Here is a 144179-nt window from a genome sequence, read left to right on the forward strand (position 1 = left end):
GTGTTGACATCTGATCAGCATCTGGTTCTGTGTTAAACCATACAAATCAGTTGTTTATTAGAAATGGGCTTAAAGCAGATGTCAAAAAGTTTAGCATTATCAATGTTGGTAAACAAATTTTGAGAGCAGCTCACCTTATAGAGAGCACCCTGTTCCCCAGGCCAGTATGGTTGCCAATAAACTCAGAACCTTCAGAGACATCGCCCAGCCCTTTGACCATTGAATAACAGCAGTAAATGAATAACAGCAGTAATCAGTAAATTAATTTATCTTGTACAATTAATATCTGAAGGTACCTCACTGAGGTGAAAATAAGTTATTTATCAATACTCTGTCCTGATCAGACCACTATAAAGTATATATGTTCAAACGGGTCTACTTCTATTCGCTGACAGCCCATTTCACTGAAACCCATTTCGCTGACAGCTCATTTCATTGACAAACATTCTAGGTGGGGGGCTGCGCCCCACACACACCCCAAACTATATATAACAACTCCACAGTCGCACAACAGTGGGGAGAGGGGCAAAACCCAGGTTTTTGCCTTGAATACTTTTGTCAATGAAATGAGCTGTCAACGAAATGGGTTTCAGTGAAATGGGCTGTCAGCGAATAGAAGTAGACCCATTCAAATACATCGCAGGACTAAAACGACTCCATAGAGTTCTAATTCAAAAGATAACTAGACAAAAGGCCCTCAACTTTTAAGACAGGCTTAAAGCTCTATCCCCAAAACTCTTTTATAAACTCCTGCTTGGTGATATACCTCTAGAATTCCATTCTTTCTCTATTATACTTCCACCAAACAAAAACAAAATCATCAAAAGATAGTACCAAATATTGTGCAGTATTGTTGAATGGCAGAAAAATGCAACTGGAATCCAAATAATGGAATCCAAATAATGCATGCAACACTATTCAAATGTTGGCACAAAAAATGCTGAGTGCAAATCTGAAACGTTCTTCTCATTTAATCTTCTTTTTTACAGGAAGGACACGTTCCCCTATACCTTCCAATGTGATAGTAAACCATCCACACACACCAAACTTGTATAGATATTAACTCTGAAATAGACATACCATGGAGAAAGGAAATAGTCTGAGTAATGGCCATCTTTTTCAGTTTCCATGTTTTGAGACATGCTCTACCAGATCCTCACATTTCAAGTCATTATTGTTGATTAGTTTGTGAATTGCTTGGAATATTGTTGGTATCTCCAATACCAAAGCAAATCAAAGCAAACCAGAACTGGCAACAGGATTTAATCCTAGTTCTGCCATTCAGAGGTCGTCTGACTTGTCTTATGTTAATTCTTCTTTACTCATGACATTCTATAATTTAATTTATTTAAGGCTGCATTTCTTTTCACTGCTTTGCAAATATTGTGCTCATTCATTGCCTTTGCGTGTTGCAATTTTTGGTTTTCTCAAATCTACTGCTACTTGTTATGATGCGCAGGGTTTATTTTAATCATCAATATTGGATGAACCTTCTCTATAGTAAAGTAAACCAAATATAGACACTGTTGTGGAAGGAGAAGCATGATTAGGCTGTCATAGGGTGACATAATCATTGCTGGTGTCTTTCATAGAAACATCAGGAAATGACATATTAGGCACAATAAAGGTATTGCTATACAACTTGGTGAACTTGAAAGAGGACCGAATCACAAGTAGTGGGAGTGATTAGTATAATCCTTGGTGTAGGTCATTTACTGAAATGGACTAGCTTACATTAGGCCTTGCTGGACTTCTTCAGGCACTATACTCTTTAGAGAATCTAGAAGGAGGGTGCGATGATGTTAATGTAGTGCTCATAGAGTGGTAGGTCATGGGAAATGTAAAATAATGGCAACATTATGATGCTGCAAGCATTCATTTTAATCTAAGATTGGACACCGAAACTTGTACCAGAGTGCTGAAGTCTTGATTTTAAAAGGCCAGCCTGGAAGCACAAGTCATGAAAAAAATTGGTGCAATCGACACCATATCAGCATATGTATGCACATAGATGCTGTGACTGTATTTGTTGTGGGGTTATGCAAATAATAACAAGAAATATTTTGAATGGCTCTAAGACATTTATCTGACTGAAACTGAAAGCAGAACAATGAAAGATGAACAATCACAAACAACAGGTTGTTCTAGAAAGCAGACATTGCTGACAAAATTATTTTCTTTCATAAATTAAATAAATAAAAGAATGAAATAGAATTTTCAGACTTAGTACATAGAGTAGAATTGCAGAAGACATGCAAAAGCCAGTCTGAACTATTGGATTCACAGCAGTTTTCAGTGGGGAGAATAGTGAGCTGTTAAAAGAAATGGCATAAATAAAAAATCTCCCTTTTTAATTTCTCCAAATCTTTTAGGTTTCTAATACCATAATGGGAATGGACCCCATTCCTAAGTCAAAGTACAGTTAAAGTTCATGAAATTAGTATTATTTCACTCTTTGATGTCAGCCAAAAGTGCTCTTCGCAGCACCCACAACATGCCCAGTAATGACTCCTTTTGCAATTCATGCGGAGTTACATGTATTGGTAGCATTTCTAAATACAATTGTAGACTCTATTTTATAAGACCCGTTGCTCCTACTACTATAGGAACTATCTGGGTATCTTTCTTCCACATTGCTCTCATTTCTGCCTGCAGATCCTGATATTTTACAACTTTGTGCCTCTCTGTACGCAGGACATTGTAGTCACCAGGTGTGGCAATTTCAATGATCAATGCTATTTTTGTCTTTTCCTGGACCACTATATCTGGTTTTCTATCATCTATCTTTTGAACTGTTGCTAATGGGTGATCCCATGTGATGCAGACTTCATCATTTTCTATGATGCTTTGTGGCTCATATTTCCAGTGTTTTTTAGCTACTTCTGTATTATAATGTTTACGCAATCCCCTGTGCAACAGTCTTGCCACATTATTATGCCTTTCAGTATACAATCCTTCTGCCATTAGTTTGTCACAACCAGCAATGTGGTGTGCAACAGTTACCAGTTCAGTTTTACAAAACCTACATTTGTCTGTTTCTCCCACATGTTTGATGGACTTTATAAACCAGCGTATACGTAGCCCACTGTCTTGGGCCGCCAATATTAACCTTTCATCTCTTGGTTTGAATTCACCTCTCCTTAACCATTCCTGCGTTCGTTCCTGATCAACATGAGGTTCTTCCAGAAGTTTTCTGTACTAGCAACTTTATTTATGTGTTTTCCTCATTTCTTGCCTTCTCATCTGGTCCTTCACCTTATATTCTTTCTTTTGTTTTTTGGCACACTCAGTTGCTGCCTGTTTTTGTCGGGTCAATATCATACAGTGAGGAAAGGGCAAATATCCCTTTCTTCACTGTACCGCGGTCTAAGAAAAAGCACTTTGAGGTCCGGTACTTTCGATATTGTGAATGTTCGCAATTTGTGTGATTCGCTCATATGATATAGACCCTTTGTTGGGTCTATATCATATGAGCGAATCGCACAAATTGCAAATGCTCATAATATGGAACGTACTGGACTTCAAACTTCCTATTGAGGGGCGCTGCACCCCCCCCCCCCACTAAATATATATTCCAACTATGAGATCACACTACAGTGAGGAAAGGGCAAATATTCCATTCTTCACTGTACAGTGATCTCAGAAAAAGCACTTCGAGGTCTGGTACTTTCGATATTGTGAATGTTCGCAATTTGTGTGATTCGCTCATATGATATAGACCCTTTGTTGGGTCTATATCATATGAGCGAATCGCACAAATTGCAAACGCTCATAATATGGAACGTACTGGACTTCAAACTTCCTATTGAGGGGCGCTGCACCCCCCCCCCCCCCACAAAATATATATTCCAACTATGAGATCACACTACAGTGAGGAAAGGGCAAATATTCCATTCTTCACTGTACAGTGATCTCAGAAAAAGTACTTCGAGGTCTGGTATGTTCAATATTATGAGCATTTGCAATTTGCGTGATTCATTCATATAATATAGACTCTTTTTGTCTACTTCTGGTTTGATTTCCATTCCTGCTTGATGCTGATATGCTTCTGCTAGATTAAGCAGAGATGTGATCTTAACTTTATTCTCCTCATGTTTCAAAACATTCACTACATTTGGATCTTGTGAGGTCAGTAGATATGTGTGGAGTCCCATGATTGCAGATCTATACATGTATTCAATTTCAAGGAGGCCCATCCCTCCTTCAGAATGGGGAATATATAATCTTGGTATGCACTGATTTTTATAAATCATTTGGTGAGTATGAAGCATCCTTCTTGTTTTAATATCTAATCTATCCAACACATTTTGGTGCCAGTCAATCACTCCAAAACTGGAAGTTAGGATAGGAAGAGCAAATTGGTTTATAGCTTGGATTTTATTCCTAGACGTCAACACTGTTTTCAGGATTAATTGAAGTCTTCTAAAGTATTCCTTACTGAATTCATTCACATTTGTTCATGTTTTATTGCTGATCCTTCATCAATTCCTAAGTATTTATACACTCCCTCTTGCTCAAGTTCTTTTATATCACATTCCTGTCCCAAACTGATGTTTTACTGGTGCTACAGTTTTCCTGCTTTAAAGTTTACTTTTGCACATTTATCAATACCAAATAACATTCTATCATCTGAAAAAGTTTTGACAACCTGCAGCTGTACTTTCAGTTCTTCATTTGATGAGATATACAGTTTTAAATCCTCGACAAAAAGATGATGAGAAGTCTTTAGACTTTGTTGTTTTCTGGAGCCAGAGTATAACCATGACCTAAGCTGTTATGTAGGCAGCTTAATAGGTTAGGGGCAAAGCAGAATAGCAATGGTGACAGAGTCACTCTGGAATATCCCCCTTTGAATTTTTGTCACTGGGATAATATGGCTTAATTGCAAAGTGGTCGGCCACTGTTTCATGGTCATTGTAATGTAGTCGATCAGTGTAGGGTATATCTTATACATTTTTAAGCACTCTTTTATCCATGAATGTGGGATATTATCAAATGCTTTTTTGTAGTCAATCCATGCTATACTTAGATTCTTCCCCTTTTTACAGTTCTCCACTATGACTTTATTTAACAACAAATGGTCCGTTGTTCCATATGACTTTCTTTTATTAACCTTTTGTTCTACTGCCATAATTGAGATTCTAAATGACAACAAACTCTGTCAGCATCAATTCCCATGTATAGTTTATACATCGTCAAAAGGAAAGCTATTGGTCTATAATTTTTCGGGTAACTTGCAGGTTCATTCTTAAGTAGGAGCATTGTTTTACCTGTTCTTAGCCAGGTTGATGTCTGTTTAGGGTGTGCATATAAATAGTTCTTACTTATGGCTAAATCTTTGTGCAAAGATGTCAATACTTTAACCAAACGTTAGGTACTGCATCTGGGCCTGGGGTTTCCCAGTCGCAGGCTTTTCTTAACTTTGTTTCAATCTTGCTGGTTGTTACTTCATCCCATTTCATATCCTGTACCTTTAAGCTTCTTATTCTTTCTTTTACTTCTTTTATCCATTTAGCATCTTTGTTGTGCTCCACAGGTTCTTCATAGATACTTCTCCAAAATGCATCTATTGCATTTCTTCTTTTTTTGGCGATCTTTCAATTCCTTTTACCTTGTTCCCCAATTCTCTATAAAACTTTTTTTTGGTCATCAGTAAAATGCTTATTTTGTACTTTTCTTTTTATTTATCTATGTATCTTCTAAGTTTTTCTGCCTGTGCTGAAATTTTTACTTTGTTATTTAGGTTCATAGGTTTGTACTAGGTTAATGGCCATGAAGCCTTTGCAAGCCTAGCCCATAGGATTACCCAGGCATCATGCCACCAGACCTTAGTTCCCAGTGCCTCTGTTGAGCAGAGCCACTGGAGTGATCCCTGGGGTGAATTTTCTATTTCCCATCCACTCATCAATATTTCTCTTGAAGAGGGCCAGTGAGGTGCTCTGCTTGACATGTATGGGAAGTCTATTCCATAGCATGGGCAGTCTTTGGGTTATGAACCTGTCCCTCCAGCATGTTCTGTTGATTGTGGTAATGAAGTTGAAGTCTTTGGTGCGAGTGGTGTGGAGGAATTGAGATTTCTTTAGTTGTAGCATTTCTAACACAGCTAGGTCAGACATGGCTTTGTAAGTCAAGCAAAGATCGCCTCTAATTAGGTGATATGAGACAGAGAATAGTTGGATTTTTTTGAGTCTGTCCATATAGGTCAAGTGTTTAAATCCTAGGATCCTCTTTGTGAGGTACTTCTGTGGCCTCTCCAGTTGTTTCAGGTGTCTGATGAGGTGTGTGCCAAATGGGGCACAGTAATCCATGATTGGCCTAATGAGGGAAGAGTAGAGGGAGACAATGACCTCTTTCTTCCTGGATGCAAAACCCTTAGTAATGCGATGTGCCACTTAGAAGAACTTTCTGACCACAGTGGCAATGTGGTGGTCAAAAGAGAGGTTGCTCTCAACCTTTGTTCCCAGATCTCTTATAACTCCTTCTGTGTTCATTGGACTGCCATTGATGTGGTAATTCATGGGAGCCCAAAGGGGACGATGACATATTTTTTGGCATTGAGCTTACGGCCATGGTTCTGACGCCAGTTGTTGGTCTCGGTGAGGCCTTTCTGTAGGATGTCAACATCGCTTAGAGAGTTAATAATAGCTCCCAACTTGCAATTGTCTGTTAACTTTGTCAGCCAGAGACCCTTTTTGTTGGCCTGGACTTCAGAGAAGTAGATACCAAACAGGAGAGGACCCAGGACCGAACACTGTGGGACTCCACTCGTGACTGGTCACCAGTCTGGAGTCAGCTACTTTCACACTGTGGGTTCTATCTGTGAGCCAGTTTGCAGCCCACCTAGTGATATAGGGGTCGGTGGCTAGCTTAGTGAGTTTTTCTATGATTCCTGAGTGGGGAATGGTATCAAAGGCCTTGGCCAGATCAAGGTAGGCTATATGAACCACCTTGCCTTCATTCACAGCTCTGGTGACTGACTCAAAGATGTCAACCAATTTAGGCATGATCTACCCTTCACAAAACCAAACTGTGCAGGATCCAGAGCTTGGAGATTCCCTATATCCTTGTTTATTAGATCCATTATGATGCATTCCATAGCTTTGCATATTAGACTCATCAGGCTAATGGGGGGATAGTTCCCGGGGTCTGTAGTTACACCTCCTTTGTGGAGAGGGATGACTGTAGCAGAGCACCATTCAGTAGGGACAAAGCCTGAGGTGAGGCTGTGATTGAACAGGGCACACAGGTAAGGTGCCAGTCCACTCTCTAGTTCAAGTAGAGCACAGCCAGGGATATTGTCAGGTGCCACAGAAGCTGTATTCCTGGCCTAGGACAGTGCTATTTTAACCTGTGCAGCAGTAATACTGGATGCCTGGCAATCTACTGGTATTGTGATTGGTCCTCTTGGGGGAAGAGAGGGGTAAAGTTAGCAATGAATCTGTTGGCAAGTATATTAGCAATATCTGTTGGCTCAGGATAGGAGATAGCATTGTACAGTAGCTCAGAACAAATCTGGGTATTGCCGTGGAGATTCTTTACATAACTATAGAAGGCCTTGTGGTTGTCTTTACTATCTTCTACAATTCTGTTTTCATAGCTAGCTTTGGAGGATTTGATGAGGGATCTCAACTTTTTGTTGAGGCTGATAAGGGAGTTTTTCCATTCTTGGGACTTCACCTTATTCTGCATCAGTTTTCTCCTTCTGTTGTAGAGTTTGTTTATGGCAGGGGACCACCAGATTGGCTTCCTTTTTTTGGAGGAGAGCATCTTGGTTCTATTGGTTATGGCAAGATCCATGCATTTGTGTACGTATTTGTATGGTGTATTGGTGCATGATTCGGCAGTCATGCAACTATGTGAAGTTAGCCACCTCTGTTTTTAAGAGGCTAAAGTTAGCTTTGGAGAAGTATTTCATGGTGGTTTCCTTTGCGGGGGTGGGGTGGGGTGGAAGGGATGTGGATATCCAAAGTGATTAGTTTGTGGTCAGATCTAACCAGGGAGGAGTTGACTATTGGTGTAGAGCAGCGGTTGCCCATGTTGGTAATGACCAGGTCAAGGATATTGCTACCTCTAGTGGGGGAAAGCTGATCCAGGGGAATTGGAATTAATGAATTCCAGGAAACATTGAGCAAGTGTATTGGTACATGAGTAGCTTTCCCAGTTAATGGAGAGGTAGTCGATGTCGCCCAGTATGAGATTGTTAGATTGGACCCTAATATTCTAAGGGTGCTTAGGAACATGAAGTATGAGTCTTGGGACATGGTTGGGTACCTATAGGAGACTACAACCTGAATCTCTGTCTTACGCAGTGTTAGTTGCACCTGTAGTATCTCAGATGTGTTATGTTGGGCTACCAGTCTGGAGGTGCGTGCAACCTTTATGAATATGGAAACACCACCACCTTTGGAGCTTCGGTCCAATTTCTGGGGCTGAAAGGTGTGGAATTAGATGTAGCCTGGTAGTACAGGGGTGCTTTCTGCTGCCTTGAACCAGGTCTCTGTTACGGCACAAATGCCAATGTTCTCCATTTTAAGGAGTGCTTCAAGTGAGTGCATTTTGAGATTTAGACTTCTAGCACTGAGCAGCATGACCTTCAGATTGCATTTATTTGTAGCTGTTATGGTGGTAATTTGGTCTTTGGAACACTGCCTACAAAAGGCACTATAGGGGTGGCAAGAGCCTTGGCCAGTATCCAGAAGCCCAGGGGTGACAAATGCAGGCCATCTCTGGCAAACCATCGAGGTCTGTCAATCATGTCATCCCAGGCAGACAGATACTGGATCCCCTTAGAATAACACCAGAAGCTTAGCCAACTGCTGAAGTCAGTCATTTCTGCTTGTACTGTGGTATCATTCCGGGTAATGGTAGGATGCTGTTCAGGGCTAGGATCATACCCCCCTGGGCTACATAATCCAAGAGCTCCTCCATGTCTCTCTTCATGTAGTCCAGGGAGGTACATCTCAGGTCATTCACGCTCACATGTACAATGACAGAGTCATATTTGTACTTGTTGTTGAAGGACCTGAATGCGTGCATTATGTGGCAGATCCTGGCACCTGAGAGGCAGCTGACTGTTACTTTCTCCTTATTCAACATAGTGAGTGGGACATCAGTGTGCCTCACTATCGAGTCACCTATGACTAGTGTGTTGGGCATATTGTTTTGCCTTAGGGGCTTTGGATGAGTGGCACAATATTTAGGATAGTTATGTGTCTCATGATTAGTGTTGTGTTGTGGTGGTTGAGTGCATTTCTGCCTTGGAAGTCTCTGCTGTTTGCGTAGATTTTTATTGAGACCCTCCATGAAGGTGGGTCTGTGGTTTGTGTTTTTATGTGAAGGCAGTGCCAGTGTGTGTTCTGGAGGGCTATATGTTCCATGTGGTGCGGTGCAAGTGTTGACCTTCTCCTCCTGTCCAGCTATTCCGGTCTTGGCTGGAGAGTGCGTGGCTTCCAGTTTGGATATATAAGTGCATCTCCCACAAGTCTGAGTGCTGGCAGTTTAGAGGAGAGGATTATCAGTGTACATGAGGCAGTTGCTACATTGCCTTAGGATGCTCAAGTTCACCAGGTTGATAGGAGAAAGCATGGGGAACTGACCTATAGACATGCCTGAAGGGGTGGGCATTAATAATAAGTACTGGAGCTGTTTCCTTGTAGAATGTTTAGTGCTGGTAGCACTTTTGTGTGCTACAATAATTGCTACAAGAAGTCTGGTAAAGTGCTAGATTAATAAGCTAGTAAAAGTGCAGGAGAGGAGAAAACTAGCATATCTAAGGGAAAAATTAAATAGCAGACTTTGGTATCACTCAGAAGTTTACAAACAGTCCTCGATACAGCAAATCTGTATCAGGACTAGACTAGTTACAGGAAAAGCAGGAAAGAAGCACAAACGCGGCTTTTAAACCAAAAAGTTGAAAGAGATGGAAAACTGCCCAAACAGCCAATAAACAATAATTTCTGGGCCAGAATCCACTCCTCTTGTGGTAGATAGGCTACCTAGTGCTTACTACTCCCACTGATAAGCTAGAAGGCTTCCCTCCAACACAGAAAGGCTTGGGGGGCTAAGAAGCGATAGTACATGATAGATCCTGGTCTGTTCTAATATGGCGCATTGCTTTTATCACATCTATCTTTCTTAGTAGTTTTGTTGATTGATTCCCTCTTCTATAGTCTTCCAACAGACAGTGACACTTCTTGCTTAATTGCTTTATAGTTTTGTCTGTTTGATACTTCCATGATGGTATTCGATTTCTCCCCTTCCTTTCCCTCACTAGCCTGTGTTCTTGTGGTAGAACTTTATCAGTTATTAATTTAGCAGCACAGTAATATATCCTGTTTACTTCTGTTATATCACATGGATCTCTATGGATAGTCCTAATTACTGTGTTCATTTGTTTTATCAGACTTCTGGCTTTTTATTAACCTTCTGCAGTCTATTTCTTTCGTTGATCTTAATATATCTATCAATATCTATTAAATCAACAACTCTTCTCTTAGCTCATTTTCTTCAAAACTGAGGGCACATCCCTTGTTTTCCATTTCCTGCAGGCATTCTATAGAAAGTTCTATAGCATCTTCCTGTGGCACATTCTCTTCAATTTCATCCTGTGCCATCTGTTGCTCTGTCATATGGGAACTCACTGGCCTATCACTCCTCAACATTGACTGCATCAGAGTTTCCACAGTTTCCTGTTCCTTCCCTTGTTGTCTAGCTTCAAATGAATGTTTATACTGGTTTCCTGTGGAAGGCTCCAAAATATCTTCATATGGCACCTGACCAATCGCTTCCTGTTCCACTGGTTTCCCTTTGATTTAGATATCCATTGCTCTATCCTGTTGTGGTGCTTTCTGAATTAGATTTTCTACACTGAATCCTTCACTTTGCTGGTGCTCCATAACCTCAGTTTCTATATCTTTAACTTCTCCATTACTAATCTCCTTTTCTACTTTTCCTGTTTGTCTTCATATTTTTTTGTATTGTAAAGTTTTACATGTCTGGATTCCTTTGCCTGTATTTCTCTAAAAATACCTTTGGTGCTGCTCTTTTTGTACTGGTTACTTTTGCTTTCTCCTTTACATAAATATTACACCATATTAAATCTCTTTTTCTTTCCCATGTCCATATTTCTTCTTCAGATGTCTCCTGATCTTTGTGCTTCTCCTTAATTTAAGGACTCACTCCACCATGCTGTTAAAGTAATCTGTGTTAGACCTTCTACATTAAATCCTTTACTTTGCAGGCACTCTGTAACTTCAACTTCTATTATTTTAATTTCAGCTTTACTAATTTTCTTTTCTACATTCCATCTTTGTGATATAATTTGTTCTTATTGTGAAATTTTCCATATATGGATGCCTTTGCCTGTATTTCTCTTCGAATATCTTTGGGGCTGCCTTCTTTATATTGATTAATTTGGCTTTCTCTTTGCATAAATATTGCACCATATCAAATTTCTCTTTCTTTCCCATGTCCATATTTCTTTTTTGTACTTTTCAAAAATATCTAGATTTTGTTGTTTACATTTTTGCACTTCCTCAGATTCTTCTTTTTCCAAACATATCAAAGTTTCTTGATCTATATACTGTTTATCAAAAATTTGTTGTATTAATGAACAAATTTTCATTTGAAGCTTCTGACAGTTTTTCCTGTGTAAGTACTTTTTCTTTCTTCTAATTTATCTCTTAAACTTTTTGTATATCCTCTGTTTGGAAACTCTGAGCTTTTTGCATAATAGTAGCATTCATAATTTCTTTCTTATCCTTAATTATCCACTCTGTCGTCTTTATGACTCTTCTTTGGCTTATCAGTTTTTGAGATTTTTGTGGACTGCTACTTCCTTCTACAACAGGGGTCCATCCTCCCCCTGGGCCTGGCCTGTCCTCATTGTAGAATGTTTCTGTATTTTGAGGATTCTACACTGTCATTTCTTTCCAGCCCTGGTACCAGTGTGCCTACCAGGATTAGGCACTTTTTATCCTGGGTCTTGTGCACCCAGCTATCTTTTTTTGTTTTTAACTTACTTCTGTCCATGATATAGGCTATATAATTATAATCCATATATCAATGTCACCTTGGTTGAGATTTTGTGAAAAACAGGGTCCACCTCGCGAAGGTACTCACCAAGACTTGAGGATGAATTCAGTTCCAGCACTACTACTCTCCTTTGTTTGCTGACTTTTCATCTCTCCCTCAGGACCCCCTGTCTGCCACAGTCAATGTTGCTCCAGTTTTGATAATTCTGCTGATGAGTATGGGTCCTGCTTTAGAAAGTGTATGTCTAAAGCTGCATATACTGTTGGCAGTTATTCTTTTATATATCTCACAGAAGAGTGGACAATGTTGTATATCTCTATTTTCTAACACACATGCGTCTGCCACTTGTATTAATATTTTAGCTGCTTGTACCTATATGATAATGTTTTATATCATACAGATCAGATATAAAATATGCCCACATATCAGAGTCTGTTGAAGGCGCACTGGCTGCAGTATTTTTATGCAGTTTAGACAATTTGTATTTTTCAATTGAAGCATTAAATTATTATTGTTCACTCTTGTCTGTTATGATGGTGAGAACTACATCGTCTATTTTTTTATGATGCACTAAAATGGCAGTGTTTTACTCCTCAGTGCTAAACTGTTTTCCTTGCTAATTTAAATATTGGTGTTTTGCTCAGTGCTGTGAACAAAAGTGATATATATTTCCTATGTAAATTAGTTATGTTCAGTAGTAGATTTTTTCTGACTGTGCAAAAGAACATCTTTTCTTTCTTTCTTTCTTTCTTTCTTTATTTCTTTCTTTCTTTCTTTCTTTCTTTCTTTCTTTATTTATTTATTTCACATTTGTTAACCGGTTACTCCAACTGGGTAAGAAATTACCCACTTTCAGTGGAGACCCGAGGGGAAAAGCCCCGAAAAAAACATACAAATACATACAAAGAGAGACAAGCTAACAATATAGAGAGCAAAACAAACTTATGGATACAGTGGATAAGAAAAATAAATGTAATCCAAGGAATAGTATATTGCTATATACAAGGTCAGAAGAAGGAAAGTGCAAAAGAAGATTGGAGTAGAGGAGGAATAAAGTGATCTAGAGGAAGGAGGGGAAAAAAAGAGCAGTAGGATAAAGTAAATTATATAAAGAGGGTATAGAAAGAAGAGCAGTAGGATAAAGTAAATTATATAAAGAGGGTATAGAAAGAAGAGCAGTAGGATAAAGTAAATTATATAAAGAGGGTATAGAAAGAAGAGCAGTAGGATAAAGTAAATTATATAAAGAGGGTATAGAAAGAAGAGTAGTAGGATAAAGTAAATTATATAAAGAGGGTATAGAAAGAAGAGCAGTAGGATAAAGTAAATTATATAAAGAGGGTATAGAAAGAAGAGCAGTAGGATAAAGTAAATTATATAAAGAGGGTATAGAAAGAAGAGCAGTAGGATAAAGTAAATTATATAAAGAGGGTATAGAAAGAAGAGCAGTAGGATAAAGTAAATTATATAAAGAGGGTATAGAAAGAAGAGCAGTAGGATAAAGTAAATTATATAAAGAGGGTATAGAAAGAAGAGCAGTAGGATAAAGTAAATTATATAAAGAGGGTATAGAAAGAAGAGTAGTAGGATAAAGTAAATTATATAAAGGAGGGTATAGAAAGAAGAGCAGATTGGATAAAGTAAGATAAGAAAGAGGAAAAAGTCTTAATGATAAGACTGGTGTAGAAATGGGAATATGGAAAGTAAGTCTAGTGGAGAAATGGGAATAGGGAAAGGGAGGAGTTAAGTAGGTTGGTTACAGGTACATAAAGGGTTGTTATGGAGGTACGAAATAAGGTCATGTTTGAAGTTAGGAAAAGAGGTATGACTTCTAATATGGAGTGGAAGATTATTCCAAATAAGGGAGATGGAGTGTTTATAAAGTATTTTACCTATCTTAATATTGGGTTTATAGACTTTTAGAAAGAGTTTATCAGAGCTGCGCAGGGATCGGGGAGGGGTATACCAGGAGAGCAGGTTGGACAGAGATTTAATTCTCAGCACTATTTTTTTTCAAATCAGTTATAGTTCAGTTCAAATCTTTAGTACTGTGAATATGAACAGTACATCTGGTGTTTGTAAATTAAATTACAAAGTGTCATATTTTAGATGAAAGTGATAAAGATCTGCTACAGCTTTTTTTTTTCCTCAAATGTTTGGATATCAACAGTTATACTGACATTTTATCACTCTGAGTGTCAGCACTAAATGTGTGCTTTGCAGATAAATTAAAATAATTAAAATCTACTGGATGATTAGGTGCTGCTGGTTTAACTCATTAAAAGCAAATGCAAATTATTCAATTGCTTTTAACTTTGAGTAGTAGTGGAACTAAAAGCAAGGCTATCTGTATTTGTCTTGTGTCCATCAAAACAAGGAATTTTGGTAAGAGAAAATTCATGATAGGCAATAAATGTTTCATAGTATAATTACAAATGTAAGGTATCACTATGCTTTTATAACCAGAGTTGTCCACCGGAGCACTGAAAGTGAGACATGTAGTACTTTGGGAAGTCAGATAAAATAACGTGATTCATTGTGCCAGTTTTCCTTTACAATCTATTTTCTCTTGAATGCAGCAAGCACTCCCCACCAACACACAAACAAATGTTATTGTTTTTGGCAACTGTAGGTTGCTGGAGTACATCTGTTCTGTGTTAATAAATAAAAAATGCTCACTGCTAGATTGCTGCATCAAGTCTTCAAAACTAATTCAGACATTTGCATCCTCTGTCCCTTTTGTCATTTGGATATGATCCACCAGCAGCACTCAGCATCGACAAATGGATGCTTTCGCTGTCTTCTGAATTAATGAGTCAGAGATGTTAATATTGATTAAATACTTTACATGCTAAGATTATGTTGATGTTAAGGTGAAACAAAAATAAAATATATTATGCAATGAGCTTTTGCATACTCTTAAGTATAAGGTAATATTCAACAATGGCATCACCCACACTGAACCAAAGGCCATCGACAACCTTTTGGCTGACAGGTTCAGCTCATATTCCTCCATCCACTCCCCCCTGATAATCCAGAGGAAATACTGCATACCACAATACCCCTAATCATTACTAGGGAACAGGTCATCAATACATTTTCAAGGCCAAAAGCACTGCACTGATGGGTCCCAATAACATCCTGAGATGCTTAGTAAATAACTTGAAACATGACCTCTCGGGTCCACTTGACTTGAATCACTATTCATCTGGAGCCTGCGGTCAGATTTTGAGCCCAAGGAATGGAAGATGACTACAGTCATTCCCCTGTACACAGGTGTCTAACCACTGGTCCAGGTAAATACAGGCCCATACGTCTGACCAGCCTCATACCTAAGGCCATGGAAAGAATCACCATGGACATGATAAATGAGGACATGGGTAACCTGCAAATGCTTGACCCATCACAGTTCATCTCTGTTAAAGAAGGATCATAGGTTCATAGGTTCATACTAGGCTATCTGCCCTGGGGCAATTATAAGCCTAGCCCGATTCTGTATGGCTTACGCCACCCCTTGATTTGAGTATACTGTGCCCTTTTTAAGGTTTAGTTTATTGTGCCTCTGTCTAATAGTGACACAGGAGTAATCCCTGGGACAAACCTACGATCCCCCATCCACTTATAGAGATTCCTCTTGAAGAGATTCAGTGAGGTGCTCTGCCTCACATGAACTGGAATTCTATTCCAGAGTGAAGGGAGCCTCTGGGTTATGAACCTGTCCCTCCAGCAAGTTCTATTTATTTCTGTGCTGAGGTTCAAGTCCCTCGAGCGTGTGGCTCTAAGGGATTTAGATTTACTGAGGTGGAGCACGTCCATTAATTCTGGATTTGACATAGCTTTGTATGTCAGGCATAGATCGCCTCAAAGTAGGTGGTATGCAACTGAGTAGAGCTGGAGTTTTTTTAACCGAGCAGCATATGGCATCTGTTTGAGACCCTTGATCCTCTTGGTGAGATACTTTTGGGGTCTTTCTAATTGCTGCAGATGTCGGGTAAGGTACATCCCAAAAGGGGCATTGTATTCTATGATGGGCCTGATGAGGGATGAATAAAGGGGCACGATTACCTCTCTTGATCTAGATGTGAAACCCTTCGTGATGAAGTGGGCTATGTAGAAGGTCTTTCTAACCACTTTGGCAATGTGGTTTTCAAAGGAGAGATTGCTATCAACTTGGGTCCCCAGGTCCCTAATAACTTTCTCTGTACTTAATGGGTTTCCGCCTATGTGGTAATTTGTGGGCACATTGTTTTTGCCAAAGGGTATGACTATACATTTTTTGGCATTTAGCTTTAAACCATGGCGCTGGCACCAGTTATCTGTCTCTGTGAGACCTTTTTGAAGGATGTTTGTGTCAGCTGGAGAGTTGATTATGGCGCCCAGTTTGCAGTCGTCTGCGAACTTGGTGAGCCATAGTCCTCCCACGTTTGCCTGTACCTCGGAAAAGTATATACCGAACAAGAGTTGTCCCAGGACAGAACCCTGTGGGCTGCCACTTGTGACCGGTTTCGAGTCTGACATGGCTCCAGCAACTCTCACTCTGTGGGTTCTGTCTTTGAGCCAGTTTGCGACCCATCTTGTGACATAGGGGTTTATATTTAAGCTGGATAGCTTATCTATGATGCTCGAGTGGGGTATTGTATCAAATGCCTTTGCAAGGTCCAGATAGGCTGTGTGGACTACCTTCCCTTCATCTATGGCTTTGGTGACTGTTTCAAAGAAGTCAACCAGGTTCAAAAGGCAGGATCTGCCCTTGACAAAGCCGAACTGGGTAGGATCTAGTGTCTGTAGGTCTCCAATGTCTTTGTTTATGAGCTCCATGATGATCCTCTCCATAGCCTTGCAGACTAAGCTAGTCAGGCTTATGGGGCGATAGTTTCCAGGGTCCGTAGAGGCTCCACCTTTGTGGAGTGGGACCACTGTTGCTGTACGCCATTCTGTGGGCACATATCCTGTAGTGAGGCTGAGATTGTATAGCTGTTTTATTTGAGGGATTAGTTCCTCTTGGAGTTCATGCCTATTAAATCTGGTAGACTTTTATGAGAAGGTCACCAAAGCATTGGATGAAGGCAAGACTGTGCAAACAGCTTACTTTGACCTGGCCAAGGCTTTTGATACAATATCCCACTCAAACTTTATAATCATGCTCACTAATTTAGGTATAATCCCTTTGATCACCTTCTGGATAGCCAAGTAGCACACTGATAGGTCCCAGAAGGTCAAAATAGGTGAGGCAACCTCCATGAAGAGGCCAGACTCTAGCAGAGTTCCCCAGGGAATGGTACTAGGCCTGCTCCTTTTTGGAATCTATTTATCTGAAATGGAAACAAATGATAAATGTTTATGGCTGACTAAGTTTGCAGATTATTGCAAGCTGAGGGTTATCATCAACTCAGCTGCAGACAATAGCGTTCTTCAAGGAGGCCTATCTCTGACTAGCAAGTGGTGCCAAAGCCATAGTCTCAATCTCAATGTTAAGAAATGCATAATTGTACCCTTCGGGAAGTCAACCATCCCCACTATTTTACCATGTTGATAATATACCCCTAAGAGCCAACCCAGTCGTCAGGGATCTGGGTACACACTTAAAAAATAGCCTTAACTCAAACCAACACATGGCCACATTGGTGAGAAAATCTTTTCATTGTTGCACAATGTATAAGTAAGGACATGGCATCTATGTCCAAAGAGATCATTATCCCACTGTACTCGGCCTTATCAGACCAGTCATAGAGTACAATGCTCCCTTTGTTATGCAGCAACTAGAGTGACCTCAGAGGTTCCTTACAAAAAGAATACTAGGTGTAACAAACCTTCCTGATGCAAGGCACCTTAAAGCCCTTTCGCTCTGCTCAGTCACCTATAGATTGCTGAGGGGTGATCTATGTCTGTCTTACAAGGCATCTGCAAACCTCACACTTATGAATCTCCTGCATATTTGTAAGTCAAGCAGTACCAGAAATACAAGGTCTAAGGAACTTAATTTTGTCTGTGACTTAAACAGAACATGCTGGAGAGAGGGATATGCATCCCAGAGACTGACCCTACAATGGAACAGGCATTCCATCTATGTGAAGCTGAGTTCATCTATTACCCAGTTTAAGTACAATTTAGACCAGTGGATGGGCAATAGGAAATTTACACCGGGCTTGGCACATATGGCCCTTATGGACAATGGTAGCTTATAAATGCTTGGCCCTTAATGTCCTATTCGGATACAGGACATCATTAGTCTTTTGGGAAAATGTAGCCAGGTATCATTAGCCTAGTAACAGTCTATGAATCAGTAAATCTATAACACTGGGTGCTTAGAACCCTATTGATGGTATCAATGCCAGTGATTTACTAAAATTCTTAAGTCACACAGGAAATGGTTGTTTTAACATGGCAGCAGTTTATGAGGGGGAATGATCAAATAATATGGTGCAATATTGTTAGCTGTCATTGTAAATTATTGTTATTGAACAATGCAGGGAATTTTTTATTTTTTTTTGCACGTCATCTGTTTTCCTTGTTAGCAGCAGAGAGTATGTGGAAGTGGCTTAAAGAGCTGTTACTGTATTTTCCCCTATGTAATACATCTGTAAAAAGTCACTAATATCGATTTGTGTCTTTTTAGGCACATTCTAGTTAGGCTTCTTTGCACTTACAGGGAGTAGCATCTGCTTATCAAGATCAGGTGCTTTAAATGACATCCTTGTCTGGTTTTGATGCTGCAGAGTGGCTAAGGTAGCTACTTGGAAACTATCATAGAATTTAACACCAAAATGAATATTAAAGAAGCAAACATATATATTGGATGTGTGCAGTGAAAGCCATTCTTACTACTCAATGAATGGTATAATTCAAATTAGAACTATTCACATGCTCAGAATTTTCCTCTGTTGAGTAGATATTAAGTTCAAAACCCAAACACCAATAAGATGAAACATGTTAACATTTCCTTTAAAGAAAATATGGGATGATATCCTATGTTAAAATACATAATTTTTGCACAAGAATACCTAAATTTAAACATAAAGATGTTCCCATTACTAGTTTCCCCTGTACATAGGCCTGCCTAAAATCTGGTATGGTTGCATCTGACTATAGCTGGCATATTCAATATATCAACATCCTAAACAATGAATATAAATGCCTTATAGATTGCTAGCTGCAGCCAAAGCCTTTGTGATTGGCTGCTGCCATTAGTATACGCCCTTTTATGTTTTACCAGATTCTTTATCACAAGACACATGATACATATTACAGGACCATTTTATATTCATTTAATGAATCTTAGTCTTTAGAAAAACTACAGTCTCTCTTGCTGGTCAAGATGACACAGATTTAGCTATTATGGAGAGAAAATCAGCATTAGCCAATTAAGATATTAAGGTTAGAAATGAGAGAGATGTTTTTCAGACCCTGTCTCTAACATCTTTAAACCTCCACTGCACAAAAAGGACATAACTATTTAGTCTTCAAACTCTCAGTACCACATAGATGTAGGCTTACTCTGCTGCAAAATTATTATCTGATCATTTCCACTTGCACCTTGATCTGTTCTGGACCACTAATGCAGGTTCAACCATGCTGTGATAAGTTACACCCATATTAAAGAGAAGCAATAGAGGTCCAAGGCATGCACAGTTGGTGTAGAGGAATAAATCCCAGACTATTGACCAGGTGACCTGAGTTTAATTACTGGCTTCATTGCATTATGGCACAGGCAGCAACCATGGGACAGCCTATCCTCTGGAGAGGGATGGTGGTCCCAGACAGCCTCCTACACTTCAGTACTGACACCTCTACTGCAGGAAGGTAGAGGCATGTCAGGATGCAGAATGCTGGTGCAGTAAGGATGTGGGCATGACTGCACAAGCCAGTGATAGTAGTCCTTATCAGTGCATGTGGAAGCACATGTGTGCACGGGCCGAAGGATGCAGGTATTATTTGGCAGATATGCAAGTGCTTATGTATTTATTAGGGAAGCGGTAGGTCATTTATAACAAAAAGCACCCTCACAGCCCAAATCTGCCTGTATGATGACCTCCTCTGGATGGCTCTCACTCCTGCAGATCTGGGGACCCCCCCCCCACTGGAGAATGAACAGGCATCCTGTTGAGGGAAATTTAATGATCAGCAGGAAGAGGGGCAAAAAGTAAAAAGGTATAAGAAAAACAATACGTAAGGGAATGCTATTTATGAAGTCCACAAAATAATTTTGTAGGGTACTCTTAAAGGGTACATATACTTGGAACTTTTCCCTGTGTGAAAATAGCATTTATGAAAATAGAAAGATGGTATCCTATCTTCAACCTGAATTTACAGCTTAGCCTTGCATGCAAACAGGTTGAGACCAGATGCTCAGATGAGATGCTTCAAACTTTGAAGAAATACATTGAGGAAATTCTGGGAAAAAAGGCAACACTGATGTTAGAAAAGTTGAGAATCTATTCATTTTTTTATGTCTTTATAATGTGTACAAATTTCTGTAGGTCATAACCCAACAGGTCTCACATGAAAATTTGAAAAAATGGCTTATAGACCTTTGGTTTTGATGTTACTTGGGATATTTTGAGGGGCACCTTAATGTTTATGGACATCAAATTTGATCTGAAGTTATGTGTTTCACCCCATGAAGACTTAAAAATTAAAAAGACATGAGCATTCAGCCATGTACCTGGAACACTGTATGTCCTTAAGGGGTCATTTACATATATCCCATGGTCCTTCATTAGAGGAGGTTTAAAGTATTACACAGTGAAAACTCTAGATTGACTGGGTTTTGTCTATATAGTGTATAGTTACCTTTTAAATGAATAAGAATAGAAATAGGCAATTCAGCTATACTTTGTAAGAAAAAGGCGTGGTTATATATTATAAAACATGGATTAGAGTTTTAATGTCTATTGTTATGCTATTGCAACCACTTCTATCTTTCCTTGATTCCCCGGTCTCATCCTAACTTATCTTTCCAAATAGTGTTCAAATGGATGTATCAGAATTTACAATAAGCAAAGGTTAGACTTGAAATGCAAGTCTGACCACATCACACATTCATACTCAAGCAATTTGTGAAATGGCAGCTAATATTCTGCACTATTTTTAGGTTGTAATAATATAGGAGATCCTTTGTTATAAGATGTTTATAATCAAGGATAATTACATAAGAATGTTTGACTATGTCATCAGATTTTTATATTGAGATAATACTTGCCTACTTGCAGAGTTTTAATCAGTGAGAGTATGAATTATATAACAGGGCACAAATACACATACCCATGAGGTGGGTCTGTGTGTATGCATGTGTGTGTGTGTGTGTGTGTGTGTGTGTGTGTGTGTGTGTGTGTGTGTGTGAGGTGGGTCTGTGTGTGTGTGTGTGTGTGTGTGTGTGTGTGTGTGTGTGTGTGTGTGTGTGTGTGTGTGTGTGTGTGTGTGCATGCGTGTGTGCGTGTGTGTGTATGTGCGTGTGCGCGCGTGTGTGTAGGATGTAGAGACTGTGATGATATATTTGCCTGTATGGCCCAGAGTTCTCTTATATTCCTTTTTTACTCTTGTCCTAGTTATTGTTTTGAATATGCATTTAATAAAGCTGTTTGTTAAAAAAAAAATCAGTCCTTAGCACAAGTTCTGAATCCCAGAAGTCTTCGTTTGTAGAATTTTAATGAGCCAAGCTTATCCAGCTGCTACACAAACAGTGACCCTTTGATACATACATTAAATGTTATTGTAAGTCCTGGAAGCTATTTTTAATGGCCCACAGATAACAAAATCTTGCAACATTAAGGCAGCACCATTCACTATTACAGATAGCCCATATGCCATGCTTATTAAGTGCAAATTGGAAGTACTGTTTAGTTAACCCTTGTTAACTGATAGCCTTAGATATGCAGTAGAAATGAGGGAGATAATTCAGACTGGGGATGCTAAAATTACTGGCACCACTACAATGAGCAGGAGACAGTAAGCCTGGTGTAATTTATTACAGAAGAGATGCTGTCCATTTATCTCTGATTGTTTCACTCAGATTTAAACATTTTTGCTGATTTGCACAAATGATCTAGTTCTGACTCCTTCAGTTTCTGTAAGCAGCTCCCTCATTTTCTAGGGTTATTTTAGTTCAGGAAATGCTAAATGTGTTACTGATTACTCAGGGATTGAGGGGGGAAGGGAAGAACAGCCTCTACCTCTGCACTTCTCATGTCAGACCTGCTGGTTGAAGGAACATGCACGACATTTGTTTATAATGGAAAGAAAATGAATGTCTGTTTAAAAACAGGACCCTCAGGACATCTTAGCTCCCAAAGCTCATAAAGCTTAACTCCAGCCCTGTTATTGCATAAGAAAACATGACTAAACTTAACCATATATGTCATGTTCTGAGCTAAGGTTCTCACGAACAGAAACCCTGAAGCCAATGATTCTTGTCAGCAGCCTATACACTTCCAGCCAGCTTTGGTACATTAAAAGGAATATGGACAATAAAATGTCACAATATCTCCACTCTTAAAGGATGCAGGGAGCATTAGTGGAGGCCGCTTACATTTTGAACTGTACAAAAGAAAACAAAACCTTCTTATTATCTGCTGCTTTATGGTAGTTTTATGAATACTACCAAAACATTATTTCTGTATTCTTAATGCAAATCTTACTAAGCATAATAAGTATTGTAAAAAATGTATAACTTCCAGACTAGAGAATAAAATAATAATCACAAACACTCTGGCAGCAGTAAATGAAGACAAGAAAAAAACAGCTTCGGTGAAGTAGATCCATAAAGTCCTGGCTATGACCCAAGATTCAAGTTTGAGTTTGAAGGATGCACATATCCATCCTAGGAGAGATGTGTCAGACATGTCAGGCCAATGCCACAATCTCTCAGAGGAAGGAATGGTCCACAAAGTGATGATTTGAGGCAGACATTCAACCACAAAGTGGCTTCAGCAATAGCTCTCAGTATCAGTTTCAGTGCTTGGGAAAATGCACTCAAACTGGGAAAAGTGGTGTGGTTCCCATGGTGATGCAGCATCACTCATATTGTCCCAACTCAAGGTAGAGATCAGGGACTAAAACTATATTGTTACTGCCAGGATGCAGGAAGCAGTACAAGCCATCCTCATGACAGCCTGATTGATGGTCCCAACAGTAGGTTCTCAGTACTCTGCTGGGGAAAGCCAGTATTGGTGTGGGAGGGACATATGAGCAGAATCTGACTGGGAGAGACCTGGTGCTCAGCAGTCATGCAGACACAAAGTACCAAAAATGAAACAAAACACAGTAAATTATAGAAGTTGCAATTGCAAAACAAAATTAGGTGAATTTGCAAGTAATTTAAATTTTACCCCTTTCTCCCTCCTACACAACCCTCAGTAAATGCCCTCAACCATAGCTCCCCTAACAATCACTAGGGAACAGGTCTTCTATGGTCTCCCCAATGCCAAGAACACTGTAATAATTGGTCCCAATAATTTCCCAGGATATCTCCTTAACAGCATGAAACATGGCCTTTCATGACCACTAGAATGACTATTTAAAACCATAGTCTCCAGACACACTTCATGCCAATTCCATGCTAACTGGAGAACTAAAGCTGTCATTCCCTGCACAAGACCCATAAATCTGACTATTCTTATATGCAAAGTGATGAAAAGAAATATGAAATATGAAAATGATAAACAGTGACATTGGAAACCTTCTGACATTGGATCCAACCCAGTTTGGGTTCATCAAGGGCAGATCATGCCTACTCAACTTGGTGGACTTCTTTGATAAGGTCACCAAAACAATGGACAATGGCAAAACTGCATACTGCCTACCTTGACCTGGCTAAAGCATTCATCACATTACCCCACTTGGGCATTGTAGACTAACTCACAAAGTTAGTTATATACCCCTATGTCACATGCTGGATAAACAGCTGGCTCAAAGACAGGATGCAAGCAGTTAAGACAGGGGAGTCTACCTCTGCAAAAGGCCAGTCATTAGTGAATTTGTTCAATGTCAAGCCCAAGATCAAAGGCCTCTGGACGACCAAGTTTGTAGGAAATTGCAAACTAGGTGTAGTCATAGAATCCCTCAGAGATACAAATATCCTCCAAGAAGGCTTTGGCACAGATCAACCAGTCTAAAACTCAGTGCCATGAAATTCATAACAGTACTCACTGGGAATAGGCTACCCCTGGAACTACCACATTGATAATATACCTCTAAGAGTAAACTCAGTGGTCGGGGATTTGGGAAAACATGTATAGAGTAACCTGACCTTTTACCATCTTGTGTTTGTGGTTGTAAGAAAATCATTGTATATTGTGCAGTTTATAAGAAAGGTTATGGCATCTAGGTCCAAGGATATCATTGTTCAGCTGTACTCAACCCTCATCAGATCAGTCACTGAGTACAATGTCCTCCTTCTGTATGTAGCTGTCCAGGTATATGCAACAAGTAAAGCTTTCACAAAGGTTCCTCACAAAAAATAATACAGGGTTTAAACACCATGTCCTATGCAGACCACCTTAAAACATGTGTATGAGCATGTCTACATGTGTGAGCTAGTGTGTGTGTGTGTGTGTGTGAGTGTGTGTGTGTGTGTGTGTGTGTGTGTGTGTGTGTGTGTGTGTGTGTGTGTGTGTGTGTGTGTGTGTGTGCGTGTGCGTGTGTATGTATATATATATATATATATATATATATATATATATATATATATACTTGTGTCTGCATGTGTACACACTTTCTATTCCTGTGGTTCAGGGTAGCCAAGTAATAGATGCACAGATTTTGTAATCTTCTTACAAATAATCCTACCCTGACTCCAATTTTTCTCTAGTTTTTCCCCATATTCATGAATAAAGATCTTTGCATTCCTTGTATCTAAATATCTCAATGTTACTGACATTGGTACTTTATGTAACAATGTATAGTGATTGCTTAAAACAATAAGATGTGATTCTGGATGCATAAGACTGAATACTGTCATCCCCATGGCATATTGTAGGACAGCGAACTGATTGAACTTCCTTATGTTCTAGGTAATGCTTATACTGGGAATAACAGCTCAACAAAACTAATGATTTAGTCAACTGAAAATTATCATTAAAGATAGTTTGCAAAAAAAAAAAAAAATGTTTCCCCAAAAAGATTTAAGTAAGAAACATTCATAAAACATGTGTTGCCAATTAGCAATCAACTTTCGTTTGCATCTCCCACATCCTAATTCTTGACCAGTTATTAATTCCATTTAATGTGGAGTAAAATAAATTCTATGAATATATTTCCATGAAAACAATTTCTGTTGTAAAGACAAGGAAGTTCTCATTGACACAATTGAGATAACTTTTTGTCTTCTTCCGAAGGAGAATGATTATTAATGTCTTTATAATAATTCCAATAACTTTCTTTAAAATAAGATTTTGTGTTTCTAATTAATATATACAATTTAGAAATATAGCATTTCACCTGAACTGTTTGACTACTTATAATAATGAAATATTCTATAAGTTTATGAATATTTTCCCTGTTTGGTATATACATCAAGTTAATTCTAGTTATAAATTGATTTCTTACTTCATACAGTACCAGCCACAATTCATTTTCTATATTAAATTTATTCATAAGTTGTTTCATATTAAGAATTTTTCCAGGTTCCATCAATTGGTGCCAAAAGATTAAGTTATTCCTTCTGAGAAAATTCATATTATTAGTATTAAAAGTAACTAACATATTTTGTGTATACACAATTGGGAATAATAGAAAAGTCCAATCTTTAATATCTGAGTTTTTATTTATAAAAGTTTTAAAAGAAGATGAAGTCTTAGTTATAAATTTAGAAGGAATATATTTATTTTTATTAAAGTCTCTCACCATCCAATATAATCTATTAATCAGAATATTTGTATATTGAGACATAGATGAGAGGTTTGATTGTAATGATATTTGTTCTTGAAATTGTTTCCATCTTGCCAAATATGAAGAATTTAACCATAAAGATAGCGTTTTAAGAATAGATAGTAAAACATGTATGTCAAAGTCTGGAATGTTAATTCCACCTGCCTCACAATCTTTTAAATGATTATCTAATGTGATTCTTGTTTTTTTGGGGGTTACCATAAGAAATTCAGCATAAGTTAATTAAATGGACATATATACAATTTAGGAGGAGGTAGTGAGATAGCGTGGATATAGTATAATATTTTGGAAAAATAATCATTTTAATTAAGAAATACCTATCCTCCACTGTGAAAAAGAACTTATTCCATTTCTCAATGAGGAGTTTAATTTTGTTTAGAATATTACTAAAATTAACATTTATGACACACAGTCAAGCCCACAGACCTACCCTGCTTGAAACCTACCTGCTGTCAAGTCCCATAGAAGACTGCCTCTTTCCATTTTTTGTGTAATTAAAGTTACCAACAACCACACATTCAAGCCCACAGACCTACCCTGCCTGGATTCTACCTGCTGCCAAGTCCTGTCAAAGACTGCCTCCCTCCATCTTTTGTGTAATTAAAGAATGTCCTGCTAAAAGTTACTTTTTAATCTCTTGCCAGTTCTGTTATTCAACTGGTGGCTGCATCTTGCACATCTCTGGGCTGGTACCTATTCTTCCATCTTCCAGCTACACTGTTCACCCCCTCTCCTGCCTTCTACAGATAGTCTTGCTCCTAGGATCCCTGTCTACTGTGTTCCCATCTCTGATTATTTTCTCTAGCTTGACCCTCCTAAGATTACTCTATCCTGTTGGCCTTTACTAGCTTCTTTAATTGGTCCTGATACCTCCTCCCCCACCGACCTTTTCAGATCATCTCTGTGCCTTTCTCTACTCCCTCCTGCCTCTCCTGCTTCCACTGATGCCAAACTTACCAGTATTGCTGATTGTCTTTTTTGGAGACTCTGGAGATTGCTGTGGGTAAAGCCCCGCTCTGTTCGCCCTCACTTCACTCGGGCTCTCTTCGCTCCCCTACCTTCATTTCCACCCATCCCTACAACAATTACTTTTATTCTCTCCAACCCCCTTCCTGCCTGCTCAACCACTCACACTCCACTTCCTGCCTGCAGCCACTCACATCTATATACTTATCACGGTTTACTATTGAAATGTCGAATGGCACTACATCGACTGTACTATAGTCGATCACGGAAGTTCAAAAATAGTAATGTCGACGACAAAAAAACAATCTAGGAATGGTTTTAACATGGGTCGAGGTAGGTGTTCAGTATTATTCAGAACTACAGACATCTCCCCTACCTCGACCCATGTTAAAACACAGTCCTAGATTGTTTTTTTGTCGTCAACATTACTATTTTCGAACTTCCGTGTTCGACTATAGTACAGTCGATGTAGTGCCGTTCGACATTTCAATAGTAAACCACTTATCACTATCAACTGTATCACTTCCTATTCTCAAAACTACCACATCCACACATTTCACACCTTTACTGTCCATACAAACTAAGATGCAATGTTTATACTTTATCTTGCCAATTCTTACACTGCTCTCTGCTCTAACTTCCTATCACACCAACCTTTCCCAGCCTTGCATATACTCTCCTACCTCATATATCCCCATACCTCCCCCTTCTTCTTACTCCTTCATAATCTCCCCATCTCTCTTCAACTTCTCCTATAACTGCTTTTATAAGCTTACTACATTACAGAACTACCCTCTCTCTTATTAATCCAAACCAAAACTACACTACCAGCTCTTATTACTAGCTCATCTTACTTCTTTACAAAGTAACATACTTCTTGCTGATGACATGCACCCCAATCCTGCCCCCTTCCCCATATCCATACACCCCACAACCTTTCCTCTATCTCCCTCTCCTCATCCATCTCACTCTCCCCATCCTCCCTATTACCAGACCTCATTACACAAACACCTATCTATCTATTACCTAAATATTCAAAGCCTCACTAACAAACTCACTGAGCTGCATACCTGGATTGCTCATACCACCCCTCATATCCTAACCTTATCCAAAACTTAGCTAAAACCCCACATAACAAACAACGAAGTACTCCCACCCAGCAATAATATCTACTGCTCTGATAGAATCTCAAAAAAAGGGGATGGCGTAGCCATCCTCTAATATGATAACCTTAACCTCTCACCTATCACCATCCCTACTCCAGACTTCCACCCACAAAAAATCTGTCATTGTCTATGTATATACCCCCCTGGAAACACTATTCCAACCCTGGAATCTATCCTATCCTGGTTCTCACACAGTATACCATATGAATCCCTCATCCCTGGTGATGTTAACATTGACTGGTCCAAACTTACAACTAACTCTCCACAACTTAGTATCAACCTATAGGGATTCCACCAACTGATAACATCACCCACCCACCTGCACGATACCTCTTCTTCCAACTCTACTACTGACTAGATCCTCATAACTCCCCTAACCTTTACCATAATCCAACTACCTTACCAAACTCGTTAAGTGACCATCTTCCTACTTCCATTCTATGACACTCTGCCTAACTACCCAAACTACACTCATATAGTGAGTGTAGTAAACTCTCCAACTTTAATACCACCCAGTTCAGTTCAATTATCTCTAGTATTGAGGGGGCCATCTTCAAACAGATCCCTCTCAATGACAAAGTACTTAAATTTATTCAAATGTTCCTAGATACCCTTAACTCCCTTGCCCCTACCAGGAGAATTAGAATCAAATCTAATTTCTCTCTCTGGCTTTCTAAGGAAACTAAATCCCTCATGCATAAATGTGATAGAGTACCTGGAAAGCCTAGACTAAAACCAAAGAACCTCCCCTGTTACAAAACTGCAAAGAAAATCAGAACCTTGTCAAAAAACAAGTTAACAAAGACAAAAAAATTCTACTATAACTCTACCCAAATTAACAGCAAATCCAATCCAGGTAAATTCTGGACTACTTTAAATAAAATTCTTCATCCAGGATCTCCTTCCAAGCCCTCCTCTTTCCCAAATAACACCCCTCTAGAAACTGCTACCCTTCTCAATAGACACTTCATTGACACTGTCCAAAAACTCACAACCTCTAACTCCAACACAAATTCCCTCTCTACCCCTCCCAACTTTCTTAACAATAACCTTTTCACCTTTCAACCTATTCCTACTTCCTACATTAAATCAGTTCTACTGAAGCTTAAACCCTCCTCTCCCTCCTCTGACCATCTCCCATCCACTTTCCTCAAACTAGCCACTGAATCCATAGCCTATCCAGTATACCTATTAATCAAGAAATCTATTCAGGAAGCAACAGTGTCAGAGATTTGGAAATCCTTCTTAACCATCCCCCTGCATAAAGGGGGGAACTCAACTGACCCATATAACTTTAGACCAATTGCCATCCTCTCCCCTCTCTCTAAAATACTCGAAAAAGGTATTCATACACAGCTTCTAAACTATCTCCTCCAGCAAAACCTTCTCATACCTACTCGACATGGCTTCCAGCCTAACCACAGCACTGCTATAGCCCTCCTATCATTTACACATGCTGTCATTGAGGCCATGATAACAACCAACTCATATCCTGTCTTTTCCTCAACCTCTCCATAGCTTTTGACACTGTCTTTCACCCTATACTTCTATCTAAACACCAAGTCTTGCACCTGTCACGACCCTACCTAAGTCCCCTACAATCCTATATTTTACTCTATTCTACATCTTTCTGTTTTTCTCTCATATTGCCCAAGCATCTTACTCTACCTCTTTCCACATTATACATGTATTTTCATCTCTCACACCCCACACGTCTTCTTCTTCTTTCGGCTTTTCCCAGTTAGGGGTCACCATAGCAGATCACATTGTCCGCTCATGATTGGCAGTGGTGTTTTACGGTTTCGAATTGCCAGCCTGGCGCCCAACCTTCCACAGAAGGCACACACATGCACACACTCACACCTAGGGCCAATTTAGAGTTGTCCAATCCACCTGCAGCATGTCTTTGGGATGTGGGAGGAAACCGGGGCACCCAGAGGAATCCCAGGCGACCACAGGGAGGACATGCAGACTCCGCACAGAAGACATCCCAGCCAAGGATCGAACCGGAGAACCTCTTGCTGTGAGGTGGCAATGCTAACCATTGCACCACCATGTCCGCCCTCACACCCCACACTTCTACTGTCCCTAAAATACTACTTCATTAGCACATACTACTCCACCACTTCAATAATTGTATGGATTGCACGGACAGCTGTATTGCTGAACATTTAATAAAAAAAAATTCTTAACTATTTTTACTGTACTTCTCTTTTATTATTATTGTGCATATATCTCTTGATCTGATGTACCTTAATTATTTCCGTATCTTGGACTGTGAATTATTATGTATTGTAAACCGTCTGTAACTGGAGCTTTTCTCCTCGGGTTTCCACTGAAAATGGGTTTCTGACCCAGATGGACTAACCCTGTAAACAAATGTCAACAAATAAATAAATAAATAAATGATTTCATCTACTTCATTAGTTAAGGTGATCCCTTGACTGTAGCTATATATTTAGCAAACTGTTTATTTATATTATTCTTATTAGAATTTATAAGTAGGATCTTAATTTTATTTTCATTACATTTAAGCCCAGATATTTTCTGAAATAAACTATAACATCCAATAGTGCTTGCAATGAATTTTTATGATCACTCAAAGTTAATAAAATGTCATCAGCAAATAGCTGAATCTTTGATATTAAAGTATCAGAGAAGTGAATTCCTTTAATATGTGAGTTCATCCTAATATAGTTTGCAAAAGGTTCAATGACTAAAGCAAATCACAGAGGAGATAAAGGGCAACCCTGTTTCATATACTTAATAATTTAACTGAAGTAGATGCACTTGACCCAGTCTTAATATTAGCTAAAGAATTTTCATACAGGTGTTTAATTACTTGAGTAAACTCCTGTGAAAATCAATATTCCGCCAGAGCTTGAAACAAATAGCCTGGCTCACTGAATTGAATGCATTATTTATATCTAAGCTTACTATAGTCATTTTATGTCCTTTACAATTAACAGAATCTATTATTGTGAGGGTTCTTTATTTTAACATGTCTTATGACAAAATAAAAGTTAATAAATAAGCATAGTTTTATGTTTAATACACAATAATAGTGTATATTTCTAATACCTAATCTGAAATAGTTTTATCAGCAGGAAGCAGTATGGAGGGAGGTTTGGAATGGCAGGTGGGGGTTTAGCCAAGGGGCCCACAAAAAGATTCAAATTGAGTCCCACCATTGCCTAAGTCAGCCCTTGGGGGGGGGGGGGGTGTGATGAGCACTATTAGAGAAGTGAGAACTTCTCTAGCAAGTGAGATTGGTGACAGACCATCCCCAGGTTAAAATGATAGAACATATATAACTTGTGTATGAACTTTAAGAGTGGGAAAACTCTGAAGCTTCAAGAAATGGCTGTACAGATGTTTGTAAAAAGGTTTAATGAAATGCAATTCATCACTATTTTTTTATGGTAAGTATATTAACTGCAACAAGAGTTGCCTTTTAAAATCGTATCTGAAGAAATAACAAGTTGATCATGTGAGTGTTTACACAGGATCTGATTGGTTCATGGTAGTTATTTAAAGTGCTGTAAAGAGTGTTAAAACTGGTTCCGATGAAGTCATGAGTAGATGAAAGTGATAAACTTGTTTTGTTATTTTTAATAAAAGTTTATAGTACTGACAGTATGCATGTGTAGATTTTGCTCTTGGAAGATTTTGGTAAATTTGAACAAGATTGTTTGGTATTGAAGAATGTCCCTGGGTGACATGTAGAGTCTTTTTTTGGTTTGTGATGTTCATAGGTTCATAGGTAGGTACTAGGCTATTGGCCCCAGGGCCTATATAAGCCTAGCCAAACGGTACCCTGGCTTTTGCCACCCAAGAAAATTATTTTCCTGTACCCCTGATAAGCAGAGCCACAGAAGTGACCCCCATGGTGAATTTTCTATCTCCCATCTAATCATCAAGATTTTTCTTGAAGAGTGCTAATGAGGAACTTTGTTTGATATAGATAGGTAGTTGTTCCAGAGTATGGGAAGTCTGTGGGACAGGAATCCATCCCTTCAGCATGTTCTGTTTATTGTGGTGACAAGGTTTAGTTCCCTAGATCATGTAGCTTGGATGGATTGGGATTTCTTTAAGTGGAGCATGTCCAACAGCTCTTGGTTTGACATAGCTTTGTATGTTAGGCAGAGATTGCCTCTGAGTAGGCGATATGCGACAGAGTAAAGCTGGAGTTTTTTGAGACTGTCTGCATAGGGCATCTGTTTGAGGCCGGTAATCCTCTTTGTGAGGTATTTCTGTGGCCTTTCCAGTTGTTGTAGATGTCTTGTGAGGTACATACCAAAAGGGGCGTTGTACTCTATAATGGGTCTAATGAGTGATGAGTAGAGGGGTGGTTTTAGTGATATGAAGTTTCTTAAATAAAGGACAGTTGAGAATGGGTGGATGGGTTCCATAAGATCTGGATACCTGAGGGATTCTTTGAAATTAGTGAACATAAACATTTTACTTGGCTGGCATTATTCTGCAATGCACATGAATTATACGAGTTTCACGCATTAAAATCTGTTCCAGGTATTGTAGTTTTGTCAATTGTCCTCATTCACTATTCACTTGCAATGATTAGCAAGGTAAATGCGTGGATCTATACCACAGTAACAAAAGAAAAAACAGAGAGACAGATGGAAAACTAACTAAGTGGACTAAAACAACTTTATTATAGAAAATGCCAATGCTTAAATATGTAGGCATCATAGAGAGTATAAAGAAAAATATCACCACATTACTATTCTGAGCCAACATAATTTCCCCCTTCTTCTACAAGTCTACTAGAGCATGAAAATAAATTATTCTCTTACAATGAGAATATGGCCTTTCCTTTATAACTTCATCCTCAAAATGTACTCCAGCGATATGCAAACAATCAAAAACAGAACCTGTAGATTCATTATTCTATCCCCAAAGACACCACTGCAAAATATTATAAAAAGCAAAATAATACTGTCAGAGAGGCAAACTCTTTTTATGTTGTCAGCTATATAAATGCCTATAAAATCAATCTTTCCCACTGACATCCAAACTCATATGATCCCTACCTACCTACTTATAAACCTCAAAAATCATAACATCTCTACTCCCATCCATCCCAACTCCAAGCTTCACAGCACAGACCATAGCTTCTCAATTCTCATTCCCAAACTCTTGGAATCTTTCCCCTCCCATCTCATGCAAGCATCTTCCTTAAAGTACACTTCAAAGAAGCAAGCAAAGATGAATGTGTCATCTCTGTCAACATTATGTAATCTCTCTATTAGCTTCTTTCTCTACCAGTTCTATAAATGTATTGTCTCCCTACCTACCTTCTCACTGACAAAGAGTCTAGAGCTGTCTTCTTGTATATGGTGTATATAGAAATTTTGCTATAATTCCTCCCAAATTGACAATATTGGTCTAAATTACTTTTTTACTGCATTCTTATGTCCACCATTTTGTACTGCACTGTTATTGTCACCATTTTGTACTACACCTCCTTCTATATTGTTTAATGTATTACTTGTTCTCTTTTATCATTGGCTAAGACTGAAATTGCTTAGTTGTGATCAATGCTCTACCTCAATTAACAAATTAAAACTAAAGAAAAAAGTTTAAATCATGTTTTTTGGCATATAATCATTGAATATAAACCATATGAAAATAAATGTAAAGAATGACAAATTTACACTGAAACAAATGCATGACCAAATAAAGCCATAATGCAGGGAATTATTGACAAACTGCTTTCATCAGACTTCATCAGACTATGTGTAAATGTAATCCCACACCGCCACCACTAGTGTTTAAAATACATGACACAATATGCTAAACTGAAGTAATGAGGCATCCAAAAACCCATGCCTACTGTAAAACCATTGGTTATGCAGCTTGTACGAACCATTGCACTATATGGCTTTTGTTTTGCAGTCCATACAGAGAAGAATAGGATGCCATTTCTTTTCTCAATAGCTGTTTCCTCAAGCTGTAGCTTATCAAGTTTCAAGTGCTGAATTTTCTACAATTTTAAAATTACCTAAAGTCAACTAGTCAGGTAGTTCAACTCATCAAACACTGTGCTTCTTGTTGGCTGATAGAAATGTTTTAAAAATAAGCATTTTTTGCAGGAGTGACACACCCATGTTCATAGGTGTTTAGTAGGCTAATGACCAGAAGGTCCTTTTTAAGCCTAGCCATGCATCCTAAACCTCTGACAAGTTCTGGTACACTTGATAAGTGTAAGCAGGGCTTCAGAGATGAAACACTTTCAAGCAGGGGACTAGGAGATGAACCATTTACAGTCTGCCTGTGTCCATTAGAGACATTGATGCCAAACTAGGGATGAATTTCCTGTTCCCCGTTCAATGTCCAAGTTGTACTTGAATTGGATTAGCAAAGATCTCTGCTTCATATGGATGGGGAGCCTGTTCCAGAGAAGGAGTCATCTTTGTGAAAATATATGTCTCTTCAGCAGGCCTTATTTATATCACAGGCAAGGTTTATTTATTTAGAATGGGTAATTCTGGTGTTTTTTGTTTTCTGGATAATGTTTTGTGGCTATGCAGGTGGTCAAATTAGGGTGGAGTTCAACAATGCCTTCTATGCTAGGCATAAATGTCCTCTCATCAACTTGTAGGAAACAGAATACTGGGATGAGTTTTGTGATGGTCTGCAGAGGACATGTTACTTACACCCTGTATTCTTTTATTGAGGAACCTCTGTGGACATTCAAATTGTTGGATGTGCCAGGTTAGGTATATACCTAAAGGGGAACTGTATTCAGGTGGATATCATAACCGTGAAAGCAGATAATGCCGAACAGCATTACATCGAACACAAAACTGCGAACGCTGACAATAGTGAAGCCACAGAACATTGAATTCTTACCCAGGGCAAGAATTCAGTGGTCCATTCCGCGGCTTCACTATTTCCTCCACTGTGGCACGATCTCGGAGTTGGTATATTTAAGTAGAGGGGGTGTGGGGGGCACAACCCCCCCCATGTCGGGGTGTGTGGGGGCAAAGCCCCCCACATTAGACATAAGTTTTTGGTGTGCTTGTGTTTTGTGTGTGTGTGTTTCTCGGAACAGCAAATTTTTTTCCCAGTTCAAGCTTATAGTGTTTGATATTTTGGAAGTTTGATAATGTGATATACACCCATTATATTCAATGATGGGTCTGATGAATGCTGAATACAGTGGAACAATGACCTCCTTAGACCTAAATGCCATACCTTTATTTGTTGTACAACATAGAATGATTTACATGATGGTCAAAGGCTAGATTACTGTCTATATGTGTCCCAAAGTCACTGGATTGATTCATATGGTTGGGTTGTCAATCTGATAGTTATCAGGGTGGATAACTTCCTGAAGGATGTGGTTATACGTTTCTTGGCATTTAGCTTTAATCCATGTCTCTGACACATGTTATTTATCTGTGTCAACCCTTCCTGGAGAACATTAATGTCAGTGGAGGATTTTATGACTGCTCCCAATTTGCAATTGTCTGCAAATTTGGTCAGCCAGAGGCTGTTGACATTGGCATTGACTTCAGAAAAATAAATGCCAGAAAGATGCAGTCTCAGGACCGTTCCCTGAGGGATTCCACTTGTGGCCATCCTCATTTTAAATGTGGACTCCTCATTTCTAACTAGGTCCTGTCTGTGAGCCAGCTAGCTATTGACAGGGTGACATAAGGGTTTATACCCAACCTCTTGAGTTTGTCACCAATGCCAGAGTGGGAACAGTATCACCGCATCTCCTATTACTTGTATACCAACTCTGAGACTGTACAATCACAAGGAAAGGGAAACCCTATATGGCTGTTTCTGTCTATCCTTGATTGTACAATCTCATGTTACAATTTAACACTCAACAAATGGAACACTCAACTACAGGAAATCAGTCGGCCACCTCTCAATGAGTTGTTCCATGATAAGAGTAACTGTTGCCAAAGTTACAGGTTTTATGCTGCATAAAAGTATATATGCCTTGTTTTTTGTGCTTTAGTTTGAATGTTTTCTTTCCAGCAATAAAGCATTTTACTGTGTCTACCAGGATAAATGTGGATCTAAAATGCATATATCAGACATAAAATAGATGCCATTATTGTGGAAGGTTTTAAAAAATATTACAGACAAAATATTTTTACACTGATGTCCTTTTGTATGTTGCTTCTAAAATATTTGTGGGTTGAATGGTAACAAAGAGTATCTGAGCACTGTGGCTTTAACTAGTTCAGTTTTGCTATCACATTTTTATAAATTAATCATCAGATAATCATGGGGGCCAGAACCATAGAGTGAGGGGGGTGGGGAGCCCCCCCCCCCACTTTTGCAGATAATCCAACCTCCCAACTGTCCCAAATTATATGCTGACATCATCACTCGGTGCACGTATTTCTGGGTTTGCGAGCGGGAACAGAAATGGACGTTTTTTAGCTGCTGCTTATCTTCTGCTGGGAGGTTTCTTTAGCTGCTGCGAGGACTGAAGATGGAGTCTGGAAATGGACATTCGGTTTTATTTAGCTGCTGGGAGGATGGAGTCTGGACGCTTTTCAGAGTGAGTAAGCTGGTGTCTGAAAGAAACACAGAAAAGATGTGTGTGTGTGTGTGAAAATGCCCCCAACAGGATACATCTGGTGGCTAGAGGTACTCAGGCTCAAACCCTGCACCTTGGGTACAGGTAAAAAGAGCCTAAAGTCCCTAGCCACCATCAATTGTGAATTTATGCCTCACATTTATGTTCTGTTCCTCTGGTGTTCAGGAGTGGTAAAACAAAACCTTTTATTCTAGCAATTTTCTAAGGTTATATAATCAGTATTTGAATGTGTCCCTATTTTGGGGCTGTATTCCCCCATTATTGGCTTTGTTCTACATTTTTGTGCTAAGAGGTTAACAGCTATGGTGAGAAGTGAGAACTGAATTCACCAAATGATATGATAGCCATTTAAGTTTGTCTTCCTGTCTTTCAAGAAACTGCTGGTTTAGCTTATTGGTATGTTGCTCTGACTGTAATATGCAGGGTTCTGCGTTCAAGACTTGGTAGTGAAATGCATGGTCGTAACACAACATTTTATGCAAGTAACTTTCCAAAATTATACAAGCAATGTTTAAAATGTGTCCCTGGTTTTTGGCCTTTTGCCCCCCCCCCCCAATTAAAAATAAGTTTAAGAAGCTGTGCAACATGCCTATGGCTTACACCACTGTAATTCTATATTTATATATTGTGTGTAGAAGTAGACTGTTATCATGGAAATGTTCTGAATAGGGCAGTTTTGTCATTATTGGTGCATGCACTTTGCTTCATTCCCTACTGGAAAAATGTTCAAACAATACATTTAAAATGCAGTTGTGTGTGGAAGTAGACTGTTATCATGGAAATGTTCTGAATAGGGCAGTTTTGTCATTATTGGTGCATGCATTTTGCTTCATTGCCTACTGGAAAAATGTTCAAACAATACATTTAAAATGCAATTGTGTGTGGAAGTAACTGTTATCATGGACATTTTCGGAATAGGGCAGTTTTGTCATTATTGGTGCATGCATTTTGCTACATTGCCTACTGGAAAAATGTTCAAACAATAAATTTAAAATGCAGTTGTGTGTGAAAGTAGACCTTTATGATGGAAATGTTCTGAATAGGGCAGTTTTGTCATTATTGGTTAATGCATTTTTGTTTCATTGCCTACTGGAAAAATGTTTAAATAATACATTTAAAATGTGCTCTAACTTAAGTCTAACAATTGTGCTGTATTATACAAGGAATACAATTTAATACAATCATGAAGGTGAATCAAGGAATGCATACATGTATGCATGGCCCTAAAATGTGTTTGAAAACAGCCCAGAGAAAAGTGTGAAAGGCTCAAAATCATGGGCAAATTTTAAGCTTTACTCTTGTTGCCAAAGCAATGGATGAAGGTAAAACAGTTCACACCACATTACCATGACCTGGCCAAGCCTTTTGACACAATCCCCTGCTCAGGTGTAGTACAAAAGATGAATAATGTAGGAGCAAACACTTACATCACCAGCTGCATTGCCAGCTTGGCTCACAGGATGCAGGAGATCAAAACAGGGGAAGAGACCAGTCACCAATGGAGTCCCCCAGGGTTCGGTGCTGAGACTTTTTTTGTTTGGCATATACATCTCAAAAGTAAAAGGAAATACCAAAGACCTTTGGCCAGTTAAGTTTGAGATGACCTAGCAGAAGTTATTGAATCCCCAAATGACTTAACCATCATGCAGAAAGGCTTGTCCCAAATAATAACTGGTGTCAAAATCATGACAATGCCCTCTGAGAACTGATCCAATTGTTTGGCATTTGGGAACTTGTGTGTACAGTGACCTAACTTTTGACCAACATGTGCCCAGCATCATAAGAAAGCCTTTCTATATTGCACAGATTATAAACAAATTGATTATGACTGGATCTAGAAATGTTGTTTCCCCCCTTTACAAAGCTCTCATTATGTCAATCATTTTGTATAATGCTCAGTTTGGCATGTATCTGTCCAGCCCCATGCAACAACTGGAATATCTTCAGAGATACCTTACTAAAAGGATACAAGTCCTAAACAATAGGTCTTCATTGGACTACCTCAAAGATTTATTATTATACTCAGTATCCTACAGAGTGCTTAGAGGTGACATGTCTGGCATACAAAGCATCCTCCGACATAATACAGATGGACCTAGTGAACATCAGCAAGTCAAATATCATCAGAAATACTCAGTCCAAGAATCTAAACTGAATGTTGTGGAGAGATGGATATACATCACAGAGGCGACCACTGTTCCGGAACAGACTATCCATAAAAATAAAGCAAAGCTCATCCATCCATATTCAAATGCAACTTGGATCTAAGGATGGGTAATAGAAAATGTACTCCAGGATTTCCCCTCATGCCACTAATGGATAGAGGCAGTTCCTAAATGCTGCATCCCTTACATGACCCCCCTCAAATTATCTATGGTATGATCACAGTTGTTCTCACTAGGGCTAATATACAATTATCAGCCATGGGGATAGCTAAGACCAATCAGGAAATGTTAATTCAAGCACCAAAAGGGAATTGGCTAAGCTTAAAATGTCCTCCAAGTGAACCTATGTTGTGGTAGCAAATAATTATAAAAAATTACCCTTTTTTAGTTCACTAAGTGCCCCTGTCACCCCCCCCCCCAGTCTTTAACAGCTTCCGGCGCCTATGCAGATAATTGAATAAGTGGATCAAGCTTGTAAACCCTTTTTCACTACAACCCAGGCAGCAGTAATGAGGAAGACAGCAAAAGATAAGCACATATGGAATTTAGAGTACAGATCAAACAGCAGTTGCTTGGGAGATGGGAAGAAACAAAAGAGTTCTCAAAAGAAATCCATGTGGTCAGATAAGGAATACAAAAACTACAAGGACAATAAGTGGAAATCGTGATCAAACCCTAGATCTTGAGACATTAACACTAACCACTGTGACATCATGTAAAGTATGAGCACTGATCAAGGATTTAGAAGATGTACCTGGTGACCTTAAGCAACAAAAAGTGAATGTGAATTCAAGAAATGAGAGGTGCTGACCCTGATAAAAAGGTGGTAACCTAAACTTGGGAGGTAGATCCAACTGTGGGCAGTTTTGTAATGAATATGAAATAAGGAGATGGGCATGGGTTTTTATGGGCAATAAATAATGGACCTAAAATTAGGAGCTGGTGGATGTGATCTTAGACAGCATCAAACACAACTCTCAGAAGATAAAAAAAAAAATAATATCACAAAGAGGGAATGTAAAAAAGAAGACCAGTAAGCAGAAGTTAAAAAATAGAAGTTCAAGTTATGGCATGCTGCAAAGTGAAGGATTTGATGTAGAAGGTCTAACACAGGTTTACATCACAGCATGATGGAACAAGTTTACATAGTAAGGAGAAACAAGAAGATCAGGAGACATCTGAAGAAGAAATATGGACATGGTAAATAAAACGAGATTTAATATGGTGTAATATCTACGCAAAAGAAAAAGCAAAACTAATCAATGCAAAAAGAGCAGCACCAAAGATATTTGAAGAGAAATACATGTAAAAGAATCCAGACAAGGAGAACTTTACAATACAAAAAATAATAAGACACAGGAAAAGCAGAAAAGGAGATTAGTAATGGAGAAGCTAAATAAATAGAAACTGAAGTTATGGAGTACCTGCAAAGTGAAGGATTCAGTGCAAAAAACTTCATTCAGAAAGCACCACAACAGAATAGAGCAATGGAACTCCAAATTAAGGGGAAATCAGTGGAATGGGAAGCAATTGGTCAGGTGCCATATGAAGATATTTTGGAGCCTTCCACAGGAAACCATTATAAATGTTCATTTGAAGCTGAACAGCTAGGGAAGGGACAGGAAAATGTGGAAACTCTGACATAGTTAATCTTGGGGAGTGATAGGCCAGTGAGTTCCCATATGACAGAGCAATGAATGGCACAGGATGAAATTGAAGAAAATGTGCCACAGGAAGATGCAATAGAATGTTCTATAGAATGTCCCCAGCAAATGGAAAACAAAAAAATGTGCTCGCAGTTTAGAAGAAAATGAGCTAAGAGAAGCGTTACTTGACTTAACAGAAACAGATAGACATGTTAAGATCAATGAAAGAAATAGACTGCAGAAGGTCAGTAAAACTCAAAATGTCAAAAGTGTGATAAAACAAATGAACACATAATTAGGACTGTCCATAGAGATCCATGCAATATAACAGAAATAGGATATATTACTGTGTAGCTAAATTAATAACTAATAAAGTTGTACCAAATGAACACAAGGTAGTGAGGGAGAGAAAGGGGAGAAATTGGTTACCACCATGGAAGTATCAAAAAGAGAAAACTATAAAGCAACTAAGACAAGAAGTGGCACTGTTAGAAGAGTATAGAAGATGGAACAAGTCAACAAAAATACTTAGAAAGATAGATGTGATAAAAGCAAGGCACAGTATTGGAACAGATCAGGATCTATTATGCACTATTGCAAATAACAAACTAAAAATCTCAGCATAGGTGGAAAAACTTAGAAGACACACAGATAAATATAAATGAAAAGTACAAAATAAGCAATTTATTGATGATCCAAAAAAGTTTTATAGAGAACTGGAAAACAAAGTAAAAGGAATTGAAAGACCGCCAACCACCAAAAAAAAAAGAAGAAATAGATACATTTTGGAGAAGTATTTATGAAGATCATGTAGAACATAGAAAGATGCTAAATGGATAGAAGAAGTAAAAGAAAGAATAACAAGTTTAAAGGTGCAGGATATGAAATGGAATGAAGTAACAGCCAGAGAGATTGAAACAAAGTTAAGAAAAGTCTGTAATTAGAAAGCCCAAGCCCACATGCAGAACCTAACTTCTGATTAAAAGTATTAACATCTTTGCATGAAGATTTAGCAATGAGTAAGAAGTATTTATATGGGCACCCCAAACAGACAGCAACTTGGCTAACAACAGGAAAAACAACTCTCCTACTTAAGACTGAACCTGCAAGCTACTCTAAAAATTATAGACCAATAATCTGCCTTCTGACAATGTATACATTTAGAAGAAAAGTCAATTATGGCAATAGAACAAAAGGGCAATACAAGAAAGTCATATGAAACAAAGGATGATTTGTTGCTAAATAAAGTCATAGTGGAGAACTGTAAAAAGAGGAAGAATTTAAGCATGGCATGGATTGACTATAAAAAAGCATTTGATAGTATCCCACATTTATGGATAAATGAGTGCTTAAAAATGTATAAGATATAACCTACACTGATCGACTACATTACAGTGACCACGGAACAATGGCAGACCACTTTGCAATTAAGGCATGATAAAGGACAAATTATTATTCCAGGGATAAATTTTCAAAGGAGGATATTCCAGGGTGACTCTCTGCCCCCACTGCTATTCTGTCTTGGCCTTAAACCATTAAGCTTTCTACTTAACAGCTTAATCAATGGCTACAATTTGGCTCCTAGGAAACACAAAGTGTAAAGACTTCTCATCTTCTCTTTGTCGGTGATTTAAAACTGTTTAGCTCATCAGATGAGGAACTGAAAGCGCAACGGCAAGTTGTCAAAACTTTCTCAGATGATATAAGAATGTCATTTGGTCTTTATAAATATGCAAAAGCAACCTTTAAAGCAGGAAAACTGCAACAACAAGAAAACATCAGCTTGGGACAAGAATGTGATATAAAAGAACTTGAGCAAGAGGGAGTGCATAAATATTTAAGAACTGATGAAGGATCACCAATAAAGCATGAACAATTGTGAACAAAACTTAGTAAGGAATACTTTAGAAGACATAAATTAATCCTGAAAATAGCATTGACATCTAGGAACAAAATTCAAGCTATAAATCAATTTGCTCCTCCTGTCATAACTTACAGTTCTGGAGTGATTGACAAGCTCCAAAGCATGTTGGATAGATTAGACAGGAAAACAAGAAGGATGCTTCATACTCACCTAATGATTTATAAAAATCAGTGCATACCAGGATTATATAGTCTCCATTCCAAAGGAGGGATGAGCCTCCTTGAAATTGATTACATGTATAGATCTGCAATCGTGGGACTGCACACATATCCGCTGACCTCACAGGACCCAAACACAGTGAATGTTTTAAAACCTGAGAAGACTATATCTAAAATAACTTCTCTGTATGTCTAGCAGAAGCATATCTCCATCAAGCAGGAATGTAAATCAAACCAGAAGTAGATAGAAATCGGGCAACAACTGAATGTGCTAAAAAACAAAAGAAAGAATATAAGGTGAAGGACCAGATGAGAAGGCAAGAAATGTGGAAAATACATAAATATAGTTGCAAATATAGAAAACTTCTGGAAAAACCTCATGTTGAATAGGAACGAACACAGTAATGGTTAACGAGAGGTGAATTCAAACCAAGAGATGAAAGGTTAATATTGGCAGCACAAAATAGTGCACTGAAGATGTGGGAGAAACAGACAAATGTAGGATTTGTAAAACAGAATTGGAAACAGTTGCACACCTCATTGCTGGCTGCGACAAACTAATGGCAAAAGGACTGTATACCGAAAGGCATAATAATGTGGCAACACTGGTACACTGAGGATTGTGCAAACATTATGGTGTTGAAGTGGCTGTAAAACACTGGAAACAGGAGCCACAAAGCATCATAGAAAATGATGAAGTCTACATGACATGGGATCATCCATTGTCAACAGTTCAAAAGACAGACACTAGAAAACTGGATATAGTGGTCCAAGAAAAGAAGACAAAAGTAGCATTGATCATAGAAATCGTCACACCAAGTGACTACAGTGTCTTGCATACAGATAGACACAAAGTCATAAAATATCAGAATTTGCAAGTAGAAATGAGAGCAATGTGGAAGAAAGATACCCAGGTAGTTTGAATAGTAGTAGGAGCAACGGGTCTTATAAAAAAGATTCTACAATCGTATTTTGATATGTTACCAATCCATGTGATTCTATATGAATTGCAGGAGTCATTACAGGGCACATTGCGGGTGCTGCAAAGAGCACTACTGGCTGACATCAAATAGTGAAACAATACCAATTTCATGAATTTTAATCATACTTTGACTTAGGAATGGGGTCCATTCCCTTCATGGTATTAGTAACCCAAAAGATTTGGAAAAATTGAAAGAAAAAAAAATAAAAGCTTGCTTAAAAATGCATAAGATACACACTACACTAATCAACTACATTACAGATACCATGAAACAGTGGCAGACTACTCTTCAATTAAGTCATGGTAAAGGCCAAATTATTATTTCCAGGGATAAAACTTCAAAGGGGCATATTCCAGGATGAATCTCTGTCACCCCTGTTATTCTGTCATGCCCTTAATCCATTAACCTGTCTACTTAGCTTAAGCCATGGCTATAATTTGGCTCCTAGGAAATGACAAAGTGTAAAGATTTCTCATTTTCTCTTTGTTAATGATTTACAACTGTATAGTTCATCAGATGAGGAACTGAAAGCAAAACTGCAAGTTGTCAAAACTTTTTCAGATGATGTAAGAATGTCATTTGGTCTTAATAAATGTACAAAAGCAACCTTTAAAGCAGAAAAACTGCAAAATGAACAAATATGAACAAAAATTAGTAAGGAATGCTTTAGAAGACTTAAATTAATCCTGAAAACAGCATTAACATCTAGGAACAAAATTCAAGCTATAAACCAATTTACTCTTCCTGTCCTAACTTACAGTTTTGGAGTGATTGACTGGCCCCAAAACATGTTGGATAGATTAGACAGGAAAACAAGAAGGATGCTTCATGCTCACCAAATGATTTATAAAAATGAGTGCATACCAAGATTATATATTCCCCTTTCCGAAGGAGAGATGAACCTCCTTGAAAGTGATTACGTGGATAGATCTACAATCTTGGGAATGCACACATATCTGCTGACCTCGCAAGATCCAAATGTAGTGAAAGTTTTGAAACATGAGGAGAATAAATCTAAAATGACTTCTCTCCTTAGTCTAGCAGAAGCATATCGGCATCAAGCAGGAAAGGAAATCAAACCAGAAGGAGATAAAAATTAGGCGGCAACTAAATGTGCCAAAAAAACAAAAGAAAGAATATAAGGTGAAGGACTGAATGAGAAGGCAAGAAATGTGGAAAATGCATACATATAGCTGCAAATATAAAAACTTCTTGAAGAACCTCATGTTGATCAGGAATGAATGCAGGAATGGTTAAGGAGAGGCAAATTCAAACCAAGAGATGAAAGATTAATATTGGCGGCACAACATAGTGGGCTATGTACATGTTGGTTTACAAAGTCCATTGAACATGTGGGAGAGAGAGACAAATGTAGGTTTTGTAAAACAGAACTGGAAATTGGAAACAGTTGCACACCTCTTTGCTGGTTGCAACATACTAATGGCAAAAGGACTGTATACCGAAAGGCATAATAATGTGACAAGACTGTTGCACTGGGGATTGTACAAAAATTATGGCATTGAAGTAGTTGAAAAACACTGGAAACATGAGCCACAAAGCATCATAGAAAATGATGAAGTTTACATCACATGGGATCATCCATTACCAACAGTTCGAAAGATAGATGATAGAAAACCAGATGTAGTGGTCCATGAAAAGAAGATAAAAGTAGCATTGATCATTGAAATCAACACACCCATTGAGTACAGTGTCTTGAATACAGAGAGACACAAAGTCATAAAATATCAGGATCTGCAGTCAGAAATGAGAGCAATGTGGAAGAAAGATACCCAGACAGTTTAAATAGTAGTAGGAGCAACAGGTCTTATAAAAAAGAATCTATAATCGTATTTAGATATGTTGCCAATACATGTAACCTCGTACGAATTGCAGGAGTCATTACTGGGCACATTGCGGGTGCTGCGAAGACCACTTTGACTGACATCAAAGATTGAAACAATACTAGGTTTCATGAACTTTAATCATACTTTGACTAAGAAATGGGGTCCATTCTCATCATGGTTTTAGAAACCCAAAAGACTTGGAGAAATTAAAAAATGGCAGAAACCCTTTCTTTATTTGTTTACACCAGGATTCCGAGGTGCCATTTTGCAATTGTATTTCTAAAAATCCTTTCAAAGACACATTCTTTTATTTTTTCTTTTCTTTCTTTCTTTCTTTTTTTCATGGTCCCTACCTAAAATAGTTTTGGGGCTAGAAATACACAAAGATATTACATTAAATACTAAAGCAATGTCACGAAGACAACGTTTTGTAAATTTGAGTATAAATATGTGGAACTTTAATATCAAGGGAATACTCACACAATGAACTGAAGATGGGTAATATTTACAGTTATTGATAGTTCTGAAATAATAAATGGGGAGAATTTAATAAAGCCTACTTGGTGTTTTTTACCATGTAGGCATTGTGCTGCACCACTTACATGAAAGTAAGTAGGTTTTAGATTCAGTAAACACTGCTGGGCAGCATGCATGCAAGCATCACCACGGGATGTTCCATGGCATGCAAATCAACTCATAAACAGGTGAATCGCATGCAAATCAGTAAGGTAGAGAGAGAGATCTAGCAAGCAGATAGGCAGCTCTGCAGAGCCTGTGGCAGTGTCCATAGTCTACACAGAAACATTTCATGTACAAGAATATAGACAGGCAAAAGGGGATGTAAAAATGTAGATAGATGGACAGAAATGGCATACCATGTACAGATATGAGTGAAACTATCCTTTGTGTGTCTGACAAATTAAAGCAAGTAAGTTAAATTAAATTTATTTTTTTATATAATCTCAGCATGTTTGCACAGCACTCCACAGTGCACAAACATGCTTTATAAAAATATAAAAAAAAAATCTGAAAAAACAAAATTAATATTACATGACAGAAATGTATTACAGGACCCTGTGTGGAGTATCTGCAGTGGTGCATTCGTGCTGTTGCTAATGTGGTAGGGCTTTGAAGCATGTAGTTTCCAGGCTGTGAGCACGGATCCCTATGAGGTGGAGATACTGAATAGCATGAAGGGGTAATTGTGTCCACATATTCCCTCCGTGTAGGCAGAGAACTATGTTGGTGTTTACAGAGAAGGTAGCTGACATCCGGGGGGAGGGCATGTCTAATTACTTCTAAGCTTATTTCAGCTTAGCTGCGCCTGTTTGCATGGCATGCCCTCTCAGGGGCAAGTGTGCACTAACGTCTAAGCTTTCTTTAGCTAAGGAGAACACATTTTTGCATGTTTGTGCAGTGTGCCACTATGCTGAGAATGGAAATCTGGTGGAGGGTGGTGAGAACTAAGTGCTAAGCATTGTTTGTGCTGAGTGTATCTAAAAGCCTGTGGCATATTAATTACTTTTGATCCCTGTTTAACATAAACTAGGACCATTAAATGATGTTAATGATATACTAGGCAGGTGGAATGCATCATAAGTAGCCAATCGCACAGTCAGCTCCTACAGCTGAGCACTATAAAGTATGCATACACCCTACAATCTGATCCCCCCCCCATACTATGCATCATTTTTGTACAGACTTGGGAATTTTAACTGAAAGAATGCTAGGGGCTTCTGCAGGTCTGCTACATCTGTATGTGCTAGATGCTGAAGTCAGTGCTGCTGCTGACAATAAGCCTAGACAGAGAAGAAGAGTGTTCAGGCCCAGGGTAACCTTCCAGAAGCTATATGAGCTGGAGATTGTAGAGCACTACAGCATGGACAGGGACATACTACAACAACTCACTGAGCTCTCCTGCCCTCAACTCAGACCCAGAGCCAACAGAGAGAAACTCTTCCCTTTGGAAACAAAGGTATGTGTAGCCCTTAGGATACTACCTACAGGTACCTTCCAATGACCAACTGGGGACATGACTGTGCTCTCACAGGCATCAGCATCCATGGTACTCCACCAGTTCCTGGATGCTGTGCTACCACATGCCAGTGAGCAGATTTATTTTCCCTTCACCCCTGAGGCAAGGACTAGCAATATGCAACACTTCTACCATGTGAGCACACTACCCTGACATACTGGGTGCCATAAATTACACTCATGCACACATGAAGTCACCACCCAGTGAGGAGGGTTGAATCTACGTCAACCACAAGAAGTACCACTCCATCAACTGCCAGGTCGTGTGCAATGCCCAGGGCATTATCATGAATGCGTGTGCTGCCAGCCCTGGTAGTTATCACGACTGCTATATCTGGCACTCATCACAGCTATACCACATGTTTGCTAGGGGGGACATCCCAGATGACCATTTACTCGTGGATGCAGGATATGCATTGGAACCATGGATGATGACACCCATCAGAAATGCACACACCCCCACAGAAAAACACCATAAGCACAAACTAGGAACATCATAGAACATTTGGGCTTCTGAAGTCATGGTTCTGCTGCCTTGATATATCTGATGGAGCGCCATAGTACACTCGAGCCTCATTTGCACAGTTATTCACAGTATGTGCCATGCTACACAAAATGATCCTGCAGAAACAGCTGCAGCGGGATCTGCAAAGGCAAGGGATACACAGTCCCCCACCAGTGCCTAGGTCACCACAGCCACATTCACAGGAGGACTTCGAGTAGAAACCCACTGATGATGTCCCTGTAGGCAGACGTAGGCATGCCCAGTATGCCCTGGCTTTAGCTAAGAGACAATGCATAGGACATTCACTGACAAACTAGGGCCCTAGGGATTGACACCTTACTCCCACTCACATACATATAGTAAAAGTATGGATGGCACGCAACCCACACAACCTGTACCTATCCATGTATTGGCTGTGTACTGCTTGCATCACACATAGTCAGCCCTGAACTACAGTTCTGTCAACTGCTGCATTCGTAAGGTAAGTCTCTAACCTACACAAGACTTGTCAGGATTAATATAATATGGTACTGTATGTATGTATCAGCTGCATTTATGCAAGGAAATATAGTGGGCTGTTTGGACAGCTGTAACATCCACATGGGACTACAGATACCCAGTCCAATAATATGTGTCCCCTAATAATCAGTAGGCCTCATGGTTGGAATATTCACTACATCAGTCAAGGGAAATGTGGTCACATGATATTTGGACTACTGTCTATCCCAGCAGATCATGTACTGTTATTTCCCCACCCTATACACAGCAGTGTTCACATATAACTGCATTAACAGAAGTTAGCAGTGGTATATCAGCAGATCAGGCAATTTCAGGGCTGTAACATAGTACTCTAATACACATTATATGTTCCACTTAAAGCAGAAATTAATAACATACATATTTATGCTGTTGAATATGTGACAAATAACTCCCTCTGTCTGTCAGCCTGTGTGGTTCAGTGGATTAGGGAAATTAGCATGTGTGATGATATTGATGGCTCTAATCTGGAAGTATTCACATCTTTTGCACGTGAGGTATTATTATGTCAGTGTTTTCACATATTGTCATTCTGTGGGTAGCGTAACATTATGAACCCTCAGTCACATATTAAGTACAGCAGACAGCTAGAGAATGCCATGGACATTTTGAGTGAAGTGCAGTACTGCAGAAACAGAGATAGATGTCAATATCTGTAACATACTTCTCAACCTCTTAGTGCAAGAAATCTGGACAAAGCCTGACAAAATAGGGGGACAAAGGCCAGCAAATAGGGGCATATTTTAAATACTGCTCTTATAAACTTAAAAAGTTGTTAGAATAAGAGGGTTTGTTTCAACTGACATTTTTCTTAAGGATTTGAAGTCAGAAACTCAAATGTATGTCATTATTTAGTGACTTCAGTCCTCAGTTCATCCAAGTGATTTGCCAGAAAACCACAAATGTTATGAGGAACAGACCAAAATTATGAGCCAAAACTCTGGACATTCTGCGAAACTCTGGACAGTTGAGAGGTATGGTCTGTAACACACAAAATCCCAGACTGGATTACAGGTAGGTGTGGCCTGTTGTCACTTTATAAGTACGGACAGTCACACTGGGCATGCCTAAACACTTAGTTAAAATGAGCGCAATTCTGTTGCCCCATTATCAGAATGACCTGTTATGTATAGATATGTCTATATATACAGACATATATGTATGCATATCCATCTGTCACTATCTCTCATTCACACACATAGTATGTAGTGTATGTATATATACCTATATTTATTACAATGATGCACAGGCTCTCCCTGGGTATCTACATGACACATATACATATCATACACACACACAAAACTACATGTATATATACATCCCTGTTAATTACATAAATATATTTGTGGATGTAAGTATTGTCCTATATACCCTAATAATGGTGAGCAAATCTGCACTATCACACATTTATACTGTTGCTCAAAGTATCCACACAAGGGGTGCAACAGTACATAATCCACTTACCTTCAGACCACTGTGCCTGCTGGATGTCACCATGTAGAGAGACACAGGTGAGCAGGTGGTGTAATGTATAATGTTGTCAAAGCATGTATGGATAGGGCACAGTGTTCCTGCCCATAGTTTTGTCTTTCTAGCTGAAAGCAGCCACAAATGACCATACTGGTAACTGTACAAACATAGCTAGGATAATAACAGTTATCCCACTGCTAGGATAATAGATGCAGGTAACAGTATGAAGCAGTATCAGTCTGCAGGCCACAGATGCTGTTCAGCACAAGCCTAGTTTGTTTAATGCAGAAGTACTCTGCCTGCAATCACATATCCAACAGACTCAATCTGTGGCACGTGCAATGGATACTGTGATTTATAGCATGTAAGTTTAGATAGGTAGGGATTCTAATCTCACTGCAGGCTACATGGTGTGGCTCTGTGTGTATGTGTGTGTGTGTGTGTGTGTGTGTGTGTGTGTGTGTGTGTGTGTGTGTGTGTGTGTGTGTGTGTGTGTGTGTGTGTATATCCCCCTGCAGAACAACTAACATGCCTTCATGGGCTATTCACCTACAATGGTTATAAATTTTTGGCCCTTTAACTTGCTGCTGGCCTCCAAACTGCCCTCTTCTACAAGGCCTGCTGATGTTATCGAGCATAATATCTCCTGAACTGACAGTACTAGCAAACATGAAGTGTGTTGTGGGCATCACATACTGTGATCTGTAGAGTGTACCATTACATAGGTAAGTGTTCTCATCTACATACAGCAAACTTGTACTATATGGTGCCTTGGTATGTCCTGTATGCAGTGACTGGAAGTGGTGCTAAACTCAATGTAGCCTTGGTTTTGTGTGAGCCTGTCAGAGCATTTTACATGTTATGGAACCACACATTTGAACTTCACTAGCATAATGGACATACAGCACTCACAATCACATACATCTTTATACCCATAGTTACAGGATCATCACATATTCCCCCACTCCAAGAGGGACACAGGCAGATGCCCTGTGTTGAGATGATGGTCGGCCAGCAATTCATACAGATGGCATGTGGTGAGGTGCATTGAGGTGCTCTGTGTGCCATTAGGCAGGGTCCTGTTTCAAGGGTGTGTGTAAGTCTGCTAGATAAACCTCTCCCACAAGCATGTAGTACTAATGTCACATACAAGGTTAATGTCCTTATACTAAGTTATCCATCTACTATGCCTCCTATAGATAGGCAGCATATACAATCAAGCAGGGTCACACATTGCTCTATATGCAAGGCACAGTTCACCACTGAGTAGTCTAGCCACAGGTGACAATGACACTCATTACAGACAATCCCCATTGAACACATACTGAAGACATGAAGTGTCCTTGTGAAGGACCATACTGTTGTGTGCAATTGCCAGTACTGCTTGGAAAGTTACATCACCAAATGGCCATTGCACCAGATATTGGCATGCTGAGGGAAGAGTACTTGGAGGTTATGAGTATGTCACTTACAGGTAACTGTTGCCTCAGCTATGCCATATGATTTCTACCACACCACTGTAGAGACATGGTGATCTGAGGCACATTAGGTGTAAACCTGTGCATCCAGTTCTGTGTGCCCAGCTCATTCACCCTGAGTATGTACATCACATGTTGGGACTGATGTGATACATACCAGGTACATAGGTCTAACTGACGGAAATGATACTACATATATATCTGCATGGAGTTTATGGCCATTACTATGTCAACAAGCATGTATTTTCAGTACCCTCTTGCAGGATAGTGACATACCACAGAGAATCTATGAGTGCTCACAATTTGCAGGAATCAGCCAACACTGTTAGCCACACTCAGTTAGTAGTCACATGAATTGTGGTTGAATGGATTCCAAGCAGTAGAGGAACCAGGACTGCACCCTTCTGAGAACTGCTGCTTACAGATCAGCTATTAGAGATGGATCTCCCTATGTTGTGTATGTGTGCCAGCAATGGGCCACTCAGTGACCCCTACAATGGCAGCATCATGGATGTCTAAGAGGGTGCTTTGTAAATGTTGCCTGAGCAGGGGATATAATCATGCAACTTGGCTCACCCAGTTCCATGGTGACTGCTTCTGAAATGTCTACCACATGTAACAGTCATGCTCCCCTTGTCCCACATTCAAACTGTGTACAGTCAGCGGTGTGTAGAACACATATATGTGTGATGATCAGTTCGATGATGATCACCCCTATAGGCATACAGATATGGATACTCAGACAAAGAGATGTATAGTTAAAGTTGGTCAGTGGATGCACCACCTGTGTGCAAGGGTATAACAGTTGCCATTGTCCACTTAGCTGGTGTGCAGCCAGTAGAGTTGGTATTATTGCAAGGGGTTTGTAATGGTGTTAGTCACCCTTGTCAGATCACATGTGAGATGCAGCCTGGAATGTTAGCATGGGCAACAGATGCTGTTTATCTTCCAATGAAAGACCAGTTATGAACTGTTCTGTAAATATGGAAGTTATGGGACAGATTGTAGGAATGTCATGTGTTACATGTGGTGGGGACAAGGGAGTGTAGTTGATGCAGACAGTGTGGGTGCACTGTACTGCTTAGGTATGAGTACATACCCATCATATGTACCATCATGACGTATGAGGTCACTGACAATCTGGGTCTGTCCTTTGAGGTCATATATGTAACTACACTGTGCGCTGTGGTTCTGCTTTGTGTGGGTGGCTACATTTTTCTTTTTCAAAAAATGTTTTATTTTTTTCACAGTACATACAAACAAGATAAAATTCTTGAAAGATAAAATACTTTAAGAAAAATAACAAGGTACAATTCAATCATGAAAGATGTACAACAAACCTAAAACCAAACTATATACAATATATACAATAAGTGCTACAAATACAATTTAGTATGAACAAAATAGAATTATAGAATTGCAAATATATATATATATATATATATATATATATATATATATATATATATATATATATATATAAAACCCTGATTTAAAAGGACCTTATTTGCAAGTATGAGCAAATTAATTAGAACAAACACTCTTAACCATCTTATTTTATTCTTTTAGAATGTAGTCAAGAAGAAGTTTCCAGTATTTCTGGTAATATTAATTTAATAATATTATTGATTATAAGTTTGTTAGAGGATCCATATTTAATAGTCATGTTTCTAAATCCATACCAAGAGAGTTTTGTGCAGTTTAGCCAGTTCTGTGTTATGTAAAGTTTAACTAACGCAAAAAGAGTAATAAGGATATGCCATTTTTGCCTTGGCAATTTTAAGTCGGTAATATGAAGAATAGCAAGTTCCCAAGACAATGTTGATTTTTGATAGCCTATTTCCTCTAACTTTACTTTAAGATAGCAGAGCTTATGCGTATGTTTGCGAAACCATAAGATATGCAGCAAGTCAACTTTGGGGAATGTACAACATGTACAGGATGGTGATATTTTAGTGTTAAAACTATTCAGTACAACTGGAGTGTAGTAGGCATTATTATTTATCATTAGTTGTGTATAGATAAAATTTTTAAATGGAATCAATTTAATGGTAGATTCAATAGCTTGAGTTTTCTGATTTTCAGTGAGCTCTTTACTTATCTTATTCCAGTAATTGGAGTATAGTAAAGATGGTTGATATTTAATAGATGTAATTATTTTATAGGCATTGGAAAGCATTTTTTGAGAGATAAAGTCTTTAAGAATTGTTAAACATTTATAAAAATCTGTTTCATAAATCAGTGGGTCTTTAATTTTTGTTGGTTTAATTTCTCTGATTTGTCTTAACATTATGATATATCCTTGACTTAAGTTTAATATTTGCCTGAACTCTTTATGTTTATATATGTCTCATAAGTTGCAGTCTTTAATGAGTGGGTATCTATTTATATTTATCATATTATTATTTAGTTTAATTTGGGGGTTTAAATGAATAGGTTGAAGCAAGGCCAAAGATTTACTTAAGTTTAAAGATTCTATCAGATTTTGGAAGATTCTAATTTTATGTCTTAAAGAGTTATGGAATTTATGTTTCTTGCAATTGGTCAGGCTGATAAAAGGAACAGTTTTGGGATTAATATTTGTTATTTTCATATGGTGGTACCAGATTTTAATACAAGTTGGGGACCAAACCTCATTTTCCTGACTAAAGTCCGAGATTTGAATAAGTCTACTTGAACAAATTATATTATAATATAAATGGAAGTCCAGTAGATTAAGCCCCCTTTCTCTTTAGAATGTATCAGCTTCATATAATTGATTCTAGTCGATTTAGGGTACCAAATAAATTTGGACAATTCTTTGCTGATATTCTGGAAAAACTTATGTGGGATAACAATATTAGCTGCATTAAATTGATATAATAGTTTGGGTAGAATATATATTTTAATTATTGCTGTTTTAGACAAAACTGTTAATTTCAATTGTCTCCATCCTTGAATGTCATGTAAAATTTTAGTTCACATTCTGATTAGATTATTTTGTATCATTAATTGGTGGTTATGTTCAAACGTTTGTCCTAGATATTTGACCGAGTGTATTGTCTTGAAAGGAGAAACCGGGAAATAACTTTCTTTGTAATTTAAAGGGTTTATTGGAAAAATATCGGATTTTGCCTGTTAATTGATAAGTTGAAAATTTTGAAAATTTATTTATTGATGAAAGAAGTTTATTCAGATCCGTATTCAGAAGTTCAAAAAAGATATTCAAATCGTCAACAAATGCAGACAGGGTTGTCTTTTTGTTCAGGATTTTTGCAATGGAGTGAAACATTTTTTGGGAAATGTATATAAATAGGGGCTCTATATATAGGTTGAACAAATAAGGAGACAAAGGGCAACCCTGTCTTGTCCCATTTAAGATTTTGATAGGATTTGACAATGTTTTATTAACATAAAGAGTTGCATGTGAATTTTTATATATTATTTTTATCATATTAAATTCTTTTGGAATATTATAATGACATAAAGATAGAAAAGAAATCCAAGTTAACTTTGTCAAATGGTTTGCATGCATCTGATACCAATGCATATCTTGGATTTCTATTATGTTTAGTATGTCGAATCATAGACTCTAATGTTAAGGTATTGTCCCAAGTCTGTCTGTTACTCATGAAGCCAGGTTGTTCCGAAGATATAATATGAGACAAAACTTTTTTAAGTCTCTCCACTAAAAGCAAGGACAAGATTTTAATATCCACATTAATCAGGGAAATCAGTCTGTAATTAAAGGGGTTGGATTTATCCGAATTGTTTTTTTGGTATAAAAATTGTTTTTGAGCTGTTTAAATACAGATCTATGATGCCATGATGTCTAATATAATTGTATATTTTCAGGAGAATAGATGGGAGTTTTTGGATAAATGTTTTATAAAAGTCCACCATATAACCATCTGGACCAGGAGTCTTACCCAGCTTCAATTTTATTGTTAATCTCTTTGTAAATTTTTTCAAAAAGTTTTGAAATTTGCAGGTCTGATTTGAATATTTTGCCATCATATTGAAACAATGTTATTTGAGGGACTTCCTGCTTATTATCAATTATTCTTGCTAAAATTCTTGATGGGACCTGCCCCCATTAAGAGTATTTAGCTAGAGATCTCATCTCTTGAAGTGTGCAGTTCTGTTGATGTAAGAGGTATAGTTCTTTTTGCAAATTATTTATTCGACATTCCAGATAGGGATCTTGATTTTTTTGGAACTTATCTTCAGCCTCTCTGAGTTTGCTTGTTAATTTAGATTATTTTTCTTTAGTAAGTTTTTTATAATAAGAGGCGTATTGAATTAGAACTCCCCTAATCCTGGCTTTACAAGAAGCCCATTCAACATTGTATGGAATATTAGTACATGATAAGTTGTTGTCAATGTCTGTTAGAATATCTTTTAGAATATCCAATATCTCCTGTACCACATCTCTCTTAAGGAGTAAATTATTTAAAGACCAATTAGAGCTAAATGACCTCAAATTTATTCTTTCTGACAATTTCACTTTAATTGAGATTTTAGAGTGATCTGAAAAGAATCTAGGTTCAGCAGCAAATCTAATTTCTCCCTTCAAAAATATTTATGATAATAAAAAGAAATTGATTCCTGATCAGGATTTATAACCCATTCAGAGTACTTAGCTAGAGATCTCCTCTCTTGAAGTGTGTAGTTCTGTTGATGTAAGAGGTATAGTTCTTTTTGCAAATTATTTATTCGACATTCCAGATTGGGATCTTGATTTTTTTTGGAACTTGTCTTCAGCCTCTCTGAATTCATTTGTTAATTTATCTTTTTTTTCTTTAGTAAGTTGTTTTAGATAGATAGATAATAAGAGGCCTTTTGAATTAGAACTCCCCTAATCCTAGCTTTACAAGAAGCCCATTGGACATCGTATGTAATATTACTACATGATAAGTTGTTGTCAAGCTCTGTTAGAATATCCAATATCTCCTGTACCACAGCTTTCTTAAGGAGTAAAATGTTATTTAGAGACCAATTAGAGCAAAATGACCTCAAATTTATTATTTCTGACAATTTTAATTTAATTGTGATTTTAGAGTGCTCTAAAAAGAATCTAGATTTAAAAGACTATCCAATTTCTCCCTTCAAATATATTTCTGATAATAAAAAGAAATTGATTCCTAACCAAGATTTGTAACATTTTGAATGATGTGTAAAAATATTATTTAATGGGAGCTTATTTCCAGGTGGAAGAGGATCCACAAGGTAAAAGTCAGAGGGTCTATATTAGAACACCGAACATTCAAAATTTCGAGTGTTCTAATATCGACCCGATGAAAATATTGAAGAAACAGAAAACCAAATTTTTTTCCTAGGGAAAGAATTTGGTTGTCCGTTTCTGTTGCTTTGGTATTTTCAGCGCTGTGGTGGAAAGTTAATTCACATTCAGGTAAGTGTGCTATTGTGTGTACATGAGGGTTAGGGTGGATTAGGTGAGTTAGGGTTAGGGCGCGGGGTGAGGTGACTGTGTGATAGTGATGGACCTTAGGGTTAGGGTTTTGGTTAATGTAAGTGGATAGTTAGTGGTGTATGTATGGTTTAGTGTAGGGTTAGGTGTAAAAGTTTAGGTTTGTGTGTGTGGATTGCTGTTTGGTGTGCTTGTGTTGTGTGTATGTGTTTTGGAACAGCAAATTTTTTACCTAGAAAAAAAATTTGCTGTTCTGAATGTTCAATGTTTTCAATTTTCGATTCATAGGGTTCGATATTAGAACACTCGACATTTTGAATGTTTGGTGTTCTAATATAGACCCAAAGTCAGATATTAGATCTGTTAGAGCTAATGATGCTTGAAAGCTGCACGAAGTGGATCTACTAGTTCAATCTAATATGGGATCTATGACTGCATTCCAATCACCCCCCAGTATATAGTAATAACCCGGGAATCTGCTCAATAGGTTACAGATTTCAAGGATAAAATCTTGTTGACCTATACATGGATCATATAAGTTTAGAAAAAGAATAGGTTTTTGAAGAAGGGAATTATGGGATACAAAATAGCACCATCTACCATTTTGTCTGATTTCTGATTTATAATTGAATTTTGAAATGGCTTTTTGATTATAATAGCCATGCCTTTAGAGTTAGTGTTACAACCAGATACAATAATAGTTTTTATCCATTTTTTTTCTCTTTGTCTTTGTCCCATTCCTCACATAACATGTGTGTTTCTTGAAGAAAAAGTAAATCAGCTTCAGATTTGAATGTTAAATGCATTAGTAATTTTTTCTTTTCTTTTGTCTTGTAATCCTCTCACATTCCAAGAATCAATTGTCCACATTCACTCGTTTGAATTTATATTCTTTAAAGGTTATGATAATAGGAATTTTAGTGTCCTTAGAGGTAAAGATAATTTCCTTAAGTATCATAAGTATTGATTTTAAATTTGTAGCACTTAGCCCTTTCAGAACAAACCCCATGCATACTTAACTACCTCATCTGAGATTGAAGAAAAAGGGTAAAGATGTAAGTTATAGAAGGGTATAAATCTATTTCAAGCAATCCATAGATAGTGAACTTTAACCCACTAATCAATAAAATAACTCTCTCGGTCCATGAACTAATGTAAAAAAATGAAGAGTCCTAAGACTAGCCATCCTTCAATTGAACACCACTAGTCATCTGGTTCCTAATGGTTAGGTAGCACCAATAAAAGTGAACTTTGATAGGGAGGAATTAAAATTTTATTATGGTAAGTAAAGTTTAATTAAATTGCTGAAAATTAAAATTAAACAAACATATGGGCTAGAAATAAGTACATTTTAAAATCTTGGTTTGTGACTGCATATGAGTTAAGAAAGATCAAATAAAGCCATCTCAGATAGTTCCATGTAGTATGGGATACCATCTAGAATTAATTGTTCTAGTTGAGTCTTAGTAAAATAATAGTTATATAATAACAGGTTTGGAGAAATAATAGGAAAAATCTAATTTCGAGCATAGTAAATTAATTTTTCTGCAAAAGCATTTTAGAGATAAAAAGTTAGCATTTTGAACAAGACTACTTTACCTCGGTACACTAGATTAACCAGTTAAATTGCAATATAATAACTTTATATACTTGTTTTCAGTTAAGACTATTCTAATCAAAATTCACCATGACCACTAGGATCATATAAGTTTTTTAGTCATCTATGTTAAGAAATAAAACTATCAGTATATAGAATATTGAATTAGTACAGCATAAGAATTATTTGCCTTAGGATGCCTATTTACACATAGCCTTCAATTACATTAATGTTACTTATACATCTATAAGTTTATGAGCAGAAAACTAATGATAATAAATTGCAGCAATCTACCTCATTGAAGCAATATGATAAAAAAGTAAGTTAGGTATTAGTTTAACTGCATTTTAGATTCTTAAAGAAAATCCACATTTAGAATAGAGTTGTTTCAAACATGGCATTAAAATAATCAGTAAGTAAAAAGATTAACCAATTATTTAAAAATATATTAATTATAGTTACTAGTGAATTAGATCATTAACAATTCTATGCTAAAAGGTAAAGACTGATTTCCAAACATATAGAGCTTTAAAAGCCTCTAATTTGTAAGATTATCTAAATAATTACAGATCGGATTCCCAATCCTCATAATCAGACTAGAAACCACAACTTCTCCAATATTACAGCCAATAGAAAGCCAAGTGACTTCCTTCTACTAAGCCTAAATATTAGAAGTATATCCAACAAAGTCTATGAACTCCATGCCACCATAGACTTATACTCCCCAGATATAGTCATCCTGACAGAAACCTGGCTAAAACCTCACATTACCAGTGAGCAAATACTCCCTACAGGTTACGGCATACTAAGAGTAGACCGGCTAAACAAAAAAGGAGGTGGTGTAGCTATAATATTTAAACAGCATCTAAACATCCAGATCTTAAAATCATCAGCTCCACAAATAGGCAATGAACAAATAATATATACCAACCTCAAAATTAACCAAAACAAAACCATCAACATAATTGGATGTTACTTCCCACCTGGCCAAAACATCCCTCCACTAGAAAACCTCCTCAGCTGGTCTACCCACCATCTCCCCCAAGAAACTATCATCTTAGGTGATTTCAATAGTGACTGGCAATCCTGTTCTGGCAACAATCCAACCCATCATGTACACCTTCATGGCTTCACCCAACTAGTCCAGTCACCAACAAGGATAAATAAAAACTCCAGCAAGCACACTACCCTGGATTGGATACTAGTCAGTAAGAACCCCCAGTCATATATAACAGGCGGCTTATCAGATAGCCTCAGTGATCACTCCCCAACATTCCTACTCAAAAAATACCTGTACCAAGCTAAACCTGTCATCTATCATCAAATACGTAAAAAAATAAACTTTAACCCACTCACATTCATCTCATCCCTCAAAGAATGTAACTGGCATGCTCTAAAGTACCTCAGTCTAGATGACGCAGTTGAATTTTTTAATACTACCTTCCTGAACATCCTTAATTACCATGCCCCCATAAGATTTTCCAGAACCAAAGCACAACCCTCCCCATGGCTTCAGAAAACCACTAAGTCAGAAATGAAAAACAGGGATAAAGCCTGGGAGCACTGGCGCAAAACCAAACCCCCCGCAGCTAGACAGAAATTCCTAGAACTATGCAATAGAGTCAAAAAGCTAATAAAACAGGACAAATTCCAGTACTACCAGTCTGCCCTAGACTCCTCACAACACAGCCCCAAACAATTCTGGTCCTCCATAAACTCCATCCTCCACCCAGGTAAAGTCATTACCCCTCCTCCTAACATCCCTCACTCCTCAGAAAATATTGCTACCTCATTCAACACACACTTCACCCAAATCATACTATCACTAGCTAAACAACACAACCCCCTACCCTCCAACCCACACCTTCAACTAGTAATCTCCCCACTGCCTTCTCTTTTATCCTGTACCTACCTCCAACATAAAAAAACTCTTAACTAAACTTAAACCCACCAAATTAGCAGCAGACAACCTCCCAAGTGAATACCTACAAATCGCAGCTGATGCTCTGGCCTACCCAGTATCCATCTTGATTAACCGATCTCTGTCAGAAAGTTACGTTCCCACATTGTGGAAAGTCTCACATATAATTCCCCTCCACAAAGGTGGACCCTCTGCAGAACTAACCAATTACTGCCCCATAGCTATTCTCTCTCCACTCTCCAAAATACTAGAGAGATGCATACACTCTCAGGTCTCACACTACCTCCTTACTAACAACCTCCTTTCCAGTACTCAGCATGGTTTCCGACCAAACCATAGCACCACCACTGCCTTACTCTCCTTTACTAACACTATCCTTCAACATAAAAACAATGGCTATCTCTCCTCTGCTACTTTCCCAGACCTATCTAAAGCATTTGACATGGTCCCACACAAACAACTTATCTCTGTCCTCAATAACCTATCCTTCTCACAATCAGTCACCAACTGGTTTCAGAGTTACCTGTCTGACCGCCAACAATCTGTTGTATGGCAGAATGACATATCTCCCCAACTACCTGTCTCCATAGGGGTTCCCCAAGGATCCATCCTTGCACCCCTACTTTTCTCTGTTTACACCAATAATCTAGCCTCTGCCACCAAACATGGCACACTCATCCAATGCGCAGATGACTCAACCATCATCTGCTCAGCCCAGTCCCTACCCAAACTGCAAAAAGTCACACAGGAAGCCTTTTCCTCTGTTGAAACATGGTTATCCGATGCCCAATTAATACTCAACCCAAACAAAACTAAACTACTCATCTTCCAACCCAGCAAACATACTCAAAACAACTCTCACTTTAACATCACAGCAAAAGACAACACCACTATATACCCAGCTGAACACACCAAATTGCTAGGAGTGGAAATAGACAATAAACTAAAATTTGACATTCACATATCCATGACCATAAAAAAAGTCCACAGAAAACTAGGAGCATTATACAGAAATAAACAATTTCTCACCAAAGCAGCAAAGATTTCAATAGCAAATTCCCACCTTATCTCCACCCTACTTTATGCCTCTCAAGTATATACCAACCTAAGGCAATGTGATCTAAACAAGCTAGAGACCTGCTACAACAAAATCGCCAAATTCGCCACAGGGACATCCTACCGTAGTCACCACTGTCTCTCACTTGCTGAACTGGGCTGGCTTGAACTCCCTCACCTCCTTCAGTGGTATCAACTCTCACTCGCCCACAAACTAGTAAACCATCCACTAAATGTCCCATCCCTCCAGAATCTACTCCAACCCTATCGCGCCACCAGACCACTAAGATCCAGCAACAAAAATCACTTGCAGATCACTAAAGCCAATAACTCTGCTGGTGAAGCACTATTCTCTTGCGCCATAGCCAAATTATGGAACTCACTCCCACCCACAATTACCTCCGTACCATCATGCACCAACTTCAAAACTTTATTAAAAGCGCACCTAAAAACATGCTGGCTATGCCCTTGCAACTCCCACTCTAATATCATCGACCCCATCCAACTACTACCTTTCTTTCACCTCCACTAACTACCTTGATGATAGCAAGCTCAGATGCTCATAAGCCTAGTACTTATTATACAGCAGGAACTTCTCATGGTTACATTTGTTAATGCCTGTTATGTACTTCACAGATAAAGATTCTAGTTGTCTACTGATGTACTATGTTGTTCATCTGTAAATATGTTGTAAGTAATTTCTATGTTAAATTGTTAATAGCTATGTAATCCAATGTAACTACTGTCTGTTTATTTTATTGTGGAGCTTTTCTCCCCGGGCCTCCACTGAAAATGGACCCACGTCCAGTCGGACACTCCCGGTCAACAAATTTAAATAAATAAATAATCTGCAAGTTTAATGACCTCATAAAACATTCATTGAGAGTGTCTCAACATGGCATGCAAACAAATAGAACATGTTGGAGGAAAATGTATTTATCACAAAGAATGCTATTTCCATTCTGCATACAACAAAGTAATTCTGTTGCTCTATTCATACATATTTCACACAAATGAATACACAAATAACCAGAATTCCAACTTCAGTTTAGCATTGACAATAATGTAAAGGTGAAACATGTGGATGTCCCAACATGTCCTGCTCCTCCAGTTTTATGATGTGCATATGAGAATATAAGGAATACAACCAATCAAGAGACTACAGGTCCAGTCCTTCAAATATCCTCGCAGTACGATATCCTATTTAATTACTTATGACTTAAGAATCCATGAATTACACAATGCTACAACAAAAACTAGATCTAAGTTCCGTTCCCTAATATAATGCTGGTCTAGAGAGGGGGAGTAGTATAATACAAGTATTAGCAGTCACGTTTATGCCAGATCACTCCATGGATGGACAACAGAACTATCAAACAATCTATATTCAACAATTCCAGGTCCAGTCCTTCAAATATCCTCGCAGTACGATATCCTATTTAATTACTTATGACTGAAGAATCCATGAATTACACAATGCTACAACAAAAACTAGATCTAAGTTCCGTTCCCTAATATAATGCTGGTCTAGAGAGGGGGAGTAGTATAATACAAGTATTAGCAGTCACGTTTATGCCAGATCACTCCATGGATGGACAACAGAACTATCAAACAATCTATATTCAACAATTCCGCTGTTTATCCCTAGCGTACCCTAGAGAAGGCTATTTCCAGTTGTAGTCCCTGACAGAGTAGGACCATGACAATCTCTATAGATCAGTTAGTTATATTATTTTAAACATAAGAAGACAAAATCAATCACACACATTGTAAAAATGCTAGCTATTCAATGGATGACATATTACAATAGCATATAGCTACAATGCCCAAATCAGTCACATGTATGATTAGTCCCTATGTATGAAAGGAGTAGCTCTAACTATAATATAAATAAGCGTATTCACAACCATTACCTCGGGTAACATAACCACAGGCCTCCCCTCTACTTGTCAGTCTTATACTCTCAGAAGTTGTTCCTCTGACTAACAGAGTGAGCCTCAAATAACATTAGAGTGTTTCAATTTCATCAATTAGATATTCCATAGGAAATATATGTAGAGATGAGATAATGCAAAAAAAAAAAGAAAAGAAAGAAATTAACAGAAGTAATAGTATGGGGCAGAGTGTTACTCTGACTGGAAGTCAGTTTGAAACTTCATTAACATATAGCGGATGATGATAGGTTTATATAAACAAATCTATATATAAGGAATTCAGTGCTAAATCTACCACACTATGTCTCATCTAACATAGATTTAATATTCACCAAAATAATCATAAGCTGGTACTTTAATTAAAGCAAATTAGTATAATTTGTACCTATAAGTTATAAACAGATTGAAATGTACCTAAGAGATCACCCCTTAGTAATTATCAAGTTCGTTAATACGAAACTCAAGATAAAGTTTTAGAACATCGCTGAGCTTAAAAAAAAAAAAACAACTGTTTAATGTACGCTGAATAAACTCTTACTATGACCACTAAGCAAGGGTTAAGCAATAAAAGTGAAGATCGCACATTTATTCTTCCTCAGTCTTTCTCATCTGGCCAGTTGAGATACTCCACAATCCCATGAGTCTTTTCCTTTGTAGAAAAAGGTACCATTGCTTGCAATGTTGGGAAATGAAGGAGTCACTTTTAACTTTGTCTGCGGTGTAACAAATGCCACACAAATTGTACCTAGCTCATCGTTTAGGACCAAGGGGGCATTTCCAGTTAAATTAAAATGGCAAAGGAACATTAGTTTTCATTCAATGGGAAATTCAAGGTAATTCCCAAATAAAAGGAAAGACAATACTAAAGTGACAACAAAGAATCAAGAGTCAGGAGCTTTACCAAAAGCTTGCAGGAACACGGCTTTTACATCCTTAGGTGAGTCCACTGTATATTTATGCTCATTGTGGTGAAATATTAAAGTATTGCAAAATTTGAATTCACTCATTTGAAATCTGATTTTACGTTTAATTAAAACAGCACAGTAAGGGGACAAAGATTGTCTTTTCTGTTTTATTTGAAGAGGCAGATCCTGTGCTAGCATGATTTTGTGGCCATTCCAGACCACATATCTTTACGATTTGGTGGCTAACAGTATTTTTTGCTTGTCTCGGAAGTTTAAGAGTTTAACATACACTTGTCTAGGTTTATCGGAGTCTTGTTTCCTAAGTAATGATTGATGGGCTCTTTCAATTATTATCTTAGCTACAAACTCGTCATTTTGTAACAGAGATTTGAAGATTTGTTTAATCACAGGAATGAATTGCATTTATTCATATTTTTTGGGTAAAACTCTTATTAGAATGTTATTGTATCTATTTCTAGCTTCAAGATCTAAAATATTTTGCTGGATTTCTTAGATTATTGTATTTTTAGCATTCAGGGCACGTTGAAGTTTTTCAGTCCGGATTTCATTTGCTTGCATTTTGGCTTTGGGTTGATCAAGACATGCAACTATTTGGTTTAATGCATTCCCAAAGCTAGATAATTGTTCTGAGAAGTTCTGAATTGCTGTTTGAAGTGGTAAGGCAGCCAATTTTAGTTTGTCCATGTTTAAAGTGAGATCCAGTTTCATATTTGGTTTAATGGTTTCTTGCTGCTGCTTGGTTACTTTTTGTCTTTCTGCAGCTGTTTCTTTTTCTGGTGAGGCAATAGCTGATAGTTTAGTTTTTGTGGCCTGCACATCCATTCCTTCTGATTCTTTGGACATTTTATTGAGTTGAAAATGAAGATTTATCACTTTTCCCAGTTATGTAGCAGGCCCAAATACACATGCTGGAGACCTCCTGAGTTGTTTTAGTAATTCCTTTTAGGAATATTCAGTAGATAGATGGGTAGAAATATCTCTTTTGGACAGATTTCAGATAGATTTTGTAGCCTGTATATACTACTACTACTATAATTTAGCAACTATGAGTTGGCATCAAGTAAGTTTTTCAAGGCCATCATCAGGACACACATGGAAAAGGTGGCTCACTGGACATCCATGATCTTGGAATCCTCATGGGTGGCTACTTTTGTCACTTACCATGTCTATACACCATCAGAACAACACTATGTGCTTTTTTGAGCTGAAGAGGTAGTGCCTCCATGTCACATAGCACTGTCCACCTGTTATTGTACAGACTGCTAATGGCAGTTGTCCCCCAGTCAGATTTGCTGAGCCATGACGAGCCTCTGTCCCTCCTGTCACGTACAGCCTAGTTCATGCAGTTGTAATGCTGTTGAAATAATACATGGGTGTAGAGCTCTGCATACTTTTCTGTCCCATCTGAAGGGGTGGGTGCAGTCACGCTATGTCAACCATCTCACAGGAGGTACTAAATGGCTGTCTTGACATAAATGCCTACATTTTCTGCAGGGGGGGGGGGGGATACGTGCCAGTAGTTCTAAGTAGACTGATCTCTGGTCAGATCCTACCAGGGAGGACCTCACATGGGGGGGGCTGTATTGGTCACCAATAGGTTGGGAGGGTGGCTTAATGGCTAAGGTGTTTGCCTTACAAACACAAGGTGCAGGGTTTGAGTCTCACAAGGGATAATTGGCTAGGCTTAAAATGGCTCACAAGGGCAGTTAGTTTACTACTAAACTATGAACTAAACTATGAACCTAATACTGGTAAACACATGATGCACTACATTGAGTCCCCATGTGGGGATGTCACAGCAATGCTGCAGGGCATTTTAGGTAAGGACCTGGACCATCTTTTGGGCAAGTGAGCCGCAGCATGACTAAGCAACACAGCGTGTACATATTATACTTCCCTAATGTGTTTGTGTTCTGTAATGACACCTTGCATGACTCTCTTCTTGCAACATGCTGGAAGTAACTGCAATACTTACTTGCGCAGAGAACAACTAGCATGTGGTGCCAAGTGGTGTCCCCATTTCTCTGAGTCGTCACCTGAAATGCCATGATATGAGTTAGCATGGATATGAGCACTGACACTGTCATACACCTAGTGACACTGGACCAAATACTGTTACCTTTGCTCAAGGCCAGACCATGCCTACCAACTGTAACCGTCAGAGCCTGTTGACTGTTACAATATGCAATGGATGTTGGACATATGTCTCACTCCATCAACCGTGGCCTGACAAGGTGTATGACAATATTAGGCCAGCAGGCCTCACTGGAAACTGTGTACTTCATGTACAGAGTGTTATGTCAGCTTGTGGACAGGCAAGTGTCTAACAGTCATACTCTGGAAAGATAACATTGGGAGACCTACACCACAATGATACCAGTCACCAGTGGAGTACTCCTATTCCCTCTCTGCCATCACAGCCACTATCAGTGACCTCTGACTGAGTACATTAGCAGGTGATTGCATATTGTGAGCTGTCACAGAATCCCACACAAACCAACAGCTATCCGGGATGGCCTAAGACAAAGTCAGTTGTACTCCGAGCCACTGACAAAGACTAACTGCCAATGACTGCACAATACTATCCTGTGGGAAATCAAACATCCACCCCTACAAAATGGTGTACTGTCTACACACCACCACATTTGAGTCATTAAACATGGAGTTATAGACAGAGAGAGTAATGTAGCCTTTGACTCTCACTGGTTGGTAAGATGTGGGAATGAATTCACTGTTGTACAACCTATACCGATAGGTTAGGGATGTACATCGCAGACTGTTACAACTATACTGAATGTGACAGTCATCACATCTATCATTGTGTGCAATGGCACCTTTGCTATGTCAGTACACAGGCATATCGTACAACTGCAGCAGCCACTCAGGTTCCATGGTACACCAATACACAGTGTAGATAACTTGTCCTATGGAGTTCATGTCATGACCGTACATGTGCAGTCTGTCTCCTAAATGCTTTGGAGGGGATTTGTATGGCTCCATACAGGGAGGTGTCAGATCCCACTGTGTATCTCTCGCGTATCCACGACAGGGCTAACACATGTCTTGCCTGTTCTACATGCCTAGAACATCACTGTGGTATACATAGTACATGCTGGAAAGACAGGTATGTAACACAGACAGTATGCCCTACATTAAAAAGGCCCCCCATGCATGTGAAGCACACATCTACTGTGACACAGCATGTGCAGGTTACAAAATGGGATGCAGAACATGCCAATAATTACTGGTGTTGGGCAACTGTCTACATTAGATACAGGATATTTGTAGATGGTTCTTCTCTTTCATCACAGCTTGTAGATGTGTGTGTTCCCAAAACCCTGGTGACACTTATCAAGGGTAGCAGACCTGTTCACAGATTAGGGATGCACGAGTATGCTGAATTCCACCATTGTCCTTGTTATCCTGTTATATACATATGAACCTATGGAGCCATGCACTTATAGTGCTGTACCTTGCTGAAGACATATTTGTGCTATGCTGACATGCCATGCTGTGCTACTTTATTGCCACTGGGTATCCATAGGTTATCTCAACAGACTCCTGAAACAGACACATAAATAGGTCCATGACACACCTGGAAATGAAACACAGTGTGGTAGGAAAACACTTTAATAAATAAAAAACAGTTAAGCACTTTTGTCAGATTGTAACTAAAGACTTCTTCAGAACAACAACTTAAAGAAACAATTGTTTAAATAACCATCATGTTATACATCACATCACAAAAAAATACCCAACAGCCAAGAAGATGGTTGGGAATTTTTGATGTTGAAGAATAGAACACATGATTGTAATTTTCCTATTTCCTTTATTATGACCTTTACTAATGACAGTACACACATTGTGGATATTCTAAGGAAGAACTGGAATGTGTTGAGGGACGAACAGATATTTTTGAGAATGTCCCTAAAGTCATTTACAGGAAAGCGCAGTCATTTAAATAGATATTGGAAGGAGGTAATTATGTTGATGGAAATTTGACAGAGAAGAAAAATGGTACCTTTAAATGTGGTGCTTGTGACTGTTGTAAGCACCTCATGGTGGAAAAGGTTGTTAAAGTGAACGATGTAAGGTTAAAAACTATTTTTTCTGTAACTGCAATACAGTGGGAATTGTTATCTGGGTCACTTTACACAATGTAACTGTTACTACATGGGAAAAACTCAAAGGACATTCAAAGAGTGAATTTAGGAACATTTGCTTGATATTAGGAAACAGAATATGGGTAACATTTTAGAGAAACATATTTCACTTTTTCCTAGTCATTTCTTTGAAAGTATGTGTTTGGACATAGTAGCTAAAGATTCAAGGGGTGGTCCTTGGAATGACATCATAGAACTTTAACAACTTAAATGAAAGATCAGGCTTAATGAAAGTCTATCTGTTAAGAGCATTTTAAAACTATGTTCTCTAATAATTTAACTAGAACGTTTTTTAGGGAACAAGTTTATGCATTTTATGTTTCATATGTTTAACATGTGCATTTTAAATTTTAATTAATTTGGTTCCGTTTTAATTATGATTGGTTGTTTTTTGTTATGTGGTGTATAACATGAGGGTTACTTAAATTGAATTGTTTCTGTAAGTTGTTGTTCTGAAGAAGTCTTTAGTTACAATCTTTCGAAAGCGCTTAACTGTTTTTTGTTTATTAAAGTGTTTTCCTACCACGCTGCATTTTGTTTCCTGTTCCAGCATTGTATTTTGTTTTTAGTGTCTTGAGTTCTTAGTTTGGATATGTCTTCTCCATGCCATTACAACAATATACAACATAAGTTATACAAAATTATGTGGCGTACTCGTGACAAATGCCAGCATACAGTATCTGTTGTTAACCACTACATGTGACATGGCAAAACAACACTGCATTACACAAGTACATGTTAACTAATACAATCACCCAGTGCATCAGACACATACCTTAATTTCCCTGCATTGATGGTGAAGCTGACACAGATGTGGCACTGGTATCATCACTTGCACAGGGTGTTGTGTGGGGGTACATGAGGCCCAGGCTGACCCAAATGGTTAACAGCATGTGTGTGCATGAAGAAGGGAAGCAGGTAAGATGGACCATGAAAAGGTGCCATGTGTGTCTGTAGGTGACCTACATTTGACAGTGGTGTGTGTGTGTGTGTGTGTGTGTGTGTGTGTGTGTGTGTGTGTGTGTGTGTGTGTGTGTGTGTGTGTGTGTGTGTGTGTGTGTGTGTGTGTGTGTGTGTGTGTGTGTGTGTGTGTGTGTGTGTGTGTGTGTGTGTGTGTGTGTGTGTGTGTGTGTGTGTGTGTGTGTGTCTGTGGGTTGGACAGCTTTGGACTGTACATGGTAGCACCAAACATGGGAACTGGCTCTGCTAGGAGTTGCACTGGCACCCCCATGCTCAAGGTCAGAAGCGGTGCTAGTACCTGAGAATAACTGCAGACTGCTGGGACCATGTCCCCTACTAGAATGCTCAGGACCACAAGCCCATGGCCTGCCATTTCCTGGTGTGGCCAGCACACTTCCCTCTGTAGCACTGGATGTGATTGTGCATGGCCACATGGACTTTCAGCAGTTGGAGTTGCTGACCTACCTCCACGAGTCTGACACTCAACTCCAATCACATGTTCCAGCACAGAAAATATGCAGTCAAAGAAAGAAACTTGGAGAAACCCCACCTTCTGTCCACTGCATCTGTCAACTGATCCAGGGTGTCCCTTATGTGGTGGAGGCAGTCATGGATGTTAGACTGTGCTGCATCCATAACCTTAAGCATACATCTGTGGTTCCATTCAGAACATGCCTGTGCCTCCATAACAGCCTGAAACATGCACCGAGTGACCCATGATATGACACCTGCAACTGGTGGTGGATGGACAGCAGGCATCCTGCAAGCACCCCTGTCAATCCACCTGTGTGGGACTTCACCAGATCTCTGGCTATGGCCAGTGTCTACACTCACTGTAGCCATAGTTGCCACACTTTCCTGTTCAATGTCCCCACCCTCTGACTGTCCAATATCTGTGGCATCCAGGGACTGGGTATGTGTGGGCATACTGACTGTGTGCAGTGACAATAGAGCCAGAAGAGGGATGTCTGCCTCTGGGAAAGATTCAGCCCCTGACAACCCCACCAGTAACTCGCTGTGGCCACCATCACCATTAGAGTCCAAAGAGACACCGACATCAGGTTGTGTAGGGGGCAGACACCAACTCCCCGGTCACCCGTGATAAGAACAAAAAAAGTGGTACATGAATATCTGCACTATTGTATATGAAAAATCCACCAATACTCATAATAACAAAGACCCACAACTGGATTAGTGTTCAAACATTTCTCTTCTCTACTTTCATCCAAAAAAACTTCCGCAGAACAACATTCAACTCAAGACCTTTAAAACAATCACTTCGAGTAAATCAAGTAAAACTTGACCAGTAATATTTACCTTTTAATTAATTAATATCCAACTATACTTGATAAAACAACACATAACAACCCAGTACACCTATCTTAACAAATATATTGAAATACACATTTTACTGCCTAATTTATTTTCCTTTCAATCTTTTGTTTTTTAAGAGGCATTTTAGAGTAATTGCCTCATTTAAACCAGGAGATTTATCTGCTTTTAACTGTCACTGCCAAAGTGTCTCATTTTGTTCAACTACACTCCTGTGATTACCCCCTCTAAGATCCTTAGGTACCTGTTCCAGACTGGAAAATAAAAACATTCTACTCTGTTTACACACAAAATTATGTTTAAATAGGGCATTATTCTGGCCCATAACTTTAATAGAATATAAATGTTCCTTAACAAAACAGTGTCATGCTTACCAGGAGCAGGACCACAACACTGACCAATACCTGACAGACCTGTGAAAAGTTGAAGGTGAGGTAATGTCAGTACCAACACATGTTGCAGTGCACGGTAATACTGTACGTCCATATATCTCACATTTACAGTAGCTACTGTGTTACTTGTTGTATTGGTCACATTCTGAGTTTGAGAGTACAACTGAGGTTAAACCCTTCCACCCCAAAGAACAAAAACCTGACACCCACGTAAAAGTTTGTACAGCCTGACACACTGACTGCTACAGTATTACAATGCTGAGAATAGTAAGCCTACCTGCTTGCTCCTCTGCTGTGGAAACTGTGGCATCCACCTCCAAAATGTATAGTGTGATGGATGTCTGGGGGCTGTTGGGTGTGCCTCAGTTTGCCAGAAATTACTCAGTGGCCAAGAGTGGTTTTCAACTGCAGGCTCTCCACCAGTGATAACACAATCCCTGGCTACATCTGATGCCCTTTGTCATGCAGCATTGATCATGTCCATTGGGTGGTGTCAAACCTGCTCATATGTCCTGCCCTGATGGTCCATGACATTCACATCATGGACAAGGTCTGCTCACAATGCAGCCCTCTGTTCCCTGGTTTGCCTCCCCCTGGAAAGTAAGATGTGATGATGTTGCCTTAGTTCTTTGAGTAGAATTTCATTTCCCACATCAGAGAAGGGTGCATAGCATCTAGCATACATGATTCCAGAAAGACAACAAAAGGGGAACACATTACAGGATCACATATGTGGAAGTGCACCATGTAGAGATACAGCAAGGAGAAAATGCCTGGCACTATCCACTGCTTGCTCACACATGTCACACTTCACAGTGTGCAAACATACTAAGTGTGGGACTTAGCATGAGAAAGTATCAATAGTCAAGTATTCCCATGTGTGCCATGACAGATACTGGTGTATGATCATAAACCCAACACCCAATTCTACTGTGCTGTGTTCCCTACGGTACCTCCCCAATAATATGTCATAAGAACAGTGCCCACAAAAACCAAAAGACAAAATTACCCTGTACTTGTGAACGCCAAGTGAATTCTTGTATAGTCCACACTTGTAAATTCTCCACACTCAAATGGCTGCTGTAGACAAAATCCAAGATAAAATCAAATATGTTAGATGCTAAATAAATGTCCACAAAGAGGTCCTATGCGACAAAATGTCCATATGAATCAAGTAGTAAAAAAGGTTTCTCCAAAAGCTTTATTGAACCAATAAAGCTTTTGGAGAAGCTTTTGGAGAAACCTTTTTTACTACTTGATTCATATGAACATTTTGTCGCATAGGACCTCTTTGTGGACATTTATTTAGCATCTAACATACTTGATTTTATCTTGGATTTTGTCTACAGCAGCCATTTGAGTGTGGAGAATTTACAAGTGTGGACTGTACAAGAATTCCCTTGGCGTTCACAAGTACAGGGTAATTTTGTCTTTTGGTTTTTGTTTTCACTTGTTTGTTACTTTTTGTGTTTATAAGAACAGTGCTCCACAACTAGCAGTGTGCTGTTACAACCACTATAAAGGAACAGTCCAAAAAGACCAGTGTGCCACAATGATAAATGACAATGCACCCTTGATGTATGGTACATCCTGTGTAGGTGTAAGACAACAGGAGATCAATGACATGTCATTATCACAGGTCTAAGACAGACTCAATGCTTTAATCCCTATTCCCCATAAGTCTATTCACCCATCTGCATCCTGTTGTACATAAAATCAGTTACATACCTGATGGAGTGCTGTACTCCTCTGTTGATATCTGGTGATAGTAAAGTTTTCACAAAGGTGTGCTCTGTGTGAGGAAAGTCTCATACAGAATGGTTCCCCATAGCCAGCTGATTGCCTTTTAAACATGTTTCTCATCAGCAGGTGATTGCCTCTAAACCAGTCAGTGGGTCTGAAATGGTAATTGCAGCCTACACAGCTGATTTGCACTATCATCAGCCAATGACATGCAACCACTGTACAATATATAAAGCTTTCATGTAGATTAGGTTCCCTTTCTGATATGTTGTGCTGGACATTACTGGGGTGGGGAAACTACATCATCACAGAGGGTAGGTCTGTAGCAAAAACCTTTACATCGAGATGTGTGTGCTAGAGGCTGTAGCTGCTGCTGCAGATAATAGATATAGGCAGAAAGTGTGAACATTTTGGAGGACAACAAGCTGTAGGAGCAACTGTGGGAGTTATGTCAGCCTTGTTGTAGTGGCAGAGCCAGAGTGAGGTTACCCTTTCCACTCCAGTTAAGGCATGTGTTTAAGATAAGTATGTTAGGCAACAGTATCACTAACATAGTACTAGGCAACATGTTTGGTGTGTCCTTGAGTAAGATGGGGTAATAAATATAAGAATATGTCCACCATTTGGACAACTGCCAGGCCATGTGTTACAGTCTGATAGTAATTTGCAGTGTGTATGAGGGCATGCCTTGTTACAAGCAGGTACTTCCAATGTGTATGTTATCTGTGCAGCTGTGATAATTTGCACAGTGACTTTGGAAGGATTGTGTGGTGTGCTCTGATATCTTGCCATTCTTTGCAAATGCATATTAATGCATTATGTGACACTTTATGCATACATAGTTTTACTAAAGGGATACATGAAGTGTGTTCCTACCTGCAGGCATGTGACTTCATGAGTGAAAAGCAGACATGTCATTTGAAATGCATTGTGTGGATAAAGAGTGCATGACTCCGTCAATAATTGCTGACTTCACAATACTGTACATTCACTTCTACACACCACTGGATTTGAAACCAGGACTGTATGTGACAAAATGCATTGTCTGCAAGGCATTTAACAGACTGAGCTACTGAGTTACTGCTATAGCAGGTGCATTTGCAAGATACATGTGCACACATACAGGCTGTGACATACATTTTCTACATCCATTAGTATTTGCATGCCTTTGTATGGATGTATGTGTGCACCAGGGTACCAGTTGAACATGTATTTTGCTATTAACACCTTAACAGGTGTCTTTCTACATGTTTCTGCTGAAGGGCACATTTTCCTGCTATCACAGGCTTCTTACATCCATTATTATGTCTTTGGCTTGCTAGTGGTGTAAAAAGTCAAAACAACACCACAAACTGATGAACAAACAAAAAAGCAGGATAAAGCACTTCAAACACCCAGGAATCTGCAGCTATTCAGCTCTTTAATAGGGATAAGAACAGAACACAATGCCACACTGAAAATAAAATAAAGTAAAGCGCTTTTCGTCTGGTGCAATGACCAAACTTCTTCAAACCTTGGTCTGAAGAAGTTTGGTCATTGTGCCAGGCGAAAAGCGCTTTACTTTTTTTATTTTCAGTGTTGCTTTCAAGTGGTGTACTATTGCACCAGAGTCCAAGGTACACTCCCATGTTTTCCATTACTTTTTATTCAAGTTTGCGAGGCGTGGTGCACAGCTCCGCTGAACCACGCTTAATGACTGTAACTGGCAATTACTATGTTTTGTTTAAACCATCTGTTTTAATTAAGAGTTGTGTGGTGTGGCAGGTTAATGCAGTTAACACAGGTGTGATGGTCTTTGGTTCGAAATATGGACAGGTGTTTATTTTGTAAGTGTGTATTACAAGTTTAAAAACACATATAATCAATATAGCTCTATTAGCTCACCTTAGCAAAGCTTCATGAAGCATTGCATCATGCAGCAATGAGCTAAACAGATATAAAGAAAAGAAAATTGGGGAGATAGGAAAGTAGTGAAATGGGGTGCCAGCAGGGAGAAAAAACATAGTGAAAAGCAGGTAGTGGTGTGCAGGAAGGATGTAGGAAAGAACTATAGCTATCCATTTCTTGTACAACAACAACTGTGCACGTTGACAGAATTTGTATGACTTTGAACTCTCAACTCCAGAGAGAGGAGTGAGGGTAACATAACTGCGTTATTAAGCCAATTGGACCAAATTACATGTGTCCAGTGGACATGTGTGTGAAATGGAGAGCTATGTATGTGATGATATTTCTTTTTTGGGACAGGTGTCTATGTTCTTTTTAAGGTAAGAGTGGAATATTGGGGAAGGGACAAAGGTATGTGTGGGGGAAGTAAGTTGGGTAGGTGGAGATGCATTTGCAGACAGACAAGAAAGACAAGACAGCAGACAGGGGTGGTGTATGACACATGACGGGGGGTGAACACCTTGGATAGAGAGGGTGTTGTGGAATCCAATTTCCATGTGCCTCCAGACAGCAACAGTGGGGCTCACATCCCCACCCATGAGACTGTCAGAACTGCTTCTTCACTGCACTGGGGTGGCAGTGCTGGAGGGGGGGCCCAGGTCAGCCAGCATGCCCTCAATTTGGCGCAGACAACTGTCAAACCCATGGTAGACTATCCTGCGCCCCAAGACCAACAGGTCATTCTGGGTAACAACCTCCACGGCCACTCCTTGGGGGGCTGGGCCCTGCCCCATAGGGTGGTACTACCCAACACTTCAGGTGTGTAGGAGCAGCAGAGGGGGCAGTCCCTGGTATGCCTCCCAGATGTGCTGGGACCTGGTGCCATAGCCAGTTGAGGCAAGGTAGGAGGATCAGCCAGAACCAACCTACTTTGACGTGCTGTGGTAAATGAGGTATAGCAATAAGTTAAAGCTAGTAATAATCAAACCATTGTTGCTATTAACAGAATGGAGCATCATTTTAATTAATACAAATACATATTAATGTATATTATGTCTAACACAACAGTAAATAACATAACATTCAGTATGTTAACAGCATGCCAGTAAGCAGTAAACCATAAGGCCAACAAAACAGTTTGTTTAACAAAATATGTTAATATTGAATCATAATAACACATAACAATAATACATCACATTTTGCAAAAATATGGTTAGTTTAACAAAATAATAAATAAATGAAGATAAGGGGAGGGAGGAGAGAGAGAGAGAGAGAGAGAGAGAAACAATTCATTACTGACAATGTGGACTATATCCTTGAAAACACTGATAATAAATACTCTACTGGCATGTAGTGTCAGTTTTGAGATCAGTGACTACAATTCACCTATAGCTGAGCTGATGTAGTACATATATAATATTTAAGCTGTTAGTATGGGTCAGTATGGGCCAAGCAATAACAAATACAGGTGCATTACTACACAGAACACTTTCACATAATGTGGACTTCTATAATGACCAAGGTGTTCTGTAAGCGGATTTGGTAATAAATTGCATTCCAGGTAATAATTTTTCTGGTAATCCTGTGACAGTCAGATTAGGCAGCTTTAATTGCATTACATGAAATTGTGATACTTGAGAGGCATGTTTGTGTACAGTACATAAACTAGACATCAGTCACACCTTAAGTGGTAGGCATGGGAATAAAACCCAATGGCTGTGACTGCAAGGGACATCTGCAAAAATTGTAAAATTGACAGCAGCAGCTTAGTACAGATATGCAAGGAATACAGCCATTTTGGGTATATGTCGACAGATATATTTAGGAATCAACAATGCTGCTTAACACTTTGTTGGTATTGCTGATAAGTGTCTGTGAAATGTAACTACAATCATATCTGCTAATAACATGGGCTACTTCACCCATATACCCTTTGTTCCTGGAGTGGGAGAAAAAGACAGAATTATGTGACTGAATTCATTTTGCATTCTAGAACTATTACAGTGCTATACTTGACTGCAGTGACAGTAGAACACACATGCATGGGATACAGCCATACTGCATTTATTAAATCAGATTTCTGTAGGAATCAACAATGCTGCTTAACACTTTATTGGTACTGCTGATAAATGTCTGTGAAGGCCACACAATATCTGCATATAAAGTGAGCTACCTCATCCATATAATTTTATTACCTGAAGTAGGAGGAACAGAGAGCATGATGCGACTGATATTGGCCTGCAGACAGCCTTGGACCATACTGTGAGTTAAACAATACAGTTTGTAGGCCATTAGTTTTGCACTCTACAACTATTATAGTGTTACACTTGACTGCAGCAACCTTACCATAAACAAGCATTGCATACAGCTCTACTGCAATGGCTATGACAACACAATCCTGCTGTGCACCATTTTGCTTACTGTTATTGGTATTTTTATTGTTTATTGCAATACAGTTGTTATTGTTAATGTATTGCACTACAGCTCTAATTGCCCTTTTATTGCACTACAGTTCTACTTGCTCATGTATTGTACTACAGTTTTTATTGTGTATACCTTATTGCAGTAAATGCTTTACTCTTTCTTGCTTATTGCACTACAGTTAGCATAATAAATCCTTATATACTACACTCACAGGTCAACCTGGCCAGGCACTCAACATTTCGAGCCTTCTCAGCTGCAGCTGTTGGGAGAGAAGCATACCATTATGCATACCAGTTTTGCAGACATTCATCTTGCATATTGGTAAAACAGTGGAAAACATGGCTACATTTTGTGTGCCATTCCCAGCTCTCGCTTCTTGGACCCAGGTGTCCAAGGTTCCCCTCTTTCTCCTCTTCAGGTCATCATAATGGTGAAGCCACTGCTCATCTGTGTGGAGGATACCAGTAACACTGGTGAATTCCATTGCCAACTGATCCCAGGCCTCCACCTTACACTCCAAGCCATGGAAACCACACTACAGCAGGCTGGGTTCATGATTTTTTATCAGGAGCTCAAGAAAGACCCTGGACTCCTGATCACCCCTTCTATGCACCCAAAAGCATGCCCCGTCACCAGCACCACCTGCCATATCACCAATTGATCATACTCCAAAGACTGCTGCAGAATTCATGCCTATTGTGCCTAATATAGGTTGTTTTCCCATCCTTACATGTCATTCAGTAACATTCAAAAAAGCACTGTGTTGCTTAGTACTGTGCAGACCAGGTAAGTAGAGCTAAGCAATGCAAAAACTCTCACAACTGTGGTTTTAGCTAAGCTTAGCATCATGTACACAACAGTAGCTGAAAGCATATTTAGACAGTATTCAGCACAGTGCAGCAGTGCCATATTTCATAAATTTGTTTTTAAAATTAAGCATATATAATAAATTAAATTACAGACATCTTATCACTGCTACAGACTACAGACTTAAACTCAGGATCTACTAAGCATTAGGCTGTATCTCTACCCATTTAGCTACTTGGATATTAAGAAACCTAGCATACCTTCACATATACTACTGAGCTACCTGTTAGTGTTGCTAAACACCATGACACGCTGCACAAACGTGCTTAAATAGATCCAGACATAAATAATTAATTACATCCGGTTTCTATTTTTAGATGCCTAGCAACTGTCAGCTATCTATATATATGAGTGCTGCTTGGCTCTGCAGTGCTCTGTGCTGCACTGTACAAACAGCTAGTTAAAAAAAACAGAAAAAAAATTTAAATAAGAAAAATATGTACTTATGATAATTAATGACATCTGGTTTCTATGCAGGTGTCAGCTGTAAATATGTGAGCACAGCTTGGCATTGCTGTGCTCAGGCCGTGTCATGCAAAAATACAAAAATGGAAAAATATGAAAATAAAATATTGCATATTTGAACCAATTCATAGCATTTCAACAGTAGTGGGGAGCAGTACAAGGGGCCTCATCCTGTACGCACCCACAACAAGTAGCTTCTACACTTCTCCATACACTGATTAAATATCCCTGTTCCTATGCTCTCCCTTGGCAGAGTGGCATCATTAATATGCATGGCGTGCTGCTGAGGGGGGGGGGGTCATGGCCATGTACATGGATTCATTCCATGTAGGCATTAGACGGTGCCTACATGGATTTTATTAAATCCTGGGGAGCATCTTTTTTGAATGTTCATCTCAAGGGATTGACATCATGAAATCTGAGGTGGCATGGTACAGTTTTATTGTAACATTTGATTTCACAATCTCCACATATTTTCATTCTTCCTGTATGACATCATCTTTTTGATAAACCTGCACAAGAACATTGTACCAATTGGTTAATGATAGTTATAGAACTATAGGCTGTATAAAAAGATTTATAGCCTAGGAAATCAAAAATAATGAAGTCATTGTTTACTAGTTATATTAGACCCAAACTTGAGTATGGAATAAAAATATGGAAACCGTATAAGAAAACAAGCATGAGTAAACTGGAAAGAGTACAGCACAAATATACCAAGGGCATCCATGGATGTGAAAATTTAAGTTATTATGAAAGACTAAAGTATCTGAACTTGTACAGTGTCTCATAGATATCTAAGAGGAGATCTTATTCAGGTATATAGGGCATTTAGAGACAACTACCTCTGGGAATGTTTGGGGTTATCAAAAGGTACTAGAGAATCATCATACATCCTATGTAGAAGATTCTATAGGAATGAGAAGTGTACTAATTGGTTCTCTGACAGAGTAGCAGATGCATGGAGCAGACGACCACATAAAATTAAAGCAAGTACTAGTTTAGATATTTTTAAGAACAGCCTGGACACTTATGGGAACAAGTGTTTTGGTATATTGGCAAGATAGAAGGATATTAATGCCCGTGCGTGAAACATTTGTATGTAGGTATGTATGTATGTTATGTATGTATGCATGTATTGTAGCTTTTCATGAGATGGAGTTTCAGAGATACCTTTTTTTGAACTCTAGCATACAAATTTTATTTATATATTTATCTATTCTTTGTTTACCCAGTTAGTCCCACTAGGCTATACTACTAGGGGAAAATTTGGCCAGGGCATATAGGAACTTCCCCTATTCATTATTGTTGTGAGTGGCACCCATTTTGGAGGAGCACTTCTTGTTTGCATTCCAAGTGCAGAAGCAGCTCAGAGAAACAGGTAGGCAGATGGAGAGAAAAGGACATGATAGACCAGTGAATGAAATGAAGAAAAAAGCAAATATTGAGACTGGAGAATGTGTGTAGCATTGTGAGGTTATGTTTCAGAGAAACCTGTTTGATGGAGATTTTTCAGCAAATGATAGATATATAATTACAACCCTCCAGCTGGGAGGGTTGCTGGATGATTTACTTAAAAAAACTGATGGTGCAGTTAGCCAGAAAATGAAGGAGATGTTTCCTGAGGGACATTAAGAAGCAAATACAAAATGAAGATGCAGGGACAATCCTGAAGAATAGTGGTAAGATGGAAAAGAAAACATGCAGAGAAAGTGAAAGAAGGCAAAAGTGGAGTAGCAGAAAAGAAGGCATAACAAAATGAAAAACAAAAGTGTGTGGTAAGCATTCAAAGTAAAGAACAGAAAGAAATGGACAGGCATGAAGTGTGGGAAAATTTAAAAGTTCATTTGGGTATAAAAGCACATGAGTTTAGAGTATTTATTCTTATTAACAAAGAACCATTTTTATATTTGAACCTGTTTTTTCAATGTAAATTTTTCTTGGAGAATATGAAGAAAGAAAAACTGTAATCCATAGAATATTTATCTGATAAAAGCATTTAACAGGTAGACAAAAAATAAGATTTATGTACAATTTCAAACAGAGGTATAAAGAGACACTTTGAAAGGACATTTGAAAACTTTAAGCAAAGAAGTATTGGACATTGTAAAAAGTTTATGACAAAAGGGGTTTATGGACTGGTGGCTGGGGCTATACTATTGTGTCAAAATAGAAAGCGAAAACATTTCACATATACCAAGCATGATAAATGTGGAGGGGAATAGGGGTGTTGTAAAATACTGGTGGCAAGCCCAAACATGTTTTTCTGTGGAAAAGTAGGGCATTTGATAAGTAACTGTGACAAACGAAAATGTTATATTTATGGGGAAATGGGACATGATGCAAATAAATGTGAATTGAAATGTTATAAATATAACAAAATTGGGCATTTATGGCTGGACTGCAAAAAATGAAGATAAGAGTAAGGAAAAAGAAAGAGAAGAATATGAACAAAGAGAAGAAATTTTGGAGGTAGTAGAAACAAAAGAAAGAATAGATGAGAAAAAAGTAAAGAAGACATACAAGAAGGTTTTAAAATAAGTAATGAAGAAGACACAAACTGGATGAAAAGTATATATACAGTTAAAGATTGGGTCTTGGTATAATGGTATAATGGTTAAGATGTTTGACTCATATGACACAAGTTACAGTGTTTGATTCTCACCTTTGGGAAGGAATTTTGTTAGGCTTAGAATGGCCTGTCAAGAAAGTTAGCTTAGTAATTAGCTATGAACTTATGAAACCATGACTGTAAGGAAAAGAGAAAATGAAAATTTTAGAGTGCTTTCCATAAATGTGAAAAGTATTAAGAATATTCCATGGTGGTGCAGCGGTAGCGTTGTTGCCTCACAGCAAGAGGTTCTCCCGTTAGTTTCTTGGCTGGAGTGAGGGGAGTGCCTTCTGTGTGGAGTCTGCATGTCCTCCCCGCGGTTGGGTGGGCATTTGAAAGACATGCATAAATGGGCGTGCCTTCATTGAAGGTTGAACATCGAGCTGGCACCTTGGCGTTTGTGAAAATCTACTGCCAGTCATTAGCAGACCAGAGTTCCGATGTGGCGACCCCTAACCAGGAAAAGCCGAAAGACAACAACAACATTAAGAATATAGTTAAAAGAATATGAATTCTGGAGTAGTATAATACATGTGGTAGAGATGCCATTATATTAGAAGACACATGATTTTTAACAAATGGAGAAAGATTACAAACAGAGAAACTATGGGGAGGAAAGATAATCTGGAATTTGGGATGAGCCATGTTCAAGAATAGCCATATTCTGTAGAAAAACAGTAGAGCTATTAGATGTAACTTTAGCAAAAATGGGAATATTAACCATTGTAGATTTAAAATGGAAAGAACAAGTATATAGAATTATAACATTATATGCTTATACTATTTGTAATGGAAGAGAAAGCTTATGTCATCAGATTTTAGACTAGGTAATGATAAATATGTATATTATAATAACAGGATATTTTCAATGTGATTTAAGAGACAATAGTAAAAAGAAATAATATAAAAAAAATTTAGCAATTATAAGATGTGGTAATTTAAACTCTGAGACAAAAATTCATGAACTTACAAAAGAGGGATGTATACAACTGAAACAGATTATTTTATTGTGTCAGATAGTTTAGTTATAGGAAAAGGGGAAGTAGTTGAAACAGGATTTTCTGATCACCTTGCAATACGGCTAGAGATAAAGGAAAACAAGGAATATATAAAATAGGCAAAGGAATAAAAAAGATAAATATGAAAGCATGAAATAAAAAAGGAAAGCGATTAGTAAAACAATTATGGAAATATCATATTAGTATGCGAACATTTTATAACAATTTGTCTGAATGGTGGATGATTTTTAAGAAAAATACAAAAAGTGTTTTACAGTGGCAATATGATGCGAGAAAAGTAGGGTAAAATATAAAAGAACATAAAATGATACATTGGAAGATTCAGAACATAATGATAGAAAGGACTTTGACAAAGGAAAATAATGATATTAAAGAAATCAAGAAAAAATGCAAGAACTGTTATATAAGCAAAGATAGTTTTTCAAGGAAAAAGAGAAGCATCAAGTTACTTACACAGATTAGTAAAGGAAGATGGTATTGTAATGAGAGAAATCAAAAATATAAAATGAGAAACAGAAAGAACTTAGGAAGAGATAATGCATAGTGTAATACAATATGTACAAGAAATATTTAAAGGAAAAAGAAGGTAGTGAGAAAACATAGAAAGTAAAAAGTTAACAGAAAAAGAGAATAAAGAGCTGGAAAAGGAGATTTTGTTAAATGAGCTAGATGAAATACTATAACAAGAAAACATAGATTTGGCTGTAGGCCCAGATGGAATACGGTATGAAATGTATAAAAATTTAAGGGATTGGCAAAATAAAATTTTGAATGAATGTTTAAACGATGGTTTTATTTATAAAGAATTATGTACTGAAATACTTAAATTCATATGGAGGAAGGAAGATAGAAGATAATTAAAAAACTGGTGATCAAAAGTACTGAATAATAATGATTATAAGATCTTTATGAAAATAATACAAATGAGATTTGAAACTAAAATGTAAAATATTATGGAAGATTGCATATATAGTATAAAGTGGAAAGGGTGTCAAGAATTATTAATGATAGAGAAATTATGGATGATATTATGAATAGAAGAAGGAAAAATCATGATAGGAGACCTTAGTAAGGCATTTGAGACAATTGGACATGAAATCATATGGTTAATAATGAAAGTACATAATAGTGAAAAAGTTAGGAAATTATGTTTGTCAACATATAGTAATAATACAGTACAAATACCTGTGAATGGCTAATTAAGCCAAGAGGTACATATGAAGAGTGGTATAAGACAGGGATGTCCAATGAACTGTATACTCTTTGCATGAGTTATGAATGTGATAACTCATGCAAAGTATGTGAAATGAATTGCAAAATGAAGGAGGTGGGTATATGTAAAGGGTTAAGAATTCAATTTTTTTTCAACATATGCAGATGATATAATAATTGCAAAAAAATGGATAAAAGAAATAATAATTTGCACAAATGAGTGTCTAGAGATGATAGGGATGGCTTTTAATAAAGGGAAAAGTAAAGGTTTAGGGGATGTAGTAAAATTAGGGGTATATATTTAACAATGAATTAAATTTCTGTATTAGGTATAACATTAAGTATAATTCAATGGGAAAAACAATAGAAAAAGTATCATTCAGAAAAATGCTTATTTGAAAATTCCATTCTCTTGGGAAAAATAGCATAGTTAGCAATTGTATTTATGCTGCCAACAGTATTTGAACATTAATTATTGCAGACAATGTTTTCGTTTATATGGGTTCTAGATTAAACACAGTAAAAAGTGAAGTTTTGTATGTAAATAAAGAAAAAAAGAGGTTCAGAGTTAATTAACCTAGTTGTACATGCTGCCTCATTAAATTTGTAAAAAGTGTTAAAGTAAATAAAAGATTAGTAGTAAAACTGTATAAATATAAGTATAGTAAATTTGGGAGTATGGTAAAAAAGAGTAAAAGAGAAAAAGAGTGCATAAATGAAGAAATAAAATGTTACCAAGAAAAAATATTTTTGTGGAAAATAAAAACTGGTGACAGAGACAAAGATAGAAAAGTATCATATAATAATGTAATAATAAAACATTACTATGTAAAATTGTGGGAAAATCAAACAGATGAAAACATTAAAGCTATAAAAATAAGGGCCAAATTGTATAATCAGAAAGAAGAATCTTAATATTTTTTGTGGAGGCTGGTAATAGATAAATCACCAGTAAAAGGAAATATGCCATATAAAAAGAAAAGTGATAGAATATGTTTACATTCTCAAGAAGAAGAAACTCTGTAACATATGTTTTTAAAATGTAAAAGAGAAAAAAGGTTATGGGGAAACTATGTAAAGAAGATTTTTTTTCAAAGATATAAAAGAAGTGGATAAAATAAACATGGACATGATGGATATTATAAGAATAGAATAAAACATATGTTAAAAGAAGTTATTTTATGTTATGCAGGATATATGTAATGAAAGAATAAATGAAATTATTTTTAATGGGAAATGGATTTTAGCAACAATATTAAGGAAATTCAGATTATGATTATGGAAAAAGGAGTTGGGGTCTAACAGGAATGAATATTTAGTATGATTGCAAAGTTAATTATGAATATATGTAAACAGATGTATATATTTATATATTTGTACATATATAATATTTGTAAATATGTAAATATTTTGTAAATAAGAGTTATTTTGTATATATATATATATATATATATATATATATATATATATATATATATAAATAAAGGACCCCTACTCTTTATGATTGGTATTGTGGGATATTTTACCTCCCTCTTACTTACCACAAACTCCAGCAGCTAAGGCCTCAGTTTAGCATCTCATTTGAAGGACAAAACACTCAGGAGTACAGGACCTCCCTTAGGCTTCACTGCGTTCTATCCAGTCTGGGAAAAGAACCCATATCATTTATTGATAGTTTTGTGTTCACAGAAATGGAACTCACAAGTTACAGTTCTCATTCTTCTATTGTGGAACCATAGTAAAGTTATGAGGAAATGTTCACCAAATTAAAAGTAGTTTTGTAACTTTGGTAATTAATAATAGTCTAGGGCAGATATGTATTTTCAGTATTACTGTGCAACATGTTTAACAACAAAATTGAACAGTGAGAATGGCACATTACATAAGGTGATAAATCATAGATGCTGCACAGAAAAGTTGGGTTCATGGGGTTGAGAATTTGTGAAAGTATGATAAACTTTTCAAAGCCAATAGAAATATTTAAACGTAGAGCAATGTTCTCATAAATCAGCTGCATAATTAAAATGGAAAAAAATATCCCATCCAAGGAAGGAGGAAGGTCAGACTGCAGAATCATATAAGGCAGCTGTGGAGCTACGTGTAATGAGTGTTTGATCTTTAGTGAGAGGGTTGTGATAATGAGTAGGAAACAATCCTGAAGTGCTTTATATTATGAATATATATATATATATATATATATATATATATATATATATATATATATATATATATATATATATATCATATATATATATATATATATATATATATATATATATATATACATACATACATACATACACACATGCATATACTACAAAGAGAAATAAGTAGGGATTTTTTGTTATTCTTGTTGTTATGTAGTGATGTAACAATGGGAGCATGTATTGTTTGTCCATTTGAATATTTATTTCACTTTATTTTAGAACAATAGTTATAGTCTGGAATTTCTGTAGGTCAGCAGCATGTACCATTAAAATGTCATAGAAATATATTGAATAAACCTTCATTATTATGAGTTATCAGGTTTCATTTGCAGTAAAGAGTATTGTGTAATGTGGGGAAATATTCAGTTTTGTTTTCAGTGTTGCACATGCAATTCAGTTATCTTGAATGTGTACAGTGGGAGTTTATTTCTGCAGTGTTTTTTAAATGAAGTAGCAGGAATACCTTTAGTTACAGACAGTCAAAAATGTTTTGTGGTACAATTTGATTTGTGACTTCCTACATTATGCAGCCCAGACACACATAACAAAGGCAAATACTGGAGGTGGACTGCAGGAAGAAAGCAGAGTGTTACTCGTGCAAAGACAAGTCAACACAACAGTGATGCAAGAATAACAGCTGCTGTCCAAATTGTATATAACTTAAAGGGAAGTAAAATGTTTTATTTATTTCCTTTATGCTTATCAACCACTAATATTCATTTACTACTCTGACAAAAAAGCACAGGGGTAATCTTAGTTTGAGGTAAAACAGCCTTGACAGAACAATGTTTCCACCTGAGGAATATAAACATTTTCAAGCTTGTTGATACCACATTCGACTCTATGTGGAAGAAGAAAAATAAATATTATGAATCACTGTACTTTCCAAGCTGCTAAGTTTGTCATTCATCCAGTTTTTTATTTCACTTTATACAGTTTTTCTGTTCATCAGTTCATTCGTTTATGCAGATTTCTTGAGGGAAAGTAAAACATAGTATTAACTTAAAGTGAAATGAACATGCAAAGAAAAGCCAAACAAGCTCATGTTGCTGAACTGAATGCTAACCCTGAATGTTAGTAATGTATAGTTAAATACAGTTGATACAATTTACTACCCACTAGGGGGCTCAGTATACCGATGTATCTGAGCACCCCCACACACACGCACACAAATACACACACTCTGAAGCACAGCGGGGTCTATATCATATCATCGAATGTACTATTTAGCAAACGCTTATTAGTCGAACACTAAAAAGCGATAACACTAAATAGCGAACATTCATTTAAGTGAAACATTTTGCTGGTAAAAAACTGGTCAGTCATCATCGGGAATTTGCCCTCTTCCCCACTGCAGTGTGATCTCAGAGTTGGTATATTTAGTTAGGGGTGTGGGGGGGGGCATAGCCCTCCACTACGATGGGTGTTGTTTAGTAATGTTTTTCTGTGGATTGCTGGGTTGGCCAACTGTTTTTTAACTCAGTGAAATGTTTCACTTAAAAAAACATTTGCTATTTACTGTTCTTGCTTATTAGTGTTTGACTAATAAGTGTTCACTGAATAGTATGTTCGATGATATGATATAGTCCCAAGCACACCATATGAAATGTTTGGGATAAATAGAGACAGAGATATATGTAGATACGTGTGTGTGTGTGTGTGTGTGTGTGTGTGTGTGTGTGTGTGTGTGTGTGTGTGTTTGTGGGTGGGTATATATATATATATATATATATATATATATATATATATATATATATATATATATATCTACAAATACGCACAAGTACATTTTTTATACTACATTTTCTGCATCAAATGTCATTGAGCCCTCTATCTGGCAGTAACAAAAATAATTAAATGATTAAATCATCTTAGATATCTGAAACGGTTCTGAAACTGTGAAAGCCTGAAAGCTTTATGCAGAGTATAATTATTAGGGAAATTATACTGAGTCCTTCTGTCATGCAATACTTCTATTTTAGCAGTACTCACTTGGCATGCTTGTGTGTACTGCCTGAAACAACCTGAAGTTATTAGCCCCCATCTGTGTGTGTATAAAGGTAAGTGGAAATGTTAATGAACAGTGCATCCAGCTACTTTCCTGTTACAGTTGGCTGACTTACAGGGTTGGCTGCAGTTCAGCAGGCCTGTAATGCCTCAGGCATATGTCTCATGTTAACAAAAAAAGCCCTGACTGCATGATATAAACATTTCAGTGAAAATCACCATCTACTTTGTTGCCAATTCAGACCAGGTGCTGAATATATAATAAATAGGTAACATATGAAGCGAAAAGTAAAGATGTGTGTCATTTTTCCTTTGAAAGAATTCTGGTTTATCATTTTTAGGTTACAGTGTAAAACACAAACCTAAATAATCATAAGTTTTAAAACTGGAGTTAAGTCAGATCTTATATATCTGATGTTAATCACAACATAAGATTTTAAGTTTCAAGAAACATTCAATGTTCCCACTCCTCAATGGAACAGCATTCAGAAAATAACATTAGCTAGGTTCCAGTTTCCCAGGCTCAGATGTTGCCTCATCGCTGTCTTGCCCAAGAAAGTAATGTAGTGTAAGTGACATATTTAAGGTCTGCGTGTAAATTTGACTCAGTGATACTTCTTTTGTTACTCAAACACTCCAGTTAAAAAAAAATATTTACATGTGTATTTCAAAATGTGCTCAACAGGACTGCAGAGAAATGTATCTCATTCAAACCACACCATGTTCTATCAGCATGCTTCGGAAATTAAATGGTTAAGACAATGTTCCATTTTTTTTGACTAGTTAACAAAAATAACACAAACCACATTAAACTTTATTTTCTGGTTTCTAATTATTCTCATATTTCTGGAACACTAGTGTGCATATTTCTAATGTAGGCATACAAGTAAAGAAAAGCCCAGACTGTTCCGGGACATCTTGGCAGCTGTGCCAAGTCACAGCAGTAATGTCTTTATTCAGACACAAAAGAAGTCAGTTAGTTCATGCCCAGCCTTTTCCAAGTACCCGCATATGTGATCACAGGTCATTGTTTTTGGTAGGCCCTAAGGCTGGGGTTTTGGCTTGTTTCTAAACTGGAGAAAGCAGCTCATCCGATGCAGAATAAAAAGAAAAAAAATAAATGTCGCTGTCACACATCATGCTTAGTCTCTAAATAGCCATTTTGAAAACCATGGACAACAAAGACGTGTGTACTTGAATGGTTGCAGAGACAGAGAAGTTGGAATTTACTTTAACGATTCTCTGAATTTGCTGTAATTTTATTATGGATTTAATTCTGTGTCTTATTAGTTCCATTTTTTTCATTCTTTTGAAATGTCGACTTTCAGGAAGTCAGTATTTGGTGTGAAAAATGTTATTTTCAAAAGTGACTTCAAACTGCAGAGAGAGTTGGAGTTACAACTGTATAAAATTTTAACAGGTTTCATGAAGTGCAGATCACTGGAAAGTATTTTCTGGCTTCTTTCATGTCTTACGCTTTTCTATTTCTTTGACACTCTAGGGTCTGTAATGTTTTTAATATATAAACTGTTCCAGACTTTGCAGCCATTGTAATTGTTTACATGTCATAAACTGCTGATGATCTGCTGTTTTGTTGTTTTGGCTGCCTGCTGTTAGTGAATCTAAACACGATTATGTTTACTTAGTGAAGAGGGCTTCAATGTAGCTTGCTATAAACTGTGTCTATTCATAATAATTTTAGGTTTTCAAAAGTAGGTGTGTTTCTTATCATTTATTACATAAGGGTCCTAATTTTATTTATTTTTTAAATTATATCTTCTTCTCTTTGTGTCTATCTATCACACACACACACACACACACACACACACACACATACATTCACCCTTCCCTAAAGCATGGGTTTATAATCTCAAAAATTAGCTACCTTCTCTACAGCTCTCAATCTCTGCTTAGCACTGTCATATCTTTTTAAATTATGACCAGACCACCATGACAAAAAGCTTGTCGATGGTTTCTAACAGTTATATATGCCAGTGTCTTCACTGAACCAAATTACTGAGTTCTTTGATTTCTAAAGTTACAAATGCCATTTCTAGCAGAAATACAGGAATGAATGCATTCTCTTTATTTTATTTATTTTATTTTTGTTTGCAGGGGTGAGTACTGTTTCATAATGTGCAATTGTAGGCTCAGTCAAATATATGCAAGGTACAGAGGACTATGCTTGGGTCTGATCATAATCAAGTTATTATGCATTTGCGACATGACTGCCAATATCTTAATTTACCTAAAGAGTGAGATGTAAGAGAAAATGTAACAGATATAGAAAAGATGTGGGGGAAAGGGGGCTAAAAGGAATAACTAGTTAAAATACTAAAGGAAAAGAACAAGAGAAAAAAGAAATAAAAGCTACACAAAATGTAGAGTAGTTCAAAATGTGCTCACAGGAGGAGGAGAAAGGAGGGATATGCAGGGGTGGGAATTGGGAGAAGAATTACAAACTGTAACAGATGCAACATTTGAAAGTTTTGGTGATGTGGCCAGAGCTGCAGCAGCTTCATTCCCATGCTTGAGAAGAAGTAGAACTAAGTTCTGAAAGTAAGCTAGGGCATTAACTCATTAAGACTGGGAAGGAGATTCCCAAAACTTAAGGCTAGCATTGAGAAGCTGTAGTAAGTACAATGCAGTGGTTTTGTTTTGAATATTTGTAAATGAGCAGCTTTTAGATTATACTCCTAAGGTTGTAGGGTATGATTTAATGGTGAGTTCCACAGCTAGACGTGGACTAAGTTTCCAAACATAAGTCTGAACAAAAATAGACAATAATAAGAGGCCTGCACTTTGCAGTTTGCTTAATGACATCTTAGTTTTTGGACAGCACAGTGGTGAAGCAATAGTGTTGTTGTCTCACAGCAAGAGGTTTTCTGGTTCGATTCTCAGCTGGAGTGCCTTCTGTGGGGAGTCTGCATGTCCTCCCTGTGTTTGTGTGGTTTTCTTCCCACATTACAAAGACATGCATCTGGAGCATTTCTCCCCAGAGCCTCTGCTGAAAATTGGCTTCATTCCAAGTTGGATTTTCCCAGTTAACAAATTGGGGAATCGGTGATGAATTTGGAAATTTTATTGGAGATGGTCTGCAGAGCTTTATTATTTTTGAGTGATGCTGTGGCAAGTAATGGAAGGCCATATTCATGATGAACCAAAAGAGTATCCTTCACTATGGCAGATCTTGTAGCAAGCAAAGTTTTAAGACCAGAACAGTATGCAGATAATTCTGCTTAATTTTTTCAGTGAAAAATTTAATGATCGTGACTTGGCCTCACCAAATGCCTTTTCTTTTCAAAAATTGTTAAGATTATTAATACCTAGGTTAGTAGGAATCTTAGTGAGCTGTGGATGTGTACCAAACAGGATTTTTTGTTTGTTTTAGTGGTATTTTGAAATAACTTATTTTTAATCTATCTGCATCTTTAATTGGGTTTTGCAATAAGTAGCATACAAATAAATGTAGCAAAACATGTACCTGATTTTTAAAGCATAATACAGGACATGCATTGGTACTTTCTACTACTGCGGAGTCCCTTTCAGCTACATTGAAAGGAATGCACATACGTTTTATAACACATCAGTGACATACATACATGAATATGTGAAAATATACAGGAATACTTACAAACACACATGTATACATGCATAGCAAATTTTATTTAATGATTAGAATTTGATTACCAAGGAAGCCACTGAACTCAATACTCCTTTTTCAGACCCAGAATGGATTGTAAAACAAGATAACAATGAGTCACAGGACTATCTTTGATGCAGATGTTTATTGTCCTGCTATATTGCAAGCTTGCTGTCACAGCATCATCCTGTGCTGCTATATTAGATACTTGATGTGGCTGATTGTTTACTGTCCTGCCGTATTGCAGCCTTATTGTGACTGGATCTCATGCCTTGCTGCATTACTGTAATTATTACTGTGGCATCATAGGTTACTGCAGATGCCTCAAGTACTTATTTGTGACACTCAACCTATAGTACCCAATGTTAAATGTAAAATTCCAATTGTTGTATTACCTATCTCATAGAATATAGTGATATTTTGGGGTTGCACTAAGCATCATGTAAAGTCTTGGAAAGAACTGTCCCTATGGTTTTCGGATTATTGAGCTGATGTGCCAATGCTCACTGCTGAGTCATACACTAATAATTGGAGCTGCACTCATCACCATAATGTAGTATTCCTGACTGTTGCTCAGGAAACTCTAATGCTGTGGACTCATTATGCATTGACTGATTTATTGTGCTATGGCAAGCAAGCCTACTATTTAGCTGATCATTAAAATACTATAGGACATTGTGCTATTATTACTGTTGAGCTGTATTGTGATGTACTGTATTGAGTACTTCTGTTTTGTATGTATCATATTGAACTGCATTGTGCTACACTGTACTGAAGCTACAACATCCTATAGTATCCTACAACTGCTTTCACTGTCCCCTAATATATCATATAGCTACTATACCCCATTGCACAGGCTTTACTCTATTTACACTGCTTTGCTGACCCTTTATTTTATATTGTACAGCACCTCTTCTCTCCTAGCTAGAGAAAGGGTCACCAAATTCCAAAACAGCATATAACATGTACTACCTGACAGTCTAGATCAACTGTGGGTGCTTAGCCTGTCTCTGCCCAGAGCCATATCTAGGGAGGGGCAAATATTTTGGCTGTGAAGAAATCATGGATTCATAATTGAATGCCGATACTCCATTTATGGTTGTGCATACAGTTAGATGGTAGCTGTATTTAAGTGTAGCTACAGCTGCTACAGGTATAGAAGACATAGAAGATATTTTTAATCCTCAACTTTGGACTTTTTATGGTGCTGAATTTTAGTTTGAGGGTGGTGCAAGCTTTGGGAACTCCCTGCCTCTACCTCATTTAGCACCAGCCTTCTAGTGCTGGGCACCCAAGGACAGCATATAAACTGCCAGATGCTGATTGACAACCATTTTATATTAACCCAGAATGAGTCCATATGCCAAACATGCAAATCCTTGCTATTACTGGAGGCAAACCTTAACACACAAACCAGGTATCAGGGCTTATACTGACACCACACCTACACATTGCAAGACAAACATAAGACTGTCCTATGTTGAGGTACTCCAAATATCACTTCCAAAATCACAGAGACGTCCTAGGCATGGCACTGTTGATAAATGCATAGTATTTAATTCTTTGTTAAACACTGACACCTATTCCAAAGCACTTATAGCTTTTTCCACCACTACAGACAATAGTCACTAGACTGGTTTAGCAAGCAATTCAAGCTACAACATCAGGCCATTCACCTTGATAATATAATTATTATAGGTGAGTCTATAGTTCAGTACACAAATGCACAACTCACAAGGCTAGCCAAAGACAGGCAATATCCACCTGAGTATCAGGTGTAAGAGTTGCCATATCACCAGGGTAGTCAGGTTCCTTCAACCTAAATATGAATATGGCATAGGCATTATCCATGTGGTTCAAAATAACTTGGCATGCACCTCTTAAACTAGTCTGGAGCAGCATCCTACCATCACCAAGGATGATGACACAATATAAGCAAAAGTTGACCAACTTTAATAATTGGCTAACATTTTGGTGCCGTTTTTGAGAGGCAGATGGGAGACAGTCCTGCCTGTTTCACTACCTCATATGGTCTTTTGTTTATCTGCCAAGACGTTTTCTACCCTCAGAGTACACTTACTGGCAATATCAGTCTACCCAGGCTACAAGCCTAATATCTAAAACTTCCAATCTAGACAATATCAGTGTACTTCTGCTCAGAACTGTGAGCCCCAAAATGAAAATTTCATTCTTTGAGGCCTTTAAAAATCTGAAAAAAATGTGGCTATTAGTGTTGGCAGTGAAACTTGGTTCCAGAAAAGTAAAAACAGTCCCTTTTTACCTGTCTTCCAAGCTTGACACACATTTAGGCCTGCAAGTACAGATAGCAGTGGTGATGGCATGCCGGTCTTTATCCGAAAAGCTATCGCCTTTTGACAAAGACAATGACCATGAGCTCATTCATATCACTGTAGTGGTAAACAAGACCTCATCACATTTTGGCTATCATGACCAGCTATAGAACCCCATTCATGTAACTTGCAAATCATAAAGCCTATCTTAATAAACTACACTCCCTCATAATAAATCTGAATATCAACTTTTTAGGGGGCTTTAACTACCCTTCCATAAATTTGCATGCTGCCACCTCTACAAATGAGTTTGCTCAATATTTCATTGTCTTTATTTTTGCAAACCTTCTTGATGAAATAATACCCCCCACTGTGATACCAGCATACCTGTTCTTGCCCTCTCAAATACAGCTACATCTGTTTCTTGCCTGTTTTCATAATCTCACTAATCAAATTAAATCACCACACTGTGTTTTTACTTTACAATCCCAGCAGAACTCAACAATCAATGCAAACACCTGTAGAGATTTCATCAATGCCAATTTCCTTGCACTTGATGAGTACTTGAGATTGTACAACAATTCCCCATCACACAATGATCATATGGCACACGTGTATGTGTATATATGTATATATATATATATATATATATATATATATATATATATATATATATATATATATATATATATATCTAGATTCACTTTAGAAGCTTGAAAGCCCATAACACTGAAATTCAAAACATTGATACCAAAATCTTGAAAATTCAAAACACTGAAAATTCAAAACATTGAATCCCATAACATTGAAAATACATATTAAACCAACATTTCATATATTCCAACACAACTACATGCTGAAACAAATAAAAAAACAAACCATATTACACTTTTCCAGCTATAAGCAGGGGGCAAGCCCCGTTGTACCTCCTGTGTGGCTGCACCCCCTCCACACACCCACTGCTACTTAAAAATATCTACTCTTGAGATCGCACTACACAGAACAAAATGGCAAACATACCATTCTGCCCTTCATGACTGCATGTTTAAATTGTAAAAAAAAATATCCTTAACCTTCTCTTAGAAACAGTACTTTACTGTTAATACATTACACATTACTATATATCTCTCTCTGCTACTTACCGGGGTTTCATAGGTAATCTCAGTCATATTCCCTTCTTACTTGCTATACTACAACATAACTACTACTACAACATAACACATTTTAGTGTAATGTAGTGCAATCTCAGAGTTGATATATTTAAGTAGCAGGGGGTGTGCGGGGCTGTGCGGGGGTGCAGAGGGGCTTGCTTATAGTTGGAGAAGTGTAATATGGTTTATTTTTTATTTGTTTCATTATGTAGTTCTGCTGGAATATAATACATGTTACTTTTCTATCTATTTTCAATGTTATGGAATTCAATGTTGTGAATTTTCAGTGTTTTGAATTTTCAAGCTTTTGGTCTCAATGTTTTGAATTTCAATGTTATGGGCTTTCAAGCTTCTAAAGTGAATCCACACATACATACTACCATCTCAACTCTTGCAGACTTGCAGACAGGCTCATGTTCTAGTTCGCCTCATAAACAATGCAAAGATTGGGAGCAGACTCCTATAATAGAATCTAACTACAGAGAAACTAAACAATAAAACAGAAAAAAGCTCATAGCCCTAGAGACTGGAACAACATGTCAAAATCAAACTCAACAGGGGTAACTAAGAACTTAGGAGAAAGATCAAATCCTGCAGAGCTGATTATAAACTAGTAGTTGCTATGTCAGGAAAGATACAATATACAATGATGTAAAGAACCTCTGAAATAATGCCCAGAACTAGACTGACCTTTTTTCTAATGTTATCACCCACTCAGACCCTGAAGGCATACTTAACATCTTTGCAGATCAATTCATTGACAACTTCTCCCCTTTGTCACTTTCAATCTTTCTAATACAAAGTATCCAAGCCATATACCTCTCACGGATTGTAGCACCTCTACTAAGATGTGCTGGATGATTAGCACATGCAGGGGGTTTAAATCCTACCACTACTAACCAGTATGCCATCCAGGTATGTCAGGGGACAGGGGCTGTAGCCTTTTGATATGCTTCAGTGTCACAACAAGGTCTGATGCTTACCAGAGGGATGGTTTGATGGTCCTAATAAACAACTATTACCTAACAACTAAAAACTAAACAAAACACTGCTTCAATAACTAATTCACCAAATACAAACTGGCCCTGAATATTTAACAGGAATATTAGCCTATCTTAATAAGATAATACTGTCTTGGTGCAAGCTTCTACCATCCACAACCAGAAGTGCACTGCATACTGATTATCTACACAGATGATTGTTTGGCTTAGCACATTAGGCCCCATCTCACCACTCACTTTGTGGTATCTTCCTGTGCCCCTTATCCATGTTAGCTGCTTTTAAACCAAATTATTTTCACACACATACACACGCACAGCCACACACACACACACACACACACACACACACACACACACACACACACACACACACACACACACACATACACACGCACACATACACACACATGCATACACCGTTCCCTGGAAGGCTGGCAGAAATTTCCAATTTCCTACACCTTTCTTAATGGTACTGTAGTTTTGTTACCATTCTAAATAGAACTAGAAACTCAAACATACAAGTTACCTGCTATTCCTGATTTATCCAGTTATAAAAAGTTAATGTTTCACTACCAGTATGATCAAACAGTCTAGCTACCTGGTGGCAAAAACACAACTTTGTCAACCTAAATGACTAATTAATGATTATCCTATTTCCAGATATTAAATGACAATAATGCATAAACAAGTAATAGATACCAACTGCAAGATTGTAAACATGGATATATTTAAACAATAAAGACACTGTAGAGAGAAAGAAAAATAATCATTGATAAAGCCATAATATGTATAGAAAAAATTTGACCTATACCCTAACTATTTGAAGTTTTAAAAAAATAATACAAGCAGAACTAATACATGGATGTGCCAAGGTCTCTTATGTCAAGTCAGTTTAGTTTCAGATATATACTTTAGGTCCACACTGTAGAAACTAAAAGGGATCATCAGATTACATCAGTTCCTTTCTAACTGAGAAACAGGTGTAATTGGATCACAGCAGATTACATCAGCTCCTTTCCCTAATAGAAGACCAAAAGAAAAAAAAGAGATAAACAGGACTTATTACCTAGAAATGAAAGTACAGTTTTCTGATACATTACCCTATGCCTTATCTAGATAGATCAATACCACTCCTATGCTGTATAGTCATGTTATAGAGCTGCAAAGGCTAAACTCCATCTAAGAAGCTTTCCATTCTGCCCATTTGCCACGTATAACTGCTCCAAAAGATTATAACCTCTAACCATAGTGAACTTACAGCCATGCTGGTAGGATTATAGGCATTGTATAGTCCAGGCAATGCACAAGCATTCATTCTCAGTGGTTATATAGGATTCTTCCCTGGGTTGAAGTATGTAGCTTAATAGGTTGTTTTTCTTCCTCTGACAAAATCTGACTAAGTACAGTTCCCACTTCATAATTGGAAGCATCTTCCCTGACAATGAATTATTGACTATAATCAGGGCTGGCTAGTACAGGGGTCCTCTCAAAATCTCATTAAACTTTAGAAATGCCTACTAAAATGCTGGATACGAGGCCAACCTTTTTTCTGTTAAGGTTTATCAGGAGAGCAGTCTTATAGCTGTGAACAGTATCCCAGTGTCTCTAGGAATGTCCTCAATTGTTTCTTCCTAGTTGGGGTAAGCCATACTTCAGTAATTTCAATCTTGGAGGTTCTGGCCCAATCATTCTAACACCCACTCTGATACCGAGATAAGGTACCTCTGCCATACTTATCTGACAATCACTATCCTTGGGAGTCAGTCCTGTCTCTTGCAGTATATCCAGCACCTCACCGGCATGCTAAACATATTCTGTCCATGAGCAGCTATAGATGGCAATGTTATCCATGTAAATAAAGGCATAATCTCATGCTCTTATTTGTATGAGCTGTATTAGCCTTTAGGTGTTAGTTGGGAAATTCTTCATTACATAGGTCATTTTTCTGTAAACTTGTTTATTCCAAATCAGTGACACATACTGAACTCTCCCTAAGTTCAGGTGTCAAAGATACCTACCAGTAGCCATTAGAGAAGTCAATAGAGGTTTGGTATATTTATCCCCACAACCTTCTGCCTCCTGTCTGGCAGCTCTGCTATATAGTTAACATCACACACTTTTTTAAAATGGTGAAAGGACTCTCCCTGGCTGCCTGCACATCGATGTGTCTAACAAGAATAAATGCCATCAACTGCTGCACAATAAATACTCTCTAGCTCTGGCTGTCCTGCCTTAAATGTGTCTTTGCTGCTCTTGTGTCAGTGGCAAGTAGTCTTGGGCTGCCACAATGAACTTCTGAAGCCCAATATCGAAGTTCTAGATATACTACACAACAGATTCTTTGTGGGAATTGTACTCACCCACCAAATCATCATGAATTTTATCCTGAGGCACCTCACTCTGTGATCATGAGGGTGAGAAACCTGCGGACTGGTGGGCACCTTCCCTATAAAGAAAGAGAGTATGAGGCAGGTACTTGTTCCACTCCCCCGTGAACTGGTCTGCAAATGCTCTTAACATGGTCTTCAGTGTAGAGTTAAATCTTTCTATGACACCATTGTATGTGGATGGTAGTATATAGATTTTAAATGCGTTACTCATGATGCTTCCACACACATGACAGCATGGCTGACATAACCTTCGCACTACTATCTAAAAGTATTTGTCTCCTTTCATCATAGCTATTAATGCATTGCCAGTGCAACATGATCCAAAATCTTGGTTAGGGAATGGCTGAATCTGGTTGATAATTACTTGAAAAGCAGATGACAGAAGCTGATGCTGCTTGCATGGAATGAAAAAAGCTTGACTATGGCCCAGGTGACTTAAGTTCAAGGTTTGTGCTTGACAGCATAGTCAGAGAGGATAGGCATGTCCATTTAATGGAAATAGGGGAGTGGACACACTCAAGGGCGCATACATGTGAGTTGATATCCCTGGTGGATACCAGGGGTGCAGTCATTCCAGTCATCCTGTAGCAAGGAGTGAGGAGCAGTTCAGCGCTGATGCCCCTTTTACACTTTATCCATTGGCTGTCACTAGTGGGAGTGCACAGGGGTAGAGTATAACAAAAAAATGGTCCCTACCAGCCAAATATTGTTCCAGGTGATGGGGAAATTAGTGGACACATCGGATGAAAGAAGCTGATAATGAAAAAATAGTGGAGGCAATGCAGGACAAAAAAAATGGATGACAGAAATGATTATCATTGGGGTATAATGTTAATTAGGTGACACCCTCATTCAACTGTAGAACATATTTACAACTTAATCCAAATCAGTGACACCCTCCGCAGAACTAAACTGAAAACTGAGCATGTGAATTGAGAGTTAGTTTTTATTTTGTTTTATGAATGAATTTCAGTATACCAATCAGAGAAAACCATTTAGTTTTAAAACTGCAGCTCTGACTGCCATCTTCTTTCTGGGAGTGTCTTATTAACAGCCTCATTCAGAATCCTGATTGAGTGAGACACATGGCTATATATAGCTAAACATTTGTGTCACTTGTTGTACATTTCCTCTTTCAGGCAGCATCTTTATTTAGTGTGTGTAAGAGCACTTTCTAGACATCAGCAAACCCTGTGGTCATGCCTTTTCAGCTTATGGTGGGTCCTGTTCACAGCGCAGTTTCTTATTTATTTTTGACATTTTAATGTTTATCAATTTAAAAATAGCAACAAAGGGAAATGTAGTCATTTTTGTGCTCTGTGAGACAGACTTAAAAAAGTCCTTACAAAAACTAATACTCTCTTTGTGACTTAGTACTGTTTGAACTTCATAACTTTAATAAGCCACTTCTGGAGTTAAACAAATATATGTGTGTGTGTGTGTGTGTGTGTGTGTGTGTGTGTGTGTGTGTGTGTGTGTGTGTGTGTGTGTCTGTATAAATATGTACATTCACACATATTCACACATATTATTTCCTAATCTTAGATTATTTTTTTAAATCTGTCTATACTGAAAATAAATATTATAATGCTGCAGTCACATGTTTATTATCTCATATCACAGCAAATTATAAATGTAAGGGCTGTGTGCAGTTTAGCAAGAGTAGAAGGCTCAAAGTCAATGCCGACTTCTTCATAATCTGCAGGAGTCTTATACCATTCATTCCACGTGTGCCTTTTCTGGGAGGGTGCTAATTACAGTTATGGACCAGCTGTTCCCGCCAGAAGGAAGTGCTACATGCAAAACTTCACCTTAAGGGGGCACCATCTAGATTTAACCATCATTTCCTGACTTCCAGCAAGGGTCACTTTTACCAGCTTTGCCACTCTCCTCTATTCATTCTTCTTTATCTGCTGAACACAGTCATAATGGTAACTATGCCAACTATCTGCCTGCCTGCTTAATACCTGCAACTTACTATAGAAGGCAACAGCTGACAAACAGTTGTAAAAAAAAAAAAAAAAAAAAAAAAAAAAGGAAAAAGCCATATAAAAGTGTTATTTTTAATTCAACAAGTCCCACCCCCACAGCTATTTCCTCCTTGCTTTGGCTGGATTACATTAAGGTCAAACCTATTCACTAGAGATAAAATGAAAACCCCTTCATAAGCCCACACAGTTTAGTTATTTATTCTTTATTATGTTTAGGAGGCAACCCTAATACTACTGCTGAGGGAGTCAAATGATATTCTCTATCATAGGCAAGCCCATCCCCGAAAAGATGCACTTTCATTTCTACCTAATAAATGAGCTGTCCCTTCAGTCAGCTAAGTCCCCTCACTGGCAAAATACACAAATAACAAAGAAGAAAAATGCAACACACATCTGCTTATTAACTCATATCACAGTTGAAAGCATATGTGAGGGTTATACAAATTACTAAAAGTGATCATAATCCTATTTTAGTAAAATGGGGCTACCCTCTGATTACCCAGTGCCTTGTTTTGTGGTGAAAAAGGTCAGCTATAGGCAGACAGTCCAATACATGAGAAACTACAATACAGGGGATACTAATTAAATTAGGCACTAGAAAGATACCAGAGTAAGTTACAACCCTCATGCCTGGTCCAAAGGTCTGGCTTAAGAGTTTTGTCCATTAAGCAGTAGCACCCCCCCCCCCCACATCTTTACATATCAACCAAACTGTTCTGAAATGTTGAAAGCACTCACAGTTTATGGCACATTACTCAAACATGTGCTCCTGCTAGCATTGATTGTTGCTTTGAATTAATCAAACAGTTATACTGTTGCCTGTGTCTCTGGAGAAGTTCAGAAAACAAAGAATCCAGTGTCAGAACAGCAATGACTGCAATTGTTTCCTTATCTGTCAGTGTTGTAAGTGTCATTATGGCATTAGGTTATTTTATCAGGGGTTGTCTTACTTGTTTTCTCCACTGCAAACAATGGCTTATGTCTCACCAGAGTAATTTCACCTAAGCCCTCTGTTGTCTAAAATTTACATTATTAACTAACAGTGTCTTCCCTGCTTGATATATCATAGGTAGGTACTAGGCTGTCTGCTCGTGGGCATTTACAATTCTAGCCAGAGTGTCGGCTTTCGCTGCCCCATTGATTAATTAACTGATCCTCTGTCAAGGAGAGCCAATGAAATGATCCCAGGGGTGTATTTTCTGCTACCCATCCACTCATCAAGGATTCTCTTGAAGGGTGTTAGTGAGGGACTCTGCCTAATGTAGTTAGGAATTTTGTTCCAAAGCATGGGGAGTCTGTGACAGGAATCTATCCCTCCAGCATGTTCTATTTATTGTTGTGGCGAGGTTGTATATCTTTGCCTCATAGCTTCAAGGTGAAGGGTTCAGTCATTGCCTGTGTACAATTTTTCCTCTTCCTATGTCTGTATGATCTTTCTCCACGTAATTCAGCTTTTTTCCACCCACAAAAATGCTGGCTGAATGGCTAAACTATATTCACATGCACTGCATTTACCATTGTTCTTCTGGTCTGCGATGTGGCTGTGAAGGGTATGGAGTAGGCCAGGACACTTAAAAGTTACTACTGAAAAAGGAATTTGCTCCTTCGACTAAGTCAGTCAAAAACTTTGAGTAAAATAAAAACAATTTCATATACAGTTTGCTAGGCCTCACCTTTTAATGTCAAGCAGTGAGGCACTTTTAAGTCTTTATTCTTACAATGAATGTAGTGTATCAAGCCGTGATCTGGTATGCTGCTATTCTGCAGCATAATCATGACATCTCTTTATTGACCTTCTGCCCATCCCTCGTGTCTCTGCTGTATTACCAGGAAACAAGAAAGTGTCTGCATTTAGGATTCTAAAGATTCTATTTAGTAGTCAGTAAGCTACTGAATAAATGGGAATCTATCTCAGTGTAGATATATGTGATATCTTGCTAGAACAAACTGTACCATCTGCAAACTTTCTTTAACCCTCCCACAAGTTGATTTTTAATAGTAAAAATAATCTCCTAGTTAAGAACTTTGCTATTCTTCTTATATCTGTAAAAGCACACGTTGTGGAAAATACAGTAAGTTCATACTGCATGTGATTGCTTTTTTACAGTTTGCTATCTGCTATTTTGAACACTGCTTTTTCTGCTTGTAATTAACAAAGCTTTTGTGCTAAAGGCATACATAAAGAGTCCTAAATGATGTTTGATAGCTTGAGACTTGCTAACACCACATGCCTGAACCACTGAAATGAGACAAAAATTACTCCTAGGCCAGTACTTCCCCTTGTCCCTGGTTACCTTAATTGCATGATGGTGCCATATGTAGTCTATCACATTTGCGGCTGGATGCTGCAGAAATGATCCCTCAACTACATGCATCTAGAAGGAAATTAAAACACCCATCAGTTACTATAAATCTCAGCTATGTCATATGTCATTTAATTTTTTTCTCACTTACCCTGCAACACTTTAAACATGTTCTTAAGCATTTCTTTTACTGACCAAGAAAGGGAAAATGTCCAACTGCTGAAAAACACAACTGTGGTCTGGTAGGTTACTTTCAACCTTTCAAAGTGGCAACTTTTTGAATGAAAAAAAAGTTGGTGCAGCTGATCAAAAGCTGATTGAACATACCAGATTTTTTTCAGTGCAAGATCATGGTACAGTTTGTATTTGGGAATTTGCCCTTTCCTGCCAAAGTACAATTTTAGAGATGGTATCCTTAACTAACAGGGAATATAGGGGGTGCACAGAGGTTGTCCCACCGGCAAAAAATAGATTTTGTTTTTCAAATCTATGTGATTTGATGTACAGTATATTTGAATATTTGTGATTCAGATCTCAACGTTTGATTTTGAAAGACTGCCATAGACTCAACCTGGAATAGTCTAGGGAATAAAGTTTGCTATCTTGACTGAGTAGGCAGTAATGCTAAAGTGTATGGTGCTGTGTTAGAGCTGGCCATTCTAATTTACTCCCTTCATTCAAGGACCCCTGCCGGCCACTTCATGCAATCTGATGAACTGTTGTTAGCCCTGTGGGGTTGCTTTGGTGGTGTAACACTGATTAAACTGCATAACAGTCATTTGGCTGCTGGTTTATTTTTCTTAGAGTGAAATGCCTATCCCCAAAGGGGTTGCTCAGGTTTCACTGTGGCATTTTGATGTGACTTCACTGGTAATTATATTAATCAATTGGAGTCTGCAGGGCAGAGACACATGTTATAACTGTAGTAAGTCATACCATCAGGGAAAATTAAAAAAAAAAAAGCTTTCAGTCATTTTACTGGTAGCAGATGACATACTGTCCAAAGTAATATTGGTTTTCTGACACTAAACAGCTGCTGTTGCTCTAATATTACATCTTCAGGGTATAACATGATCAGTGTGGTGGACCTTTAAATATAGTCCAGTACCATAGATGGGGTATCCTATGAAACCTCCCATTAATGAGTGACAATGGCTGCCTGTTCTGTTTGTATGTTTTTATTCTTTATGTGACAGTCATTTGCTGATGTGTTTATATGTGCATGTGTGCACGTGTGTGTGCGCGCGCGCATCTGTGTGAGTGTGTGTGTGTGTGTGTGTGTGTGTGTGTGTGTGTGTGTGTGTGTGTGTGTGTGTGTGTGTGTGTGTGAGAGAGAGAGAGAGGAACAGAGTGTGAGAGAAATCTAGGCGGATATCTGAGTACATTTATCAGATTTTGAAGTATATCCGACACAATATAGTGTTAGGCTGGTAATACACTTCTTATTTAGGTTATAGGTCTGTTATACAGAAATGCAAATAGTTATTGTTTAAATATTATTTTGCTCAGTTGAATACATTGTTATTAAAGTCAGCTGTGGAAATTATTGCTTTTTCATATACATACCAAGATAATAGTAGATATCTGACTTCTCAGATTTAGTTGTCTTTACTCGTATAATAACAGTGAGCAGCTTGTCATTTCCTGTGCACTAGCAGCTAAAGAAAGATAAAACTAGCTGATGTAAAATTAAGCATGGCTGTGTTTTCTGTAACTATAACTGATGGCAAGCATTTGACAAATTACATTTAGACCATTGTACCAATGCAAAGCCAGCTAAGTGAGTAACCTTCATATCTGCACTATGACCTTACTCAAATGTAGATAGCTTTGCATACTGGAAATATGCTAAGAGGAACTTCTGACAATTAGATGCTAACCAGACAAAATGTCAAACCCCTGAAACCCTAAGAACACTATTGCCTACGCAGAATTGCTGAGAGAGACATGGACAATCTTATTAACAGATGCATAGAGACACTTGTGACTACCAAGAATAAACACAGAAGAAAGTACAAAACAAGCCACCCTTGTAGAATCTCAGCATCAGTAGGTTGTGCAACAAAAGAAACAATGTCATGGCAAAAATTAAAAAGTGCAAGGTCCAGCAGGATAACAAAAACATCTCTCATCAATATGAACAAGTAACTCAGAGGGCAAATCGACTGTGTCAAAGCCACATTTGAGATATTCATAGCCTCCCAGGCCAAGGAAAACTATAAAGCTTTCTTTAGCTCTTTCCCCAACTACAAAGACAGTAAAAGACAATATGCAGAGCTATTTGTAAATGGTGCCAAGTACACTGAGTCAAAATATGCAAACAATATAACAACTCTACTGGCCAGGAAACTCAACTTCAGTTTTACTATTCCTCCCCTCAGGAAATACAATTGAAAATAACCCAGCAACTATCACTAGGAAGCAGATCCTTGATGCGCTCTACAAGGCCAAACATAGCACATTGATGGAGAGTCACTATTTAACTGTAGCCTCCAATATGGCTACATGAAAATGGAGAACTGCAACAATCATCCCTCTTCACAAGGGTGGGCCATCTAGAGACCCAGGTAATTTCAGACCTATAGTTTGATTAGTCTCATATGCAAAGTCATTGAAAGAATTATCATGAAAATGATTAACAGTAACACTGGATCCAGCCCAGTTTGGTTTCATCAGTCTCATATCATTCCTACTCAACTTGGTGGTCATCTTCAAGAAGGTCACCAAAGTAACAGAGAGGGGCAAAATAATGCACACTGCCTACCTTGACCTGACCAAGACATTTCATATAACACCCAACTTGGATTTTGCACACAAACTCACAAAAGATGGTATAAACCTCAATCTCTGCCATTGGATAGCCTGTGGCTCTCAATTAGGACCCAAGAAGTTAGGCTATGGGAAGTCCACTTCCACAAAGAGACTGGTCACTAGCAGAGTTTCTCATGTGCCTCTGTTGGTCTGCTCCTGTTTAGCATCTACTTATTAGAGGTGAAGGTTGACATCATTTGCATCTGGCTGAACAAGTTTGCAGATGTTTGCAAACTAGTGCAGTCTTGGAATCCCCTCAAGACACTAATATCCTTCAAGAAAGGCTGACTCAGGCAAAGCACTGGTACCAGTGCCTCAATCTACACCTCAGTGCCAAGTATGCATAATAATACCCTTTGGATAGTTGGCCACCTGTTGGAATCTACCTCATTGATGACACACCACTAACAGTAGACCCAATTGTCAGAGATTTGGGGACACACCTCATTGATAACATACCATGAACAGTAGACCTTGAAATCAGAGATTTGGGAGCATATTTAGATAGTAACCTGGTCTTTGACTTTAATGTGGCTATGGTAGTTAGGAAATCACTCATTGCTAAACAATGTATAAACCAAGGTATGGCATCTAGTTCGAAGGAAATCATTGTACCTCTGTATTCAGCCCTCATCAAATCTTTCATTAAGTACAACAGTCCCTTTGATATGCAACTGACCAAGCACATGCAACAACCAGTACATCCACAGAGCTTCCTTACAAAAAGTATCACCTCAAAGCCCTATCCCTGTACTCATCTCCTACAGACTGTTTTGACACAATCTATGCCCATCATACAAGGCACCCTTGGATCCCACTCTGATGAACCTTATGGTCTTCTGCAGAAAAATAGCATCAGAATTACCTGATCTTGGGATTTAAACCCTGCTTGTGACATAAATAAGACATGTTGGTGGGACAGGTATATGTCTCAGAAACTATCCATTCTCTAGAACAGTGGAATTTAAAGCAGAGTTCTTTACTAACCCAATTCAAGTGTAACTTGAAACAGTATATTGGTAATCAGAAATTCACCCCTGGCCTGGCACATATATTCCTAATGGACAGAGGGAGGAAGTAAATACCTGACCCCCAAGCTGTAGCTAACATACACCCCTAAGAGTAGTCTTAAGTTTACTAAACTTGTCAGATAGATTTGGAATGCATGGCTAGGCTTAAAAAGGCCACTCTAATCATTAGCCTAGTAATCATACCTCTCAACTGTATAGATTTTTCTCTCATATTTTGGTCTGTTTTTCATAAAATTGTGGTTTTCTGTAAAATTAGTGGCAAGTCATTAAAGACTAAATTTAGAAAACAATGACAGACATTTGAGCTTCAGACTTCATACCCCTCAGAAAATTCATGCTACTACAAAACCTGTTATTCTATCAACTTTCTAAGTTTGTAAGAGCAATATTTAAAAATTGTCCCTATTTTGGGTTGTGTTTCCCCACTTTTATTTATGGCTTTGTCCAGATTTCTTACTCTTAAGAGGGTGAGAGGTATGCCTAGTATACACCTATGAACCAGGCTGGTGTCTTCTTTTCAAATGAGAGTCGAGGAGGTATTTGTACTGACTAGGGGAAATTTAGACAGGGTTATAAGGAATCACCCCTAGTTTTGTTCTGATAAGTGCCATGAGTCTTTTACATCCTTCGGTGCTACCATCAAATCACGCAGATAGACCTGAGTTTAAAATCTCATCTGAAAGACAATACATTTCAGAGCGCAGTGCCAGTACTGGAAAACTTAATCCAAGGTTCTAGGGTAAGAAGAGAGCACAAAGACTTCTGATCTTCCAGCATCAAAGGCAGGTGTGCTACCTGTTGGGCTGCTAATACTGATGCAACTACATCTTAGAAAAATAAATGTCTGTAAATGAATTGGCTGTTGGATTATCATTGTTATGTTTACTAGGTCATCCTTGGAGTGTGTATCTGCACTTAGTCCTTAACTCTACATCTTGCAAGTAGTAGCCTGTGTATGTTCTTACAGCAGAAAAGTAAACAAAAAATAACAGAAATAACAGAAATAAAATGTCTAGATGTGCCTCACCGAATACAAAAGACTGGAGCATAATTCTCAACCTTTGACCATTAAGTCTTTAAAAATCACAGGAGAGAGTATTGTATTCTTATTTTTCACAACAGAATGTCTTCATAAAAACTGAGTAGGGCGGGGCAAACAGCAAATCAGGGGTGCAATCAACAGGTGACAGTAGTGGAGGTGTGTAGTACCAGCATTGATTTATGAAGCTGCAAAGATGTTGTAGCTTCATAAATAAGGGTTGGCACCACTTTTAGTAGTCACAGTTGGCACACAGTCTGTGAGAGTGCTGTAACAGTTGGCACACAGTCTGTGAGTGTGCTGTAACAGTTGGAACACTTATTCTGTGAGTGCGCTGTAACAGTTGGCACACACAGTCCGTGATTTTGCTGTAACAGTTGGCACTCAGTCTGTGAGTGTGCTGTAACAGTTAGCACTTAGTCTGTGAATGTGCTGTAACAGTTGGCACGCTTAGTCTGTGAGTGTGCTGTAGGAAGATGCTTGCGGGCGCTGTGTAGTTACAAGTTGGAATACACTTTTTTTTTCTTGCTCCTCAGGTTTGAGTTGGGAGGGACATATAGCATCAGACAACCTACCTTTAGTTCCTTATAATCTGACCTTGACAGATTGGACATTATCTTAGTGTTGCCACACTTATATTACTATATGTTAGAAAAATATGTATTAATGTATATGTTTAGTGCTTATTAGAAGCTAAAAGGGTTAACACATTTCATTCTATTTTATGTACAGATTAATTCTGTATGAAATTATAAGATGTTTTTTCAAACTGCAGTATGCTTTCTGAAATTGCAAGATGCCCTCTGACCTAGTATTTGCTAGCACAGCAAAATGCATGTGTATGCCTTTTGGAAATGTACTGAGAAGCAGGTGATTATCTGCTAGGTCAGGAAAATGAATGAATAGTAAATGAATAGAACAATACTGTTTTCTGTAATGTGATTGAATATGAACAATCAGCCCTGTTCGTGTTATGAGAACATGCACAGCTGTGGAAAAGAAAAGATACATCAAACAAAGACTGCTTGAAAAAATGAACTGTAATCTGTACTTGCTTTGTGCTCAAATTAGCCATAGTACCTTGAATGGTAACATTGCATAGCGAGAAGTTGTATCTGACCGGTGGTCATCAAGGCCACGTTGTTTTTCTTAGGAAGTTTTTTTTTGTAAACTTGATGTGCCAGCAGAAAATCATGGACAAACAGCTGCTGTGAAATAATATTGAAAGAACTTGTGATTTATTATGTCAGCTTAGTAGGCAATACCTTGTAAGAAATGTATAAGAATAGCTTCACTTCCTGATTCTAGTTAGACAAACTCTGTATTAGCACTTTTTTGTCTCCTTGCTGCAAGATTAAAGTGCCTTAACCTGAACCTGCCATGTGTTGATCATTTTGAAGTTATTTTTCCTTTGACAGATTGGTTCCCCGGACCGGAAACTCTCACTTCACCTCAGGTCAGATGGGCCAGGTGGCATGAAACCGTACAGGGAAGAAACCACATCAGTTCTTCTGCTTTGAAAGACCTCCGACTGAATTGTCGTTCAAAAGAGGCCAGCCAGTTTTCTGATCTGCGACTGGAGGACGAGTTGGTATACGAACCAGAGACGGTCAATCACGGAGGCTCAGGTAAGGTGAGATTTACCTTTTTTCTGTTTTAGATCAGGGACTTGATTGGAAATATCTGTCAGGAGATTTGTTTTGTACAAGTCAGGGACAGAAAGATTGCAGTCTTGTCATAGATCAGGGAAACAGAATAGGTAAGACAGTTATTCTAGATAAACTGTGAAACAGAAAATCGTGGTACCACGTGAGAATAAGAAGGGTTACGTAACATTTTTTAACAATCAGAACAATATGGGTAATAAGTGCACAAAAAGTTCCCAGGACCCACCGCTAACCGAAGATGCAAAATATATGCAATTACAGCGTGCCGACAATGTTAGATACTATACAAAATGGGTTGATAAATATGAATTTAATGGCAAATTAGAAAAATCCTTGCTTATTAAACTTGTCAAACAGCTTAAAGCTGACGCAAAAGGTCAGGTAAAAAAGCAACGTCAATTTTGTATTCCTCAGGCACACAGGTGGATTGAGGAAACAAACCGTAGGGAGCAAAAAAGTAATAATTCAAAAGCTATGTTTCTAGATAAAGAAGACAATAATTTGGTAATAGCATCAGCCCCTCCACCCCCTCCACTTCCTGCACCAGAATATGAAGCGAGTGGACAAGCTGGTCCACCTCCGCTATACCCGACTGTTACCGCAAAGCCAAGACCGTATGTTAGAGATCCCATCGAGACTAGGTCTTGAACACGTAACTTAAGAGGTGATACTGAGTTATATGAAATAAACAAAAATTCACAAGCTATGAGTGAAGAAGAGATATGTCCACTCATAGAAGTACCAAATCCTCAGGCAGGACAGGACCCAACTCTCCTAATATATAGACCGTGGACACGGGAAGACATCCGGAAAGCCACAGAGGGAATTCCCCATCCTAAAGTTAATTTTAGAAAATTCTTAGAAGACTTACAGGGCATGAGGTTAAGTTATCATTTAAATAGAGAAGAAGTAGAAAAAGTAGTCAGACAAATCATAGGTCCAGATTGGCACATGATCAGTGGCAACTGGAATCCCTGTGACGCAGAACACAAGCCTCTCCCACATAGCAATGCAGAACTGGATAACAGAGTGAAAGGTCTAACAGACCGAATCTCTGAGAAGTGGAAGCCTAGGGCAGACTGGACTTGCATTAATCAATGCATCCAACAGGAAGGTGAAACTGTTGATAGATATTATGCTAGATTATTAGAGTGTTTTAATAACCATTGTGGAATGCAGGTACCTGAAGACCAAACACATGATTCCCCATATGAGCAGCAATTAAAGAATGCATTTTTGAAAGGCAGTATTTCGCCTATAAGCAGCTTTATTACAAAGCACATGGTAGACCATCGTACAAGTAGATTACAGTCACTACTTGAATATGCTAGGCATGCCGAAAGGCATTTTAACAGTAAAAAGAAAAAGAAAGCCCAAGTATTTGCTGTAGAAGACGGAGCAGAAGTTTATGTAGTACAGTCCGGAAAAAAGGGCAAGAAAAATGCCCAGGGAAACAAACAATCTGATAAACGATCAGAAGAGTTTGAAGAGAGAAAGAAAAGGGGTGAATGTTTTAAATGCGGAAAAAAGGGACATTTAACAAGAGATTGCAAGCAAAACAAGAAGATAGCCACGGAAGATAAGGAGGGTGAGGACTGACTATATGATAGCCAAGAATCACTAGAAGGGAATAACCAAGAAAAGACAAATGCAAATGTGAGAGAAGGAATAGAGGATGTGATAGAAGAAATAGAGGAAGTACAAGAAATCACCGATGGTGAAGAAAGTGAAATTTTGGACTTAGCATTATTGAGCCTAGTGCTCTATTTAGCAGACACAAAACCGGAAGTTACACTTCTGGTAGAGGGGAGGGAAGTTAAATTCCTGTGTGACTCAGAGGCTTCACGAACCCTGATACATCCTTCCAAACTACCAGAAAATTCAGAATCACTTAATTACATATTAGTGAAAGCAGCTAATGGACAGCTGCATCGGGAGCCACTCTCCCATAACATAGCAATAACTGACCCTGTTTCAGGGATGACCCAGAAAAGCAAAATTGTTGTTTCTGCAAAATGCCCAGTGAACCTTTTGGGCAGAGATCTTATGCAGATATTTAGCATAGCAGTAGTGCCAACTATGCAGGGTATGGAAGCACAGCGGCAAATGGATACTTTTGTGGTGCGACCGGAGGGTGAAACATTTTATTGGTACAGCCAGGACTTAGTTACGACTGGTCCAGGGGCAGTAACCGAAGAACTGATGAACATAGCCATCAGTAAGTCCCCCTCTCTCGACACTGATAAACAGCATTTGTTGCACTGTACTCTGTATTATTGTAGCACACCAGGACCTGATAAGGAATATGAGCAACAACTGTTTAGAAACCATGCAAACAGATTAGTATTATGTAATCTGTACTGGGACACAGAAGGGAAAAGTGTAGTTAGCTGTTCATTGCCCCAGGAATTCTTTGCACTCTATAAATCTAATCAATTGCCACATGGTAGTCTAACTAAAGACAAGAATGTGAAATGGGCAGATCTTGGAGAAAAAGTCACCAAGTGGGAAAAACAAACAGAGTTAGAATTGTCAGAACAGGGAGTACAAAAGCAGAAGTTAAATTGGATAACACAGACACACCCAGCTCTACACTTGCAGTCTAGCGAGGACAGCTGATTAGCACTCTTACTAGAAGAGGAAGAAAAAGCTTTACGAAGCATACCAGAAACACTCTGGTCAACAGGGAAATCAGATGTAGGACTAATTCGTACAGCAGGACCAGTTACTATTACGCCAAAATCAGCATTTAGACCTCAAAAGAGACAGTATCCCTTAAGAAAGGATGCAGAAATAGGAATCAAACCTATAATAGCTGCTTTACTTAAGGAAGGAGTACTGGTAGAATCTCCCGATTCACCATGTAACACACCCTTATTTCCTGTTAGGAAAGCAAACGGAGAATGGCGTATGGTCCAAGACTTACAAGCTGTAAACGATGCAGTAATACCTAGAGCACCTACAGTGCCAGATCCACACACCCTATTGAATGATTTAAGCCTCAACAGAAGTATTTTTCTGTGGTAGATATTAGCAGTGCATTCTTTTCGATACCGATACACCCTGACAGCCAACATTGGTTTGCATTCACATTTCAGGGGAAAAGGTATACATACACGTGACTACCACATGGGTATTGTGAAAGCTCAACAATATTTGCACAGGAGATGGCAAGCAACTTGGCAGGATTTAGCCCACCAAGAGACAGCCAAATTTTACTTTATGTAGACGACATCCTGCTGGCAGCCCCCACCCAGCAAGAATGCAGAGAAGATACAATAGCATTACTACAATTTCTAGCCACTCAAGGACATAAAGTAAACAAAAACAAATTACAGCTTTGGAGAAAGCAGGTTAAATACCTGGGATATGTAATATCCAAAGAAGGCAGAACATTAGATGAAGATAGGAAAATATCAATTTTACAAGCACCCAAACCGACTACCAAGAAGGAAATGATGTCCTTCCTGGGCATGACTAATTTCTGTCAGAGATGGATTCCAAACTATGCCTTGGAGTCTGCTCCATTGACCAACTTGATATACAAGAAGCCTATGGCAGCACAAGATTTATTGCAATGGACACCAGAAGCAGAATCAGCTTTCTGCAAACTGAAACAACTGATAGCGTCCTCATTAGTTTTAGGATTACAAAACTATTATAAACGTTTTTTCCAAACTGTAGATTGTAAGCAAGGTTACATGACATCAGTGTTAACACAGCAACATGGAGATAAGCAACGCCCCATAGCTTATTATTCATCACAGCTGGACCCAGTGACACGATCCCTGCCCCACTGTGTACAAGCAGTAGTTGCAGCTGCAATGGCAGTACAGGCTTCGGCCTCAGTAGTGTTATTCCACCCTCTCACATTGAGAGTGCCTCATGCAGTTGCAATTATTTTACTGCAAGAAAAAGTAGCATATCTTTCTCCTGCTAGACATCTTTCCTGTATGACTATACTCTTGAGCCTACCTCATATGACAATTGAATGATGTACAACTTTAAACCCGTCTACCTTGCTCCCGACCCCTGCGGAAGTCACACCACACAGCTGCCTGCAGGAGACTGAGTAAAAGACACTGCCTAGAAAAGATCTAACGGATGTTCCCTTGGATGACGCCGAGGTGACATATTACGTGGATGGCTCATGCAGAAGGGGTCCTACAGGACAGAATCTAGTGGGATATGCAGTAGTTTCTGATACTGAGATTTTAGAAGCGAAGTCTTTACCGCACAACCTATCTGCACAAGCAGCAGAATTGATTGCTTTGACAAGGGCATGTACCTTGGCAAAGGATAAAAGTGTGAACATTTTTACTGACAGCCAGTACGCTTTTTCTACGGTACATGTTTTTGCACAACAGTGGAAAAATAGAGGAATGATAACATCTACTGGTAAACCGATTAATCATGTGCAATTTATTTTAGATTTGTTAGAATCTATTCAGTTACCTAGGAAAGTAGCTATTTGTAAATGTGTAACTCATACCAAGCAACAGGATAGGATTTCAAAAGGTAATGCAAGAGCTGATACAGCTGCAAAGCAGGCAGCTTCAGCTTCAGAAGTATTTCTTTTGAGTGAGGAATTACAACCATCTGAGATTTTAGATTTAGAAATGTTAAAAACAATGCAGACACTTACTACAAATGTAGAAAAACAGAAATGGATAAAACGAGGAGCAATTCTTGAGAAAGGGCTGTACATCTCCAAAGAAGGAAAACCAATTTTGCCTTCTAACTTGTTTAGATATGCAGCTTTGTTGAGCCATGGGCAATGCCATGTCTCAACAGGGGGGATGGTACAGTTAGTGAACCGAGTGTTCACTGCATATGGATTTACAAACTACACAAAAAATTTTTGTGCAGCATGCCATGTTTGTAACAGGCATCATGCACAAGGGGCACTGAAGCCTAAGCAGGGGAGTTTCCCAACACCACTGTACCCGTTCCATACTATCTGTATGGATTTCATAGAACTAAACAAATGTGAAAATAAAAAATATTGTCTTGTCATTATAAATATGTTTTCCAAATGGGTGGAAGCTTTTCCGACTAAAAATCCAGATGCAGCTACTGTTGCAAAAGTCCTTGTTAAAGAAATTATTCCTAGATTTGGCATACCGGAAAAGATCTACAGTGACAATGGCACACACTTTGTAAATCAAACCATACAACAGTTGAGCCGATATTTCGGAATTTCTTTAAAGAACCATTGTGTATACCACCCCCAATCCGCAGGATTAGTAGAGAGGCATAATGGGGTTTTGAAAAACAAACTTAGGAAATTGATTAGTGAAACACAGAAGAACTGGGTGTACTGCCTGCATCTGGCACTGTTGAGCATGAGAACTGTTCCAAATGCAAAGGGGTTAACTCCTTTTGAAATACTGTTTGGGAGGGCATATTATATACCTCAGTGGAAACCTCTCAAGCCTGCAGACCAGGAGGCTGACAGTTCACTTGCAGAATATACGAGACGACTTTTAAGTAATAAACAACTTTTGCAGTTAAATTCAGTTTCAGATAAAGAACAAACCAGACCATCGGAAGCAGCAGTAGTCCCAGGCACGTGGGTCTGGGTGAAAGTTATCAAGAAAAAGAACTGGACCACACCGAAGTGGGAAGGGCCATACCAAGTGCCACTGTCAACACCCACTGCAGTCAAGATTGCAGAGCAGCATTCTGTATTCATCTGACACACTGTAAATTGGTTAAAAACTTTGAAATGGACAAAAAACTTGCTACTGTTACACAAGAACAAAATGACCAGATACAGAGCAAATAGAAATGCTGAACAACCTCAGAAGTATTGCATGATCATTCTGTTGGCCATATTGATAACATTAATCTTTTTGTTGTGGCCTTTCCTTTTTCCAGCCACACGAGCTGAACTGAATAAAAGTGAATCATTCATAGACTGGCATCCGAACTTTAACACTTACCAAGCAATTAAATATGTGTATGCCGAAACTTTAAATGTTTCGAATTGCTGGATCTGCACAGCTATACCTACAGCATATGGGGGATTATTAATGACTGCTGTCCCCCTAGGGGTCAATGAGACCTGGAAAATTTTGCTTTTTGATACTACAACTGTAAAATCACAAGACAAAATAGCATTGTACCTGCCTGTTACACAAAAGGGAATTGTATGTTTTTACAACAATGATACTGTTCAGGTAGGTTGGAGTAATTGTAATGTGACTGTTCCTTACAAATGTTATACCAAAGCCAATAATGCAGGTTATATCTGTGATGCAAACTATGACTCATATCTTGAGTCGATCCATAAAACTATTGATGAGATACAACGTAATCCTGCTCTTTTAAAACAACTATCTATTATTGATAAGAAAATGTTTCATGCAGGGCAAGTGTATATTAATACAAAAGTAGAGAATTGTTATTTTGTTTGTGGGAAAAAGGCATACAAATGGTTACCTGAGAACTGGTCCGGCAGTTGTTTTTTGGGTTACCTGGTTCCGGCCACACGACACACTGCAGTCTTGCCTCAGGGAAAAATTTGAAATGTCAGAGAGATCACCAAGAAAACTGGAAATCCAATCAGAAGGCCTGAAAATCCAGTGGGATGAATCGAAGCAGGCTGGAGAAACCATAATTCCAAGAAAAACAAACATAAACTGACACACATGGACTTGAGTGACACTATTATATCGTGGGCAGGTATAGCCCCTGCATATGGCACAGTGAAATCAATTTGGGAGCTGAGAAAACTGTCCAAACTTCTCAAAGTAATGAGTAATGCAACTTTTTCTGCTCTCGAATTAATGACCGATTGAACGCTAGGAGGACTGTGGTGCTTCAAAACCGCATGGCTCTTGACTTCACCCTAGCGGCAAAAGGAGGTACGTGCACTTTAATAAAAGAGGAGTGCTGTTTGTATATTCCTGACAACCAGCATGAGATAAATGACCATCTTGAGGTGATTCAGCAAGTGTCGGCCATGACCAAACCAGGCCCAAACCCACTGATGGACTTTTTCCAGAATTTGTTTGGGGGGTGGGGTAGCATCCTAATGAACATCCTGATTGCCATTTGTGTGGGATTACTCCTATTAGGAGTGTGTGTTTTGTTGTGGTATTCCCTGCATGAAAAGATTGATAAAAGATTTTATAGACATGTCAGTTTCTGAGACTTTATATCAAAGTACTGAAATTGAAGAACTGTTGAAAAATGAAACACTTTCATAAGTTTAAACCGAATGACTCTCTTAACTGCAAATTCTAAATAGAAAGAGGTTAGGAGAAGAAGCAACTGTTTATGCTTTTGAAAATAGAATAAAAAGTATTAACAGGGGGGAAATGTTAGAAAAATATGTATTAATGTATATGTTTAGTGCTTATTAGAAGCTAAAAGGGTTAACACATTTCATTCTATTTTATGTACAGCTTAATTCTGTACGAAATTATAAGATGCTTTTTCAAACTGCATTATGCTTTCTAAAATTGCAAGATGCCCTCTGACCTAGTATTTGCTAGCACAGCAAAATTCATGTTTATGCCTTTTGGAAATGTACTGAGAAGCAGGTGATTATCTGCTAGGTCAGGAAAATGAATGAATAGTAAATGAATAGAACAATACTGTTTTCTGTAATGTGATTGAATATGAACAATCAGCCCTGTTCATGTTATGAGAACATGCACAGCTGCGGAAAAGAAGAGATACATCAAACAAAGACTGCTTGAAGAAATGAACTGTAATCTGTACTTGCTTTGTGCTCGAATTAGCCATAATACCTTGAATGGTAATATTGCATAGTGAAAAGTTGTATCTGACTAGTGGTCATCAAGGCCACGTTGTTTTTCTTAGGAAGCTTTTTTTGTAAACTTGATGTGCCAGCAGAAAATCATGGACAAACAGCTGCTGTGAAATAATATTGAAAGGACTTGTGATTTATTACGTCAGCTTAGAAGGCAATACCTTGTAAGAAATGTATAAGAATAGCTTCACTTCCTGATTCTAGTTTGACAAACTCTGTATTAGCACGTTTTTATCTCCTTGCTGCAAGATTAAAGTGCCTTAACCTGAACCTGCTGTGTGTTGATCATTTTGAAGTTATTTTTCCTTTGACACTATACATGTAATCTTATTATACCCATGTTAAACTTGCATTGATGTAATACTTTGTGGAGCTTTTCCCCCTGGGCCTCTACTGAATTTTTTTCCAGCTAGTGGATTTTCCCAGTAAACTAATGTCAATAAAATAAATAATTATACAGGTTATACAGTGGGGAGGGTTGTTGCTGCATTTTCCCATGTTAATGAGGACGAGATCTAGTATGCTAACACCCCTAGTGGGAATATGGACTATCTGATCCAGGGTGCTTGTGTGGGCAAAGTTCAGGAATCTCTGTGCCTTCAAGTTTGGGATTGCGTATCATTCCCAAGTGGGGTAGTTAAAGTCACCCATGGCTATGGTGATAGGTTTAATGGAAGTGTCTCCTGTCCATTTAAGTATGTATTATGGTTTTCCTGGGTCATAGAATTGGATGTACAGCTTGCAAGGATGTGGCATGGGATTTTGCCAATGGTAAATTGGATGTGGAGAAGCTCAAGTGCATCTTCCTGTCTGACCAGCCTTAAGGTAATTTTTTTATGTAAATCAAGATACCTCCACCTTTAATCCCTGTCTGTGTAGTAGCTGGTCTAAATGTGTAGAAGGCATTGTAGCTCTGCATTGCTGGGGTGCTATCCAGAACTTTAAACCATGCCTTAGAAACTGTATAAACATCTGCATTTTCCAGAATGAAGAGAGCTTGGAGGCAGTGGAGTTTCTTATTTGGACTTTTGGCATTGAGAAGGAATGTCTTTAGGTTTCCTAGGGTTGGTTTTGCTATGTCAAAGGTTTGTCATTTTGGCATTGCCTACAAGAGGCACAACTGTGTGTGTGTGGAGGGGGGGGGGGCAATATTTTAGCCAATATTGAAAGCCTAGAGGGGATATATACAGACCATCTTGGCTAAGCAGTGTGGTCTGTCATCCATATCCTCCCATGTTAACAAATATTGTACCGCCTTAGAATGACACCTAAAACAAAGCCAATTATTAAAGTGAATCATCTTCTGTTAATGTTGTGACATCATCTTTGGTGAAGGTAGAATGCTGCTCTATGACAGCCTCATACTGGCCTGGGATACATAATCCAAGAGCTCCATCATGTCTGTTTTCATATAGTCCAGAGAGGTATGTCTCCAGTCATTTACACCCACATGGACTATGACTGAGTCATACTGGTACTTGCGATCCAGTGATGTAAATGCACACATTGTCTGTCAGATCCTGGCTCTGATAGCCAACTGATTGTAACTTTTGCCTTACTCAGCCTGGTGAGAGGGACATCAGTGTGTCTCACAATGGAGTCTCCAATGACCATAATGTTGGATTGTGTGCTGACTTACCTTATGGGGTTAGAGGATGAGGCTCCATGAGCTGCATCTGTATGTATTGTGGTAGGTGTTGTTTTGGTGCAGTACTTTTGAGCTGCCAAATACATTTGTTGTGGGTGCAATGTCTGTGAGGACTTTGGGATTTAGGAAGATTACATTTAAAAGCCTCAGCATGTTTGGGTCTATGTGCATTACTCACAACCTGATTGGTATTATGAGTGCTTGTATATGAGGGCTTTGCCTATAGTGAGAATCACTTCATTGTCAGTAAACGTTCGGTAATTGCTGCATTGCCTAGAATGCCAATATCCACCAAGCTGACCATAGAAATAGCAGGAGAATTTATATTTATGTTTACAGGCACATTTAACTTGATCAGGAGGTTAATGAAGGAGTATGGAGTAAAAACTGGACTATCCAATGCAAAACTCAAGGGTCAGTGCTTTTTGCTGCATGAGCTAGTTTCTCTTTGCACAACTAGAAACTAGGAAAGTTTCAAATGTAGTTTAGATAGCAAATGTCAAGCTTAGTTGCCTATGTCTATACAGGGCATTGCTAAAACCTGCTGAATGATGAGTAGCTTGGGACTAACATGGACAACATACAGTAAATAAAGTCAATACTGTCTGACCTTCTTCAGGCTTAGGATAAGAACTGAACAGCACCATATGAACTTGTGCAGATAACCATGTGCCCCACAATCATCAACAATGGAATACATTTTAACTGAAATGACACATGCGCTACATGATGTTAAGAAGTATTTTAATGAACTGCAATTTAGTTAAATTGGTGTTTGCAATACATTGTTAAGAAATTCACCTATGTGAATACCTGTGGAATAGCAAGGTACTTTTTTTCTGGAGTTTCCAGTTTCCTCCCACATAGCAGAGAAAATGATAGTAGTTGAATTGGTGATCTCTAAATTGGTCATATGTGTTTTGCAGTGTACATGTGTCTCTGTGTATTCTGAGAAAGACTGGTATAATGTCCATTACTGGTTCTATGCCTTATGCTTATTGCTTGGTGGAACAGGGTCTTACTGCCAATCACCAAACAGAGAAAAGTATGTTTTCAAAGAATGGTGCTTTCCTCCTTGGCTACTGCTGTTAAAATTCTTGTTAAGATGCTTCTCCTTGTTTCTTCTTTAAAAGAACTTTTATTAAAATGATTTAAAACAAAAAACAAAATAAAAGCTACAACCTAACCATTTGAAAGTTAGCGTTGTAACGCAAAAGAGAGAGATGAGTGCTTTCGGTTTATCAACCTTCTTCAGATCTGCTTAACATTTGCAGCTACTTCTGTTTATATTCATGCTGCTGACTTAGAGTCATCCCCCACAACCAATGGGAGTCTCTATGCTAATTATTGATGTACTTGTAATCCAATCTGATGTTCTGGTTCTTATTCCTTGGAAGCCAATTACATTCTTCCATGCAAATAAGTTTTAATAAATCTACCAATGTTTATTCATTCCTTTCTCTCACCTAATTTGCTATTCTTTTTCTTTTGCTCCAATGGCTTGTGTGTATCCTGTTGCAAGATGCAGGCTCCACCTTTTTATGTCATGTTCTTATTTGCTTGTTGTAAAAACTAATCACTCTCCCTGCATAGCATTTTTCATGTATTTTGCCTCTATATTGGAGGCATCTGTCTGCCTATAACAGAGCTACAACCTCTTCTCTTTCACGAGTTGTCTTCATTAGGTAAACAACAAGTACAGTGGCTTTCTCCTTTGTTTTAAAACATAGGATCAAACTCTTTCTTGTAAATGCTCTTGCTTACATGTTATCAGGTCTCTTTCAAACTGATAGCGCTTACTTAACTACATAAATGCACTTGCTAACTCACATCATAAATCACAAACTTTTTTTATTTTGTGTCTTGCTTCTTAATATCAAGTCTCTTTCTGACTAAAAGCGCTTGCTTATATTCGAAGATGTACTGCTGATTCCTGTTATTCTATCCGAATTTTACTTTGTGCAGAGCTCTTTACTCAGTCTTATTAAGAAGCTATCCTAATTGTTTTTTAATGTTATGTAATCCATTGGTTGGCAAATTACACTTCTCTTTTTTCTCCCATACTAATTCCAAACTCTCTACTAATTCAATGCCTTTTCTTCATTTGTTGACAAATTTCCGCTAACAAATGTCTTTGATCTCCGTAAACATCATTTCTCCTTTCTAATTGATGTAAATAATAGATGAACAACACTCTTTCTATTCCTTTAGCGCTCAAAATTTCAATATTTTCCAGACTTCTACATGCACAATGAACTTGATTTTATTTTATTTATAGTTTGGGGTTTACTCTCCTTCCATCATAATGTTCAAACCAGGGCTAGAACCATGAACCCTTTGTTTAAGTGGTCTAATGCTCTACTGACTGAGCTACGTTGGTAGATGCATAGTTCAACTCCCTCTTAGTTTTCTTTTCTTTCTAAATAAGCTTGAGTAGGCCTATAACATATAGGCCAAAAAATATATTAAGAAAACTACACTCTTTTTATTCCTTTGATGCTCTTGGTTTCAATATTTTCCAAACTTCTTCTTGCACAGTAAACTTAAATTCAACCATTTTCATTTATGGTTAGAGATTTCTTCTTCTTTCACCATGGTGCCCAGAATGGGAATTGAGCCCTGGACCCTCTGGTAAGGGTCTGATGTTCAACCGACTGAGCTACATTGGCAGCTGTATAATTCATTTCCCTCATAGTTTCCTTTCTTTTAAAACAGGTTTAAGTGGGACTATAGCATTTGGTCCGGGGAATTGGTTGGATCGTAAATTAATTATCCATTGCAACTCAATTTTTTCTGTTCTATTTACTATATCACCTCCTCTTTCCATAGGCTTAATCTGTGCCATAACAATAAATCTAAAGTTATGCTCTGGATTTTCTTTAATATGTACATAAAGAGCATTAGTCTCTATTTTATTATGACTGTCCCGTATATGTCTTAATACTTGTTTTTTAAATTTTCTGTTAGTCTTGCCTATATAGAATGCTTTACATACCATGCAACTTGCTACATAGATCACATTCTCACTGTTACAAGCTGCTCTTTCTTGAAAGATGTAAACCTTATTTGTCATTGGATGCTGAAACCTATCTGTGCTCATAATGTACTGACATGCTTTGCATTTTCCACATTTGAATGTTCCTGTTGGCATAGATACATTCTTTGATTCTTGCCTATTTATGTCACATAGGAGCCTCTTTAAGTTCTTCTTATTTTAATAAGTATAACTAGGATGTTCTCCTACTATGTCTTTTATCTTCTGGTCCATTGTTAGTATAGGCCAGTATTTCTTAATAGTTTCTCTTATAATAACATTATCTGTACTGTACGTCAAAGGACATCTTACTATTTCCTTTCTTCTGTTCGGCTCCTTTTCTTTGTTCTCTTTATCAATTTTAGCTGAATAGTATGGTATCCCTTTCTTCCTTCGGATATCTCTAAGCTTGTCTTCATCCATTTTTTCTTCCTTATATCCTCTCGCTGTAAAGTTGTTCATTAATCCTTGTATTTCTTCTCAAAATATATTATCATTGGTACACAATCTGGAGACCCTTTCCACCTGGTTGTCCTTAATATTTTTAAAAATATGGCCAGGATGCATGCTAGATCTATGTAAAAGATGTTTTTTCCAAGTTGTTTTTCTATACAGGGCTGTTTCCAATCCTTTGACCTCATCCATAATAATATTAACATCCAGAAATTCTATTTTCTTCCGTGACATTTTGATTTCAAACTTTAGGAAATCCATTGTTGCTGTTAGAAATTGAATGAATTGCTGCAACGAACTTTCATGCCCTCTCCATATAAGAAGGATGTCATCAACAAAGCGTCCATAGAATTGTATATGTTGTTGCCAGATATTATTTTCATCTTTGCTACACTGGCATTCCCATTGGGCTAATACTATATTTGCATAACTATTGGCACATGGAGTTCCCATGGCTACTCCCCATTTCTGCCAATAGACTTCATGCTCATATAGAAATACATTGTTTTGTAATATAATTTCTAGTAGCCCACATATCCTTTCCACCTCCTTATTCGGTTGGTTAGCTAGTATAAAGCTTCTGACTGCTTCTGTACCATATCCATTGGGTATGCTAGTAAATAAACTATTCACATCCATTGTTGCCAATACCATATGCCTATAGTTGTCACACTTGTGAGCTTCAGCATACAATTTCTCTAATAATTGCGCTGTATCTTTTAACACTGTAGGTGCTTTCTCTAACAGATTTTTAAGCTCATCTTCTATGTAAATGGAAAGAGGCTCCGTGATCCACCCGCTTCCTGAAACTATAGGTCTTAATGGCAGATCATTTAAATTCTTGTGTAACTTCAGTATGCCTTTTATTTCTTGTATAAGTGGATGTAAGGTTTCAAAAAACACATACAAGTCTTTATCTATTATTCTAAACAATAATTTTTCATACAGATCTTCTTTTACTTCCTTTATCAATCTTTCTATTTGTTTAATACCTATCTTAGTATATGTAGTTGTATCTCTAAGAAGCTCCTTCATCTTGTTGTCATATTGTTCCTTTTTCATGATGACCAATGCACCTCCTTTGCCAGCTGGTTTTATCACCATTTCTTTGTTAAGTTGCAGTTCTTTCAATGCCTTGTGCTCTCTATAGTTCAAATTGTGGAATTGTTTTCCTTTTCCTTCATCTTTGTGTTGTGCTATTTCATTCTCACAAAGTTTGATGAATGTTTCCACCTGGGGATGATTTATAGGCACAAACATACTTGGCCTCTTATAGGTTTGTTTTAAATCATCTGAACCCATACTTTGTGTATTTTTGGTGCCATATATGTATTTTAATGTTACATTTCTTCCAAATGTTTTTAAATCTATTACCACCTCACTAAGTTGAGACCTAATGGAGGGTATAAAGGTCAAGTCTCTTTGCAGAAGTTGGTTTTGTTCCTTGCTCAGTACATAGTCTGAAATATTTATTACCAATGACTTGGTATCCTCTTTTCTACTTTTTGTTTGCCTCTCCTCTAGGTTGCCTTTCTCTTTTTCCTTTCCCTGCTTAGGGATCTTGGGGCTCATTCGTTCTGTTGATGTATAAAACAACGCTAACTTTCAAATGGTTAGGTTGTAGCTTTTATTTTGTTTTTTGTTTTAAATCATTTTAATAAAAGTTCTTTTAAAGAAGAAACAAGGAGAAGCATCTTAACAAGAATTTTAACAGCAGTAGCCAAGGAGGAAAGCACCATTCTTTGAAAACATATTTGCAGCATTTCTTGGGTTTTCCGTAAGCATTTGCTCACTTCTCTCTTTACTATTTTAACCTTTTATTGAGAGCAACGCACTTGGCGCATGAAAAATTTGTATATGGAAAGTGAACAGAAAGCAAATCAGATGGATATGAAAAAGAAAGCAGCCACTTTACATATAAACAACTGCAATCCATTGTTCGATATTAATATCACAGAAGGAATGAGGACAGCGAATATTAGAACAAATAGTACATTTGAGAACTTATACAAAGAAGTGGAAAATGCAGCATATAAGTTGAAGAGATTGCAATGGCAGTGTTTCCACATGGAAGCGTGCCTACACCATAACCTGATACCTAGAGGACTAAGGGTCAGATGTATGCCAAGTTATGGAAACACTTATCCGGAGCTCTTAGCACAATGGCAACAGATCAACATAGAAACCAGTTTTAATTATATTAGACTACTTATAGATTTCTTTAAGCCGTAGGAAAATGAAATCTCAGAACTTATACAAATAAAGCAGAGTGAGATGGAACAACTAGATCTCTCTGAAGAAAATCTTATGAGGTTGGAGAACCTCCAAGACAAATTGGACATTTATGACAGTAAGTTAAAAATGATAAAAATTAACAAACTAAGAAGAGATTTTGATGACTTTAAGGCGGGCCAGCTCTTTGAATGGCCAAGAACAGCAAGGAATCAAGATCAACCTAAAACTAGCGATACAAAAGAAAATAGAAGAAAAATGTCCACATCGGAAGTAACATCTAGAAAACAATATGTGCAAGCAGAAATCCATGCCCCACCAAGACAGAGGAGTGATAATAAAGAGGAAGGAGTAGTAACAAATGGCAGTATAGTCACTGAGGACATGGAAGAATTAGAAGTTGAATTTACAACAGAGAAGGAGGGATCAAGAACATTAGAGATAGTTAATAAAGAAAATAATAAAGAAAGTAGTAAGCTAGGAGCGGTACCTAAAAAGGGAGAAAAATATGCACCAATTTTTCAACAACTCCCTTTTCTTATACATCGACAGAACGACAGAGCCCCAAGATCCCTAAGCAGGAAAAGGAAAAAGAGAAAGGCAACCTAGAGGAGAGGCAAACAAGAAGTAGAAAAGAGGATACCAAGTCATTGGTAATAAATATTTCAGACTATGAACTGAGTGAGGAACAAAACCGACTTCTGCAAAGAGACTTGACCTTTATACCCTCCATTAGGTCTCAACTTAGTGAGGTGGTAATAGATTTAAAAACATTTGGAAGAAATGTAATGTTAGAATATATATATGGCACCAAAAATACACAAAGTATGGGTTCAGATGATTTAAAACAAACCTATAAGAGGCCAAGTACGTTTGTGCCTATAAATCATTCCCAGTTGGAAACATTCATCAAACTTTGTGAGAATGAAATAGCATAACACAAAGATGAAGGAAAAGGAAAACAATTCCACAATTTGAACTATAGAGAGCACAAGGCATTGAAAGAACTGCAACTTAACAAAGAAATAGTGATAAAACCAGCTGACAAAGGAGGTGCATTGGTCATCATGAAAAAGGAACAATATGACAACAAGATGAAGGAGTTTCTTAGAGATACAACTACATATACTAAGATAGGTATTAAACAAATAGAAAGATTGGTAAAGGAAGTCAAAGAAGATCTGTATGAAAAATTAATGTGTAGAATAATAGATGACTTGTATGCATTTTTTGAAACCTTACATCCACTTATACCAGAAATAAAAGGCATATCGAAGGTACACAAGAATTTAAATGATCCGCCATTAAGACCTATAGTTTCAGGAAGAGGGTGGATCATGGAGCCTCTTTCCATTTACATAGAAGATTAACTTAAAGATCTGTTAGAGAAAGCACCTACAGTGTTAAAAGATACAGCACAATTATTAGATAAATTGTATGCTGAAGCTCACAAGTGTGACAACTATAGGCATATGGTATTGGCAAAAATGGATGTGAATAGCTTATTTACTGGCATACCCAATGGATATGGTATAGAAGCAGTCAGAAACTTTATACTAGCTAACCAACCGAATAAGGATGTGGAAAGGATATGTGAGTTACTAGAAATTATATTACAAAACAATGTATTTCTACATAAGTATGAAGTCTATTGGCAGAAATGGGGAGTAGCCATGGGCACTCCATGTGCCAATAGTTATGCAAATATAGTATTAACCCAATGGGAATGCCAGTGGAGCAAAGATGAAAATAATATCTGGCAACAACATATACAGTTCTATGGACGCTTTGTTGATGACATCCTTCTTATATGGAGAGGGCATGAAAGTTCTTTGCAGCAATTCATTCAATTTCTAACAACAACAACGGATTTCCTAAAGTTTGAAATCAAAATGTCATGGAAGGAAATAGAATTTCTGGATGTTAATATTATTATGGACGAGGTCAAAGGATTGGAAACAGCCCTGTATAGAAAAACAACTTGGAAAAAACATCTTTTACATAGATCTAGCATGCATCCAGGCCATATTTTAAAAATATTAAGGACAACCAGGTGCAAAGGGTCTCCAGATTGTCTACCAATTATAATATATTTTGAGAAGAAATACAAAGATTAATGAACAACTTTACAGCGAGAGAATATAAGAAAGGAAAAAATGGATGAAGACAAGCTTAGAGATATCCGAAGGAAGAAAGGGAGACCATACTATTCAGCTAAAATTGATAAAGAGAACAAAGAAAAGGAGCCGAACTGAAGAAAGGAAATAGTAAGATGTCCTTTGACGTACAGTACAGATAATGTTATTATAAGAGAAACTATTAAGAAATACTAGCCTATACTAACAATGGACCAGAAGATAAAAGACATAGTAGGAAAACATCCTAGTTATACTTATAAAATAAGAAGAACTTAAAGAGGCTTCTATGTGACATAGATAGGCAAGAGGCAAAGAATGTATCTATGCCAATAGGAACATTCAAATGTGGAAAATGCAAAGCATGTCAGTACATTATGAGCACAAATAGGTTTCAGCATCCAATGACAAATAAGGTTTACATCTTTCAAGAAAGAGCAACTTGTAACAGTGAGAATGTGATCCATGTAGGAAGTTGCATGGTATGTAAAGCATTCTATATAGGTAAGACTAACAGAAAATTCAAAGAACAAGTATTAAGACATATACGGGATATTCGTAATAAAATAGACACTAATGCTCTTTATGTACATATTAAAGAAAATCCAGAGCATAACTTTAGATTTATGGTTATGGCACAGATTAAGCCTATAGAAAGAGGAGGGGATATAGTAAATAGAACAGAAAAAAATGAGTTGCAATGGATAATTAATTTACGATCCAACCAATTCCCCGGACTAAATGCTATAGTCCCACTTAAACCTGTTTTAAAAAAAAGGAAACTACGAGGGAAATGAATTATACATCTGCCAATGTAGCTCATTCGGTTGAGCATCAGACCCTTGTCCAGGGCTCAATTCCCAGTCTGGGCACCATGGTGAAAGGAGAAGAAATCTCTAACCATAAATGAAAACAGTTGAATTTAAGTTTACTGTGCAAGAAGAAGTTTGGAAAATATTGAAACCAAGAGCATCAAAGGAATAAAAAGAGTGTAGTTTGCTTATTATATTTTTTGGCCTATATGTTATAGTCCTCCTCAAGCTTGTTTAGAAAGAAAAGAAAACTAAGAGGGAGCTGAACTATGCATCTACCAATGTAGCTCAGTCGGTAGAGCATTAGACCACTTAAACAAAGGGTTCAGGGTTCTAGCCCTGGTTTGAACATTATGATGGAAGGAGAGTAAACCCCAAACTGTAAATAAATTAAAATCAAGTTCATTATGCATGTAGAAGTCTGGAAAATATTGAAATTTAGAGCGCTAAAGGAATAGAAAGAGTGTTGTTCATCTATTATTTACATCAATTAGAAAGGAGAAATGATGTTTACGGAGATCAAAGACATTTGTTAGTGGAAATTTGTCAGCAAATGAAGAAAAGGCATTGAATTAGTAGAGAGTTTGGAATTAGTATGGGAGAAAAAGGAGAAGAAATGTAATTTGCCAACCAATGGATTACATAACATTAAAAAACAATTAGGATAGCTTCTTAATAAGACTGAGTAAAGAGCTCTGCACAAAGTAAAATTCGAATAGAATAACAGGAATCTTCGAATATAAGCAAGCGCTCTTAGTCAGAAAGAGACTTGATATTAAGAAGCAAGACACAAAATAAAAAAGTTTGTGATTTTTTGATGTGAGTTAGCAAGTGCATTTATGTAGTTAAGTAAGCGCTATCAGTTTGAAAGAGACCTGATGACATGGAAGTAAGAGCATTTACAAGAAAGAGTTTGATCCTATGTTTTAAAACAAAGGAGAAAGCCACTGTACTTGTGGTTTACATAATGAAGACAACTCGTGAAAGAGAAGAGGTTGTAGCTGTGTTATAGGCAGACAGACGCCTCCAATATAGAGGCGAAATACATGAAAAATGCTATGCAGGGAGAGTGATTAGTTTTTACAAAAGGCAAATAAGAACATGACATAAAAAGGTAGAGCCTGCATCTTGCAACAGGGTACACACAAGCCATTAGAGCAAAAGAAAAAGCATAGCAAATTAGGTGAGAGAAAGGAATGAATAAACATTGGTAGATTTATTAAAACTTATTTGCATGGTAGAATGTAATTGGCTGCCAAGAAATAAGAACCAGAACATCAAATTGGATTACAAGTACATCAAGAATTAGCATAGAGACTCCCATTGGTTATGGGGGATGACTCTAAGTCAGCAGCATGAATATAAATAGAAGTAGCTGCAAATGTTAAGCAGATCTGAAGAAGGTTGATAAACCAAAAGCGCTCATCTCTCTCTTTTGCGTTACAACGCTAACTTTCATATGGTTAGGTTGTAGCTTTTATTTTGTTTTTTGTTTTAAATCATTTTAATAAAAGTTCTTTTAAAGAAGAAACAAGGAGAAGCGTCTTAACAAGAATTTTAACAGCAGTAGACAAGGAGGAAAGCACCATTCTTTGAAAACATATTTGCAGCATTTCTTGGGTTTTCTGTAAGCGTTTGCTCACTTCTCTCTTTACTACTAAACAGAGAAAAGTATGTGTAAGAAAATTAAGAATATAAAACAGGGCGTTGGACATCATTTCCCTAATATACTTAATTCTTGCTATCCATATACTTATTCTTGGATCAGATCCAAAAGTGAATTTAATAGAAAAATAGAAAAAAAAAATCAATTCTTTATGGCAAGAGGTAAGGAAAAAACGGGTCTATATTATAACATCGAAGTCTTAAAACTTTGAATGTTATAATATCTAACCCTATGCACCAAACACTGAAAATAGCGAAGCTGCAGAATATTGAATGCTTTCCTAGAGAAAGTATTTGGTGGGCTGTTTCTGCAGCTTCACTATTTCCTCGACTGTGGAGCGAAGGTTATGGACCAGGTAAGGTAAATGTGTGATCGGGTTAAGGTGAGTGTGTGATAGTTATAAACCTTAGGGTTAGGGAGCGGGTAAGGTGAGTGTGCGATCGGGACCTTAGGGTTTGAGAGTGGGTAAGGTGAGTGTGCAATAGGGACCTTAGGGTAAGGGAGTGGGTAAGGTGAGCGTGCAATAGGGACTTTAGGGTTAGGGAGCAGGTAAGGTGAGTGTGTGATAGTTAGGGACCTTAGGGTTCAGAAGCGGGTAAGGTGAGTGTGCAGTAGTTACGGAAGCTTAGGGTTAGGGTTGGGTTAAGGTAAGTGGATAGCAAGTATTGTATGTATGGTTTAGTGTAGGGTTTTGTGAAGTGTATGTGTGTGGATTATTTATTTTGGTGTGCTTGAGTTGCGTGTATGTTTGTCGGAACAGCAAATTTTTTCCCTGGGAAAAAAATTAGCTATTCTGAGTGTTCAATGTTATAGTCTTTCGACTGAAATGGTTCGATATTATAACATTCAAAGTTTTAAGACTTTGATGTTATAATATATACCTGGAAAAAAACAACCTCTTGGTTAACTCCCCAAAATCAGAATATATGCACTTTAGGATTAATGAAAAGCAATTAAATCCCTATGTTTCTATTGTTATTATCACCTAGTTAAACACTGAATAATTAAACACATAAAAACCCGTGACTTGGAATTAATCTTTCCCCCTCATTTAAGAAACATTATGTTTCATGGTAGACAAGGTGTACTTGCAACTTAAAGCTTGCTGTATCTTTTCAATCCATGTTATTCCTGAGGCTACAAGAGCACTAGCCATAAGTGTTCTAATTTTCAGGCCAGAATGTGGGCTGCTTGTATTCATTTTAAATTGTATCCATAACTCAAAACTCATACTAAACGTCACCAACAAAATTCATCAGCTCATATCCATAGCCTCACATCTTGAGCACTACTGCACAATCTTGCAAACATAAAAAAAAATATTAGCTATATATTCACATTCCTGCTTCATTTCTCTACATATAAGTATGCCTCCAGTTAAGAAGCTCCATATTTCTGAATACAAATTGATTTCCTCCCTCTTACAGATTGGCTATAAAAACAGCCCTTAAAACCTGCGACTGGCTGCTCCCTGGTCCTGCAAACGTCTTAGTTTGGGCTCACAGTATGATAAAATAGCTTTAGAAAAATTGTTTCAGCAAAGTGGAACCACTTCCCAGTAAACATTTTGAATGAAGCAAGTCTTATCCAATTCAGATCTAAGATACAAGAACATCTTATAAACAATTAAGCTTGTGTCTACTTAAGTGATAACAGGTAAGTAATATCTAAGCCCTGCGATAAACAGCAAGATTTTCCACCAGGGATCCTAATATCTTATACAAACTCTTAAAATCCACACAAGAGTCCTTAGATGAGCTAAAAATAATCTTATTTGAGAACTACAAAGAGCTACTACCTCATCAACACATGACTTCTACATTATGAACAATACAGCTATTTAACAGCCAAAAATATGCCACTAGCCCATCCTGCATCCAGTCAAAGACCACCAATGAAACACATTCCTTATTAGTGCATTTATTCCTTCTTTATTACATAAGAAATACCTTCCACTTATTTACTGGTTGATTACTTATTTATTCCTATCAAAGAAAACACCAGGTTGCACCTTACACCAGTTTTTGGACTCTCTCCTGGCCCATAAGGTCTAATACTTATGTCACATTGCAAGTATCCTTGGGCAGTGGATAACACACATACTGCAACATACAAACCACAAAGTGATGATGCTTCAGTATAGTATTACTGTCGCAGGTAGTGTTTGATAATGCAGGCTACATCAGCAATGTGTGTGCCCAGTATTCAGGAGGCAACAAGGAGTTAAGTGGCAGGCATGTCAGTTTCTATACCACTCATTCATTTGTTATCAGCACAATTACCAGTGCCAGGCTTGCTGTCATTGTCCATTGTATGGGTATTGGATATATCCTGTGACCATAATGATGGGATACTTGCAGTTCCACATTGGTCAACAGTGTCATCTGCCTCCCACCCTCCTCCTCCTGATTGTATATGTGGATCCTAAAGAGGGAAGATTAACCAAGTAACAAAGACTTTGCAGTGGGATCTCCATCTTTTGTAGAAAATGTAAATGATATAAGAGTAGCTCTCCCCTTTAGCATGGAAAACTATGGAGAAAGTGGAACATACCTAGTTACGCTGATGAAGATGCCCCATCAGTGTACAGCTAGAAGGGCAGGTGTGCTTGTTACACTCAGCCCTGTGGAGTGACATATGCAAGACCCATAAAAGACAGCATCATCATGATCATCAGAACTACACACTATACAGGCTTATGTTTATATATAGAAGGTATAGACATATGCCCATGTAATACCTACAAGAGGCTGACCAGTGGGACACATGTCCTGTACCACAGTACAACATACCAACACTGCTACATGTAGTGTTCACCTACAAATTAGTACAACTTGCTTACACATTAGATATTATTCTTATCTCCTGCACAGGGGGCACCAACCTCAATGCCATCCTCAACTCCAGTTAGTCTAACCTCAAGGACTAGGACCAGTAGTATCACAACCTCCAAGAGAAATGTGTCAGGTGTTGGTGTAATTACACAGGCCAGGGCATCCCACAGATTAATGACCATCTTCTTGGCCCAGTATCTCATGATAGTCACCCTCCAGTGATACTCTTTGCTCAACTAGCCATGGATGGTTACCAGATATATACTGGCTGTTACCTCAACCACCCAAAGCTTTCTCTTCTCTTCTGTATCCCAGCCTAACAGAAAGGTACCATTGTGCCTCATGGACTGCAGGAGAACTTCAGTCTCCTGTGGTGAGAAATTTAATTTGCTCCTCTTTTCAGCCACTAACCTTAAGAACAAAGTAATGTAACAGACATGCAGTATAGTACTCTATATTGTGATATATAGGACTTCTGATTCAATAACACTGTCTATTACATATCAAAATATAGTGATATGCAATAGATAGTGTTATAGAATCAGACATCCTACAGAGAGAAAAAGAAAAGTTAAATAGGTCCTAGAAACTTTGTTAATAACAAGTCTATAGGTGGTGATGGAATTCCATGAAAATACAAACCATAGAAAAGCAATAAATACTGTACTAACTCATCCCACCCCCAGTCAGATAATTCCAATGAAACATTTATCTTATCAGAGTATATATTTTTTATTACATAAGAAATATCTTATTTTTAATTAACTGTTTCATGCATATCAAAAGTACTCGTCAGTTTCATTCTTCAGCAGTTTATAAACTGCCCCTGCAGACCAATCAAAACCATATTTAGCTTCTCCCCTAAACTCAAAGTTGTGGAGCAATAAATAAAATAAAGACGAGAGAAGAAAAAAACTATTCTGTAGCAAGCTGCTTACATTTTACAAATATATCAAACAGTTTTTTATGTTTAAGTAACCACATACACATCAACCATGACCACAACTGCAGTAGTTATACATCCATGAAACTGGTGCTGCACTCCTGTAACACCACACCTGCCAATCATGCTCTATAAGAGCTTGGACCCAAGGTAGCTAATCCTTTTGTTTTGCCCTAGTTATGGCTCTGTAACCAACAAATATGATTACCAGAAACACAGGCAAAGGACATCTCCCTAATGTGATGCTTCCACGTTATGTGCCATATCACAAGTATCCTTATAACACTGGATGACATGCATTGCCAAAAGCAAACCATGAACTTATGATGATGATGCAGTAGCCTACCACAAAAAGCATAGGAACTGCTCTATAGACTGTCAGGTAGGACATTATGAGACAGGACACACCAGCAGTGTGTGTGCCCACTACTCAGAGGACAACAAGGATTCCAATGTCTGGCATGCACGTTTTGTAGGCCACTCTTTAAAGGGTGAGCATACCACTACTGGATGTTTATTAGTTGACTTAATTGCTTTTAGAGTATTGTATTGTTTAAAATCTTGAAAAATTATGTTGTTATTGTGTTGCTTAGAATTTGCTTGCAAATTTGGAAATGAGGACAGTGGCCATTTCATTGGAAAAGGACAATTTATATATTTCAGCCTAAAAAATAAATTGAAAAAGGGCATTCCTATGTAAAGGGCCCTCAGAATATTGAACAACTGCACTTGTTTAAAGCTACAGCAAAGTAATGTTCAAGATCCAGCAAGGCAGACTCCAACAATATATGAAACAAGAACTGCCAAATGTGCATGCTGGTTTCAATGCATGTTGATGCATGTAACACGTTCTGCTGTTTAGCCAGCTAGGATCTTAGTGACAAATGTCTAAATCAGACTGTTTTGCATAATGTATGCAGATGATTTTAATAATGAGATCATATTTACTGTAGTTCCAGACCTTTTATATAATACAGTAGCATTTGCCTTCAGCTGGCATAGGATTTGAGGTGGATATCTTGCCTGTCTGAATACAATGACCAAGAGAATACCAGATATTGTAAGGGACTTCACAAAACTTACATTTTTGGATAAGAACAATTTGAACTGGATTTTTTTTGGTGGTAAAGAAATAAGCTCATGATGGCTTTATTATCTGCATATTGTTTAGAAGAGACATGCTTCCGTAGAAAGCTGTATAATCTTGCTTTTCTCTTCTGACACAAGGGATTTTGTTTCAAGATTTTAGCTGTCAAGCTGCACATTCAATTATGGTTTGTTGTTTCATTGTTTACTGAGATAACTGCTCTGCACTGCAGTCTAGCTTTTCTTTATTGATTAGCTACAGAAAGGATTAACACTCATGGCTATTAACACATTGCTTTCTGTAGACAAAGGAGCATGGTTTGATTCCTTCCGCCACCATTTACCTATTGTGTGACTCTGAGCAAGCCACTTGACCAGATGTGCTCATGAGTTGCCCCTGAAAAGGACCATGTTTAACCAGTGGGCTTACCCAGATAACAAATGTAAAAAAAATACATTAAAGAATGGAACCTGTTTAACTTTCACCTTCAGAAAAGAGTAAAACGAATATGTATTTGTTCACTAGAAAGTTGGTGTTTGAAAGAAGCTAGGAGAAGACTTAAAAATCATGGTACTTACAGCAAAAGTAATTAAATGATAGACAGCTATAGGACAGAAAGACAAGCTAACTGTCAGAAAGGAAAACAGAAAAATTATCTCTTTCTGTCACAAATCCTGCCTAGAAAATGAAGGGTTCCTGTGGCAAATCAACACACCCAGGTACAGAAATGATGGGCTGAACTGTATGGGGTAGTGTGTGATACATAACCTGTCAGAAAGGACAAGGTTGTTGCATTATTACGTACTTGTAAGACTAGCTGCGGTGGTGGTGCTGCGGTAGCATTGTCGCCTCACAGTAAGACGTTGCCCTGTTCGATTCTCAGCTAGAGCATCTTCTGTGTGGAGACATGCGTGAATGGGTGTACCTTCGTTGAAGGTTGTGCGTCAGAGCTGGCAACTTGGCACATAAACATCTACTGCCAATCATTAGTGGACCGGAGTTCCGCTGTGGCGACCCCTAACTGGGAAAAACTGAAAGACACAACAACAGCAACGTACTTGTACGACTATATGCTGCATATTGTATCCAGAGACACAGGCTGCCCCGTCTCTGTCCCCGTAAACAAAGATAGTGTGCAATTAGCAATCCTGATAACAGTTAAAATGTGGAACAGTCAGTGTTCAAAACTCTGAAAAAAAAAATAGCAGAGTGTTGCTGCAGCAACCAGCAAGTGAGAGAGGCACAGACATGGAAAAAATAAAGCTATTCCCTGAAATGAACAGTTAAAAGTTTTCTGAACTATAGTTAAGTTAGCTAGGGTAAAGTCATAAGGATCCAGTTTAAGGATGCCGTCAGCAGAAATGCTTTATGAGCAGAGTAGCATGACATTGACCTGAAAGTTGCTTACCATGTGTGAGACAGATACAACATATGTTGAGTACATTGTCTGGAAACTGTCACTATCACATTAAGGTCTGTAGATTCAACCATATCTGAATAAAATGTCACAAAAAGCCTTAGAGAGATGATCTTAGGAAAAGAATATCTCTGATCAAACATGAATGATCTGATCTGGGTGCTCTCTACCTGTCTACATAATACAGGATTCTTTGTTTCCAGATCAGTCTTGGAAACGACATATTTTTACTGAGGCCGCTTCAGAAGATGCCAGGCAAAATACACCATTTTTCATTTAATGGCATTATCAAGGCAGTTAAAACAGACATGTTTATTTTAATGACACTAGGTCCATCCTTAATTATTTAACAAAATCAGGGATTCAAAACAAAATGTGACACAAAGTGTCTAGTGCATCACACTAATACCAGTCACAAAATAAGTAGCAAGACTCGTATTTGTAAATATTACTTAGTTCTTACACCCCAGTCAAATCACTATCAAATCAGAAATGAAGCGGCCTGACACTAGACTATTGATTCAAGACTGAAATTCACACCATGTTCCTTAAATGTAAATTCCCAGTGTAAATGAAATGGTTTCAAATAGGGATGCTAGATAGAGGAACATATTTTATGTGGCTGTGGGTACTGTTATGGCAAAGCAGTGAGCACACTTGAAATAAAAGTGATCACTAGGTATAAGGAGAAATGCATATTTGTACTGAGCATCCTTCTGGATATGTGATGCAATGCAGTGCTCTTCTAACAATGAACCTGTAGCTGCTGTCCAGAATTATCCGGGTTTGATCCTTCATGATCTCCATAAGATAGTCAGCAAAGGCACAATTGTCTAAATCAAGTTATGATTCAAATGTTAAGCATGATATGAAGGGGAAGCAAGCAAAACATATGGAAAATCTGCTAAAAATGTGTGACAGAGTTATACAGTGGAATGCCATCATTCTGCAATCAAATACTAGTAGAGGTTTGAAATTAGATCAGAAAGTATGTAGGACTGTCACAAAAAAGGCCAAGGTCTTGTCACAAGCCCCATAATGCACTGGATCTCTTCCTCTCCACATATGTGCACGATGGGGGAAGAATGCTTGGCAAATGTGAACATTTAGTTAGCTACATGTGTTTAGAATCTGTGTAAGAGGCTGATAGATGACATTAATCACCACTGATGGGCTGCTAAAATGTCTGGGAACAAGACCCCTACGTTTAAGACAGGCTGTTGCTGAGAAGCATGTGACTGGTCTGAGTAGATGATAGACGTGATATTACATGATCCTGCTCTGCTAAAATGTCTGGGAACAAGACTCCTACGTGTGAGAGAGGCTGTTGCAGAGTAGCATGTGATTGGTCTGAATAGATGGTAGACATGTGATATTACATGATCCTGCCAAGACTGGACAAATGCTGGTTAATTTAGTCTCTTGATAACCAGCACTGTCCATATATATGTTTCTTCACTTTAAGTAGAAAAAAAAATTAAACACTAAATGTTGCAGTATGATCTTTATGGATCCAGTCAGAAATAAGTTAAAATGGTATAGAAAAGGTATCTTGAAGGCTAATGCCTGATGACAATATTGCATATTTCCCTTTACAGTCAGTGGTGGAGCATACTATGAAGTCACTATATAAAGTTGCACACTTATACCATGGTGATGTCATAGTATGCTCTACCACTGTCTGTAAAGGAAATTGCTGGAAATAATCCACTGTGGTTCTCTTATCTAAGCATTGCCGTCTCACAATCTTCAGTAACTGCTCTTGCGTTGCATTACTTTCTTCTCTTTAAAATATAGAAAAAAGCATCCACAAACTGCTACCTGACTATCTACTCAAATACTCATATACAGACAGATAGTGCACAGTCAACTTGGATTTAGGTCAGACCAGGGAATTAACATAGCTCTGTTTAACATTATCAAATATATCTGCTGTCAACTCAGCACTAGAAACTGTTGACACTATATTTCTGAATCTACCGAAAGTGTTTGATGCTATATCATACAACAATTTCTTATTGTCTTACAGAAGCTTTGGTCTCTCAGACAGTGCAAATAGATGGTTCACAGGTATGTAAATGACAGAACCTAAGTTGTAAAACAGAAAAGTACCACATCAGAATAATGTTCAGTTATTGTTGGAGTCCCACAAGGTTCTGTACTTATTTCATAACTATTTAATATATCTATGAATATTACATCTGATAATATCGCCAATCATACCTCTCAACCTCTTAGAGCAAGAAATCTAGATAAAGCCATAAATGAAAGTGGGACAAAGGCACAAAAATAGGGACATTTTTTAAACATTCCTCTTCAAATTTATGAAGTAGATTGAATAACAAGTTTTGCATTAGCATGAATTTTTTGAGGGGTTTGAAATTTGAAACTCAGATGCCTGTCATTATTTTCTAACTTCAATTTTTAATGATTTGTTACAAATTTGCCAGAAAAAAAACACAATTTTTATGAAAAACATACCAAAAACATGAGTCAAAAATCTGAACATTCTGCGAAAATCTGTACAGTTGAGAGGTATGTAAGCAATGCTATATAATACAATGTGCAGATTATTCCACCATCACAGTTTCCAGTGAATTCCTAAAAATTGTCAATCACCTCTTATAAAATCCTTCTGCACATTTGAATTCCAGTTAAATAGCATACACCTTCTCTTAAATACATCTGTGCTTTTCTCTCCAAAATAACAGTCTGTACTGACGTCTCCAACTACACCAAACCTGTTTCATGACTCTATCATTCCTAACAACACACGCTCAATAAATATTACCTGAATTAATGCCATACTCTTTGGGTAAGTGGACTCAAATTACATGGTCAATCCTCAACAGTTTCATTAAATTCAACACTTATAGACAAACGGCAATTAGCAAGAATAACCTCACACTAAGCAAATATGCAGGGCAAACATCTGTAACATACAAAGCAGGATTCTTTTCCCACATCCAATTTCCATGCTTCCATCAATGGCTCGGCCTCCTGATTCCCTTCTGTTAAACTTTATGAATCCTACAGCATAATTGCTCCATTTGCTTCTGGACATAAATGTCAACCCCACCACTGTATTTCACTTAAATACATTTACTGGCCTGAGCACAGCTACTTCCTTACTTCTACCCAACTCTTCATGGTCCAAAAAATATTTTACAAGCCTTAGATGAACATTCTTAGCTAATAATATCACACGAAGAACCCCCTCCTTCATCACTCAGGCTAAATGTCATCATGTCCACATAATAATAATCAATACTGGGTCTATATTAAAATGATGAAAGCTCACAAATGCAAATGCCAGTACATCGACACATAAACGTCGAAGTACTACAAGAGCAAAGGTCATAAACAGCAAAAATTACAATGCATAATGTATTTCCTTGGCCAGCAGGGTGATCGTGGGGAAGAGGAAATATGTCCTTTTCCCCACTGTAGTGTGATCTCAGAGTTGGTATATTTAAGTAGGAGGGGTGTGGGGGTGCAGCCCCTCACATGTGGGGTTTAGGGGGCATGCCCCCCTGCAAAAGTCTGTTTATTTACATTTGTTTACTTAGGTTTTACATACCTGTGTGACACTGTTGCTGTATGAAATACGTTCAGCATTGTAATTTTCACTGTTTACGTCCTTCGCTCTTGTAGTACTTCAACGTTTATGTGTCAATGTACTGGCATTTGCATTTGTGAGCTTTCATCATTTTAATATAGACCCATCAATACTACATATGGAGTTTCTGTCCTTTCTATGCAATACTTGCCGTGCTACTTTCCAAATTGTGAGCTTCATTAAGCCTTGTTCATGAATTTCACAGTTGTGTTACATTTATACAGAGAGCTGCTGGTATTCTAAATAGGTTCATAGGTTCATAGGTTCATACTAGGCTATCTGCCCTAGGGCATTTATAAGCCTAGCCAGAGTGTGTGTGGCTTTCACCACCCCTTAGGATGAGAATACTATACCCATTAGTTTGCTGTGCCTCTGTCCAGCAGTGACACAGAGATGATTCCCGGGGTAAACCTACGATCTCCCATCCACTCGTCAAGATTTCTCTTGAACAGAGTCAGTGAGGGGCTCTGTCTCACATGGACTGGGATTCTGTTCCATAGTGTAGGGAGTCTCTGGGTGATTAATCTGTCCCTCCAGCACGTCCTATTTATATCCGTGTTGAGGTTTAAGTCTCTTGCTCTCGTGGCTCTGATGGATTTGGATTTTTTGAGGTGGAGCATGTCCATTAATTTCGGGTTGGACATGGCCTTGTATGTCAGGCACAGATCACCTCTGAGCAGACGGTATGCGACTGAATAGAGCTGGAGTTTCTTCAGTCGGGCAGCGTATGACATATGTTTGAGCCCCTTTATCCTTTTGATGAGGAACTTTTGGGGTCTTTCCAACTGCTGCAGGTGTCGGGTAAGGTACATTCCAAATGGGGCGTTGTACTCAATCATTGGTCTGATAAGTGAAGAGTACAGGGGTACAATGACCTCTCCTGATCTGGATGTGAATCCCTTCATGATCAGGTGGGCAATGTTGAAGGTCTTCCTAACCACTTCGGCAATGTGAGTGTCAAAAGAGAGGTTACTGTCAACTTGGGTCCCCAGGTCCCTGATAACTTCTTCCATGTTTAATGGATTACCACCTATGTGGTAATTAGGGGTTACCTTGTTTTTCCCAAAGGGTATGACTACACATTTTTTGGCATTTAGCTTAAGGCCATGGCTCTGGCACCAGTTATCCATTTCTATGAGACCTCTCTGGAGGATGTCTGTGTCTGATGGAGTGTCAATTATGGAGCCCAGTTTGCAGTCATCTGCAAATTTTGTCAGCCACAATCCCCCTATGTTTGCCTGCACTTCAGAAAAATAAATGCCGAACAAGAGGGGGCCCAGGACTGAGCCCTGTGGGACACCGCTCATGACCGGCTTAGAGTCTGACATGGCACCAGCAACTCTAACCCTGTGGGTTCTGTCCTTTAGCCAGTTTGCAACCCATCTTGTGACATATGGGTTTACATCTAAGCTGGTGAGCTTTTCTATGATGCCCGAGTGGGGTATTGTGTCGAACGCTTTTGCTAGGTCAAGGTAGGCTGTGTGAACTACCTGTGTAAATGCTTTCCAATCACAGAAAGTATCAAGTCTACTTTTTCTTGCTCTTGCAAAATATAATTTTGTAATGTTTAATAGCTTCAGGTTCTTCTTTTTTATTTATTTAATTTTGTTTTATTTTGGGGTTTTTCCTGGACTTGCATTGTGACACCTGTGATCCCATTGTGATTGGAGTTCAGAGATCAGATGACAGGTTGATTAGCTGATGTATGTCTAGAGAGTGACTTCAGGAGGTATAAATTACATCATCAAATACAGAATTAACATAAAAATTTAGCACTAATGACTAAAACTAAAAGTAATACTTTAAGAGTATGTTAAGACTTAGTAGTTTTTTTATATGAAAGTGAAAGGTCATTTTAAAGTCACATAACATCTGCTATTTCACTTACTTGCTATCTGTCTGATTTGCTGTGTTGCATTGTGCAGTACAACTTGCATGTTAAGGAACAATAGATGTGCTTTTTTCTTTTTTAATTTAGTGGATGATTTCAGAGGAGTTCTGCAAAAATCCCATAATTGTAAAGAACAATTTTGGTGCACAAATGCCTTGTACACTAAAACAAATACACATGAAACACAAGGCTCTGAAGTGGCACTTCGGCAAAAATTCCTAAACTGTTAAACAGGTCCGAAACATGGAAAATCAACAAGTAATGAAAAAAATGCTTAAACCAAAAAAATGTGTTGTAGTTAAGCACTTTCGTCCCTACACTTCTGGGACTTCTTCAGAACAAAGAAAACAAACATCCAATGGGTTCAAATAACAAAACTAGTATGTTAAAAATCATGTGATACTAATTAAATCCATCAATTAAATGTTTAAAAACACATTACCCTTAAATTAATAAGCATCCTAAAATCTTAAAATTTAAACACCATCCATTTCTACAAATCTTGAACTGTAATCTTTAAGATAGGTAAAAACAGAAATATTCCCATTTTAACCAGGTTGTATTGTAGCATTTAGTCTCAATTGCCATTGTAACTCATTTCTTTCTATCTGAGGGTAGGTTGTTGGGAGGCATAGTGGTTTTGTTATTTGTTATTTAAACCCATCGGATGTTTCTTTTCTTTGTTCTGAAGAAGTTCCAGAAGTGTAGGGCTGAAAGTGTTTAATCACAATAAATTTTTGGTTTAAACATTTTTTTTTATTATTTGTTGATTTTCGTTTCTGACCTGTTTAACAGTTTAGGAATTTTTGCAGAAGTGCCACTTCAGAGTCAGTGTATTGTGTTTAAATGTAAACAAGTGTGATTTTGTGGCTAGCAACAATGTTGTCAAGATAACATTTTATAGGTGATGATATCAGCAGTGTCTGGGAAGGAGAAAATGTTAATAGCAGTGTCCCATATTTATGCAAGCACCACAGCACAAGTCTGACTTTTACAAGGCTTTAGGACAACTTACTGTGGATGGCATCAGCACTGGATGTTGTAGAGAAGATTTTGGGTGGCCTGTATGAAATGGAGGTGTAGGCATGTGCAGGTGTCAAAATATTGTTAATCCTTGGGATCAGAGTGGTAACTGTCAGATACACGCTTATGTTCCTCTGAGTCCACACACACACACACACACACACACACACACACACACACACACACACACACACACACACATACACAAACACACACACACACACACACATACACACACACACACACACACACACACACACACACACACACATGCACACACACTGCCACTCACTGTTTTACAGAGAGGATGTTTTTGAAATAAAAAGGATAACAAATGAGTACTAATTCAAATGCACTCTTCTCAGGTGAAGAGGCTGAAGCACAAGGTATTATACACACACACACACCCACACACACACATACACACACGCACACACACACACACACACACACACACACACACACACACACACACACACACACACCTCCAAATTGGCTGCAGTAAGAACAGAACCCACTCAGTACTTTAGCAAGTGCCACGGCACAAGTCTGACTTTTGCAAGGCTGCAGGACAACCTATGGTAGATAACATGAGAACTGGATGCTGAAGAGAACATGTTGGGAAGCCTGAATAGAATGGATGTATAGGCATGTGCAAGTGTCAAAATATTTCCTGTAATAAGATAGATTTGATATTGGAAGATAATTTATTGCAATGACTGATTGACAGGGAGTTATATGATTTTTTAAAAGTACCCAAACCAGTCATACCTGTTATTTTCGGTATTCTGAAAATACACAAGTCCTTACATGATCCACCTTTAAGACCGATAGTTTCCTCACAAGGTTCCAAGACCCAACCTTTAGCGATATATGTGGATACCAAGTTAAAGAAATTTTATACAATCATACACATATTTTGATTGATTCATGGGACTTTTTGTACAAAATTGGGTAGAGTCCATTTAAAGATGATATTATTTTTATTACCAGGGATGTGAGGGATCTTGTTTCAGTAATTTCCCAGATGGAGGGATTAACATGGTTCAAAAGGATGTTGACAGAGATGGATTTTTTAACAGTAGATGAATACAAGTTGGTCCTAGAAAATATGGAGTTAGTCCTTAAATACAATTATGTATATTTTCAAGGGGATTATTATCACCAAAAAGAAGGGGTTGCAATGGGATCGGCATGCACCCCAATATATGTCAACACTATTATGCTTTGTTGGGAGAGGCAATATGTGTTCAATTCGGAGTTTAGTCAACATATTATTAAATATTTTCATTTCCTTGATGACATTTTTGTTCTATGGAATGGTTCCTATGATAGTATTGACAAATTTATAGAACACATAAATAACACTACTAGTTTTTTACAATTTACATATCAAACAGGGGAAGATACTATACACTATTTAGATGTTAAATTAGAAAAAGATTATCAAAACAAATGTTACAAATCCAATATTTATAGAAAGGAACATTATTCCAATTCTTATTTACATTTTGAAAGTGATCATCCTTATCAATTAAAAAAGAATATAGTCAAGGGGCAAATGATCAGAATGGCTAGAATGATCTCCGACACAAATGAATTTTTAAATGAAATCAACGATATTGAAAAGATGTTTTTGGAAAGGGGATACCCATCTGAATTTATTAAACCCATTAAGGAATATGTCCAGTTAGGAAGGGGTAACAAATATGTTCCCCTGTTGAATAATGATAACTTGACAGTTGATTCAAACCAGGATGGGAGGAGAAGTACTTTCAACAGGCAGGAATCTAACAATGTAGACACAATACCATATTTAACTTTGACTTACTATAAGGGAATTGGATGGTTAAAAAGCTGTATAAATGAAACGTGGGAAATGTTCCAAAATATGCCTACTAAAACTAATGTATTTCAAAGCAAGATAAAATACAGTTATAGGAGGAGTAAAAATATTAAGAATATTATTGAAAGCAATAAGAATAAGGCAGGAGGGACGTGTGTTAAACTTGGAACTTTCAGATGCGGGAGATGTGCTCAATGCACCTATATTGCTGGATACAAGGATGTTAGTATTCCTAGTCTTGGAATGATTTTAAGGGCAAATAAATATAACAGTTGCTACTCTAAAGGAGTAGTTTATTTGGCCTTCTGTAAAACTTGTTGGAGTTACTACATAGGAAAAACGGAACGTCACCTTAGGACTAGAATCTATGAGCACATTAGAGACATTAACAAACACAACGAAAATAATGCATTATATAGATATGCATTAACATGCAAAGAGGCTAATTATAAATTGTGGGTCATAGAAGAAGTCAGTTACCCAGAAAGAGGTGGTGATTGGGAAACACAATTGGAATTTCGTGAGATGATCTGGCAATTGAGACTTAATGCATGCTGTGGTAAAGGCCTCAATGACCATATTTCCATCACCCCTGCATTAAAACTCCTTGCAGCTGATCCGAAGCAACACGGGTGAAGTAATAATAATAATAATATCATATTTCATTATATTTTATTATACTATATAATAAATTAATAGTAATCAATTATATACTATATTATTTTATAAACTATAATTTCAATTTTAAACAAATTCATATATGAAATATTTATTTATTTATATATTTATTATATTTATTACATTTGTACATATTCATATATTTAAACATATAATATGCATTTATTCTTCTATATTTCCTTACTGGATCATTTCTTTATATTTATCACACTATTGTTCATATTGAAGGTTTTAATTATATGCTATA

The sequence above is a fragment of the Protopterus annectens genome, chromosome 2.part0 (assembly GCF_019279795.1).
Source record: "Protopterus annectens isolate FY-2018-M chromosome 2.part0, PAN1.0, whole genome shotgun sequence".
Taxonomy (NCBI): Eukaryota; Metazoa; Chordata; order Ceratodontiformes; family Protopteridae; genus Protopterus; species Protopterus annectens.